The 144,179-nt window shown below is 36.2% G+C and overlaps 2 protein-coding genes and 1 long non-coding RNA gene across 3 annotated transcripts; all 3 read right to left on the bottom strand.

Annotated features, from left to right (window-relative positions):
- Window positions 1-61,175: 61,175 nt before the first annotated feature.
- On the bottom strand, window positions 61,176-62,744 carry LOC114350734 (uncharacterized protein K02A2.6-like). Its single transcript, XM_028301645.1, has one exon. The coding sequence runs from the start codon at window positions 62,742-62,744 to the stop codon at window positions 61,176-61,178; it is 1,569 nt and encodes a 522-aa protein (XP_028157446.1).
- Window positions 62,745-63,825: 1,081 nt separating this feature from the next.
- LOC114350751 (uncharacterized) lies at window positions 63,826-65,679 on the bottom strand. The gene is made up of 2 exons (XM_028301666.1): window positions 64,580-65,679; window positions 63,826-63,981 (listed from the first exon to the last, which is right to left on the bottom strand). Exons 1-2 carry the CDS (start codon window positions 65,561-65,563, stop codon window positions 63,976-63,978), a joined length of 990 nt encoding a protein of 329 aa, XP_028157467.1. The 5' UTR covers window positions 65,564-65,679; the 3' UTR covers window positions 63,826-63,975.
- A 1,746-nt stretch (window positions 65,680-67,425) lies between these two features.
- LOC114350741 (uncharacterized) lies at window positions 67,426-129,548 on the bottom strand. Its single transcript, XR_003655732.1, has 3 exons — window positions 129,221-129,548; window positions 109,798-109,830; window positions 67,426-67,494 (listed from the first exon to the last, which is right to left on the bottom strand). It is a non-coding gene; the product is annotated as an uncharacterized LOC114350741 (long non-coding RNA).
- Window positions 129,549-144,179: the final 14,631 nt, after the last annotated feature.

The raw sequence follows: 144,179 nt of genomic DNA, 5'->3' as shown, positions 1-144,179 counted from the left end.
AAATTAAAAAAAGACGGAGAATATGCGGCCAGAAACTAAAAAAAAAAAATTTTATCCTTTTCGAGAGCGAAGAGGGACAGCACACAGAGCGTGATAAAACAAAAGTGACAGGCGGATAGACGCTACAAGCGCAGTGTGTAGGTAATGGCCGAATCAGGAAAGATTTTTTTTTAAGAACATAAGAGGATTAGAGTGTCTAGCACCAGTGACAATTATTATACATACTGTCTAGGTATAAAGGTTCAAATCGGACTGAGCTAATTTGGAAAACTTTTGAAACATACGTGGTCAAATCTAAACGACTATAAATTATTCAATGTGTCGTATTCGTAAGTTTTTCGTGGATGATGGCAAATGTTACCTTAGTGGTGATCTAAATACCATTAAAAACCATTCAATCATAATAACATTACTTCATTAATCTTTTGTTCGTTTCTCTGCAATCGCACCTGATGTTAAGTGAGATGTAGTTACTCACTTATCACTTTATCACTTACTCCACACTCACTCACTTATCACATCTGCCCTGTAAGTGCCTATTCACTCTCATATTAAAAAAGCATGGAATATAGTATTCGGAAAAGACAGCACTGGACTTTGTAAGCGCTTATTTACTTTGATGGCTAAGGATGTCCCCAGTGACGTTGCAAAGACTAGTGGATGTATCTTATCGGGAGACAAGGTCACGACTACGAGACAAAATAATGTCCCCTGGTGAAAATGGTGTATTGATTTCTTCAATACAACACTATCAAAGAAGCCAAAATGGATAAGAATATTCGTTTCTTTCAGTTATGTAGGAAGAACTTCCGAGTGAATAATGTCTGGTATTTAAAGTATTCTTACTTATTTTACTATTCCTCTTTTCAGACAGCTTGCGATGCTTTGGGACGTCCCTTGTGACGTTCCCAAGACGAGTGGGTAAGTATCTTGTCTGGAGCCAAGGTCACGAGACAAAACAATGTCCCCTGGTGGAAACCAGGCCTATTGATTTCTTTCCTAAAACATCTGATGATGCCAAAATCGGTGCAAGGTGACTTTGGTCGAGTGTGGCTCGTTCCAGCCTAGAATGACGCAGTTCTGAGTTAGTGTCTAGAATGCTAAATATTACTTGAGTTTTATATAGGGGGGGCCTAAATATTTTTGCAAATAACAACGCTTGATGTCTCGAAAACGGTTCGAGGCAGGGACGCGTGGGTGACGGGAAACTATGCATCGCTTCATGCAATTTTAGTCATGAAGGAGCGCTTTATTGGACAGCATTTTTTTAGCAAAGCAACTAGTTTTGGTCCAACCTATAGTTATTTGTTTTTTCATTGCTATTTGTCAAACCATCAAGTCATCGTAAACATCCGTGTCAACATCTGTTTTTTTTATTATTATACAAAAAACTTAACACAATAAAATTATTGTTATGACTATGGCTTTTTGATGTAATTTACTGTGTAAAAACCTATTGGAGGATTTAAAAAAGCCTTAATTGATTCCTGTAATCTACTGTGAGACACTGGCCATTGAAATAACTACTAAACCATTATTTCTTAGAAAAGCTTTTAGGGTACCTATAATAAGCGAACATAATATAAAAGCTATACGACTATTGGCTTGATGTCTATGTCAAAGAACCATTATCTTTAATAGCACTTTCTCAAGCTAAATGATTATGGCCAATATTTCTCTTGAATAAGGTTGAAAATATGACGGCAAAAATGAGTCACCTTTCAGATAAAGGGTTAAATACACCTAAGAGATTCAGAGACACTTACCAAAGTTTACACAGCTGTTGTTTTATTCATCTATGAGTACGACTTAAGAAGTCAATTCTTACCTGTAACAAAAAACATAAAAATGAATACCATTTTTATTTACTTTACAAAATACAAGCAAAAGAATAAGCAAATTCATTTTATAAAACACTATTATCATTTTATAAGATCTGCCAAAACATTTCAACATCTTGATTTCTTGACTAACTCGAATTTTATCTTAGAAATAATATGATTTTGTCACTACTTAGAAAATATATTCGTGTTTTCTTCGAGAAACAAAAAGTTATAGTTGAAAATGGCTCACGTTAACTCTTCTTTGATGAAATGTTTTTGGAACTTAAAGAAAAAACCATTGAAAGCCTGTATTTTATTTATTACACTAAGTGATTGTCTATCACGTCTAAGAGTAGGCGCACACCGTTGATTTTTCGTGGGCCGATAGTTTAGTCGGGCAGTTGATCAGTATGGGCATGTATGGGAGTGCGTACACTACGCCGATTCGNTCTAAGAGTAGATCTATTTTCTCTAGTCTAGAAATTAATCTTCAGATAAATAGAAATTGAGAATAGAGAAAACTTTACTCGCATCCAAATCAAGCAGTGTTTTTTTAATGTGTTAGATTCTTTTGCAAATTGTTTTTTTTTTTTCTATTATAAATAAAAATTATAAAGTATAGTAAAACATTAATTGGTAAGCCTCATAATAGTTACTCCTAACTCAGAAGCTGCAAACATTTTAACATCCCTGCGAAAATAACTGTGTCTGTCTTTTGAAATGAAATTGGTTATAGAGATAGTTTCAGACCCAGGGAAAAACATAGGATACTTTTATCTTATATTTTTACACGCACGTGAAGAAGCGAAGCTTACCTAAGTGAAGCCACAGGCAAATCGAGTTTAAAATAAATCTCAAATATTCAAATGGCAGACCATTTAAGGACCTGCATATGGCTGGTTAGAGATAGTTTAAAATCTACGAAATGAGGATAGTTTTTCTACATCAAACCGAAGCTTTACGCGAAGGTACAGGCAAAAGCTAGATTAAAATAAATCTCAAATATTCAAATGGCTAAAGACCTGCACCGGCCGCCGATATATTGGCGCAGCTCCCACAAATTGATCAATTTATAACCCCATCCCAGACTTTTATTGGCGCTTATCCCTTTTAATTGCCGGCGGACGAATTAAATCGGAAACCGGTGTATATTACTTGTAATCATGTTTATACGTGTAATCAGAATGTGTCGTTAACATTTTAAGGATTGGTTTATGATTTTTTAGAAAGAAAAAAGGAGGGGAAGAAAAACATTTATTTGGTACAAACATAAAATTAAAATAAATAAAAAGTAAAAAACTAAAACCCAACTACGAAAAAAAACGACGCTGAAAAAGTATAAAACANATAACGTGCTATTCACACAAAAGGGGCTATAAACACAAATTTCGCAAATCAGTCCGAGTAGAGTCAATGCACTAATTTAAGGAATTTGTGAAGTTATTGTTATTATTTAAACAAGATTAGTATACCGTTTGAATGGGGATAGACTAGAGAAGTTTTGATGAAATCCGAAGATCGCTATCTCTTTTATTTATTTTTTTATAGCCATGTAAACTTAAATGTTCAGTCCATTTTTAACTTTTCGGAAAACTTCAAAGCTGAATTTAAAAAAACTAGATGATATTTGCCAGTAAATTTAGATTTGATGCAACCCTACATCAATGCACGTCAAAACAAAATATTTACTTTGAGGCTACGCCTAGTAGTTTTTTTTAAAATCGAAATTAAATGATGCGATTTGGGTATTTTGGTGAAATTACTAAAAAAATTAATATAAAAGTAGCCGCCTGGCATGGAACGTGTTATGGGGGCTGAAAATATAGGAAATGACCCATTCTATCCGCCAAATCATTTTGGCACACGATGCGCCAAACACCCTGTATATTCAAAATGTACAAATAAAGCGCTTTCAAATGATACCAAACACGGCATATTTATCTTAACTTTATTTTTTAACTCTGTATGTTTTGTCCGCTAGAGGGCGCCACATTAGATTTTGTGAAACCCCATATAGCCTATAACCAGCGGACAATTAAGACGCTTCTAATGATATGTCATTTGTCGAATTCTGATAAGTAGTTTAGTAGTTACGAGGGAACACATGAACATACATACATACATACATACATACATATGTACATACATAGCCTGTCAAAAAAAATCATAACCCTCCTTTGGCTTTGCCGTAGTCGGGTAAAAATTAAAACCTAGGGGTTAGAAGCAAAATTGGAAACCTATATTATAATATTTTTAATTATAAATGGCTATTTATTTTTGAAGCGTTAGAGTAAATAGAGCTTAATTAATATTGGCTGTTGTCTGTTTCAAATAAGAATGAATTTACCAAGAATTTTAATTTTATTAATTTCAAAATCATTCATTTTGTTTGCGACTTAAATATTATTTTGCACGCCATTAATTAAAAGTTTATCTGGAATCTTCAAAAAAATACGAATTTTACCAAGATTAATTAATTTTCAGCCACTACTCTATTTATTTACTGTTTGATAAATATTATTTCAAAGGCAATATTTGAAATAGTTTACCTTATATTATTGTTTGAGAATTTTAAAAAATATTTGTTTACCTATTTATTAATCTTTGTAATACTTAACACGTTGTACGCCATAAAGTTCACAAGTTTTTTTTTTATCAGAATCATTTTTTGAACAACAAACAAGACTTGACAAGTTTTAAGAAAAAGAACAAGCACAGTAAGTGGATGAAAACGTTTGCACTAATCAAACACGACCAAATCAAGGCGAGCGCGATCAAACCTACAACCAAGAGGGGTACGGAACTCTGCATTAAAAAGACGCATCCAATCTATCCACTAGAAAAAGTTTACCAAAAGTGAACCGTATCTGTAGCTAAAATAGAACGGACAGACGATGTTGTAATGGTGTGGGATTTGTAACGAAGAATTAAATAATTATGTTGATATTTAGAGTGTGGAATTTTTTTGTTATAATAGGGGTAAAGCCGATAGTGCTTTTGATGATGAATAGGGGAACACAGTGGCTAAAAAACAGTTACCTAATGTAGTAAAAAGCTAAATTCAAATAAAGCAAGTCACTCTAAAAAGGGCTTTCAATAAGTTAGATGTCCGTTTGCAGGACCAGACAAAGAAAATTCTATGATACATTACACTCAACCAACAGTTAGTGTGCGGTCTTGCAAGCTCATGACTGACGTGCTTCTTAAAACAGATATAATTTTAAAGAGCTCTAAGAATCTGAAACCAAAGATGATGATGCACGCACTCCAAAGAAAGCTAAGTTTTGATAGAGTTCGTAGCCAATGACATGGCTGTTTTGTCTTTGCTACCACCGTATCCATCTGTGAACGCACGCATCGGAAACTTTCCTCTATTTGCATACGCCGGGGCACGTTTCAACTTTTTTAATTTGGCCCCCGTCCGGTTGTGCCCCAAAGTGCCATTATAAACATTGCAAGTCTGATTGGTGGAAGCGGTGGATTGACATTACTTGCCACGTCACCATATTGTGGGTGTTTGTATCTATAACTAGCTGCGACCGCGACTTCGGACGCGTGAAAATAGTTTGATTAATATTTCTAGTTTTTGTAACATTTTTCGTTACCGCTTCGCCCCTATTGGCTGCAGGGTGATGTTATACATATTATATATTCTATAGCCTTAAAGCCTTCCTTGATAAATAGCTATCCTACACAAAAATATTTTTTAAAGCCGACTAAACTCTTTATACAATCATTTCAGCTTTATAATATTTGTTTTCTGAAAAGTTAGGTAGATATGTGTTAATACTACGGGGAATTAACTATACGCATACGAGACGGAACGCGACAGATTTATTTTTATCCTACATACATGTGGTTCACAGTAATTTTGATCATCAGAAATTGTAAGCTTTGAGAGCTTTTTCTCAGAAATTACCAAGTTTATCTCGAGTTCCTTGAAGTGCAAAAGAGAGGGGTTTTTTCCCCAATATCTTCGCTTACCTCAAATTGATGGCAGGGTAAAAGATTACGACAAATTCTCTAAAACATTTTGTCAATTTAAGTACAAACACCACCTAAATTTAACGGTAACTGGTGCTTTTTATATGGACTATGAAAGATTTTTGACGTTTGTTCGAGTAAGATGGTGCAGCCCAGCCCAGGTATCGTATGCTACGTTAAAATTACTTATGTTTCAAAATTCAAATTTAGAGATGAGATTCAGATGTGAATTATTTATTTAATCTTTTATCGATAAAAAATAAATACCATCTCGTCCCAGATTTACAAGGACTATTTCTATATTTAAAATACACGTGCGTAGTATAAGAATTTTCGATAGCATCAATAAGCTTCGTTGCCAGGAACCCTAGGGGAAATTCTCTTTAGGCAGGTTTTTCTTTTGTTCCAAATTTGTTATTTTGCCTGCCGCCTTTGTATGTTTAAAAGACAAAGAAGGCTTTATGTGAAAAAAGTTACACTCATATCGATAGCAGTGTGTATTGTATTGGTTTCAACGTTTATAAGGCTGTAATGTTATGAGAGTCGATTCAAACATGAGTGGCTAGGATCTACATGACTGCCAAAAAGTGACTGAAAGCAAAAAACAATCCAACATAAACCAAAACAGTAACTGTGTAGCCAGAGTGGCTCCGAAACGAGGCCTCTCACTATAATAGGCTTCATAAAGAAGCTCAAAGTTGCACAGCGTGCTATGGAAAGGGCTATGCTCGGTGTTGCTTTACGAGATCGAATCAGAAATTATTAGATCCGTAAACGAACTAGAGTCAGACTAATTTCATCATCATCATCATTTCAGCAATAGGACGTCCACTGCTGAACAAAGGCCTCCCCCAATGCTTTCCATGTTGATCGATTGGTAGCGGCCTGCGCCCAGCGCTTTCCTGCTACCTTTATGATGTCGTCGGTCCACCTTGTAGGTGACTAGTGGCAGACAAATTTACCTCCTATAAAAAACATTTTGTAATAAAACACTTTTAAAATAAAAACAATGAGTCTGATTGTGTGTCATTGCATTGTACAAATTGGATTATTCCAACCATATTGCGAGCGAGTTTGAATTGTATAAATAATTATTACTGAATCACTAAAACGTAGCAGATTTGTATTGTAAACTAATACCGGGAAACCGTTTAAATATTTATTATACGGTTCTGACATTTGAATTTGGGTACTGATTCTGTTTCTGTGCATGTTTTAGACATGTTTAGAAATTATTCACAAGGTAATTCGTATTTCAATTTTCATACACAACTATTTGAGCGATAACTTGAAACAAGTACCTACACCAATTCAAGGTTTTTTTTATTGTTGTTCTGTTTCCGATCACTTCCTTTTTATAAAACATAAACATCAATAAATATTATTTTCTGAATGGCGGTAGTTAAAAACAGTCTAATTATAAATAAATATACTTATGGCGAAGGTCGCGGAAAACATCTGGTTGCAAGAGCACAGGTCCAGCCATTGTTGATATCTTCAGGGAAAGCGTTACTCCAGCAGAAGGATGGCATTAGATTAAAACGAACGAATTATTCTTCAATGTACTGACGAATAAATTTATAAAATGTATAGGTAAAAAACTAAATAAATAAATAAATAAATAAATATCCTTGGACATTTTACACTACGCTTCTAGTCCCAAACTAAGCAAAGCTTGTACTATGGGTACTAGACAACGGATATAAACATACTTAAATACTTTTTTTTTGTAAATACATACATATTATACATAGTAACACCCAGACCCGTCACAGAAATTAAAATTCATAATTTCAATTTCTGCCCGGCCGGGAATCGAACCCGGGACCTCTCGGCATAGTAGTCCGTTTCCGAACCACTACACCAAACGGCCGACAAACTGAGTATAAAAATACTTTGGCATCAAACAATTTTGTAGCAGCAAAAATAGAGACGCACTCGAATATCATAATCGTAAACTAGTATATCGATAATAACCATAAATCCAATTCCAGAATCGTACCCTCTGATCTGGTGATTCCACACTGATAAATAGTAATGAACCAAGGCGGAGGTGTCGCTCACGTTAGTGATTAATATTCAATGAATTTGATTATAATAATCCAGAGGATTTGGAAAGACTTAACATGTTTAATAATGGTGGCAAATGGCAATTCTGTTGTACGAAACTAAGCCCACAGATCTACTCATAAGACAAAGGTAGGAGCGGTTAATTTAAAATGAGACAGATAGAGCATAAACTGCTCTATTTTAATCGTAATGGAATCTTTATTTTTCTTTTAGCAATAAGTTCCTGACATAATTAAAATTCATTTATTTTGCGAGTATGCTTTTAAAATGCATTTTAGACGTCCTTGTATTACTTTAACCCTGCCACTGCTTCGGGATAATAAATGACCCAGTGCCAGTGCTGAGAAGAAGCAGGGTAAGAAACTCAGTTACTATTATCAACGTTGTTTTCAAGGGTAACGAAGTCTTTATAATAAACATAGTTATTTGATAAGTGAAAGTCACGGGAAACATGGGATAGGGCAGCGCAAGACCGTACCTACGTTGAAATTCTTTGGAAGGCCTTTGTCCAGAAATGGACTTCTTTTGGTTTCAAATTCAAATTTAAAACGTTTATTGCATGTTACATTCCAATGTATATGTTGTTGCAAAATAGAGGTATACATGTGACGCCCTTCAAGGGCACAGCGACACATCAGAGAGAGGGATGGTATTTACCTACCTTGAAAATAATTTAAAATAAGATTTAGTTAAAATAATAATAAAAAATAATAATAAACATCCTTGGACATTTTACACTGCGCTTCTAGTCCCAAACTAAGCAAAGCTTGTACTATGGGTACTAGACAACGGATATAAACATACTTAAATACTTTTTTTTTTGTAAATACATACATATTATACATAGAAAACACCCAGTCCAATACAAACAAATATGTTCATGCACACAAATGTTTGTACTGTGCGGGAATCGAACCCACAACCTCCGGAATAGTAGTCCGTTTCGAACCACTACACCAAACGGCCGACCGTTAGTCTTAAATGTTAGCACAAGATTAATAATTTGAATTAATTAGATGTGTAGAACGCATATAACGCAGTGTATTTACTAATTACTTGCGTTCAAAGCGATACATTAGTCAAAACAATACCTACATTAGTAATGTATGCTAAAGCTTAGTTTAATAACGGTGCGAGAACAGCTCAGCTATTGCAAATTGATTCCCAAATGGGTAACTAAGCTTTGCAACATTGCTTGTATCTACTTGATATCTCTAAATTATTTGGTGAATCAAATCATTTTCATATTTTGATATACAAGGTGGCATCACATTACATGTTTTCTTTGAGTTTGAGTTGCAAAATTCCACCCTGCATATTTCAGTTTTATATAGTAACATAAAGTTACAAAAGTATTCTATATGAAACGAAAGATGGCGAAGGTAAACACAGTGTAACTTAACGGAAATAAAGTTCTATTTTGCGAAAGTACCAACACAGTAAAGATAGTAATGTTACTTTCAAGTGAAGAAACAAAAGCCAATCATAGCCCTACAGCGGGCTGAGTGTGAGTAAAAATGTATGAAAATTTTAGTTCTTGAACGTTTCCGCTAGGGGCGCTGTACAATTCGTCATACATTTAATGTCATTTTTTGACGCGCTCACTAGTGAGCGCGTTTGATGTAAACTCACACTAGGCTCTCAGAGGTATTTTCAGCTGCAATCAAATTTACACTGTAACAAAACGTGCAATTTTACGAGTCACAGCTGCACTTAACCCTTAAAACGCCACACCGCATTTCCTTGCAACTACTAGTCCGCGCAGTGTTCGGGGTAATGCGTTATTATTTCGCGATATTGCGGTGTCGCCGCAGCGGTTGACCACGTGACTGGACCGCTTGTGCCAGGGCTGTGCGATGATTTTTAATTTCATCGCGAAATTGAAAGTAGAATGGTGTGAAACAATTGGCTTAAGGCTTAAGATTAACACTGATAAACTATACGTAGTTACTTAGTTGTAAGAGGTGCAATTTTGCAACAAAATATGAACTACTGGAGTTTGATTATATATTAGTGGATTTAGTTACAAACTTCGTTAACAACTTAGTACTTGAATGTATTACAATTTTATTTATCAAGTAAGATCATTGCAGCAATGATTGCACAATGAGAGAATGATTGCGCAGAGATATTTAATAAAATAAAACAGCTCATATATTTTGTTACCAAAAATCTGAAATCAGTTTGTAGCTTATGCTTTATTTGGATGAAGATTATTTATCAAAAGTTGTATGACTGTTTATAATTCATAATTATGATGATTTATCAAAGAGATAAGTATTTGGAGAAAACAAACATAATAATATCTATTGTCCAACCATTACGCAGATTTGAGAGTCAAAACTCAAAATGATAACAAAGAGTAATGACCAAACATACAAATTGATACTCGATTCCACTCATACATAGTCAAATTAAGCATCAGCTAATGACTCCTAAACAACGAAATGAAAAGCGTCCTCTTGTATTGTGACGTCGATGAGGGTCCGCTTATGAATGCGGCCCAGACGAGGGTCGGGAGGCAATGGAAAAACGCATAAGTATCATCCAAATAATTGGACGGAATGCCAATGGTTTACGTTCCATGATCCCCGGGCTTAATTTGTGAGCGAAAATTTTTTCGTCAAGGATGTGGATCGGTTTTGTATTTGACGTCATATGAGTATGTTATTGTCTTAATAAAGCTTCCTAATAAAATTGTAACTCAGCATTTGAATGCAATTGTTTTTAACCATTAGCCTAGGCGCAGACCATCGATTTTTCGTCGGCCGATAGTTTAGTCGGGCAGTTTTAATCAGTATGAGCATGTATGGAAGTGCGCACATTACGCCAATATGGTATCGGCCGATTCTTTATACAAATTAAAATCGGGCCCAACTATCGGCCAACAAAAAGTCGTTGATCTGCGCCTAGGCTCTTACTGCGACAATGCAACCGTATTTTATATTTTTTACGAGTCAGTTAAGGATCAATTGATACCACATAAAGCTTCACAATTTGCAAAGTGTATCTATTAAAAGGTACAATGAAATGCCATGCCATGGAAACCATAGAATTGTGATTAAGTATTCAATTGAACAACAAACGTTTTCTTCCTTTTCATTTCCATTATTCTATCGAAACTTTTGTCTTAAATTCCACAAGAAAGTAAGATTATCAACAAATAAAAAAATATTCCTAAACAATGGCTGACAACCCTAAAATAAATCACGGAGGTGAATTATTAAAATTGTTTATGTATGACCGAAGAATTATGCTATCGGAATAAATATCGGCGTTACAAACAGTATGATGTATTCAAATTGCATAGCGTGAAAGCTAACACCATTTGCCACAGTACAATCGTTGGAGAAAATGTATGCAGTTACAATTATAATCATGCAAGTTTAAATTATACTGATTCAAAAAGCCATTACATTCATTGTTAATTGTTAAGTAAAAAAAAAATGATTTTGACAGATTTTTTTCTCATATTACCAAATACTTGCATAATAAATGAGTTTATAGGCACCCTGGAATTCTTTAGAGGCTCTCTTCAGGGCACTTATAATGTGAGTATACCTCTATCCAAAAAGATTTTTAAATCCTTTATCTCGCTAATTTAAATCTCGTTCCCGTAAACATTCAACCGTGTTTATTTTTGCTTATATCTTACAAAAAGAGATTATCCGTTGACTTTACAGCCTTGAACTGAAATCTAATCTCTCGGAATACTCGAAAGAACACCTAAATACTCAAATTAAATGGTGCTTCTCATCCCATCGTTTATTTTCAGGCGAACAAAGCCAGCGTAATAAGATCCGGGATTTTTACATCCAATTAAAAAATCGAATAACAACGAAATAAAGGAAAAACAGTCCTCATTTAATTGAACTCGGGACGAGACATCAAACATTTTGTTTGTTTAATCCCAATAAAAATTAATTAAAAAGGTAAAGGGGATGATTAAACAATGCGAATTCAATTAAGATCTTCAGAGATCTCCAGTCGTACCTCTAGCTGATAGATTTCTTTGATCTTGTAAGCATTCCGAGGATTTGTGGCCCAATGTTTGTTTCCAAGGTAAATACAAACGAAACTACGAGTGAACGTCTTAATTATATTACTTTTCTAGTTCAATTATAGGGGTTGTAAAGAATTGTAATTTGGAGGGAGTGTAGAAATTTCGAGTGAAGTTGCAGATGGAAATAGATCTTGATTGGATTCATTTGACTTTCAAGACTCTTTGTTTGTTGTCTGATGAAATATAAAGGTCTGACGAAACACATAATTAAAGACACACGTGTCCTGATCAAATTCTTGAATTAGAGTTAAATACTTTATTTCACGCCATGCTAACCAAGTGACGTTATAACAAACAAAAGTAAAATCAAAGAAGGAAAGATACGCTCCATTTTCATTATATTCCAATAGCTTTATGAATCCCCTTTTTCTGTTCACTTAAACGATCAAGAAGTTTGAAATACAAAACCTTTCTAGCAAAATCAATCATGGCGGTTGACCGGTCAATCCGCCCTGTGGGTCCATTAAAAATAAATTATATAACAGCTTAATATTACAAAGTGCGCGGTCAATAATCCCCTCCCCCTTTCCTCTGTCCCTCTGTCCCAGTGTCCCAGTGGAGCGGTCTCTCATTAAAGAACAATTAATGGAGATGGGACAAAAAACCGCACGCTCCGCTCTCTACTAATGAATGTAGTAATGCTTTTTATGACGCGTACATTTGTTGAATTATAATTTTAATAATAAACAATATTTTGGCTGTTCTTTATAATATCTTCTTCTTGTCGTATCAACAACAAACCTACACAGCGTCAGTCCAAAACTCCGCTACAAGAATGGCGATGTCAGTAGCGTTAATTAAATCTAAATTTATAATATAGCAAAGCCATAAAACTCCAAAATAGAATTATTTGAAACGTAGCTGAAATCTTCTTTAAGTAACGAAAGCAAAAAAGATAATTAACTTTAAAAAAAAAAAACCGACTTCAAATGCGTGAACACAAAAAAAAAAGTAAAAATTAAAAATATTGCGTATAAAAAAGTTCATCCCCAATTTTCCACCCTTGGGGGTGAAATATTTTCTTCAAATTCGCATGAAACCACCCTTTTGATAATACCTATTCAACAAAAAAATAATCAGTCAAATTGATTTATAATCGGCGGAGATATTGCGTATAAAAAAGTTCATCCCCAATTTTCCACCCTTGGGGGTTGTTTTTTCTATTATTACATTTAAATGGGACCACCCTTGAGGTATTACCTATACGCCGAAAAAAGATTTGTTCAAATCGGTTCATAATTGGCGGAGTTATAGCGTAACAAACATAGAAAAAAAAAACATACGGGTCGAATTGAGAACCTCCTCCTTTTTTGAAGTCGGTTGAAAACCAACTTAAAACAATGCTGTGCACGTTTTTTGTGTTATCCATCGATACGAGTATTTTTACTCGACAGATAACATCACTAGCACAACGCTTTCAATACAGCGGCGAGTGAAGTGGAGTTATTGTGTCGATGGATGCCAGAATGTTGTTGAGTGAAGTGCGTATGTAGAGGATAAAAACAAAATTTATTTTTACTGACTTGCTACAAATTGTGGCTCCAAAATAAACAAATGGAAGTAGAATAGATAAGAGTACTATTAACTCGATAAAATTGTCATCATAATATTGTCATTAAGTGATTTGTTGTTTTTTCTTCTTATTATTTTGTTTGTGAGCGTGGGACGTCCACCTACAAGGTGGACCGACGACATCGTAAAGGTAGCAGGAAAGCGCTGGACGCAGGCCGCTACCAATCGATCAACATGGAAAGCATTGGGGGAGGCCTATGTTCAGCAGTGGACGTCCTATGGCTGAAATGATGATGATGATGATTATTATTATTTTGTTTATGGCCAGGTCTGGGATATCACGGCCCACAGAGTGACATCCCCTTTAACTCTGCCAAGATTTGTTATTTTAAGTACCATCAATATGGAGACAATTGAATGACATTGACATAAATAATTTTAGAGTAGCAAATGCAATAGTTATACCTAATAGCTTAAATGAGTTAAGCCTTTAACGGGCATAACAATTTCAAATTGTTAATATTTTTTGTTCCTTAAGACAAGTGAATAATGCTCAAAATTTCGTGGAAACTATATTCTCACTGCCGTATAAAGGGTTAACACAAGATGACGTGTCAAGACCTTTTTAAAATTGAATAGCTGATTTCATCTGAGATAGATATGGTTAAGAATATTCTAAATATCATCCCCTTGAAACTTTCCATCCACCCTCCAAACACCCTATATTAAAAACCAGATTTTTTTATACAAGGCCTCCTCATAAAACCTAATAAGTCCGCAGCAATCATCGGAGGCTCAATTTTCTGTATACGCTTTCAGAGGGCAGAGGTTAATAATCAGACGGACCTGCTGGTGGAACCCAATTTGCTTGCTTCGCTGCGCCTCTGCCGCTCAATCACGCGGACGGTCGCTGCGTATAGTGGGACAACTCGAAGTTTGGGTGTTTTTGGGTTGCTAGTAAGTTAGCCTATTGCTATTAGTATTATACTATTATTATTGTAGTGCCAACCAACTGCACGCAGGAAGATTTAATGATTTTTTGGGGCTGACACTGAATAGGTTTGCTTGCTGTCGACACGACAAGAAGAAGATAGTACAATGTAAGATAGTCGCTTTTTAGACGGTTCTATTTTATAGGTTAACGCCAATAATTAGACAGATTTGTTTTAAGAGTGAATAGGCACTTACACGGCTGGTATATACCTATTATCGTAGACTGCATCTCACTTAGCATCAGGTGCTATTATTGCCCAATATGATCCCAATGTGATTGAAATAAATAATTATTTAGTTTAATTTAATTTAATTTAATTGCAGTCAAATGCGTGCTTTGTGCTGCATAAAGAAATGATCTGCATAATGCCTTTTAGAAAATTAAAATATTTTTAAGAAATACAGGGTGTTTGGCGCATCGTGTGCCAAAATGATTTGGCGGATAGAATGGGTCATTTCCTATATTTTCAGCCCCCATAACACGTTCCATGTCAGGCGGCTACTTTTATATTAAGTTTTTTAGTAATTTCACCAAAATACCCAAATCGCATCATTTAATTTCGATTTAAAAAAAAACTACTAAGCGTAGCCTCAAAGTAAATATTTTGTTTTGACGTGCATTGATATAGGGTTGCATCAAATCTAAATTTACTGGCAAATATCATCTAGTTTTTTTTTAATTCAGCTTTGAACTTTTCCGAAAAGTTAAAAATGGACTGAACATTTAAGTTTACATGGCTATAAATTTTTTTTTAAAAGAGATAGCGATCTTCGGATTTTATCAAAACTTCTCTAGTCTATCCCCATTCAAACGGTATACTAATCTTGTTTAAATAATAACAACAACTTCACAAATTCCCTAAATTAGTGCATTGACTCTATTCGGACTGATTTGCGAAATTTGTGTTTATAGCCCCTTTTTGTGTGAATAACACGTTAAATACCTACAGGTAAAAATATTTATCTTATGCAATGTAAAAACTTTTTCCCTATCGTTTTTCAACGTGGATTTCTTGAAATTAAAGACGAAAATAATTATTTTGATCGTTTATTAATTATTACAAATTTTGTTCAAAATGTCCGCCTCGGCAACGTATACACTCACGACATCTTCGACTGTTGTCGTATGCAGCCTCATTTCTCTTTTTATTACTATAAAGGCGTTTTCTATTCGTTGTTGTAGTTCTTCTAATGTTTGAACTTCCGTTACGTACACCAGTTCATTACCTCGTCCCCAGACGTAAAAATCTAACGGAGTTAGGTCTGGGGAACGTGCAGGCCACTGTATAGGGCCAGTCTAAATTAGAAGAAGATGTCGTTACTTAGTGTATACGTTGCCGAGGCGGACATTTTGAACAAAATTTGTAATAATTAATAAACGATCAAAATAATTATTTTCGTCTTTAATTTCAAGAAATCCACATTGAAAAACGATAGAGAAAAGGTTTTTTACATTGCATAAGATAAATATTTTTTACCTGTAGGTATTTAACGTGTTATTCACACAAAAAGGGGCTATAAACACAAATTTCGCAAATCAGTCCGAATAGAGTCAATGCACTAATTTAGGGAATTTGTGAAGTTGTTGTTATTATTTAAACAAGATTAGTATACCGTTTGAATGGGGATAGACTAGAGAAGTTTTGATAAAATCCGAAGATCGCTATCTCTTTTAAAAAAATTTTTATAGCCATGTAAACTTAAATGTTCTGTCCATTTTTAACTTTTCGGAAAAGTTCAAAGCTGAATTAAAAAAAAACTAGATGATATTTGCCAGTAAATTTAGATTTGATGCAACCCTATGTCAATGCACGTCAAAACAAAATATTTACTTTGAGGCTACGCTTAGTAGTTTTTTTTTAAATCGAAATTAAATGATGCGATTTGGGTATTTTGGTGAAATTACTAAAAAACTTAATATAAAAGTAGCCGCCTGACATGGAACGTGTTATGGGGGCTGAAAATATAGGAAATGACCCATTCTATCCGCCAAATCATTTTGGCACACGATGCGCCAAACACCCTGTATATCATTCTCGTAGGTAAAAATTGTATGAAACTGTGGTGTCTCTCATTCATAAATTATAGTATATCCAATATAGCTTGATTAGAATGACAGCTGCCATCAAAAGTAACGACATAACTTTGTTGTAGCGTTCAATGAGAGCTAAATATTAGCGGACAAGAAATAATTCACGTCTGACCTACAAACAATATTTTCGACGACAGTGCTTCCAATAAAAATGATAATTTCGTGTAAATACAGCGTTAAATTACACCAATAAGTAGTAATTCGAAATTATAAAAATCAAGCTAGAGTATTAACGACGTCTCTACAAGGTTATCTCGAGTTACAAAAATGTTAGTGTTGGGACATATCGACAAATGTCATATTAAATTAAAACTATTTTTTTAACATATTTAACAAAAAATTTTCCTAACTAATTTTTTAACATATTTAAGTCAAGTTATACGTTTTTCTAAATGTTCACTATTAAAAACCAAAAAACATTTCATTCTTAAACAATCAAACATCGGAAATCAATCACCGGTAATTTTTTGGGTATTCACAGCACCGTTGCTCTAGAAGAGATGCCCACCGCCCTCTAGCGAGAGGAAAAAACCACTGAAGAACACTGATGATAATGACTACGACTTAGGTTGTACACCCTTGACATGAATTTTAAATTTTACTGTCTTTAAATTTAAATCATAATTGTCATTTTTATGAATAAAGATATGAAGAAAAATTGGGTGCATATTTTTATATCGTTTTTTCGAAAACTTATCGATACATCTATGTGAACCGTACGAAACATACCCATCACTAGTCACATTCGTTTGACAACCGTCATTCTAATCAAGCTATATTGGATAGACTATAGTCACTCTTCATTGTTCTTAAAAATCTTATTTTCTCAAAAAAATAAATTTCGTACTTGACTCAGTTTACGCACGAGCCACCGAACAGTCTATCCGTATCAGCACTGATTGCTATCCAATCATGCACGTGTATCATAAGGGTGGTCACGGCAGAAACCCCAATAACTATTATGGTAATATCTTTGTCCTCCTATATCTAATAATGATGATACGAATATCTTCATACATTTTTCACGAGGGGTCTCTGGGTATGTCCTCGATTTTTTCATTTTATTTTCGGAATATACTGTAGTTCGGATTGGTTCGTTATTATTATTATTCAGTCTAGAGAAAATGTTACTTATTTAGATAAATAACTTTTATAAAAATATAGCACTCGGAATACAACCTACAAACATGCGCGGTACGGTAAATGTTTAAAAAATAATTATTATAACTCAATATTTATTTCAGCGTGCAGTCTTTTATTTTATAGAACAGCTATAAGCTTTTTCGTTTTCAATTGGGCAGACACCAATGCAGAAAAAAAACAAGTTATTTTTTCATTTCCAAGTATCACAAATAAATTGCGTCGCAAAACAACTTCGTCTATTCAAAAATTTCCAAAGGGAATTTGCTAATTCAATTTTTGACTTCCAAAAAATTATGTCACTCTACTACCATAGCCTCCTCGGCAATCCTCTTAAGAGAGTACTCACCAACACAAACAACTTTTATTTTCAGGGCTGAAACAAGGAAAACCCCCTTATAAACGCAAAGCTGTTGGGAAAAGAAAATTTTGTGTGATACAATTTCTAAATAACACATAAGAAGTTATAAGTAGGTGTGATAAAGCTGGCAATATTGAATTTATGATTTAATTTCTATTAATTGTACCAAGATTTTTACATTCCATACATTCATTCCTAAGCTGCTTAGCTAAATGTTAAATTTAATTTTTGAGAAGCACACTTTTTTACACAAAAACAGGTGACAGTCGATTAAACGATGTCATGAATTCTCAAAATACAAATACATTCATACTTACATGCTTTTGGTAGACCTGTTTTTGAATTGTTCACATTTGACAATACCTTTGATATCTGACAATTTATGAAGCCCATGATAATGCTTTTACTACGATTTCGATTAGTCACAGACACGAATATTCTAATATCCTTCGAATAGTGAATAACGTAGGTTTTAACCTTTGACATTAGTTTTGCAAATACTGTTAGCTTTTTATGTAAAGGGTTCTCAGAATCGTATCTTGTAGATTCGACTTTAAAGATCTTGAAAACCTGCATTTACATTGAAAATTGAAAGCTTGAAAAGTATAGGCCAAATTAAGCTTTGTTAATTTCCATTGCCTTTAGAGTACTTTAACTGTTAAAATACCACTTTTACGCCTGTATTCACGAACATTACTATGAGGTCTCACAGTGCACATAGACGCTCAGGGTGACACACGAACCAATCACAGAGCTCTATTCAACGCTGTGCGATCCATTTGCTACTTCACTTAAACAAGCATCGTTTGTGAATACGGACGTTGTTGTATTTAACGTACATAAAGCGATGCTATGAATAGTTATGTTAGTCCCAGAACACACGGTGAAACGCAATTGTAACGAAACTGCAACTTATAGCTATGTCTTTTGAGTGCATCTAAGTTTCTGCCATAGATTCCGTTGAGAGAGCACACATGACGCGACCATTTCAAACCGGTTTCGAACTGGTCGCGTCAATGCTCTCAACGGACGCTATGTCAGAAACTTAGATGCAACTCAAAAGTAACTAGAAGTAGCAGTTTCGTTGCAGTTGCGTTTCACCGTGTGTTCTGGGCCTTAGTCTAGCACTTAAAGTCTAACAACTCCCGAGTGACTAAACAATTAGCAAATTAAATGTAAAGCACTAGCCGTGCAAGAGTAGTGGCTTTCATTAGAAATTACAATGATACAATAAATCAAAGCACTTAAGCAAATAGCAACAAGGTCCATTATCGTGATGAGTTGTAATTATACAACTACTATAATTGAGAACTATATTCTTACATAGTAGTGTAGGTAATGTAATTAAAATGAATTAAATAAATAAATGACGTATCTTATATTGCAATAGGTGCGTTTTTGATACTGATAATATTATAATACATTTTGTTGCTATTTTTTTAATATTTTCATCTTAAGAACTAATTTTATTAAACATTGTAGATTATTTTTTCTAATACGTAGTAGACAGTTAAGAAATAGAAATAAAGTGATGAAATGATTCTCTCATTTATAAAAATATGGGTTTCACCATCTTACTTTCACTATAACAAAAGTGAAAAATCTGTAAAACTCCAGACAACAACACCGGTTAAAGTATGAGTTACGTTTAAAGTTAAGGTGTTGCAACTCAAAAGAATGTTTATTTTAAATAATAAGCCTTTTTATGTACTCCAAGAAAGAAAGACTCAATAAATTACATCAAGAGTTAGATCCAAAACTTTGTATCCGTTTTAATCAATTAGAGCCGTCTGAAATCAAGTTAAGGAAGCTATAAGTAATAAAACTGTGGACGCTACAGAGACAATAAATTGTACAGCAAACTTTTGGTAATTGGCTACCGCGTCCTCTGGTACCCGCGGCTCTAAATTGTTTGACTTCGGATCGCTGTGTCTTCCGACAAAATTAGTACTGGTTACGACAATATCTCTATCGGATTTGCTTTTATTAATTTTTGAAAAAGTCTCGGATTTAGAGGCAGGTTCAATCATTTTCCATGATTTGAAATGAAATAATGTTTAACAGAAAATAGCTCAAAGCAAGAACACCGTTTTAAAATTGCTTTTACTGAAGAAAGAGTTTTTTTAAAATATCCTTTTCATCATCATCTCAGCCATAGGACGTCCACTGCTGAACATAGGCCTCCCCCAATGCTTTCCATGTTGCCCGGTTGATAGCGGCCTGCGTCCAGCGCCGTTCTTTTAAGATTAGCCTTCTCTATTATAAGAGTTGCTCAATTATTGTACAATTAGAGAAGTAATCATTATACTACAACTTGAATAAATTAATTATATCAGGGTCTATAAGGCCGTTGTTATTACTGTGAGTCGAGAAACTAATAATAGAAGTCAAGGTTAACATATAAAGTGTTAAGCTTCCTACAAAAATAGATCTATAAACCAAAATTTGCTGTAATATTTGATACTCAAACTGTACCAAGAAGAGGTAGTTCACCAGTTTACATGTTAGTCACTGTCGAAGTAGATAATATTATAGAGGCGATGAATGTACGCACCTGATACCCATCTTCCTTCACTTTGAATACATGTTAGAAAGTTTTGAGGGATCACGTAAACAGGCGAAGAGACGTGCCATGACATGTTGTATAAATTTGACTTGAAAGGTGGATCTTATCTCTTGGTAAAATCATGGCATCAAATTGGGTTATTTATTAACTAATCATGACGTCAAAATTAGTTATTTATTCTACTAATATTATAAACTCGAAAGTTTGAGTGGATGTCTGAATATCTGGATGTTTGTTACTCTTTCACGCAAAAACTACTGAACGGATTTTGATGAAACTTTACAGTATTATTGTTTATAACCCAGAATAACATATAAGCTATAATTTATGACGATCTGTTACAAACTAAATTTCACGTGGGTGAAGTCGCGGGCAAAAGCGTAAGAATTTGCGATAAAATGTCGTTTGCTAAGGGGGTTCTAACGGGGGGCACACACGTACCTATGTCATTAACTCAAAGCAGTTGAATCAAATACATCTTACTGTAAATTAATTGGGAACTTATTTCAGTAGTTTTATACTTGGAATCAAACGAATGAAAGATCTAGGAAAGAGATATCAGTCACTATGTTTTTTACTTTTCGATTTACTGTGAATCTCTTAGGAAAAGTTTGTTTGAAGTATGGGACAATCCTTCAAGATACAGTAGCTCGAGAGCAATTTTTTTTCGTTTATTTTAGAGGACTGACTAAATATTATTACCGAAAAGATTTACAGTTTTAATAATACGGGTAATTACTACTGTCTGAGTACAGACGGGGTCATTGATACTTAGATTCTCAGGCAATGATACAATAAGAGATAGCGTAGAACTCTATTTCGATTGCTAACTTTTACCGGTCGTAAAATCGTTTAAAGGTCAATGGTCCTTCGAGCCGGATTGCAGTCATTGCTAAAATAATTCTAATTGAAGCCATAAAGTTGTGCATTATGTTTCATTTTCCTGCAATAATTGTAACTTTAATGTAACAAGTTAAAGCATACAAGCAAAAAGTCTGAGGGTATAATCGTACATCATTGCGAATCCTACAATTAACTGAGCTGGTCAGCCGCCAACTCGTATCATAGTAACAGCGTTATAAATAAAACCCCGAGATAACTGTCAAGAGATTGTGTTAAACATATAATGCGGCAATACAATGGCGGTCTATCTCCGGATACTGGGCGGCCATATTACTTAAATTGCAATACAGTGTGTGTGGGAGCAATTTATAAGGAGAACTTGTGAGAAACCTAGGGCTGGTAACAATGCATCCTAGCGATGAAGCTAACCTCTCATCTATATAAAATAACATTTTAGACGCTCCTTGGTAAAGTTTGTAATAGATAGGGATCATTATAACGTAGTGTTCCTGGAAAATAGCGTACTACGTGTATTTTCGTAGGAAAACAGTGTACTAAAATAATATGCGCGAGCGGGGTTTGCAAAAGCTTAAAATGCTGTTGGCAAGACTGGGTACAAACTAGTTTTACATTGATAATTTTCTCAAACTACGAAATGATCATTGCAAATAACAGATTTAATCTGGGGAAAGTACCAAGTTTACTTCTCGGAATAGGTAAGTACTAGACTAGACTACGTATAAAACTTTTTTACTTTTTTAAATGATAGTATTACCGTACAGTACTTTTGTTTGTCCTTTAAAACCAATTCTAATTATGTACACTTTTCTCTTGATTCATAGTTACTTTTTAAATAATACATCGGAGTCAAATTTGCAGTTTAACAAAATTATTATTAACGATATTTTTTTAAGAAACAATTTTACCATGACACATTGCGCGCTAAAGATATTTGACTTTGACATTTACCTACTCAGAAAAAGGGCACATGGCAGTGTATAAATGTCAACGATGCCATGAAAATTCTGATGTCATATTTACGTTCATACTATTCGAGTTTACCTACTATCGGAGTAAATTTTTATAGCCTTTCTATAAGTCTAAGAAATGAGCTACTTTTTATAATACGGAAATAATGTTTAGAGTAATTTCATAACGTAGAATTTATTAAATTATCTTTTGTTATTTATGACCATTAGTATATTGGCTATTTAGTCAGCCAGACAATAATTGAGAAATGTAACAAAAAATTGTTAAGAATAAATGTGTTAAGATAAAATCCCATATAAAAGCATTATTGTACCTACATTTCATATTATTACGTTAATTATTTCTTATTATTTCAGACAAGTAAGAGCTCATCTACATTTCACTCATTTATTTACAATCTTTCGTGAATGAATCCTGAAAGACCTGAAAATATAATAATGATTTCGAATATTTACATTACCTCAAAGATGAACTTGGAATAATTTGCAAACATCATTTGCAAAAGGTTAATGTATCTTTTTTTTTAATATGGAAACAGTGATGTTTTTATTTATTTTAACTCTTATTCTATTTAAATATTAATAATTTAAATACGATTAGTTTCTGTTCAATGTATGTACATTGGTTTATTTATTCAACATTAGTTATTCCTTTTATTTTACGATTCCAAATACAGTTTTTGTATAAATAAAATATTTTCAATAAATACAATTTTACTAAGCAGGTAAATGTAATATAAAATATCATTTTATAAATATTTTTATTTTAGAAAAGATTTAATTTTCTTTACATTCATGTACCTACGATGTAATTGCAAGGCAAGGTCATCCTAGCTAAAATTCTACGGTGTAATATAGAGTACCAACATAGGCACTTATTCAGGAATATCTAAAATGCTAATGTGCCTGGCTACCATAGATGTAAGATAGACAAACTCAGGCTATATAAAGCAGACGAAACCACGTTGTTTTCATGGCGGCAACCAAAATAAACATCAAACGTTCTGTATTTTATTATTCCATTCCAAAGACTCTTTTGCGATATTATCTTAGGACATTTCCTGTACCTTCCTTTGAAGTGAAATTTCCATGGACATGTCAGGGGCGTAGATTAAGATTTCACACAACACACAATTTATTCTGAGATTTCTGTAATTATTCACACTAGATCCTAACTCGTCAGAAACAAACGAACCGTAAAACAGACATGAAAACCAATTACTTACCATTCAAAATCCCTGTCGCGGCGGGCATCGGTGACTTAAACACTATCAAAATCACGTGATATTGAAATATGGCAACGCGTTCACGCACAAGTGTTATTAGTAATTAGTAATTACTTACGATACATGTAATAATGATAGATTTATGTGACACAGAATAAATACACTGTCGCGTGCCGCGTGACGCTACGAGTGGCTACAAGGGCGTTACGCGCGCTACGCCGCCGCCTGTAGGGGCAACACTGGTTCCCGCTACGGCCGGTGCGAGTTACCCCGCCCGCCCTACGAGCTTTCTTTGTTTCGCACGCCCCCCTCCCCGAGTTAAACAAATCTCGTGTGATCGCGCGATTATCAATTGACTGCCGCGATGATTTTCGAACGGTTACGATTTGATACGTGATTTGCGCATTGATACAATAAGTGCTTATAAGCTTACACATACAACTTGAGTAATCTTGATATAAATAAGGCTATACATTGACAAATAACACTGAAATATATTTGAAGCTTTTTAGTATGGCATAACGAAGGATTATTTTTTTGTTTATTCATGATTTATCTGATACTATCTTTTGCCCGCGGCTTCACCCGCGTGAAATTTAGTTTGTCACAGATCGTCATAAATTGCGTATAGCCTAATCAAAATCCGTTTAGTAGTTTTTGCGTGAAAGAGTAACAAACATCCATACAAACTTTCGCCTTTATAATATTAGTAGGATTATGTTTCAGGTAATAAACAAAAGACTGACAACGCTATCTTTTGCCACTTCTTCTCAGAAACACCTCCTATTGTTTCAAAAGGGTGGTAGAGCAAGCTTTATTAATTAGATCGTGTATTAACGCTATAAAAAGGGCCTACAAACTAATAAAGAATTTAAATTCGGATCTAAATAATGAATATAAACGCCCTGAAATATGCCCAACGTCAATGACCCCTAACTGGTCGCAGCTAGACTGAAAATAGACCCATTTAATTACCAGTCTAGATCGAAGTATGAATTTGTAACCGAGCTCGCCATCCGAAGCAATAGTGGTCGAAATAATACTTTGAGTTTGGCATTCAATAGTTGTGGATTTGCAATTCGTCTTTAAATATTTACGAACTAAAACTTTGTTTCCAATTCACTACTTCAAGGATTGCTACTTGGCTTGTCTTTTATTCTTTTCCATTCAGACGTATTTTAATTTATACCACAAAAGATGCTTCAAAGATACTGTGTTTACATTGTGATTTATCAATTATTATACGGACAAGGCATTTTTTGATCACTGTGATCATCATCATATCAGCCACAGGACGTCCACTGGTGAACATAGGCCTCCCCCAATGACTTCCACATCGCACGATTGGTAGAGGCCTGCATCCAGCGCCTTCCTGCTACCTTTATCAGGTCGTCGGTCCACCTTGTCGATCAATGTGATATTTTAATAATAGTAATAGTATCTATTCATTTATTTGCTCAAAAAAACCTACACTAAAACGTAGAAAAATAATTACTAATTACCTACTTATTTATTAGGACGAATTATTAATATTTATGTAGGTATACCATGATTGATNCCAATGCAATAAGGAAGTGCTGTTAGAACTGTTATTCGACTACTATTCGGTTAAGTTTTTGACAAAACTCATGTTAGACAAAATTGAGAATTATAAAATGGTATATTCACCAGCTACTACAACTGTGACAGCATTAATGCCACAGTGTTTATCTTGAGCCGTCATCCGTGCCTTTTTTAAGATTTAGTAGTTGCGTCACTTTCACTTAAAATTGACAATTTAGTATTATTTTTCTACGTTTTAGTGTAGGTTTTTTGGAGTCGGTTTTATTTTTTTTTATAAAATTTTACTTATTTCTTGCTTTTTAGTTAACTAATTATTACCTTGATGTTACCACTGAAGGTAGGCAGTACACTGAGACCAAAAAAAATTGGTTCATAATCGGCGGAGATATTGCGTGGTATAAAAAAGTTCATCCCCAATTTTCCACCCTTGGGGGTGAAATATTTTCTTCAAATTCGCATGAAACCACCCTTTTGATAATACCTATTCAACAAAAAAATAATCGTTCAAATTGGTTTATAATCGGCGGAGATATTGCGTATAAAAAAGTTCATCCCTAATTTTCCACCCTTGGGGGTTGTTTTTTTTATTATTAAATTTAAATGGGACCACCCTTGAGGTATTACCTATACGCCGAAAAAAGATTTGTTCAAATCGGTTCATAATTGGCGGAGTTATCGCGTAACAAACATAGAAAAAAAAAAAACATACGGGTCGAATTGAGAACCTCCTCCTTTTTTGAAGTCGGTTGAAAACAAAGCAAATTAAAATGCTCATTAGAATTTTTTTAGTAAAATATGATTTGTCCGGCATGTTTTTTTTATTTGTAGTCCTTTTTGTTTACCAGGTTAAAACTACATACATTCAGTAATAACTTAAGTAAGCATTATATCGCAATCCTTCTAGGAAGTTTTTCTCTTTGACCTTTGACCCTTTAAAGGTCGCAAACTGATCATGTGTGTATTATAAATTGATATCCAACCACTGATTGCTACAGAGCTCGAATCCATGGCCCGTAGGAAACTGGATAGATGCTCCAGTAAATAATCAATGACTTTGCCAATAACTGGAGCCCTGGTTGGACACAGGCCCTGTGTCTAAAAATAAATCACCTGATCAATTAGAAGCTGAGTCAAAGTCAAAGTCAAAATTTCTTTATTTGTTTAGACTAATAAATAGTTCTTACAAATCGACATTTTGCTCTTAAGATGATTTGCTGAAATTATTATACCCTACGTAAGTTATAATGATAATTTTTCCATATATTTTTTTCCTTGCTATTTTAATATCATGATCCGTAAATTGGTTTGTTAGTTAGCAAGCAATAAGTGTAACATTAAAGGAGCTATGGAAAGGACTATGCGCGGTATTTCTTTACGGGCTCGAATCAGAAACGAGGAGATAAATATAGAGAGAGTAAATAAACGAAATAAAGTCGCTGAAAGCCTGAAGATTTAGCAAGCTGACGTGACAATGGGCAGGGCACATAGTTCGCGGAACTGACGGCCGATGGAGCAACAAGAGCAACAAGGTTCTGAAGTGGAGGCCACGTACCGGAAAGTGCACAATTTGACCGTAGCAGGAAGGTGCTGGATATAGACCGCTACCAACCAGTCAGTATACAAATCATTGATTCAGCAGTGGACGACCTGTGGCTAAAATGATGACAATGATGAAACACACTAGAGTTACATCTCAAACGTAGCTCAGCGGTTACATCAGTCATCTGGCAAGCGAAAGGTCGAGGGATCAATGACACCTGAGACCTAATCCCTAAAACAAATAAATACCGCAAATTATTGCAAAATACTGGCAATAAACAAAACCTGTTATACCAAAACATTAATGATATCGAACGTGACAATTAAATCGAGACCTCCCCCGTCTCCCTGACTGCCGTATGCGTTCATCTTTACACTTACAACTGCAATCTAAACTAAACTTTATCTTACAGGTGTGAGGGTAGGTTTTCAGTTGAAACTTGCGCGGTACTGGTATGCCAGAGGAATGATTGTATTACCGTCTAGGTGTTAACCCACGGGCTTAATTAAACTGGCCATGTTACGCAGTTGACACGCTACGTGGGCTTTCACATCTCACGATTCTAACTAGTTTGTGAAATGGTGGAAAACTATACACACAGGTATGTATACTTAGTATTAGAACCTTTTTGATTTCAACCGAGTTTTTATGAAGACGTAATTTTTAATCTCTTTTTTAGATGCAAGCGCTTCATAAGAAAAATAAATGAATTTGCTTAAAGTAGATCATTATCAAAAAAATCTCATTCAGGTAGATACATAATTTCATCTGATTCCATAATAAGGATAGAGGAAGTATAAAAATTCTTCATTCGTCGAAGAGTACTGCGAATAAACGAGGTTCCGCATTGTTTTATTTTCTAACGCTGCAATTTGACATCACGCCTTACAAAAGGTCACACAGTTCCGATGTTCCTTTTTCGACCTCATCTCGATTCGACCGGGTCGTGCCACCAATGGCCCGTGTAAACGTCGCGTCCTGTGAATGGCGGCCGTTGCCTAGCAACGAGACGCTTTGAACTGTCGCGAACGAGGCTCTATTTGAGCGCTACTTTTACCACAGCCCAGGTAGAACAGCTAAATGTGAGTGTGAGAAAAAAGGCATTAAAAACGAAACAGACTAAATTACTTCAGTTTTGTACTTGGTAGAGTTCTCATTAGTATACATTTTTGATATTTTTTGTATTTATTTTTTGGCATAATAAAATGATAAAACAATCGGTATAAATAATTATGTATGAACAAGAAAATTCAAAAAGTACACAGTTTCAATCAAGTTACTTAATGTAAGAACTTTGTATGACTATTTTGTCAATGTAGGTAATATTTCCCCAGGTTACGATACTTATAATTTGATGAGTAATATAACCTACATCGTTTTCTAAAATCACATCACCAGTTGTAAAATAAGATTAACCGCTTGAGTCCCAGACGGCATTAATTAATGTCATAACAATTGATTGTCTAGATTCGCGGAGCTTGAAGGATTAAGGATTTATTCAACTTGTTTTGTCGTGTCTGGATTTGTTAAGCTACAACAAGTCTCCATTTGAGAACTCTCCTACGATCAAACTCAAGGCAATAGATAGCAACTCATTTAATTTTCATTTTAACAAATATGTGTCGCATTACAGCTTCCTCTGATTTTTGCCTCGATTACCAATATCCATCAAAATATGTCGGATGATTATCGCTCGCTGTTCATGGGATAAATTCCGATCTGTAATGTCGGAATATTCGAGGAATCCATATTGTTTTTTCATATGGATGTAGTCGGATACTGTTGATTAAGTGGCATGTTATATTATGTGTTCTTTTGACAAGAGTGATTCAATACCTTCCTGAAATTGTGGAAGTTTATAGTTAGGTAAAGTTTATTGTTTAAATCAGAAAGTGTCAATCAAGATTGATAACAATCACAAATAAGTACCTAAGTACTTAAGTCAAGCTTGATGTGGCATTGTCTGTACAAGCAATACATACGCGACTGTATTCACAAACAATGCTTGCTTAAGTGTATCAGCAAATCAAACGCAAATCGTTGAATAGAGCTCTGTGATTGGTTCATGTGACACCCTGTGCGTCCACGCGCACTGTGAGACCTCATAGTAATGTTTATGAATACGGGTGATAGTTTCTCTTGCTCTTAATTTCATCATCAACATCATCATTTCAGCCATAGTACGTCCACTGCTGAACATAGGCCTCCTCCAATGACTTCCAAATCGCACGGTTGGTAGCGAAGCGTTGGTAGCATGCATCCAGCGCCTTCCTGCTACCTTTATCAGGTCGTCGGTCCACCTTGTGGGTGGACGTCCCATGCTGTTTCTAATTTAATAAAAAGCAACCAAAAAACCAAGTCAATATTCTACAATCCTGTTAAAGTAACAACATTAAAATCAGAGTCGATGTTTTATTCAAATATTTACGATGAAGACGCACTCTTAATGTAATTTTTGCAAGCAAGGCTTGATCTCCTCAGGTCCTGATTAGACGAGCGGTGCGAATACCAAATCGTGAGATCAAAGTGTTGTTTGCTTTTAAAAATATCGCGCGAAACATCAATATTCCATCTGCAGAGGTTTTAATAAATTTTCGTCTGAGAAAACAACTTTGGGTGATATCAAAATGCTGGGATATCAAAGGCAAATTTATAACAAAAAAAATTGTTTATTGCTTGCTTTACAAAAAAGGAATTACAAAAAAAGAAATTATCTTTAATTACACTATTATATGGCGTCTCACCTACAGTGACCTCATAACTCTCATGTGATTTTAAATTCTAATCAAAATATGCATGTAAGATGTAACCTTTTCTAAAATAATGACTTTAAAGCCTTTTTGGTTTATTTATATGTTCACCTCTTAACTAGTCTATAAGTATAAAGTCCCGAAGTCAGAAATTGTGTTCCACGCATTTCCATCTACACCGTCGAAGTATTCATTGACTGGACTATAATCAAATTAATAATAAAATTTGATTATATCGTACTTTTAAATAAAGAATAAGAGAGTTTGCCTCAAATTATTCAAACTCCATAGCATAGCACTAAAAATGTAAAACAAAAATTGGAGTGGACAATCTGTGCCAATAGCTACAGTGTTGCCATTTGTTAAAAAGAAATGGTGAAAAAAATCCTTGATTTGATTTGTTTTAACGATCTGTGGCCGACGCTGTAGACGCGTCTTCGCTGCAAAATTTCCATAAATCAATTTCAATACAAACACCTCTTAGCGAACTCGGTCCACAGTCTAACAAAGGTATGGTTTGAGTTTCAGCGGAGCAAAATATTACTCTAACTTACGAGAGTCGTGAGTTTAAGACTCAATTTTACTTCATTTTTGTCTTAAACTTTACGGAATTTAAACTGTGAATCGTTGTAACTCATTTGTGTATACTATTGCATTGTTTCTCGTACCTCCTGCATAATGACATTCTGATACGAGCATTATGTAAACTAGGCTCTAGTACTCACCACGAAAGTCCCTCCATTGCAGGATAAGCACAAAACAAAACTCTAAAAGACGCAAAAATATTTTTAAATGCCTTATTGACAGAAATATGAACATTTTCCTTTACAGGCTTCTTCTTCCTCGTTTCGTCACTGATGGGGATCGCGACCACAGATAGTGTTCCTCCACAGACTGCGGTCATAAGCTGTGTGGACCGCACGATGCAAACTCCCGCCCACCGTCCTCCTCACCGCGTCCGACCATCTCGTCGGTGCCCTGCCCCGAGCGCGTCTGCCTTCCATTTGTCCCAAGATAATTTGTTTCTCCAGAAAATGCCTTGGAGACCGCATAATGTGTCCAAAGAAACTTTACAGTAAAGATGGGTGAGCTGCATCCGTGTCTAAAAGATAATTTACTAGATACTTAGTGATTTCCAGTCTGTAGCTGTTTTTTCAGCTGTTATCTAGCTAAGAAACCCTGCAGACATTTTGTCGGCCGATAGTTTAGTTGGACAGTTAATCAGTATAAACATGTATGGTGTGCACATTACACCGATTTGGTATAAAGGCCGATTTTTCATACAAATTGGAAGCTGACTAAATGTCTGTAGTCTGTGGAGTGTCTTAAGTTATTAAAACTGAACTTTTCTCAAATTATTATAATTTGTGAATATTAATCTAACATCGCTGTCACTGAGGACACACCCAAGTCCGTGACTTGGATGGCGAACGGCCCGCGGTCGGGCGACAGTCGGAATGCAGTTATAGTGATCAAATTGAGTCAGTTGCTCCTGAAGTACAGTCGAACTGCGCGCAGGATTGCAGACATAAATACCGCCTGATTATACCGCGCCAGTTTAAACACTATTCGCTAATGAATAGAGACTGAAATCGTGATAAGTTTTAATGGGAATAAGGTGAAAATGTCTATGGCAATGTACTCTTGTTGGATAAGACGCCTGTTTATGAACAGACCTCTTATTAGAGGTAAAGGCATAATAATGTTTTTTCCAGCAGTGGACGTCTTCTAGATAAGAAGAAGGGAACAATCATGGTCAATTTGTTAAAAGCTACCTTTATGAACAAACAGTAATTCATGAAAGAAAAGTAGGTACAGATTTCATTCATCTGTACCAAATATTTAATCTCATTTAAAACTAGGCATATTGATTTCATGTTTTTATTATGAAATAATAAAATTTGTATTGTAATAAAATTCGCTATTTCATACACAGCCGTAAACTAAATATGTCTCCTTTTATAATATCGATAAAACTCTATATCGTTTTATATCTACAAGGCCTAAAAGGTTTATGTTCGGCGATCCCTTGGGAAACACAAACTATACTGAATTATGATTGTCTGCAAGGACGATTTCAATGCATAGGTATAGTTCTTGCAACTTAGGAAGGCGAGTGAGCTTTACTTGCGTGTGTACGTACGTGTAGGTACATGCACATAACGATAGTGTAATATCTATCAAAACTTTTGAGAAACGAACAGTAGTGAGCCACCACACATGTAAAGCTGAATCGCCTTCGTGGATTGCAAGTTTGCAACAACTATAATAGTAACAGACATACTTACTGTTTAGGTCTACTCGCAATCTCAGTTAGTGACTAAGTGAAACAGATAAGCAAAATTACCTACTTCGGATCCATTTCGTAATTGTTATTCGTAGAACAATTAATTAAGAAGCCAATCTTGGAGAAGCGACACATTTGCTGAAGTACGGTGCCGAGAGATTGGCTAAATATACTCGATGTGTTTTAAAGAAGCATATCACAATACTTACGCCCGTATTCACAATTGATGCTTGCTTAAGTAAAGCAGCAAATTGAACGCACAGCGTTGAGTAGAGCTCTGTGACTCTGTGCGACCACGCGCACTGTGAGTAATGTTTGTGAATACGGGCTTTATTTGCTTAATAAGTTATCATTTTTTATTTGCGTGTCCTATGTAACAAATGAAATCAAGACCTTAAATATTAAGGTACCAATTAAGTTCATTCACGACCCACTGTTATGTTTTCATTATTAAAAATAATGAGCTTATGAAATCTCAACGTTGCAAACATTATTCATTATTCAAACATTAATCAAAATTAATTAAGATTATTGAAATCTCAATCTAGGTATAAGCTTTCAAGATTACGTGTGTTTTAGTTACAGATCATGTTAAAAACACATTTTAATATTACAAGATGGCGGGAAAGATGACTAATCCTAGCAAAAATCTTCCCAAAAAACGCATCGGGCCACATCTGCAGGCCAGCTTCCGACAATAACTCTGATTACCTCCGAGCCCAGGAGGGCTACTCTGAACGCTGTTTTTGCAGTTTCGAGTCAATCTGTCACCGTCGCTCATATTGGAAACTCCCTTTGCGTGAGAAAGACGGCAACATTGGCAACATTCGAAACTTTCGGTAATGTTTTTCGGAATAACCCTGTAGCGACAAACGACGCGTCTATCTCAAGACATTTATCATGTTAAATGGAAATTGTCAAGTTTCCAACGGTAATCATGTTATAATTTTGAGAAACAATACTCGTAACGTTACATCTGCTCGTCTCCCCATTAGTTAAGTAACGGATAATGGGTCTTTTGGTTTGTTTTCCCCTATTTTTGGGAGTTTAGTTGGAAGATTAAAGTTTTATCTTGTTTAAGGATTCAGGAGGAGTTAAAGTATAATGGGTGTGCAGAATGTTATGATCTTATTAACACAGTGACATTGTCGCGCTGTTAAAGATCTAATTCTATGCTGATCTGTTTTAATGACATTCATACTCTAACGAATCTAACGAGAACAAAATTCAAACTTCTACCTAATAATGAAAATAGAAAAAGAAATTAAAATATATTAAAACAAGCGACGCTAGATTCTAGAACAGAATGGTCTAAAAGATACAAGAACTGGTTTTAGTTTCAATCAGAAACCACTGAGCTAAAATTAATAGACCTTTTTAACTCTTTAAATTAATGCAGGTAAGCAGTGGATCTCGCGCCTACTAATTTTAAAGCAGTGATTTTCATTTAAAAAAAGCTTATTAAAACTTTTTTCCGCATCGCACGCGCCACCTACGCATGCCTTCTGCACCCATTTCTATTCCATACCATTGTCTAAGAGGAAGGTATCTCGAATTAACATCATTAACAAGTCTAAATTACCCGGAACAAACATCAACTAACACTAATTGTATCCAAACAGCCCTTAACAGAATATTACGTGCGATCCGCTCACAATTTAATGTGCAACTTTGTGAATATGCGAATAGTTTTACGAGTAAACTGTGTTGTTGAACAGCACTTGAATTATCCGGCTTGTATATCGACCCTTTATGATGTTTCGGTGAAAAGTTTTCGGATGAGTTTTTTATTAAGTGCCTGTGTAAGGTTGAGTTCGTAGTGAGGGCTGACACATTATGGGTTGGAAATGATGGACATACTGGGCGGTAAAATCGAATAAATATTTCGATTAATGAACGGCTATGTATTGACCGCCTTACTGGGGGTTTACCAAGATTGACCTATCGACGATGACGTTGAAAGAATCTGTTTTTCGAAAGTTACGGATGATGGTACAGATGACGGCACGTCAAGCTAAGCACTATAAGAGGAGAGATTATAAAAAAATGGTGTAAAACAAAACTGTGGAATTTTATTTCGTTTTAGGAGTCTTCTTGGACTTTCAGCTTGGTCCACGGGCCCATTTGCCAGATTGATTTTTTTCATATTCAATTTTGCAACAAGAGTATATATACTTTATTAGTCTGATATGCTGGAAATAAACTAACAAGACCTGACTAAAGACAAAAACGTAAAAAATGAAAGCTATTTACATTGTGCGGTCTTACAGGCGCCTATAAAATGGCTTAATTGCTTACAAAATGATGCGATTAAGCCGGTGGGCGGCAAAGGTCACGTCTGACGACCTAAAATAGATTTTATTACTTGGTAATAAAACAGTCAATCAATAAGTTTGAGCAGCAGCATCGCCTATAAAATGTTAATACTACATATTATACTTACATATTTATTTTGTAATAATGTTAACATTTCTGTTAAACTAAGACTCTCTGTTGTAGACGTTAATAAATTATATGACTGATTTTGTATGGAAGTGTTGATTTTTGGACTGTTGAAAATATTGGCCATGTGGTTAGAGAGAAGCAGGATCCCACTCCTATTCGTCTTGTGGATGTCGAAAGAGGCGACTAAACGACAATATGTGTGTCTTTCCAACTGAGTTGAGTAGATCATATCCCCCTGTTGCCTCTGGTAAATAAGATAGAGTCATGCTCTTATAGGGACCAAAGTGGTTAGTGATTAGAGCCCAGCACACGATTCGTAGTGGGTTTAATTCCCACCAGAGGCAAATTTCTAAAGCAACAATAGACCGAAAAATCTAATTACTCATACTCGAACATAAATAAAGTAAATGATTACCAGCCTATGGCTTTATTTGAAGCTTAAGTTTCCGCCACAGGTGTGTTTACAGCGCCCTTAAACCTAATAAACTAAATACGGCATATTTTATTTGCACCCGCCGCACGAGTCGGCCGCGGGCGGTCGTTTGCGGTCCGCGATTTACATACACGTAGCTCCCGAAACTCTTGGGAACGTAGGTACAGCTTAAGGAGAAAAGCTTTATAATTTGGACTTTTAACAGTTGGCACCACTGGCAATAATAATTAACATGACCAAACTCTACAGTGACGCCAGAGAGCCCGAGCAACTGCACGCAGGAGGATTTAATGAATGCTGCTGACAACGCCACTCTTGAAGCAGAGTTTTAGGCTAACACTGTGTAGGTTTATTGTCGACACGATAAGAAGAAGTGACACCACATCCTAGTGAGTACAAATGCGATAGTTCTCCAACCGCTTCTAGCGCTCATCAGTTGGCGCCACTGTTTTCGCCACAAGCAAGTGACCTTACTCAACAGTGGTATCTCATTTAATTATGAACAGCTCATTGAGAAAAACGTTATTTTTGGAAGGTAGAAGTGATGGGTATGCTGTACATAGGCCTTCTACAGATTTTCACAACAACAGGTCCTACCCCAACCAAGGTGCTTCCCAAGACGTGCCCCAGATCATCGGTCGACCGAATTGGAGGCCTGCCTATACTACGTTTTTCAGGTTAATTGTAATAACTAAAAATTATAAACTATGCCCCTTATCCTAACCACACAAGAGAACTGAGAACCAAAAGCAGAAACCTCATATCGAGTCCAATAAAAGCTCAGTTCGTGTGGCTGTTTTCTTCGGGCAGTGTCTAAAGAAAGGCCTGCGCGGATCAAGCATATGCGTGCCCCTGCTAGCTCAACTATTTCAGGGCTATCCATTTAAAATTGAATAGGAACAGCTTTTTTCAAGAATAGGTTTCTGGTAAGTATAACTAGTAAATTAGGTCGGATGGTGTAGTTGCCCATAACGACCCTTGTTGTAAATGAAATAACTTTATTTGTAAACCACCTATATATGTACGTACAATCGGTCTTCTTAGAATTTAGAAAGTCTCTGTCGAGATAGATAATTTTATTAATTAAATCGAAATTTCTATGCAAGCAAAGTTTAAAAGCTACCGACGAGTCAATTTGGAAATCAGTTGGGGAGGCCTATGTTCAGCAATGGCTGAAATGATGATGATGAAAGTCTAAAGGTACAACAATAGTAATAATACACTCACTATATTTCCGTCGGCAGCCCTAAAGTAGGAACGCTCCGAACCGCTATAAATATTTACCGGTAATGCGGTAGAAACGAATAAGTTTAGCGCAGCGATGAATCGAGTGGGCATTGTAATTTGACCGTGTCCGAGGGATCCGACCCGCAACTTGTCCAAATATCGATTTGATCCACTTTGCTATTACGATCAGTGTCGTTTGTTTTACAAGCTTTTTGAATTGAATTTAGTTTCACCTGTCCGGAATCTATAAAGAAATTTTTCAAGTTAAAATCGCGTGACAATGCAATTTATGATGACATGAAGCTGACCTGATGATAGAGATGGAAAGTGATTCTGCAATAAAACGACACAACCAATCGAGATTGGGCTCGTTTTATTCATAATTATAAGTATCAAAACGCAAGCTTGTTTTTAAATATATTTTTTTGTGATAAATTCCCTTCGTCTACGGAGACATTATGTCAAAGATTAACTTGGGGCCTTACAAACTGTATGCTGAAACAAACGAATTTCAAATTGCACGGGATCGTTTCATGTCTGTGAAAGTCATAAATATTTTCACCTGACTAATGACCACTCCTAAATGAAGAACCAGAAACCGTAATTACATTGGAATGGGAAAAAAGGCAGCCCGCTCCGAGTCAACCCCTCCGTACCTGTTGCCGGTCTAATCAATCAATGGTAATCTTTCTAGGCTACCCCTATAAATATTTGCATTCGCAAACTCAATGGCCACCCGCGCAATCCATCAGATACTGAACAAACTGACAGTTTAATTTATGTAGTGCTGTTTGTTGAGTAAACACGGCCGCTTTGTTTTGCGGTTAAGAATACTAGTTTTTTTTTTTGACAATCGATCAATTTTATTAGCGGTTCCAATTGCCTCTGTTGTTGTTGAATTTTTGATATTAATGGAAATGAAACATGGGATATGTTAGTTATAGAGCAAACAAAAAATAATAAGCGGGTACTTTTCACTATTACTAATATTGTGAAGTCCTCTACCATCGCGACTGTTTCGTGTGTTTCATGTACCTAGCTATTAAGTTAGAAGTACTGGATTATTTAAACGAATTTTCTCCCAAATATACAGGGTGTTAGGTAAATGGGTATATGAGCCGAGACTAGCCCATGTTAACATACTCATATAAATACTATAGTGGTGTCAGAAAGTGGATATCGTAATATTTAATAAATAATATTTTCCCATACAAAACTAAATAAATAATTATTATTTTAATTTTTGGACAGCCCTACGATCGCGCAACTCCCTCCTAGGTCAAACGTGGTCAAACGGTATTTCATTCACAAATTTTGACGCGAGTCGGCACCGCCCACTTTTATTATTACTTTTGAACCAATTCTTCACTTACCTCTTTTTATTGACTCTGCAAGCAATCCAAGATATTCAGGGGGTAACACTTCACTCTAATTCACAAAACGAATCGCAACACATTATCACATCCATCCACTCACTTATTTACCTTCCCACGCTTTCAAGTGACCGGGTAAGTACTTGTAGTGAAATCCTATTTTCAAGAACGGGATCTCCGGGTCTCCCTTCAATGGTATGGTGGTGTCGGTTCACCCACCAGCGAAAACATTATGACACAAGGTATCGTGGAACGGAAGGTCTCCCGGACATAAATCGTTCATCACACTAAAGAAAACACAAAGTCCTATTGCACCAACACCACTCAACACCATAATGTCTTTGTATTACTTAGCTATTTGAATATCTAATTATCCAGAACGTCGAACAACAAAACATCGCAACAAACTGATCAAATAATAATGTAAACAAATAAACATGGCCGCATGGCGCATGCGCGGTGCAACTAGTGCGAGGTCATTATTTTTTCCATAAATTCGGTAATCGATATTGATATTACAAAAAATCGATTAAAATATCAAATTGTTTGAAACCCATCTGACTAATCAATAGGAATGTCTTAAAATCAATTATCGAATAATTGATAGATCCTACCTACCTGAAATCGCTCATACTATCGATTGGTCTAAATCAGATAGAAGATATTAAAAAAAAAAACTAACAACACAGTTTTATTTGGTAAATTAAGAAAACCGTAACCTGCCATGCTTTTGGAAATGTTTTAGCTAAATTTAATTTACGATAAACGCTGTTATTTTTCTTAGAAAATAATTAATATGATATTTTATTAACGATAGTATGAGTGATTGGGTGGCCCTTCGATAGGCTATTGATAGACAATCGGCAAGATTACTGACCAACTGGATTGTAATTACGGCACTGTAATTACGACACTTTAACCCCAGAGACGACTCGACCTTCATTAGTCAATCATGAAATGAAAACTTAACCCCAACCACATGTCGTCTCCATTAATGATTGGAAATTAATTAATGGCACCTGAATTTATTATTTGTAGAAAAAAAATCCTTCAACGATTTATTATTGAACAAGAGAAAAATCTTAATCGATTTTTTGCCTTCAATGTCACTTCCCTACTCCTGCGCCGCGATGATCTTCCGACTCTTTCTTGCAAGTGAAAGCCGCCGTGCGATACGTCTTGCGTCTCACTCTCGCTACACGTGCCGTCCCATTGTTCGAGCTTTCGTTGTCCTTCAAAGATTAAACAGTGCGTTGGACACGTTTCTTTAATGCCTAAGGTTTTTTTTTCAATAATCGTGATTTACGATGATAAAATTTAGATGATTACCTAAAATTTCTCATTTTCCTTAATCAGTTATAAGTTTAATGATTATTCAATTAATTTTAATAAGTAAGTTACAGGCAATGAAGTAAAATTAATTCTTGACCACTTTGTTTACTTTTACTTATCCAAATCGAATCAAATAAGGTAAGGGAGTATTTGACTTATGCTAAATCTTTTTAGATGGACTGATTTTCCTGGGGAACTGCTTAAGGATTTTGCCTCTCAGAGAAAAATTTTTAGGCAGAAAATAATAATGAATTCTGTTATTCGTTTTATCTACGCAAGTTTGTCGTACTATTAATTTTCAGGGTTATCACGACGCAATCTGGCGACAAAAACTGAATCAGCTGATTACTCAATAATGGTACCTTTCCCAGACTTTCTGACACCACTATAGTATTTATATGAGTATGTTAACATGGGCTGGTCTCGGCTCATATACCCATTTACCTAACACCCTGTATATGCATTACACTTAGTTTTAATGTCATTTCCTAGCACTATACCTACTTCTATTACAATAATATATGATAAGACAAAAGGTAGAGTTTATCAAATTTTTCAACATCGCTATTAAAGTTGTTACGAGTCCAGAAAAAAAAACTAATAAAAATTTAAACAGAGAATAAAGTTTATAAATAAATCCGTAAAAACAGTGCCCATCCTAAGCAAATTACGCAACAAAATGAGTTTTAGCCGTAATGATAAATAACCGTCCGAAATTTTAAACGTTTGCTAGTGTGAAAATAGCGACATCGACACCCAAACTAATTACATTCCCCGCTCGGTAACCTGTGTAATGCAATTATTCGGGACGAATATAAAGCTAGGCGAGCGCGCTCGGTTAGGAAAATTTAGCTCCGGTGTGATTTCACTTTTATCTTTATGCTGAACTAAAATGGCTATAAACTCTCGAATTGAATATTTTGCGATAAAAAACGTTGAGATCTCAGTTTTATGACGGTATAATTTTTAGCGTCAAGGATTTGACGTCGAACAAATAAAAATAGAAATGAAAATCAGGTAAACGAAAAATATTGAGTTCAATTTATTTTATTGAACTCGGTGCAAAAAGTCCAAGAGAGGGTTAATTATTGCACGTATCTGCTCCATTTCATTATGTAACATCTAATACATTCTGCAAATAGATCTGCTGGTAGGGTAAAAAGGTTATGAGACATGTAGAGGCTCCTTAAGAGCGTTTACGCGAAGCGCGGCGTTTCAAGGGGCATCGTTGGAAATGACTCGCACGCGGCGTTTTTTAATAGTTTTCAAATGTTTATAACGAAACTATAACAATGAATTATATATCGTTTCAAAGTAAATATTTTAAAAAAGATGTTATTTTATTATATTAAGCTATTTTTATGTTGAATTAAAGAAGAATAATGGTGTAAAAATCACTTTGATTTTTGGGTATTTCGCGTTCTTTGAATTTGTGATTTCTTATTGTAAAATGCTTAAATCTAAGAATTTTCTCAATTAACTATTTGCCTAAGGACCTATGCTATAGGATATAAATGTTTGTTATGTAGTTTTCACAGTATTTTTATAAAAAAATCAGCTTGTAAACTGACGCTAAAGTGGAAATTTGAAAACCTGTGTGGACTTATCTTGATAGAATTCTTAAATACTATACTAATCGAAATATTTTCTCAACTAACTATTTAAACGACGAAATTGCCTAATTATTTATGCCTATAACGTATTTGTAATGTAACTGGTTAATGATTGTAACGGGTTGAAAAAGTACTGTTTTTGGGCCAAACGGCGTAAACGCTCTTAAGAGCAAAATGACGATTTGTAAGAACTATTTCTTAGTCTAAACAAATAAAGAAATTTTGACTTTGACTTTGATAATTTCATTTCATTTCATTTCATATTCATTAGAGGAGGCCTATGACCAGCAGCTGAGTGTTATAAAATGATATTGATTAGACATCCTATTACAAGTGTAACTAAATCTGGTTTTGTTTCAGATTTTAATTAAGATAGACTGAAGTTTGACGTATGGGGTGACATTTATAACTCGTATCTTCTAATGGCTGTTAAACCACTGTAAATGAAAAATAACTACTTACTTAACTTATAAAATAGCTCTAACTAATTCTTACACGGTGTTTTAGCTGAAAACTGAAAAGACTATTACAACTTGATCCTCCAACATTTCAATACTCAGAAAATATGCTTCAAACAACCCCTCCCTGCCATTCCATCCACCCGTTACAATATAACGTTCAACTCTTAATTCCCATTCCGTTTCTATCTATACTTATAATAAATCTGTAGAGAGGTCAATTCTGTACATGAAATATATTTTCAAAATAACTATCAGGGGGTGATTAGTGATCGATACTGATGCCAAAAATGCAATCAGTAAAATATTTGTCTGTCTGTCTGTCTGTCTGTCTGTATGTTCCTTATAGAAACAAAAACTACTCGACGGATTTTAACGAAACTTGGTACAATTATTCTTCATACTCCTGGGCAGGTTATAGGATACTTAGGAATTCCCACGGGAACGGGCATTAGCGGGAAAATCCTTTTGTATGAAAAATCTAAACCGCTTAAGTTAGACGCTTGAAATTTGGCAAGCAGGTACCTTAGTAAACTTAAAGCTTAGTTATAACAGGATATTGCAAAATTCCTACGGGAACGGGAATTAGCGAGAAAAAACATTTGTATGAAAAAATCTAAGCCACGTAAGATAGACGCTTGAAATTTGGCATGCAGGTACCTTAGTAAATTTAAAGCTTAGTTATAACAGGATATTGCAAAATTCTCACGGGTACGGGAGTTAGCGGGAAAAAACATTTGTATGAAAAAATCTAAACCGCGTAAGTTAGACGCTTAAAATTTGGCATGCAGGTACCTTAGTAAACTCAAAGCTTAGTTATAACAGGATATTGCAAAATTCCCACGGGAACTGGAATTAGCGGGAAATTCCTTTTGTATGACTGACTCACTGACATACCCACGCACAGCCTAAACGGCTAAATGTAGGCACTTGAAATTTATAAGGGACGTAGCTTAGGTACCGTAGAGGTGCACTAAGAAAGGAATTCCCGAAATTCCCACAGGAACAGGAATTACCGGGAAAATCCTTTTGTATGAAAAATCTAAACCGCTTAAGTTAGACGCTTGAAATTTGGCATGCAGGTCCCTTAGTAAACTTAAAGCTTAGTTACAACAGGATATTACGAAATTCCAACGGGAACGGGAGTTAGCGGGAAAAAACATTTTTATGAAAAAATCTAAACCGCGTAAGATAGATGAAGGGGGTAAAACGGGATCCACGCGCACGAAGTCGCGGGCGGCCGCTAGTCTGTAATATTTCTGTTGGAGCTGCTAGTTTGAAAGCGACAAAGGAAACGTGCCGATATCTGGGCCGTGTTGAACATGGCCGTAAATAATACGCGATGACAGTAATATACGCCCAGCTGCGTCGAGGCCTTTGTGCAATTTCTACAGAAAACGTACCTTCTAACGTGGACGTGGAACCTTAGAGACTTGGGAAGTTTCGCATGATGGTTCGCACGCGGGAAGTCAAGTGTTGAGTGTTATCCATGTCGACTGATTTCGATTCGACACGTGACAGCACGCGATTTTGAACACAAACCCAAGCGCCAAAAATGGTTGCAATAGTTTATTCAGGGGGCATGATAAGCGTCACGGTAATAATCACAGCTATCTTGTGATATACGCCCAGCTACGTCGAGGCCTTTGTGTAATTTCTACAGAAAACGTACCTTCAAACGTGGACATGGAACCGTAGAGACTTGAAGAAGCACGCGGACGGTCAAGTGTCAAGAAGAGTCGAGTGGAATGCACGTGGACCTATTTCGTTTCGACGCGTCACAGCATGCGATTATCAGAGCGCCGAAATTTCTTCTTGTGGCGCTTGATACATTTAATTTTTTGTTCATTTAGTGAGCATACTCGTAGTAAGCATCACACCTAATAATCATGACAGTAGATAATAACTTCCAGATTGCGTTTTGACCTTTGTGCGATTTTTTACAGAAATCGTGCCCTTTAACGTAAACAAGGAACCTATTTTTATCCCTCATGCAAGAGCCTAAAAATAAATTTATTTTTATCTACTACTCTCGCAATTGACACGTAGAAAAGATGTCGTGCATCAGCAAAATGATAATTTAAAATTATAATAAGATATTATGATAATTCTAATATTCAGTAGATATGTAATTACTCGGTTTATTATTTTGCTACATATTATGTATTTTACGTTTGTTGCCTTCGAAAATGTAATTTTCAACACTCAAATCAAAGGGGCGTTCTAAAGCATATTTTTTCGCGTGGTCTCGTTACTCGCCGCCGGTTAATTTCCCGGCGGGCCGTCATAATTTGCCCAAATTACCGGCGCCGCCGGACCTTGAATTTATTCAAGATTAGACACGGACTGCACGTCCGTTCTGACATTGTGACAAACAATGAAAATTTTTTTTTTCAAAAATTATTTATGAGTTTTAACAAATTAATACCTTCCAACGTTTCCATAATAGATAACAAAATTAAAGTTTAACTAATTTAATTATAAAGTTAGTAATTGACGTTTATGGAACACTGTTTTTCCAAGAAAATCTGAATGTAATTAGTTTCATACCTGACCAGTAAGTAAAACTATAATCGAAATTAATTAACAAAAATCTTCTTTTTAATACCATTTAACCCTCGAATTCTCATCCCAAAATTGCACTAGCAGATTTTTTAACTCAAAACCAGATGGTTCCAAAAACAAAAAAAAGTTGCATTCAAAAAGTGTACGTGTAAAACACTCAGTTCACACTTTAATGCGGAATGCAAACGAGTCGCGGTTCCAGTGCCAGATTCCGCAGATATTCGAATTTGAATAACTCCCGCGAGCTCTTTCGGCTCCTACAACAAAGGTGAGCTACGTGCCCTTAATTAAGTTTTGCTTTTGTTGTGCTCAGCTAATGAACGTGTGCAATTTTTATGGAAAACACCGCTTCTAGTGTACGCCGCGTTTGGTTATTAAAACTGACGGAAGGATTGTTCTCGGGTGCATTGTTGGTTGGTTAATTAAGGCGTAATTGTTTTTGGATTAGATTCCAAAGGCGAGTACAACCTAGAGCATAATTATACTTGTAACCAAACAATAAAATATCTAGTGTGTCGCCTTGTCATGAACCAAACGTACCTGTTTACCTGTATTGTTGTACCATTCGCAAAATACACACATGAGAAATTTTCTAGTGTATACTTACCTTTACATATTGAGATATTGAGCGAACATAGTTAAATCAAACAATCTCAGGTTTTATTGTATGATTGAGAAATCGAGTCTCTGACTTCGTTTCGTAAACTATGTGACTTGGGATTTATGAAAGTAGGTCCCATATTTTTACGGACATTTTAGGCACTATTTATTACCTAAGCCTTCGCTTTGATCTTCGAGAATAAACAAAAAAGATCTAACGCGTATTCAGGTCACGTCTATATGATAATATAATCTATCATAATAAGGTAATTTTAATAAATTATAACGCCCATAGGGAAATTAGGCTGTCGGTTCAGGCGAAAAAAATGTACTGACGCGGGTCGTTTAGGCCGCCCCTTTGATTTTAGGGTTGAGTTATTTCGTAAACAAAGTGGGTATATTCTAGTAATAGTGATATTATACTGCCTTTATCCGTCTCTTTTACCCAAACTAGTAACCCAGCGTGACTGAAAAAGATAGGGATAATCGAAAATTTTGGAATCGTTGTGAGAAATAGAACCTCAGCCGTTATAACGGGTCTGTGGTTTACTATTCTAGAACATTAGTTTAGTAACGGTCAAGGTTAATGCTAGATTTGGTTTTGTTACGAGTTATGATTGTACACAATTTTTATTCTTATTTATGTCATATTATAGCCCTATATTCTTTTGCTACTTGCTACAAAACTACAAGGAGCTTTTTTTTGGATTACTAAACAGATTTCAGTTTGCCTTCGGATCTAAAGCAAGTTGTCCACAAAAGTAGCTCAACTTAATGCACGCAATAAAATTTTTCGATGTTTCTATGTCTTTATGTCTAAAGTTTATAATAATAATAAATAGTATAAACACAAATATTTTAACTTTAGTGATATATTGACAACAATTCTTCTTCTTGACACGTTCCAGTAGATTAGTGATAAAATTGAAATACATATTTTTATAATTTCAGCAGTAATCCATTCAGGAAAAGAAGAACGTCTTATTTTCATCCTGAATCCTGAGTATTTGCCGTTAAATCTACCCGTACATATTTATCGCATTACCGAGAGATGGCTCGTGTCAATTTTCATGTTTGCCCCGTTTATAATGTCAACACCAACGCCTAATACATAGCTTCTTTATTGGAATACCTATACGTCGAAGATTTAGTCACTTATTCTGTCGAAAAAAAAAAGATGGAAGAACGTATTTTATCTCAATTGCCGATTCAGAACGTCTTTTGTCTCAATTGCCGATTCACAGACGCATTCATTTCAACGCATAGTTGTACAGTTTTGTTAGCATATAGAGACTTAAAGCTAATTTACAAGACTCACCCGAAAAATTAAGTAAACATTTAGTTACCTTCCTAAATACTTATCACATAAGCCTTTATATCAAGCTGATACTTAGGGCCACACATGGTAAATTGTACGACAACTGCGTGTGTTCGTGCAAACGCACGACAAACGCACAGCAAACGTCCGATACGAAACGTTTTAATTGAAAGCGCCATTAGAGAAAAGATGTTATAATATAGGCCGTTAAACTATCAACCTAATTGTGTCATGACAGGCTCTTAATGTTTGATATCTTTAAATTGTTGATTAAGTTAAGGAAATTAATATTTCTTACTCAATACTCGTAGTATAATAGCAACCTAGATATTACGTGCTCTATACATCAAAGCTCATCAATCAAGCCTACGATGTATGTATGATATACTCATAAGACCGCGGTAGTAATTGATTATTCTCTCTACATATATCTCGGTCTTTTGACATTTAAAAAAGATTGACGGAAAATATATATTTTTTTATTTTTTACAAACGGGTAATTTGAAAAGCTCTCTTTGCAATATCACCATGTGGTATAAATCAATCATGAAAATCGACTATTAATCAAAATAATGCAACACAAAATCTTTCAATATTCACATACGCAAACAACCGACTATCTAAACATAAGGCCGCGCGCACACCGCAGACACATCCGGACTGTTACTGTAGCGCGTCCAGCATAATCGATCTACTCTCATCAATCACGCGCGTCGTCGCGTGCTGTCGCGGCAACGCGACGGTGCGACGTCGCTCATTTTATTGCACTGTCCGACGCGAGAAGCGCCGACGCATTTGTCATTCAGTCTGTCGCGGGCCTAATTAAAAACGCGTTGTTTCTGTCGCGTTATTAAGGTGGACATGTGCCGATTTTGGTAGGTTCATATTATTTTAACAATGTTCATTGAAAAAAACTGAAATTGTCAAAAGTCAGGTTCCGATACGAACATTATTAATGATTTTATTAACTCAGGACAGTATAATTCCGTCGACATTGTCTTGTGTATTTTATCTTTCTCAAACAAATGAAATAAAAAACTTGGGCGTTATATTAGTAAGAAAAGCTTAAAATCAATGCAGAAAAGAATCTACACACGCAAGTTTCTCAAGACAAGGAAACTTCAAACGCAACCGTTACAGAATCTCCATTTAAAAACGGGAATAAAAACCAGAGCTTTCTAAAGCGACTTTAGTAAAAGCTTTTTATTTACATAACCACCGTCTTCCTCTTGGCGCGTTCAACAATGACCCTCCCGTTTCCACAGTTGGGTAAAAACCACGAATGCACACTTCACTTTGACTTTTTCCTTTCACAAACATCATTAGGACTAAGGCGGCTCTTATTTAAACTTGTTTCTAGACGACCATTAAGACTGTAGATGCAACGGAGGTTGCTGTATACCAAGATATAAATCCTTAGATGAACCATATTGATACGTCAATGCATTATTTGTATCAATTTACGAGTTTTGATAACCTGTTGATTGAGTTTAATCGCAAAAAAGAGACTAAAACAGAGGATATAAATTAGTATATTAATAATTTCCCATTTTAGAAGTAGGAAAGTTAATACTAAGTAGGTACCTACTTTAGGATACTTCAAACATTTTCTCTTTCGAAAACAAAAACAAAAATCATTACAATTTGAAGTTAAATATTTGAAAGAAAGAAAGAAAGAAAGAAAAAATGTTTATTTGGCACCAAATTATTTCTATAACTAATTTGAAAGAAAGCACTTCATTTTGCCAACTTTTACAAAAATTCTTAATATCCGCGTTTTTATTCCATTCTTATGATAAAAGCAACAGTTTATAATTTTCTTTGAATACTTTCGACTTCTGGAAATGACATCTAACTCTTTGGTTTCTTCGACGTCAATTTTAACGATTCCTCTTGTATACGGAGCTGTCTTTGTTAGGAAAATGTTTGAGTTAACGTTGTAAAAGTCGTGTCGTACACAGGCATATTGCATGACACGATGTTTACTATAACCTTGTTTCTCAAAGGAAGCACGTTAAGATTAACACCATAGGATTTTATTCAGTTGTAATAGGCGCTATTTTGGAACAAAAATGTAAAATCTGATGTGCAAAAAACATTAGTTTATTTGATGACGTCGTAATTACAAGAAATAATTGTTTTTTACATACTTTGGGAATAACGAAATGTGAAAGTAATATAGGGCTATTTATAAAAAAATCATATAGATAAACTTGGAAAGTACTTTCTGTCATTAGTTAATAATATTTTTTTAGTATTGCTCTCAATAAAATTATGTGCTCTATGATAAACCTACCTAGGTATTTTTTAGGACAGCTCTATATTTTGTAATAATTGTAATTATTTATATAATGAAGAATGTTCACTAATTTTGTTTTTTAGCTTTCTGTATTCTCTGTTAAAAATAAAAAATACACGTGAAAGAATTATTTCGATACGTCAATTAGTTTCCAAGATATTGAATTTTAAAAGTGCGGGCGGCGGCCGGCCCGCCATTTTATGCACGTGACGTCATATTACAGTGACTGGCTCATATTTGTATGGGTGGAATCTTGCAAGACGAATTAAGACCCACTTCCAGGCAACCGATTAAGCTGAAATTTCGCAAACACATGTGATTTGGATGACCATGCAATATTATGATGACGTGGAGCTGATCTGATGATGGAGCTGGAAGGTGGCCATAGGAACTCTATAATAAAACGACTTAAATGCATCGAGTTTGGGCTCGTCCGTTTTGTATTGATGAGTATTTTAATTCTATATAGTAATCCGGGTCTAATGATGGAGCTGGAAGGTAATTCGCAATAAAACGACACAATCGCATCAAGTTTGGGTTTGGTTCAATTTTAATTTATGTGATGGGTCTGGGTGTTAATATGTATAATAAGTTTGTATTTACAAAAAAATATTTATTTAAGTATGTTTATATCCGTTTACTAGTGAGCGGACGCTGTGAATGTACGTCACACGGGGTCACGTGACCGTCGGCGGGACTCAATATTTAAGCGAACTTTGAATGCCTATAAAATCATAACTACTGGGTATTTTTGAATGAAATAAAAACTAATGTATTTGTAAATGTAAAAGCTTAACTGTAACATAGGTTTCAAGTGATTTTGCATACCTAGTAACATTCTCAATTTTAGTTTTTCAAATTGCAAACTTTAAAGATTAATATTCATGGCGGAATTTATTTGTAACAAAACATCAAGAAACTAAAATGTATCAATCCTTCGCGATCCAAACGAACGAACCAAAAAACCAAGCTAGAAAGTTTGCAACACGTCTACCCGTATTCACAAACGATGCTTGCTTATGAGAAGCAGCAAATCGAATGCATATCGTTGAATAGAGTGAATAGTGAGACCTCATAGTACCTAATGTTTGTAAACGTAAGGTATTGTCGACAAATTTTTGGCCACTTTGGATGTCAAGAACTATTTGACTTTGAATGTACTGAGACAGGCAAAACTTGTGAATATCAGGGTATAATTAACATGAATTTTAGATGACTCTCTCATCGTACATACATTGGACATCAAACATCAAGTATTCCTAGTATCGATACTTTAGCAGGAACATGAAATTCTGCCTTTAATTAAGGATTCGTTTTACGGGTACCATTTCTTAGAACACACCAGGAAAGTCTTTAATAAATTATTATTATGATTTAATTAATAGGTTTACTCGCACATAACATAAAATGTATGTGTGTACTCGTATATTTTTTTGGTTTAGGTATAAACGTATACATATTATTTTCTTGACCGGTAGACTGACGACCTAATAAAGGTAGCAGGACCTAATAAACCGTGCGATGTGGAAGTCATTGGGGGAGGCCTATGTTCAACTGTGGACGCCCTGTGGCTGAAATGATAGTGATGAGGATGATTATTTTCTTATTAATAGGTTTATTTTTCTGCAACGGCAACTTTTATGCAACCAGCCACTCTAATTTTCTGCTTGGCCCAAAAGCTTGAGAAGTGTATGCGAGATAATTTTAAACTAATAAAAATTTGAATTTGATAGTGTACTATATATTTTTTTTAAATTATTAGTTATTTGTTATTTCATAAATAACTAATACTCCCTAGCCCCTCGTACCACGCTAAATATGCTTTTGTCATGAATGAGCTCACCACAATAGTCGAGCGGCGGCGGGGACCGAACCCGCGTTCCCTGGATCACGAGTCGGCCAGCCCGACCCCTTCACCGTTCGCCTAACGTGGCTTAAAATGAAAATTAAACATAAAATATATTGAGGGAATTAGTTATATTATAAGAAGTAATAACCTTAACAAAACTGTCGCAGAAATGGTGCCTGTTGGTAATAACGTCTCAGTCCCAGCCCCGGACCCCGGACCCCGTCTGGGGTCGTCGAGTTCTCATAAATAAGTTGTCGAGAGCCCTCCCGGTACTCTCAGACGGCGCTTTGACTGGTTCGAGACAAGAGACCTCGGACATCTACTTTAGACAAATAAGGAGGACTGTAGGTACCATAAAATACACTTTATATTTCATTCAAGCTTGGATTGTTTTGTAGAGGATGTCCTAAAATTAGCACGTCTCGCTGACTTTGGAGGTAGTTGGGCTTGAGACGCATCTAACTAGCCTAATACATATTATGTCCATAGAAACGTTTGATGAGTTTTGAAATGTATGATTGATATTAGTTATTTTAAAAATGGACGTAAAGACTTGTTCGATGCGTTTTAAGCTCAAACTCTGGTGACAGTGTGACATGGTAATTTTGGGACAGCCTGTATTAGAAATTTGGGTAATCACGAGTTTGACCTTTTAATTTAGGTATTTATCCTATTTTCTTTTGAAACAACAATTGAGGCATTTTCTCTGAGATGCACCTAGACATAAATGAAAAAAATGGCATAATTATTATTTAGCTATTTACGAATTTTAATCAGCTATTTGTTAGTTTTAGTAGTTAGTCATTTTCAAAATTCACCTCTTACTTGTTAATTTTGATTCAGCATCGTATGACGTGATAAAATCCTTCAACTTTCAGCTATCTATGTATCAACAAGCAAATGAGCAAGTTCCATCAAATCTGATCCACCGGCATTGTTCGCCGGCAGTAAACTTTAAAGGTAACTTAGTCTTGTTGCCATCAGCCGGGTCCATTTACTCTTATCTATTATTAAATCCCGCGACCCGGCCTAGTTGCGATGGGATATTCTGTATGGAACAATTTTCAATTATGTATCCAGTGGGTTGGGGAAACTAAGGATGCGGTAATTGGCGTGATTAATAAGTTTCTTTGACATTTACTCAAGTTAAAGTAGGTAATTTTAGGTTTTAAGTTCTTTATGTTAAGTTTGTAATCGCATTAAAATTTATTTGCATGTTATTCTATCGCACTTCCTTACTGTTGTTCACGCCATGTGAACTCTGCACGCAACGTGTAAAATATCCTCTAAAAGGCTTTTATTTATAGTGAAAAAATCTAAATGCAAAAACATTGTCAACTCTACTTTTAACATTTTGTGGTCAGAAACTTTATACGAGTAAATAAACATGAGATAAGTAGGTAATATCTAAAATATTCTTTCAGAAAAAGCGAGACAATATCGCAACCTCTGTTTTTTGAAATCAGAAGTTCAGAAAATCGACACATTTTCCCAACCTTTATTTTTACATTTACTTAGTTTTACACTTGGCCAACCAACTTGACACTACCAAATAAAGCTGGTCGGGCTTATCAGGAATCAGCGGGACTACTATCGCGTCGGCGACATAATGCTACCTTGGGTTACACCCTTACGTGTTTGTAAACTGGTGGTTTAATAACCTTTTAGTTTTAAATATCATGTTGAATTTGAAGTACGCAGAATTTGATGGTTTACACATGTAAAAATGTTGTAGTATCCCATGAGTCAGCCAAGCCAAATAGGCCTTGAAAGCTATTAACTCTATGTAGGTTGATATAATCAATCAAATCAAATTGAAATTAAAATTAAAAAAAAAAATTCAAGATGAAATACAAAAATAAAAAAAATGTTTCTTTGAAAAGTCACACAAAAAAAAATGTACCACATGTCTCTCTCAATTACATAGGGCCAGTTTTTTTATCTGTTAGTTAATGAAAATTAATGACAAGCTAAAAAGTTATTTTTTAAAAATGTATTAAAAGTCATGCTAAGCATTATTTGAAAACGAAACAAACCCAGTTGCTCATCGAAATCAAATCATTGCTCAAAATACGAAAACGCACTCACATTGAACCAAAGCGTTTCCAATCCCCGTCACGCCACACATTAACCATAACCCGTTCAAAGCCACGCAAACGCATTCAAATACGAAATCCTCTTTTACTTTTGACGGACCGCTAAAAAACTCGCCACCGAAGCTAAAAAGCATCACCCCAATAAGTTACCTTAATGATAGGCCGTCGGCGCGTAAACCTCACATGCTATAAATATGTAGAGTACAGAGATGCCATCGATTAACACATACTGTAAATATACTTCTAGCTACTATTTTGTCGTGGTGCTGCCTATTTTTATAAGATACTAAAATTGAAAAAATGTTTATTTAAAAAAAAGTAAAACGTATTGCGAAGCGTTAAAACTCGAAAATAACTTTTTGAACGTCGGAGGTTTTTTTTGGTACATGAATTTTAATGCTACCCATACATACCCATTTAACATACTATTGCTATAATAATGGATGATCATTAAAGTACATAGTTATTCAAGTAAGTACCTAAGTTTGTAAGCATTGTCATACGGCGACGACCCAAAAGAAAATACTTCTTACAATTACACAAACATTTGCCTCCAGTATGATTCAAACCCGCAACCACAGGTTATTGTAGTCGCACACAAGCCGCATAAACGCAGCGGCAAACCATATTGGCCATTGATTCCCCAGTCGTATTGCTTTTTTGTCTTTAAATATATGACACAACGGCTGCGTTCAGCCGATAATAGCATTATCGGCTAGTAAATTCTACTAGGAAAATAGCGATTGTTATAGCATGTTTTCGGCTAGGACACGTTTGCTAAACTTCAAAAGTGACGTTTCCCATTTTTTTTGACAGTGACAGCATTTACCACTAAAAGGACGCCACTTTACTTGCTATCGCTAGCTAGCGCTATTTTCGGCCAAACGACCCCAATAATAATACGTAGTCCAAGAGTGCTAAGAAAGGAGTGGACCTGTTCTGCCTATTTATTCTTTGACCACACTCAGGCCTCAAAGTAATGGAATAAAAACATAAAGAGCATTACGCGGCCGTGTGAAGGACGGAAGATAATACCGCGTAGACCGCCGTCCTTAGTTTAACAGATGGCTGATAAAGTAAAAAGGTTGGGGATAAACTCCGAGGAATTATGTGGTCCTTAGGACTAGCTTGCGAAGTGACTGGAGGGCTTTTGAGGCCGTAATATTTTTTAAGGAAACGTGGAGGAATACTTCAAAGTAGGCACATCAAAAATAGCCTTTATGATCTAGTTTTGAATAGAAAGAAACATTTTGTTATTAGAAGGGTATAATTTAATACTCGTACTAGCTTTCAGCCAGCGGCTTCGCCCGCCTGAAATTTTGTCTGTCACAGAAAAACTTTACCGCGCGCGTCCCTGTTTCAAGAACCGGGATAAAAATTATCTTATGTCCTTTTTCGGGATTGAAACTATCTCTATGCTAAATTTTATCAAAATCGGTTCAGTGGTTTAGGCGTGAAAGCAGACAGGCAGACAGAGTTACTTTCGCATTTATAAAATTTTCAAAATCTTGTGGAGTTACGACGGCGCAGTTACACTATGCGGGAAATTGATCGAGACGATATGCGATAGTGTAAACATGCATTTCAGTTAGTTTCGGCGTGCGTCGCCCATACTTTGGTGTACGTGCTCGCTTCGTCTCATTCAATTTCTCGCATAGTTTAATTCGCCATTACATGTTTGTGAAGAATATCACATCCAACATTGCTGTTTTTTAGAATCCACTTAAAAAAACCCATAATATAAAACAGTGTTCTCATTACCCTTGCTTGTTTCACGCCCTTACGGGCATCGTAACAAATGGTGTATGCAAGCGAGGGCCGCCATACTAAGTGGCGTGCAGTTCACGCCTCGTGCACGCTCCGGCCACGTTACGTATCTGGGACGAGCTATTCTCGTTCGATCTGGCGTCTAGTACTCAGTGGGTTAAGTTAGAAGCGTTTGAAGTTTTATAGAAGATAAAATAAAAGGCTAAATATGCATAAAGACTAGTCTTCCACACCAGATTTTATTGTTTCGTCAAACAAACTTTGTTTGTGTAACAGTATTTTCCTCCCCATAGGGGGTGAATTTTCTAATTATCCTTGCTTACGGATGCTATTAGTTAGAGTACAAATAAAACTAATATAAAAATCGTATTGCTCTGCGACAGAGTTTTAAATGTAAGATGTAACTCTTGATGCTTAAAAATGTTAGATTAGAAATTGGCTTTTGCCATAATTTATAAGGTAACCTTTCCGCCTGCGGCTTCGCCCGCGTGGAATTTTGTCTGTCACAGAAAAACCTTATCGCGCGCGTCCCTGTTTCAGAAACCGGGATAAAAACTATCCTATGTCCTTTCCCGGGACTCAAACTATCTCTATGCCAAATTTCATCAAAATCACTTCAGTGGTTTAGGCGTGAAAGCGTGACAGACAGACAGACAGACAGACAGACAGAGTTACTTTCGCATTTATAATTATTAGTCCTACTTATTTTTTATTTTATTTTATTTTATTTTATTCGGACAACTAACAGCAATACAATACAAATAATGGGACCTTAAATTATATATCTGCTTAGCCATTTATAGGTAATCGCAAATGGATTATAGATTATAGATTGCTAAGAATGAATTATTGGTATTTTCTATCGCTAATAACTTGAACCATAGAAACTGTAAAGGGGTAATTGAGGCAGATCTAATAGACTCTTTCAACATTGAAGTTATTGTGATATTCTTGACTGTGAAACACGAGCGTACCTTCTCAAGTGTAGCTAGGTGCTTTACAGTGCGCTTGTTATTTTCTAACGAGTTTCTTACACCACAATAATGTGAAGGAATATACAGCTGCGCTTCGAAATACACTATTTAATTAGTGTAAAACTAAGCAACGCGAATGTAGGGTTATACATTATTACGTAATATTTTATTACTTTAATCAAGCACTTTTTACTTTATTACACCAAATAAATGAGGTACAAAACGCGAACTCAAACTTTCAGGTCAAACAGAAAATTTAATAAGTACAAAAAAAACGTACACAATAAAAATCTAAATTGTGTAGTCGTATTCTAAAATCACTTGAAAATAACCAAGTCGCATTCAAATATTGTCTATCGCTCTTATTGAAAAAACATAAATACACAGATTTTATAATTTAAAATTTTTCGTAGCTCGTTCTCATTTCGCTATAATTTTTCGTTCCAAATATCCCATCTAACCACCTATTAGTGGGTTATTACTAGAAAAGTATCAGGCAATAACACGGCTATCCGACCAAGACAACATAATGTAAATAAGAATGCAGTAGAATCTCTCCATTCATAATGACATGATGGTAAAACGTATGTCATAAATACTTAGACTAGGTGCAGATCATCGATTTCTAGTTGGCCAATAGTTGTGCCCGATTTTAAATTGTATGAAGAATCGGCCAAATTGAATCGGCGTAATGTAGTCTTCCATACATGCCCATACTGATCAACTGCCCGACGAAACTATCGGCCGACGAAAAATTGATGGTCTGCGCCTAGTCTCACTTTATATCGTGTTACTTTTCTAAACAAAGACAAATAATGATGATGTAGAATCATTTCGTCTCTTGTATTAATTATCCTTACAGAAAGAAACTTTTAATGCTTTTTCAGTAATTCCTCCGGGACTACTCAATCTTCACTGGTAGAGTTACATTGACAGCCAAACTATAAATATCCTAATACAGGAGCTGCTTAATATCAACAAGAGAAGACATTAGTCCCGTACTAGTGTAAAAGATTAAAAGTTGTACAGAAGCCCTACCGCATTCACATCAATTACAAACCAAGCAAGACGGCAAGGCAAGAGTGCGGGTCGATAACCAATCAGCGACAGTCACCTGCCGTCTTGATTAGCCGCCTAAGCACTGGCATCGAGACGCCCAATAAACTCTCTGTATTTTCTTTTAAACTTGAGCAAACATAAAGTAGGTACAAACTCCGCAGTCAAAGTTGAAACGTTAATTAATGTTGTGTATTTGATCTTTGATATAACATTTTGTAATTTTATAGTGTTTAGAATGGTAACTTCTACAATGTTTCTTAAGTTTTTCAATTTGTTACTGGAAGACTTGGTGCCAAGTTTATTTTGTTGCAAATAAATAAAAAATATTATTAATTAATATTTAATTTAGATTAAGTTGATATGACTGTAATTACTGCTATCTTATACCTCTACCTTGTGGTTTGTAACTGTCACCGTAAAGTTGTGAATTTTCGTCCCTAACCCACTGTTAGTTTACAATCTCACGCGTTATATTATAAAATGGCGGAGATCATAATTTCACGTTCACATGACTAACAGAGGTCACAAATTATTCTGGTGTCAGACTTATGTGACGCTACAGGCATCTGACATGTAGTACAATAGTTGTGTGCAATTGAATGCATAATGCAGTGTCCATAAACCCTGGATCAGCTCTTGACAGATCTATTAAACTGCCGAATTAGTACATACTGTAAGCAGATGGGGCCCCAATTACGATTGAATACTACAAGTAGGTAACATATTGCTAACTAGCATTCCGCCCGCGGCTTCGCGCGCGTGGACTACATTATCTACATATTTTACGGAACCCTATTTTTTTCCAAAATAAAATTTAGCCTATGTTACTCGTGGATTTATGTAGCTTTCGAATGGTGAAATAATTTTTAAAAACGGTCCAGTAGTTTTTGAGCCTATTCATTACAACCAAACAAACAAAGTTTTCCTCTTTATAATATTAGTGTAGATTAGTGTAGATTTTTACCAACAGATATTAAACGATACATAATATCGAAGGTTTGTTCAACCCAAAAAAAAAGCAAACCTATCCATCTCAACTCAAAAAAATGTTCCTGCTCCAAACGAAAACCATTCGCACATACGATTCGAATAAAATTCGTAATTCCAGATATTCATAGTGCCATACAAATGGCCCGTACTATTGACAGAGACTCGGCATTGATGAAAGTACAGCTTTAGATTAAAAATACTTCCCTACGCGAGCGACTGGACATGGCCTCTGATTAAAACTCGTGAGCCAACTTTTTATGCCAATCCAGTTCCATGGGGAATGGAAAAATGCATGTGTTTTAAAATTGGACTTAGTTTAAAGCTTTAAAACTGGGTTTGGGGATAATGTTAAAAGAGATGAACAGAAAGTGTAGAATGGTATGGTACGTTTTTGTTTGATGTGACACAGTTAGTCAATAATAATTAGGTTTACTTTATGATCCGATTAAAAGGCATTGAAGACAGAAACAATATTTGACAAGATATATTGACAAGATATATTGACAAGATTTGGGTAATGATAATAATAAATAATGTTGATAAGATACCTATGATAATAATAAGTATTATGTTTTTTGTTTATTTTTGTTATACATGGACTTTCTCTTTCAGTAAGACAACCCAGGACCGAGCCGCCTGGAGACGCATGACGCGGAGGGCCGACCCCAAATAAAATGGGAATGGGCCAGGCAAAGTAGTAGTAGTATGGACTTTCTCTTGAAACTATCTCCCATTTTGGTTGCAGATACAATTTATGTAATTTTTACAATTTTGAAGGATTAGAAAACTCTACAATTGAGACTTGGACTGTGCTTAGATTATTATATGCAAATAAGGAGTATTTGGAATACAAACAAAATATCAAGTTGTATAATTCTATCTCAAATAGAAAACTGCACATCTTTTAAACAACATAAATAATGTTTTTACCATAAAAAGCATTCACAGTACAGAAAAATATTATAATTGAACTTGTCATCAAGCTGAAAGCTCACAACAACAAAAACTGGTTGTACTCTTTCGTTTCCAAGGCATTATTGAGAGATAATCCTGCATCAAAGCAAGCATTTCCGAGCCTTTGTTTCGTTCATAAACAATAAGTTTTTAAATTCAAAAAGGTCTGAACCTGTGTTCAATAGTAACGGGAACTTCTTATTTGCAAATGTAACTGATCCCTGTTTTTAATATCTGTAATGAAAGCTGGAAATATGATGCAAGGGTGCATACGACGAGCCAGACCTTACTGATAATGGTGCGGATTTATTACAGACGTTAGGGGAATCTACAAAAGAAATATCACTACAGACACCGCCGCGGCGTTTCAAAAATATAGTTGACTAGCGGCTCCCGCTACTTCGTACGCGTGGATCCCGTTTTACCCCCTTAGGGGTGGAGTTTCGTAAAATCCTTGTTCTTAGCGGATGCCTACGTCATAACATCTACCTGCATGCCAAATTTCAGCCCGATCCGTCCAGTGATTTGGGCTGTGCGTTGATAGATCACTATATCAGTCAGTCACCTTCGAGTTATAATATACATTTAGATAGATAATTCAACTAAACCATATCAAGATAAAGCAAAAGCGAACCAAACCCGCTTCGCCCACGTCCCTAACCGGACCCCACGTTTATTTCCCACCGCTAAAACGAACGACGGTCCCAGTGCATTAGTAAATTACTCACGTACCCAGCACTCTTCAAACTTGGATGTCGCGAGATTTTACACCAGCCACCAACTAATTTGTTTAATTAACACAGCTGATATTAGTTTCGTTATTTATGGCCTTTAATTTCGTTTCGACAATGTTTGGATTATAATTTTGGATGTGCGTTAGATTGGTTTACTGAAGCCAAATTGAAACCATGCAGGTAAGTTATTAAATTGTGTATTTTAATTACGATTTAATCTTGAATGTGTTCGAGGAAAATATTGAATTTATCATAAATTTAATTTCAAATATTTCATTAGTATTGGAATTTGCGTAGGATGATACAAATCAATTTAAATAGAAAACAAAATATTTAACTTAATTAATTATGGTTAGGGTTGAAAGCTCCTTCTAAAATATAAATAAATAGAGGTTCGGAGTACCATAATTATTTTTAACGAGAGTCAAAAAACGATCATTGTTCTTTCATCATTATAAGTAAAGCGTGATTGTTCTTTTGTATTCATTTAAATAATATTACAGGACTATTTTCCCACGTAGAACTCTAGTATATCAAAAATGTATAGCAAATTCGGAAGAAAATCCGGTAACTTGTTGCTCGCGAGCTGAAATCGAATTACGATCTCCGAGGCTACAGTACCTCTAGTAGGAAAAACTTTCGAGTTCGTTTCGTTGCGTATTCAAAGTGTCATCGAAAAATTTTGTATGAAAAATTAAACAGCGCCCCCTATATTATAGCCGCCCTAGGGGGCGCTGTTTAATTTTTCATACAAAATTTTTCGATGACACTTTGAATACGCAACGAAACGAACTCGAAAGTTTTTCCTACTAGAGGTACAGTTGAGCCTTGCTACGGCGTAGTCTCGCTCCGTCTACGAATCCGCTACGAATTGCTCACTTCGTAGCACGAGCGTAGGTATCACATTCTATTGGAATTTATGTTGAAGGTTAACGTGTTTGTCAAAATAAATATAAAAAAAAGGTTTTATAATATGAAAAATACAGGTTAAAGTAGAAAAATATTCTTATGAATGAATATTTTTGAGAGTCCCTGATTTCATAACATCTTTATTTAGTTAATTATTACACAAATTTTAATGTTAGTGTTACAGTTTTAGCTATTCTGTTGTACTGAAGCTCCTAAACTTGTAGATATTTTATCTGCACAATATTAAACAAGAAGTTTTTCACGGTATTTGGATGGATGGATGTGTTTTTACTATTTTACGAAAATACACTTTATTCACTATCATTCATCAAAATTGCGCGCAGAATCAGCCTCTACAAAGATAGAAACGAAAAAAATAACATCAGAAACATGCAAAACTGACACCTGTCATTCTAATCCCACTACGCTTATCAGGGCCCACCTGCGACCTCCGATAACAATCATAATTGCCGGATCAACGTGGGATCATCCGCACAACGCGGTACATAATACATTTGTTACGCCCTCGAATCATATTCCCGACAATATCATTTCGTGAGTCGACGTACCATGAAATACGTCTTGAGTGACTCGGCACAAGATGCCGGCGGTAAAACGTTGTGGTTGTTGCACAGTGGCAGGCTAGGCGATAATTTAAACAGATAAAAAAAGACAAAAAATATAGCATAGGAGATCGGTGGGTACTTGTACTTACCGTAGGTACAGGTAGGGCTCAAAAGATAAGGAGACATGTAGAGTGCCCCATGAGGGCTACCTATTCTTTTTTATTCGTTCGTTCGTGAGAAATCAAAGACCGTAGTGTATTCGTATCGCGTTTAATATAAGACTAAACTGTCAACGGCGCTGCACACATATTTATAAAGTGGTGTTAAGTCTACCCTCTTTATTCTATACATTACACCTCCCTCCTTAATAAACCTTTACAGTAAAACTACAACATCACAAATTATTTGCAGTAAGATATGATTTTTAAACNACTTGTGTTGCGTCAAAAAAGCACAAGAGCACAGTGACAGACAATAAACACCCCCTGTAATTTTTGCGAGGCCGAAGGCCGAGCTCCGAATGCGAGGCCGCAGGCCGAGCGCCGCGTAGGGCGAAGCCCGGAGCGGCCAGCATCGCAGATCTAGCTTTTGTAGCCCGCGTAGCGGGCGACCAAAGCTAGTCTATACTATATAAAGCTCGATTCCTACTCACTGACTCACTCACTCACTGATCAGGGGTATTTTTGGGGTATTTAGAGGGGAGAGGGGTAAAATTGTTAGTGTTTGTTTTTTACTAGATTTTTTGACTGACAGCTTTACCACATTTTTTGAACCAAAAACAAACTTTTTTGTTTTTCATCCTGAATTTTTTCCTTTTTGGGAGTTTATTAGAGTTGCCAAGGTGTGTTAAAAAATGTGGGAAAAAAACGGAAAAACAAAATGGCCGCGCCGCCATCTTGGATTGAAAATGCGATTTCGGGGTGTTTTTAGGGAGGCGTCACTCCGAGATGCGCAATTGTTTTTGAAAATTTCTTTTGAGTATTTGTGACATGTATAGTCTTCTTTAAAGCCTCATTCACAGATTATCAAAAAACAAGATGGCGGCTGAGCTGTCGGCCATTTTGTTGCGATCAAAAAAATCCCAAACTTTGACACGAATTTTCCGGCAGATGGCGACACCGGAGTGGGGTACAATGTTCCGGGCGATTGTTGGTCTGTTATTCGAGTGTTGCCATGAATCGGAAAAAACTACCATTTTGGAAGAAAATTTTCCACCAGGGCCCCGGATAGTAGAAAATGGAAATTTCCAAAAAATCCATAAACTTGGAATGCAGTCTGGTGACGTTTGGGGACCCAAATGACATTTCACCATTTTTATGAAAAAAGTCTGGCAACACTGATAGTTATGGGGATGAGAAATCAAAGACCGTAGTGTATTCGTATCGCGTTTAATATAAGACTAAACTGTCAACGGCGCTGCACACATATTTATATAGTGGTGTTAAGTCTACCCTCTTTATTCTATACATTACACCTCCCTCCTTAATAAACGTTTACAGTAAAACTACAACATCACAATTTATTTGCAGTAAGATATGATTTTTAAACAGTATATAAGAAAACTATAAAATATTATCACAACAAGTAACTTATAACTAACAGNCTGCACACATATTTATATAGTGGTGTTAAGTCTACCCTCTTTATTCTATACATTACACCTCCCTCCTTAATAAACCTTTACAGTAAAACTACAACATCACAAATTATTTGCAGTAAGATATGATTTTTAAACAGTATATAAGAAAACTATAAAATATTATCACAACAAGTAACTTATAACTAAGTATACAATTTTATTATTAAATTTCATTATGAGTAGCCGTATCTATTAGGTGGTTTCCTCTCCCTTAAGGGGTAACGGCGTTCACCGGTGGACGGTACAACACTGTTTGTGTCTGTACTATGAGTACCACTGCCCTCCACCCCGCCGCCCAACTCAGAGCCAATCGACCCGCTCACCGAGTCCGAAGACGACCCCCCAGTCTCCGACTCCACTGGTAACTGTGGCCACCCTACTAAGCCTTGCTTACTTGTACCGTTTGAATGAGTTGTTGTGCCTTTTGGTAAACTTGGTTCATGGTGTTTTGACTTAAGTTTTATTTGATCAATGTGTCGATGTACCACTGTGCCGTCTAAGGAAATAATATTGTAATCCGTACTGCCTAGTCTTTCATCGATTGCACCTTCTAGCCACTTAGTTGGTCCCCGGTACGTGCGATACCACACGGCGTCGCCCGGCTGCAGCTCGCGGTGCCCCCCGCCGGCCGCCCGCAGCTGGCGCTCCTGGGCCCGCTGCACTCGCTGCTCCCGGGAGGGCTTCAGTCGATCCAACCTAGTACGCAGTGACCGCCCCAGCAACATCAACGCTGGGCTTTCCCCGGTTGTGCTATGTTCAGTATTACGGTACATCAGTAAATACCGCTGTAAAGCCACTTCAGTATTCACCCCCTGTCTGACAGCTTTTGTGATGACCATTTTACACGTTTTTACGGCATTTTCAGCGGCTCCATTCGAAGCTGGATGATAAGGGGCCGATAATAAATGCTCCATACCGTTATGCATAAGAAATAATCGAAATTCCTCGCTACTGAAAGGTGGTCCGTTGTCACTTACAATCTGTCGGGGAATGCCAAACCTCGCAAAAATCTCCCTTAGTTTATTAATGACTGAATTTGCTGTAGTTGTGTTCATTTGACATATTTCAATCCATTTTGAATAAGCATCTATTAAAACTAAATAACGACGCCCGTCTATAGGCCCTAAAAAATCCAAATGCAATCTGGACCAAGGTCGACTTGGCCAGGGCCACGGCTGGGGTGCGTGGTGGGGCGGCGCCGCCGCGGTCTCGGCGCACACGCTGCAGGCGCGGCACATCGCCTCCACGGCCTCATCGATGCCGGGCCACCACACATAACTACGAGCTATACATTTTGTCTTAACAATACCCATGTGAACGTCATGAAGTTCTTGTAAAATTTTATTATGACACAATTTAGGTACTACCAACCTATGACCCCACATTATACAACCTAACTCAGAATATAATTCGAGTCGTCTATTAAAGTATGGTTTCAGTTCCTTGCTGTCAACCTCATCTGGCCAACCATCTCTGATGAAGCTTAACACCCGGCCGAGGATTGGATCCCTTTGTGTTTCCTTTTTTATTTCCCTGAAATCTAACATCAATGCCTCCGATGCAAAATGTAAATACGTTTGCTCTGGTTCATCATCATTGCTGCTACTCCTATCTTTTGCTTTATAACTATCAACTAACCGCGATAAAGCATCAGCTGTGTTGGCGTTTGTATTTATATACTCAATAGTGAAGTTATAAGCCGATAATAACAGCGCCCATCGTTGCATACGACTCGCCGTCATACTTGGAATGCCGTATGCGGGCCCAAATATGCTTACTAAGGGTTTATGATCACTCTTTAACACAAACGACCGCCCATATAAATATTGGTGAAATTTCTTTACTGCGAAAACAATAGCTAGTGCTTCTTTGTGTATTTGACTATAATTAATCTCGGCCGGCGTGAGAGCGCGCGACGCGTATGCAACAACGCGCTCCCGGCCCGAGGCCCGCTGCGCCAGTACCGCGCCGACACCGCGCGCGCTCGCATCGCATGTCACCACAATAGGTAATGACTCATCGTAGTGCGCTAACACCTCGGACCCCGTTAATATTTTTTTTACATAATTAAATGCATTGCTATGTTCTAAGCCCCAACACCAATGCTTACCCTTTTTTAATAAATCGTATAACGGTGCTAAGTGAAAACTTAAATTCTTAATAAATTTTCCATAAAAGTTAATCATGCCCAAAAAAGACTTGACTTCGGACACATTCTTAGGAGGAGACATTTTCAAAATAGGCTCAATTTTACCAGAGTCTACTTTGACTCCATCTTCGCTAATAATAAAACCTAAGTACTTGACGGAATCGGAAAAAAATTCACATTTACTTTTTTTAAGTTTTAGGCCCTTTTCCATGAGTATGCTCAATACTTTGTTTATGGTATCAATGTGTGATTTTATACATGAGCTGCTTATCAAGATATCATCTAAAAATACCGTGACATTAGGTATATTTTCAAATAACTGAGACATAATTCGTTGAAAAATACCAGGACTCGACGCGAGTCCGTATACTAACCTGTTGTATCTAAATAAACCTTTATGAGTGTTTATAACTGTCAGATTTCGTGTATCATCCAACATAATTTGATTATAGGCTTGTGATAAATCTAACTCCGTATATTACTTACTGCCATGTAAACTAGAAAATAAATCCTCAATTTTAGGCACTGGGTACTTATCGACTTGTAACGCGCGGTTCAAAGTTACTTTATAATCGGCACAAATACGCAAGGCCCCATCGGGTTTGTGTACAATCACCAGTGGGGTCGCCCAGTCGGAGCAGTCCACGGGCTCGATGACGCCGGCGCCACCGGCGCGCAGCATGGCATCCAGCTCGGCGTCCACGCGCTGGCGCAGGGCGTAGGGCAGCGGGCGCGCGCGGCAGAACACCGGCTGGGCCTCCGGCCGCAGGCGCAGCGTCGCCCGTCCACCGTTGAAACACCCCAGTTGACCATCAAACAGCTTCTTAAATCTAGAAAAAATGCCATTTATAACTTCTGTTTTCTGATCATTTATGATATTGTAATTATGACAAGTTGACAAAATAGGTACGGTCATTTCTAACTCCGCTAGCCATTGCCGTCCTAACAAAGTTGTATTACCGTTTTTAAAAACATATAAGTCCAATATTTTTCTCCTATTCTTGTAATTTACATCGACCTCTAAGTAGCCTAATGGCTTAACTTTGGAACCGTTATAAAATTTAACAGATAAATTACATTTTTGTAACGGAACATTTTTAAAATATTTATGGTAATCTACAAGAGAAATGCACGACAGTGGTGAGCCTGTATCAATTTCCATTTGTAAATTAACGTTATTTACATTTAAAAATTCATAAAATTCATTTATTTTTGCAAATAGGCTTTAAAAAAGCGCTTTTACACGTCCCTATATTAACCTGGCTTAACTTTGGAACCGTTATAAAATTTAACAGATAAATTACATTTTTGTAACGGAACATTTTTAAAATATTTATTGTAATCTACAAGAGAAATGCACGATAGTGGTGAGCCTGTATCAATTTCCATTTGTAAATTAACGTTATTTACATTTAAAATTATGCTCACCGGTTTGTAACTACTCAATGACATCTGATACATTGGCTCCTCCTCTTCTTCATCCCGTTCTGCCGTCTCCCGAGCGTCCTCCAGGTAATGGGCTCGGGTGGATGCCGGGGTTCTGGATCCTCTGCTCTGTGCAGCGCCGCGATTGCCTCGGTGGGCAACTCGGCTCCCCTCATTCTTCCCGCCAAAACGTGCTGCCGCCGTTTTAGAGTTTTCTGGACACATTCGACGTAAATGTCCCACTTTCTTGCACCTACTACACTCGTATTCTTTGAATTTGCACTCGTTCCGCCTATGTCTGTAGTCCCCGCATGCAAAGCAACCGCCAACTTGTAGGTTGTTGATGGCATCTTCACCGCCGACTGAAGAAGGCCGTCCCGCTGACAGCCGTGAGCGGGACCCCGAGAACGCGTCTGTGGAGTACGCGCCCGCGGCCGCCCGGCCGCCCGCGCTGGCTCCGTCCGCCGCCGCCTCCACGACTGCCGCGTCCCTCACCGCCGACTCGAATGAAACCGCTATTGCCACCGATTCCTTGAATGTTATTTGGTTTTTTGCAAATAACTGTTGACGAATTCCATCATCACGTATGCCACATATAAACTGGTCTCTGAGATTCTCTTCCAAATTCGCTCGAAATTCACAGTTTTTAGATAGTTTTTTGAGTACCGCCACATACCCCAAAATATTTTCATCCGCCTTTTGTTTCCTTTGCCGGAACACAAAACGTTCTGCCAAAAACGATGGTTTGGGGTTCAAATGTTGTTGTAATATTTCACTCACTTCCTTGAAAGTCATGTCGGCCGGTTTCCGTGGGCTCGCCAAGTTCGTCAATAGTTCGTATGCGCGGTCTCCCATTGTAGTGATTAATGTTGGTAATTTCATTTCTTCACTAATGCCGTTCACTTTAAAATACATTTCCAGCCTTTCCGCGTACAACTGCCAGTTTCCGCAATCCAAATCAAATTCCGTTATCTTGCCGACCGCCATATTTAAACTTAAAATCCTGTCGCCACTGAGAAATCAAAGACCGTAGTGTATTCGTATCGCGTTTAATATAAGACTAAACTGTCAACGGCGCTGCACACATATTTATAAAGTGGTGTTAAGTCTACCCTCTTTATTCTATACATTACAGTTCGTTTCAGCCAAATGACGTCCACTGCTGGACAAAGGCCTCCCCCAAGGTTTTCCACAATGAACGGTCCTGCGCTGCCCGCATCCAGGCTCTTCCCGCGACCTTTACCAGATCGTCGGTCCACCTAGTAGGAGGCCTGCCCACGCTACGTTTTCCAGCCCGTGGTCGCCACTCGAGAACTTTCCTGCCCCAACGGCCATCGTCTCTACGAGCTATGTGCCCCGCCCACTGCCAATCTACGGATCTCCTCATTTCTGATTCGATCACGCAGGGAAACTCCGAGCATAGCCCGCTCCATCGCCCTTTGGGTGACCTTGAGCCTTCTTATGAGGCCCATAGTAAGCGAGGCCTCTTTTTTATTATTTACTATATTTTGACGTTCATAAGTGCCACTTGTGGTCTAAACTAAATAAATATTTTTGATTTTGATTTAGAAGACGAATTTGAAACTTTGTCAAAACCTTATTACAGTAAAGTAATTTGTTACTAACCAAACAAACATGAATAAAAATTCACGTCAAGACTGTAACAAAAAAATTTTGAAAAGTAGAAAAATAAGTTGATTGAAATTAGTTTGGACTTCATGTGAATAAACGCATTTCAAATTCTAGCTGTTGCTAAAATTTTACTACTTTTTTTTCTCAAAAATTTCTTGTCCTGTAATTCATTATTTTCCAGTGAACTATTCAACTGAATATCGAACTCCATACGACTATAAGGCCTCAGCCACGAGTTTAGCGGGCAGCGGCGCGGGAGCGGCGGCGGCGGCGGCGCGGGAGTTGTTCAGATATTTCGTTTGCGAATAAAAACAAATATCTCGACAACACAACCCCGAACACAACACTTCGCCGCTAAAGCGCCGCGCGAGCTGCCCGCTTGTTTCGAGAACCTGGTCTGCGTTGCCCGCCCCGCTCCCGCGCCGCCGCCGCACCCACGCCGCTGCCCGCTATATTCGAGGTCTAACAATGGGTAGGTATAACATAAAGCATATTAATTCACTGATAAAATAAAACATTGTCTCTAAAATTGTAACCAAATAGATCTAAATATAGCTTCCACTGTGCAACCGTCCTGAACCATCCAGTCCTTTCGGAAACGAACGTCTACCGTTGTAATATTTTACCCCCATTTCCCCCACCCAAATCATGAAACTTCTTTTACAGTGATTTGATGACATTGCACTTTGACGAACGCAAGAATTGGGGATGCTGAGGGCACAAAAACAAGATGGATGACCGACTGGGTCCTGGAGGATTTCTTGATTTCTTTTGTACAACCCTTGGGGAAGCTTTCGAGATGAAGTACCCATTGTTGGTTTGATTAGGAACATGTTTTTGAAGGTGTTTAGATTTTTACGCGTTTTAGGATGGGTTGCACAATCTTACAACGTCAAAAATCTGTTAAACTCCATACAAAAAACACCGGTTATCATTAACCGATTGAGTCCCAGACGGCATTAATTAATGTCATAACAATTGATTATCTATTGTGTCTAGATTCGCGGAGCTTGAAGGATTAAAATTTCTGTTAAAGTTAGGTTTTGCAACTCAACCTTAATATCCTCTAAAATAAGAGTCATCTTTGGTTTTTATTCTATTTTTGTGTACAAAATAAATGTGAAAGTAATTTTGTAGACATTTAATATTTTTAACAGTATTTTTGGATTAGAAATTTTACAATATTAGAGGAGTGCAACCAATATGTATAATGACTTACCTGTCAGTTCCCCCAGTCATCACCTTGTAGTCTTGAATGTCCATGTCACCCATGTATTGCGAGAAATCTGAAACAAAAAATAAATAAATTGTAGATAACTTCAATTTGAACCGCTGGATGCTGGCCGCTACCAACCGGGTGATGTGGAAATCATTGGGCGAAGCTTATTTTCAGCAATGGACTTCCTCTGGCTGAAATGATGATTATTGATAGAATAAGCTGCCTGAAAAATGTCTGATCCTTTACAAAAATGACGAGAAAATATTGATAACAATCTTTAGTCCTTTTGAAACTAACGCCGTCAACTGCAGTACTATGGTCTGCCCCAAGTGTTTTCACAACAACCGGTCCCGCGCCGCTCGCATTTAAGCACTTCTTCTACCCTCTACGGGTCAACAGTCTACCGAATGAAGGGCCTGACATTGCTTTTTCTAGTGGTAAATGACTTTTATTTAAAACTTTACTCGGTTTGTAACATTCGACACCGCCAAATCGTATTCAAATTTGGAAACAGCCATTACCGTTCGCTTATCAATTCAAACCGTCCACTAGTTGGATGTCAATATTCATTTACGAGTGGCCGTGGCGCGTGATTTGTCGTTACGCTCGCGGTCGGGACGGAGGGAGGGTACGTGGTCCGCATTCGCTATCGTGTCGAATTTCGCCAAGGGGCGATCGCGATGATGCTAAATATCTGGATACGCAGCCAGTATTCAAAACATGGGTAGAAAAGTGTGCTTTTTTGCTCGCAGACCGCGTGAAGCGTCAGATGATTCAATATGCACAAGTGCTCCGTGAAAACATGCAAAAAGTACTTTCAGCAAGTGTGCTAGATGAAAAAGAATGAGGTGTCGAAGCCAATTTTATTCTTAAATCGATGTGTCTTAGTATCATAACTAGTCTAGAAGATTAATAAACCAAAGATAAACGATCCCTCGCACTACGGTATTTACGATATTGTATTAATTCACGCCATTTGTTTCTCTTTAAAGAAAAAGAAAATGAAATATTTAAAGAGCGCTTACAGAATTATAGCTAATTTTCACTGTAGTAAAGTTAATATTTAATTATAGCATTCAGTAAAATAGGCCATAAAATATACCTGTGATTTGCATTATTAGCCACATTATGCATTCCTAAAAAGTCATAACTTTTAAAGTTAAATTTAAAATTGTACTTTTGAATATTGAAACGTGAGTTGCAATCGGCATACGCCTGTAAACGTGTATTTGCTATTTTTCGGTCACTTTTCATACCTACCAGAGTAAATACAAATGAGTAGGTCATCTTCATAGAAACGCACCGAGCGCGGTTTGTATGTAAGCGACAATATACGTATGCAGCGCGCACGCACACACAGACAAAATTCGGCGCAACCACGACATACAAAGTTGGCGCGCTCACATACAAACCGCGCCCGTGCGTTTCTATGAAGATGACCTACTCATTTGTAAATACAAATAGAATAAATACTCTGTACCTACTGTCGCATCTAGGGCATTATTATCTTTGTACGCTCAGCGAAAATCGTTCCGTTATTAATAATACGTAATACGTCCGATTGATATTCCGAATCGTGCCTTGCGGCTGTGTATTTGCAGATGTGCTTTAAACGTGTGTCGTGTGGTGATTTTAATCAGTATACGTTTAGCTGGATTCAAGCAAACTTTGTCGTTCACTGCTGGAAGCCACGAACTTTATCGATCTGAAAAATATAAAAATAACTAGCTTTCCGCCCGCGGCTTCACCCGCATGGAATATTGTCTGTCACAGAAAAATTAGCGCGTCCCTGTTTCAAAAACCGGTCTAATCCAAATTTCATTAAAATTGGTTCAGTGGTTTAGGCGTAAAAGCAAGACAGACAAAGGACTATTCCCACCTCTCGTTCCCACCACTGCAACTCCTGTGTAGCCAGGATCTACAGCTTGCAAGCAAGACAGACAGACAGACAAAGTAACTTTCGCATTTATAATACACTCGGCATCAAATAAATCGCACCTCCCGTGACAAGCACTTTCAAACGTATGCATCCACACTTCCCACCAACATTGGTACCATTTGAAAGCCTAGTTCTAAACTTCATTTCATTAAAGGAAAGGTTTTTACCCCAAAAACGTGTCTTTACAAGGAGCCAGAGTCACTTCTTCAAAAAATAGGTAGTTACGCTATAGCCATTTTTTATGACTATAAAACTGTTAAGTTGGGATTAATCGCTATCCATCTGTCAAAGAGGACACGTGAGATCTTTATTTGGTTTTATAACCATAAAAATTGGTCTAATTGATCCCAGAGGTGAGCCCAAATTGAGGTCTATTTTCAAGTCACATTTATGGTATATGTTAATCATTTATTTAGAAATGAAATGTATTTTTCTTTAAGGATATTTATTGGGCTTTCAAATAACACCAATATTGTTGGGGTAGGTACCATAATTATGTCAGAAGAAAATCTTTAAAGTTCGCGTCGCGGAAGGTGCGGTTTATTTATTTTGATGTTGAGTGTATTAGTATCTAGAGAGAAGTAAAAAGAATACAAGCATCACTATGACTTAGAGCTACAGCAGGCACGTTATTTTCATCATCAGTATTCGGAAATTTTGAGACATTATGCGTTCGGACGCGGTTATCGGAATCACGCGACTGCTGTCGCTACGTCGAGCATCCAAAAAGCGAACCAATCGCTGCTTTGGCGTTTTTAAGTGTACGTATCTGGTTAGAGTACAGTTTAGAACCACTCTCATTCTTCCCGTTGATGTCGTAAAAGGTAACTAAGGAGTAATTATGCCAAAAACAGGACTCCGCAACCCGTCTAACCAGCGTGGAGTGTGTTTAGGCCAAATCCTTCATTTGCCTCTGGTATATTAGAGGGCCATATGCTCCAGCCACTTTGTGCTTTGGAGTGCCCGTTATGCTGTCCGTTTGAAGCTTTTCGGACGCTTGTAGTAAGCAGCTAAGATGGCAGCTGACTCACATGCAGTTATAGTACGAGTACTAAGCTAGGCCCTAGGTTATAGTCAGCGTCAAATAATTAGTGTCAAGACACTCAAAGTGGTCAAAAAATTAACAACACAAACTTATTCTAATCGTAACAAAGAAGTGTTACGAACTTTTTGGCTACTTTGGATATCACGAACTATTAAAATTTGACGCTGACTGTACTTAGAAGCGATTTAAATGAAAACTACATGAACACAAAATTAAATCTTTTACCAAATCTAATAGTTATTTAACATTTCTAATCCAGTAATACGATGGTAACTCTCTCAATTCATATTGGCGTTAAATTCAGAACCAGAGTTTTGAAATCAGAACTTAATAATCTTACTAAATGGTCTACTGAATAATAAATAGGCAAAATACTATTAACACGCTTCGAATTGCTGAATGAATTTTAAGTTCTGAATAGTTTGGGTCAAATAGATTTAAAGTTGCTAATTTACTGGTAGCTTTTAATAGGCCTACTTTATGTTTAGTTTTTATTTGCGACTAAGAGCCATTTATAATAAATCACACGTAATTACTTACAGCAGCTGTACGTATTCAAGTAAACATTCAATTAACAAAGTTAACAGTTGATTTATCGAAGTTTGTAAGGCAAAGCAATTTTTCGCTCTTCGTTTTTGATTTATCTTTGTTTTACAAGTCTAATCACCCATTAAATTGAAACTAAACTAAAGTAAAATCAAGTACAAAGGCCAGTTTAATTCATAAAGAGCATTGCAAATGTTTTGCCCGCGATTGTCTGCTTTATTGTCCCCGAAACACATCTGTCGTCGGAAAAATATGGCGATACTAAGACGCTCTCACCTGCAATTTGGAGACAAAAGAAACGTTTAAGCTGGTCGCATACTGAAGAAAATGATCAACTATCTTTTTTATTTTTTGAGCTGCTTGTTCTGACTGGACAATTATTTACCCGTATGTATCTGGAGTAGAATTTTCTCACGTACTTATATCTGGAATAATGTAAGTAGCTTATCAATTAATGGTGAGGTCAGAGATCAATCTACCAGACTGTCTACCAAGACTAAGTGACCACCTTCATCTTATTGATGTAGAGGATTGTGGTCACAGACTTAATTAACTTGGCTCTATTCTTTACTCTCTAATAAAAAACAAGCGTGTGGTTGGTCCATTACATTTAAATTTCAATTAAAGGCATAAATCTTTATCCTCAAAGACTCAAGTTACTTCACAAGCCTTGTTTTGTAGACAGACCTTAGTGAAGGCAATATTTTATAATATTACAAGTGCTCCAAAACAGGTGTGCGAGCCGCCTCATCCAGTCCACTCCTGCCAGAAAATTGAAACAAATAGCGTAGCATCTGTCGTATATATTTTTCATAATTTCTGAATAAATAATTTTGTCCTTTCCGCCAAATAATGGACGGGGCTGAATAGCGGAAATATAGGGGGAGAGGGGATCAATAAATGGGACAGATTTTGCATAATTAAAAAGGGGTGTTTTCAGATGATTGCTCATCTTGATGACTAATGATCCTGTTACGGAGACGTGGACGAAATATATCTTGGAGTGCTGAAATTTTAATTATAATATCGCTTAATATCAATTAACGGTATTCATACGAGGGCTGCACTAAAAGTATCGGGAATGGAATATTTCCACTGTTCCAGTCATATTAAAATCTATTTAATTGCAAACTCCAGGGTTTTAAAAATCGTATACCATTTATTTATTTAAAAAAAGATTCTCGGTCGTATCACAAGGTCTAGTCAAACTTGTTTAGTCGTTGAGAAAATGGAATTGACTCGAGAAAATTCAAGAGCGATGATTTATTATGACTTTCGGAGTGGTTTAACACAAAAACAGTGTGTTGACCGGATGATTTCTGCATTTGGTAATGAAGCCCCATCCAAAACCACAATTTATCGCTGGTTTCCTGAATTTCAACGTGGACGTGTCAAGCTCAGTGATGATCCCCGTCAAGGTCGTCCAAAAACTGCAGTCACCTAAGAAAACGTTGATGCTGTGCGTAAGCTGATTGAAGAAGATCGACATGTGATATACCGCGAAATTCAGGCAACTTTAGACATTGGCATGAGCCAAATACAAATAATCTTGCATGAACAACTAGGTGTAAAAAAGTTGTTTTCCCGATGGATACCGCATTCGCTCTGCGAAGAGCAAAAAGCGGCTCGCGTTACTTGGTGCGTCAGAACTCTCGGGAGATTACATGCAGAGTTTTTAGAGCAAGAAAACATAGAATTATTAGTCCATCCGCCGTACAGCCTTGACCTAAGCCCTAATGATTTCTATACTTTCCCTAAAATAAAGAATAAATTGCGTGGTCAGAGATTTTCATCACCTGAAGAAGCTGTGGAAGCCTACAAAACGGCCATTTTGGAGACCCAAACTTCCGAATGCAATGGTTGCTTCAATGATTGGTTTCGTGTATGGAAAAATGTGTCAAATTTCGCGGAGAATACTTTAAAAAGCAATAAATACATTTTTAAATAGTAATGTTGTTTCACTTCCTTGATTCCCGAAATTTTCAGTGCCGCCCTCGTAGCAATCTGCTAAGAGTACAAATCATAGTTCGAGTAGAGGCTCGAAGCCAGAGCAATTTAAAACTAATTTAATAGGTACGATGGACTCAAAATAATATGTTTGCTTATGCCGTATTTAACTTTCTAAATAATATCCAGTTCATTTGTTTTTTTAATAAAATAAAACGTCCACTGCTTGATAATGGGCTCTCAAGAATTTTCCAAATCGTAAATTCTTTTACAAATTTTTTGATAAGGGAAACTTGTAACCCAAAGCTCCGCTGACCATGTAAATCTGAAACGGTATTACACTTCTAAGAAATCTTACAAGCCCGTGTATAAGTACATAATAGATGTATTTGCTATAGATGTATTTGCTAAGCTTTACAAACGAAAGCATGATGTTTAAGGCTTTCTCTATGAACGAAATACGTCACCGACACTACGAGAGATTATTTGATTGAAAGGCTTTTTGGTGTAAAAATAAAATTATATTGTAAAATAAAATCAAGTTACATGTTTAGTTCTAAGTAGAAAAAGTCAAGAGAAGAGAAAAAAAGTGACAGTCGATAAAAAACATAAAAAGTAAAAAGAAGTTTCTCGCCGGCCAGGCGCGCGGCCAAGGAGTTTGGTCGCACATAAGCGACCTTTACAATTTTACTAGGCCGTTAAATTAGACAGACCTGTACATTCCGCCCGCCAAAGGACATTATAGCAGAATGTCCTTTAGTTATTTTAGAAAACAAGAAACAACAAAAATCTCTTCCTTAGAGGCAACACAACATTAAACTATACATTATAAAGTTAAAAGAAATGTCCTTGCCTACGGCGAGGCATTGTAGTAAGTATACTACAAAATATTTACATTTACACTCTTTATAACATACAGAAATTAAACAATTTTAACACAATAGGTTAACAGAATACAATTTGAGATTATTTATTTACAAGTTTTACAAAAACAGTATTGCCGCTTACACATTGAGGTAAGTGTTTTATTCCTTGCATGTGAATGCATTACCGCAATGTTTGTAAATGACTTGGTTTTGGATGGACAGTTTGTATCTACGACGCCTGAAAATATCCAACCTAACGTCGTATCCTGAGCTAATACACGCCTATCTGCACTACGTTTTATACCTGCTCGTGTGACCTGGCTGTATACCTCAGCGCCTAACAAGACGTCAATTTTGTGAGGTTTGTAATACTCAGGATCGGCAAGGTCCTAAATAAAACCGACTCCAAAAAACCTACACTAAAACGTAGAAAAATAATTACTAATTACCTACTTATTTATTAGGACGAATTATTAATATTTATGTAGGTATACCATGATTGATACTTTTGGAGTCGGTGCAGGCAAACTTTACATGTTTCATAATCGTGGCACCGACTCCAGAAGTATCAATCATGGTATACCTACATAAATATTAATAATTCGTCCTAATAAATAAGTAGGTAATTAGTAATTATTTTTCTACGTTTTAGTGTAGGTTTTTTGGAGTCGGTTTTATTTTTTTTTATAAAATTTTATCTAGGCCTCTGAATCGTTTAGTTAAAAACTGTGAAAACTGATCGTAGGTCGGCAGTTCATCAGTCCCATCCGATGAAATGTTTAACTCCCATGCCTTCCTAGTCTCCTTGTCAAGTTTCCCACTGATTAGGTGAATGATAAAAATATCCCAAGACGAGACATCTACACCTAAGTTCTTAATGGACTCTAAGCAGTCAGAATTCAGTTTGTGAGCTTTTTTGATGGAACAAACGGTTTAAAATGTTGTTAACTAAATACCTTTTATTGTTGTACATAAGCTCGAGTTTTTTCCAGCATCTTATGTAATTTTCAGCTGTAGCTGAAATGTTGTTTAAAAGTTGTGCAGCATCTCCTACTAAATAAGCTTTTAAATAATACAACTTTTGTGCTGCATCTAACGACTGATTGTTGTGGACTAGTCTTATAAAAAGCTCTCTAAAAGTTTGCCATTCTATGTACATTCCTGAAAATGTTGGAATTTTAATTTCAGGCAACTTAAACTGAGTTGAGCGTTGAGCTGGCTCTGTGTGCGATTCTAAAATAGGCAGTGAATGAAACTTATTTAACTTATCCTTGATGTGAGACTTGTACTCCATATAAAGTTCCTCAACATCATCAAACACACTTTCCCTATAATAGTGAGATTCCTGTAATTCATCGTCATCAATAGTGCTTACAATCTCCTGTTGTGTTTTGAAAAAGACTCCCCAATGTTGCTCTAATACCTCAAGCCTGGTCTCAAGATAAGCTTGAGTCAGTCTATCCTTTGGAGACTTTTTAAAATTTGTGAATGCCCTTACAATTGCGGCCTTAGTGGCCTCCTGGACCTTAACTAGCGGCTCCATATTTTACAAATCTATTTAAAAATACACAAAGCAAATAAAAATATACAAAACTACATAAACAAAGAAACACAAAAAAATACAATCAGTTTAAAAATTACAAGTACTAAATATGAAAAATTACAAAGTTACTAATGTAAATGTCCCAAAGTTAAGTTTCAAATCTTCGTTTTGTTTCGTTAAGTAAGGTTTAAAGTACTCACGATTTCACTTCACAACACACACACTATGAGGACGATACGTGCACCATCAGCTACTAGGCTCGTATTTCTCACTCAAGCTCGCTTTGCTCGTTCTATGTAGCGCTCCCTAGCGCTGCCGCCAACCGCTGCCAAAGACTCTCTGCTGCTCCTCCCGTACGCCTTATCCAGTCTTTAAGACTGGACCCTTCCGCTGCCGTGTAGTCACCGCTGACACCACTGCATGGAGTCCAAGATAGCACCTTTGCTATCCGGTAATTTGTACGGGCGGTACTCCGTAGTATGGACTACCGTAATTTTCCTACCATTTTCTTCAAAGCCAATCCGACTCGTAGGACCATGAACGAAATACGTCACCGACACTACGAGAGATTATTTGATTGAAAGGCTTTTTGGTGTAAAAATAAAATTATATTGTAAAATAAAATCAAGTTACATGTTTAGTTCTAAGTAGAAAAAGTCAAGAGAAGAGAAAAAAAGTGACAGTCGATAAAAAACATAAAAAGTAAAAAGAAGTTTCTCGCCGGCCAGGCGCGCGGCCAAGGAGTTTGGTCGCACATAAGCGACCTTTACAATTTTACTAGGCCGTTAAATTAGACAGACCTGTACACTCTAAGTGAAGAACTTTTAAATTTATCGATGGATAGTTTAGACGTCGTGAAAAATATTTGCTGTAATTCGACGTTTAGGTTTAGTTAATTTGTTCATCTTTGTCAAACCCCAGTTGATAATAACAAAACCAAGTAAAATTAAAGTAACTTTTGTGTAAACAATAACTAAAACTTTATAATTCAGTGTTTCAGTGAAGATTTTTATTGTGTCACATGTTCATTTCAAAAATGAGGTTACCCATTACGTCACTAGCAAAAAACTAGATAAAATCAAAACTAACGACACAAAAATGCTTCAGAAACATCGACAACCAAACTATCGACCGTCCTAACACTATTCCATATTCCCAACATAACCCAGCTTAAACTACAAAGCGAATATTTGACCTATTTATTGCATAAACCTTATAAAGGCCCCTAAAATAATGCAGTCGACGTAAAAATATTAACAGCCCGGCTTCTGCCGCAGATGGGATCAAGAAATAATAGTCGGAAGAGGGAGTGCGTAAAGTCACCTTTACACTGTTTAACAAAGTAGATATTATCAACTATTTTTAGAAAATAGCACCATAGCCTTCAAATAATTCGATCCATTTTCTCGAAGTCAAAAAAGTTTTCAAGTGGCGATCACAGGCTGGAAGATGTAGTGTAGGCCTCCTGCTAGGTGGACCGACGATCTAGTAAAGGTTGCGGGAAGTACCTGGATACCGCAGGACCACTCATTGTGGAAATTCTTGGGGGAGGCATATATCCAGCATTGGATGTCATATTTTGACTGTACCGGAGGAGCAGTCTGCGTAAAAATATTAACAGCCCGACCACTACTGCGGATGGGATCAAGAAATAAAGTCAGGAAGAGGGAGTAAGAGGGCGCGTGCGTAAGGTTAAGTTCATACTAGTAAGAAAGTAGACAAAAACTTTTTTTTAGATAATCACCCTAATATCCTAGTTCCTACTAAAGTAAATTACATGCAGGCGAAGCCACGGGCAATAGCTAGTTTTCAATGCTTCATATGCATAATATCTAGATTGGTACTTTAGTGGCCCTGACTTTCAGTGCTATTATACTATGTACTTCTAAAAATGCACAAAATTGGACACCATACACATTAAGAACTACATTTTCAAATTTTCAGCACTTGAAGGTCTGCCCTTATTAAAAATTCCAGTCCAACCTCGACCTAAATTGAATTATACTCTTTAATAATACTTAACTCAATAGTCATAAATCAATAAAGGCATAATTTAGTCTAAGGACACAGATGTTCGTACCCACAAGATATCGATTTCCAGACAAGTGAATAATAGATAAGGTTATAAATACACTGGTATTGTTAGGCTATTATACACATTAATTCTGTTTATTATGTATGCCATAAAATCTAGGTTTTATGATACCCGTTATTACATTTAAACCATCTAATTTTGACCGTAACTTTAACGATAACCGGTGTTTTTTGTATGGAGTTTGACAGATTTTTGACGCTGGTCAAAGATAAAGTAAGATGGTACAACCCAGCCTTAAAAGTATTATATTTCATTCTAAGCTGTCATCATATACCCGATTTCCATTGTGCACTCTCCTTTGCCGTACCTAAAAGGACGGGCGCCGAGATAGTCCGAATAAAGGCCAAAATGCAAAGAAGCAACGGTCCAAATAAATCATTTGAGTACGGACGACACATCAAACTGAACACAATGGCTCTTATTTCGTTGTAACAAAGTTTATTTTGCAACAGAAATGTAGAGACTGGTGCGTAGACTGTACAAAAACGTGACTACTTTGATTCCGAGCTCGAACTGCGTGATTTGTTGTGAAAGAGTTTTTCGCCTTTGTCAAAAATCCTATGGGTTTTATCCAACGCGTTGAATGAACGAAAAAGTTATGGATCGTTTTTACTTTCACGGGTCAGCTGCTGCGTTAAAATATATTTTTTTACATGATTCTCAATAAGCAGAAACTATATAAGGACACTTAATAAAACCTATACCTAAGTTGAGTTAGTATAATAATATGACGATTAATCTAATCGGATTTTTTTATTCATTTGATTTGTATCAGTCTTTCCCAAAGTGGGCGATAACGCTCCCTTGTGGGCGCTGCAGGATTAAAGGGGGGCCGGGCGGTAAGAGACCCAGAAAAAAAAATCGGGACTTTGTGTAGAGGCTTGGGAGGCGTCATTTACTAGGAGGACTCTTAGACACCGACTGAGCACTGGACACTCGACTACAAATGGGGGCGCTAAAAAGAATTTATTCTCAAAGTGGGCAGTACACAAAATAAGTTTGGGAACCGCTGGTTTATATTAACATCATTAAATGGTGGTAAGACAGTCATATTTTTTAGTCGAAACATCAGTACTAAAAACCCTCCACACCAACCCTTTAACTTGTACAAATAAAAAATATTTTTCAATGATTTGAAACTTCTCAGTAAAGTTCAAAATATGATGGCATCATTCTGTCACAACCAGAAAGGCTTAGGCTAAGTTGCACCACCTAACGTTGACCGTAACTATAACGATAACCGTCTGCTTACCATGAGTTTACATTAGGTATGCTCGCTAGCGAAAGCGTCAAAAAAATCTATGAAGATTTTAGTTCTTGAAGTAAGTAGCCGCTAGGGGCGCTGTACAATTTGTCATTCATTTATTGTCATTTTTACGTAGTCGCTAGCGAGCACACCTAACGTTAGCTCATGGTAAGCACACCAGTGTATTTTGTATGGAGATTGACAAATTTTTGACGTTTGTCAAAGTTAAAGTAAGATGGTGCAGCCCAGCCTTAAACATCCCAACTAATATTATAAATGCGAAAGTAACTCTGTCTGTCTGTCTGTCTGTCTGTCTGTCTGTCTGTCTGTCTGTCTGTCTGTCTGTTACGCTTTCCCGCTTAAACCTCGCAACCGATTTTGATGAAATTTGGCATAGAGATAGTTTGAGTCCCGGGAAAGAACATAGGATAGTTTTTATCCCGGTTTTTGAAACAGGGACGCGCGCGATAAAGTTTTTCTGTGACAGACAAAATTCCACGCGGGCGAAGCCGCGGGCGGAAAGCTAGTTCAAAATATTTCTCTCAATTAGATGATAAATTCCATGCAAAGTAAGAGAAATTGCTGTTGTTTTTACATTATCGTAATAGTATTACCAAAACAAAAGAAATAAGTTAATTTAGGGTTAATTACAAACAAAGCGAGCACGCCGCGCCATAAAATCTGATTTATGTGTTTTGTACATTAATAAATGAGTAGTCAACGAAATGAAAATTTTATGATAAATTTCCCGCCGAATCACAACACGGAATGAACGTTAAAACTTAAACTAATGTTGGTTTGAAAATGTTATTTTGTATTTGAAACTATGCCTATGATAAATTATTTGATATGGCTTCCATAATTATTTATCAGAGCCTTTTTATGAGAACTCTATTGATTTTATTTAACTAAGGCTGAGTTGCACACCTAACTTTAACGATAACTATTTAAAGATAACCTTTCCTTTTTGTAGGAGTATGACAGATTTTTGACTTTTGTTCAAGTTAAAGTAAGATGGTGCAACCCAGCCTTATTTGGTAAAAAGCTATCTTTTTTATGTTAGCCTAAATGAATTTTATTTTCGTTTGTCTTTAAAATGCTGATACCATTAAACCACATTTTCTGCTGAAATCTGAATTCTACGAAAAGTTTTGAGAATCTTAGTACCTACCTTAATAAATTGCTACTGTGATTGAGTTAAGAATAGTGAGAAGATACTCGAAATTTAGTCTTTATAAAAGGGATTTTTATGAGCAAGATAAGCAGTGAGTACTATTTTGAAACCTGTTTAATATAAAAATAACAAATAAATAAATAACTTCTTTGACTATACAACTGGGTGCGAAGGGCGAACTTAATACCTGCCTAAACTCTTCACGTAAACATGAATTTTAGGTACAAATCAGTATTCACATTTTGACTCAGTGTTCGCTATAGGACGAATTTATCGAACAATAAGTAGTAATATTTGTAGTTTTAACATCCGTATTCACAAACGATGCTTGCTTAAGTGAAGCAGCAAATCGAACGCACAGCGTTGAATAGAGCTCTGCGATTGGTTCGTGTGTCACCCTGTGCGTTCACGCGCACTGTGAGACCTCATCGTAATGTTTGTGAATACGGGCGTAAGTGACGTGGCATGTAAATTGTGTGTCAATAGCTTTTTCTGTGTAATCACTTCTCCTAAAACACCAAAAATTTTTAAATCTGAAAAATCTTCTGCATTTTCTTTCGTTTTTTTACTCCTTACGCAAATTTAAAGCAGAATGTGCCACCTAATAAATTGCTCGATGCCGCTGCGTTGATAGCCCGATACGGGGAAAACTCGGAAAATTTCCCATTTGTCAACTTTGAGAGGAATTTTGGAAGTTTTTTATCTGTAGGGGTTGTCTCGCATTTTTATCCTGTCATGATAAACTCGAAATCGAATTTACTTTGTAATTTCGGGCAGGTGTGTTGTGCTCTTTAAAACTTTCCATGGGCGGCAACATTGTTAGATTGGTATTATTGTAAAATAAGGGTTCCTTGTCAGGACTACGGGACCCCAAAAAGACATCATGTCTTGATATAGCATTGCATAAAAGTTCGCCAAGTACCTACTTAATATGACAAGTTGTAGTCAAGTAAAAAGTTTTATCAACGTAGAGACGACAGCACATCAACAATATTTTAGTGGTAATAGGATATTTCTTACATTGTCATTTAAACATACATAATAATATCAATTGGCTTTTAAAAATATTAAAAATATTTTAACATTAATACTGAAAAATGTACAAAACAAGTTCATCATCCCACAAGATAAAAAATGAATGAGGACATCCCTCATCCCTGTATTAAATAAAAAACAAAATGGTCACTCGCAACTACAAAATATTGCAAGCAATCAATCCACGAATTTCGCCGGCGTTTAAGCAATACGGTGCCTTCAAAGTGTAGCACAGAGAATAAATTCAAAACATCATTATTCATCGACACAGAATATTATGTTGCGAAATAGATTGCTAGCATAAAATATACTTTAGGGCGAGGACAAAGGACAAGAGAGAGAGACCTCGAGTCAAGGGCACTCAAAGAGGGAGAAATATAGGGTCCTTACATGAGTTTCGTGCTTGAGTCGTATTCACGAATGTGGAGTGTTAGTCCCAATTATATTTTGCGGCTATTTTTGGGCACAAAGTTTCACGTATGTGAAGTTATGTTTCGAATTTATGTGATTTTTCTCCGATATTTTCTCTTAATTCCAGCCGCTATGTGAAGTGGTGGTAGAAGCTATGTTTAGACGTACATTTAATTATACTTTTTAAGAATTTGAACTAATCTATGAATTTCAGAAGTCATAAAACGTATTAATATGATTAGGGTATTGACTCTAGTTTTACGACCTCTGAAATAAACATCAGTTTCACTATTTGTTGCACTACAGTTTGCAGTTCATTTAACTAAATAATTTGTAACAAGCCACTGATGTGACTAAGATCCGATATTACGGTACACAACATATTTTTCAAGGCCCTTGCCTTGCCACTTCTACAAATTACTGCCTCAAGTCGATTTAAAAACTGACTCATAAGTGCCACCAGTGGTCTAAATTAAATAAAATATTTTTGATTTTGACGTGATTCGCACGTCAACTTTACGCACAACAGAAAATTAATACCATATCTACCTCTCATCGATACAATCTGTCTCTTTTCATAGAAACACCGTCTGAAATTGCGTACGCTCGCCAGTAGGTATTCGAGTGCAATGATTTACGTCGCTACCCTCCGCGCCGGTCACGTGCCATCCAAATGACAGGTCCACGCCGTTTTTATGGCCTCACACTCCGAGAACGAGATGTTTTGACGGTTGTTTTGTGGCCGCACAGCTGGGTTATTGACCACTAATGAAGATTGGGATTGTGAAAGTTGAGTTTCATTAGTTTTTACAAAAAAAAAATATTTTATTAAGTGTCAAATATGTTTGTGTTAAAAGCGGTTTCGCGACAATAGTCCAGCAGTGGCGGCCGTCAGCCAGTCCGACACCGTCAATGTTGTTGAACATCACCATATGAGTAAATTATCGTATCTTGATACTCTGGTATACATAACATTTTGTGTAGAGATAGTTTAAGACCCAAGGAAAACAAGATCGTTTTCATCCCAGTTTTTGGATGGGAGATACGCGCACGGTATACTTTCTGTGACAGACCAAAATTTACTCAGGTGAATCTGCAGGCAAAAGCTAGATATATCACAATATTTTTTTTTCATAATTCACTTTTTGGTATTAGAAACAATCGAAAGTCCCACGACAGATGGCGCGCGAAAGAAATCAACGCAATTGAATTCCCGACTGGGAATTAGCATAAAGACGTGGATGAGGTTTAATGATTGCTCCGGCGCACTGTGCCATGAATACAAATATGAAAGGGGCTTGCTCACTGTGCAATCACCACTGTGGTTATAGTACCCAGTACCTACACAGTGGGAGCCCAGTGGGTGATGGGATTTTAAAAATAAATTACATGACTAGCAGCATAGTGTAAAAATGTCCAAAGCTATTTATTATTATTTATAGCATTCAGTTTAAATATACAGGGTGTTTGGCGGAAGGTTTGGAGGACCTATTAGTATACACCCACGAAGTTTGTCTAACCTTCCGCCAAACACCCTGTATAAACTTCTTTTTTATTCAGAACAAGTATTTGACCGCAATGGCATCTGATGTTAAGTTACCTATCTTTCAAAAATTATACGTGCATGCAATACGTGGGACACTATTTAAGTTGTGAGCCTAACTATGAAAACAAAGTAGTATATTATTAAAATGGTATTGATTGCGTTTATTGGTATTGTCTTTCATGATTTATGCAGTTTTTAATATGTCCGAAACACTTTTCATAGCATTTTTTCCACTCAGCTTGAGGCACCTCCAAAGCATGGTTTTTGACCGCACCCATAGTTGCTTCTGGCTACATAAATCGCTGTTCACGCATTTAATTTTAATATAATGGGTACCAAAAGAAGTGTTTAGATTCCAAGCAAGAATTTTGTAGCGTTGGACCTGTTTATTTCATATTTTGAGTGTTCAAATAGTCAGTTGTTTGACGAGACGTGTAAAAGCTCACATTTTCGTCACGAATGGCGATTCGACTATGCTGGCCAGTTTCCCTTATTAAACTGAAGACTTTTGGAAAAAAAGTGGCTGTTTACTATTAAGAATTAACCATTCTAAATTTCTCTAGTGACGTTTCTGTCATATAATCGGATATTTCGGAAAAATAGGCGACCGTAAGTTTCAAAGTGTTCCGAGCGCATGGGACTTTCGTTGGAATTGGTTCATCTTAAAACACCTCCATAGTCGATAGCTGTTTATTTTCAGGATCATTATGCATAGATCCTTAATTCGTCAACTGTCACAATTTTGAAAACGGCTTTTAAAGCTTTTTAAACGTATTTATCAAACATTTCCAAGGACTAAACGACACAAGCGTCCTATTGAGCGTTTGAAAAATTTTGTGACATCCAGCGAGAAAAAAACGTATTAACCATAATATGGTCATACAATATTTTATTACTGCTAGTGGAATTAATGCCTAGGATTATCTCAATCCTACGATATATCACATGACGAGGTTTCTCTTCCATTTTTCTGAGAACATCAATGTTTTCCGCCACTATTAGTCATTTTGGACGACTTTCGCAAAGTTCACTGGTGAGCCAATGACATACAATATTATACTTCTTAAACTAGCGTTTTACAATGGTAAAGGACAGATCTTTATCACCAAAAGTGAAATATAGCTGACCGCTTCATTTTTGTATTGATTAACCACGTCGAAAGTCATAATAAATCTTCGCGCGAAAATTTCCGCAAGTCAATTCCATGTTTTTGTAGTCAAGATAATTTTCAATTCAATGTTAATAATACAAAACGTGCTTAAATGATAAAAAGTTTTGAATAAGGTTGTAGTAAAAAATGTCAAACTTTTCATTAAAAGTATCAGATGTCGTCTAGCAACACGTTATGTTGTCGAGGCTCACAACTTAAATAGTGCCCTAGTATCATCTAAGTAGTCAAATTATGAAGAAAATAAAACTTTGAAACCCTTTTATCAACATATTTTTTACGAAAAACGAGATTGGCACGTCGAACCGCATTGCATACCAAACGAGTCTTTATTTTGTTCACTTACCCCACCTCGAACGAAACTTTTACTTTAAAGAAACTCAATTTCTTCAGTGAACAACCACCTTTACGAAGTTAAAACTCGCGAACCTACATTATTCGTGAAAGTTTGCGACCGAAGCTTGAGTTTTCATATTTTTTGCTTCAAGACTTTTGTCTTCTGCGCTTGACTCCTTGAACTGTTTAGTGGGTTGTCCGAAAATAATGCGACTAACGAAAAAATATAATTTGTAAGATAAATAGAAGATTGGCTGAACCACCATAGCGTTTAACGTGGATTACCATTCCTTGTATTGTTATAAGACTGGGCTCTATATGAGGATTTTTTTCAAATTATTAATTGTTTCTCTTGTTTGAAAATGGTATGAACAACAAAAGTTAGTCTGTACTTACATTAGGTACCTACTAGAAAAGTCACTTGGTAGTTGGTACATTCTACGACTTAAAAAAATATCCTCATTTGCAAAGGAATGCATAAAATGGCATATAAATAAAAATTTAAGGGCCTTTTGAAAGAATATTTCAATAACATTCATAACTTTTAGCGAAAAAAGATCGGATACTTTCCGCACACCGTATTGTGAAAATGCAATTTCTTAGAGCTATGAGAGACGCATTGTCCTGAACGGTCATTGTGTGTCGAAGTTGCGGAAAATTGTGATAAATTCCATGCTGTTTGAACTCTGTAGTGGGCCAAATGAATCAGTTGCATTTTGGTTGCAATTTTGGTAATATCTAAAGATTAGAATAAAGAAGCCATTAATAAAATAAAACTTGAGAAGTGATTTCAATAGAATGCTATAATTAGGTAAGGTTTTATTTTCGCCATGATCTTGATATTGAGTGCAATAAAGTTTTAATTTTAATAACTAAAAAAAATGTTTGTAAAGTATCATCGATCAATTAAGTAGCCTCTTGTGTGGATTTAATTACTTAGCACTAACATTTAAAGTGAATGATTAAAAATAAATGATTAAAATATAAAAAAAAAAACTATACATTCATTTACGAGAAAAAACTATTTTTCATTTTTTTATCCTTACGTAAATTTTCGCGCCGTCGATCAATAAACAGGCGCCTGCAACGTAAAATCTCGTAACTGAAACTCCACGGAAATCAATAAATCAAAACAAAGTTTCTAATCGTTGCAATATTTCACATTACAAGCGACGCGTGTCAGGTAATTACTATAACTGTAACGGCGGGCTCTGTGCTAAGCCCTCAATAAATATCGTTTAATTGGTAGCGTCGTTCGGTAAGGCCTTAACACTTGTTTCACGGTGGAAAACGGGAGTAAATCACTCACCCACTTTATTGGTGACAATTTAGACAAATTAGTACAAAGTAATTATCTTGTGAATAGTGACCGAGTTTCTTGCGCCGCTTATTCTCAGCACTGGCCCATTTATTGTCCCGAAGCAGTGGTAGGGTTAACACTGGGACATGTAAAAGTGCTTTTTAAAAGCCTGATTGCAAAAATAAATGAGTTTTATGAGTTTTTATTAAAGTATAACACAATGCCAACCTGCCTTGTTATTTTTAAAACAAACCGTTTATAAATAGCTTTTTATTTGAATAACTTAGGCCGATTTTTGAAATAATTAAATTAGGCTCACTGCCAGTTTTAAAGAATATGAAGCAAGAACTAAATTTAATTTCTGCTTAGAAAACTCATTTAATAAATTCTATTTATAACGTTTTCTAAATAAATAGTGATCTAAATAGTGTAACTTTTTGCATAATTATAATTGTAAATAGAATGAATGTGAAAAAGGACAATGTTCGTTCTCCATACATTGTTCGCCTAAAGAACCAACAATTTTGACATATTACTACCCGAAAGCGAAATAATACGATTCTGTGTGTAAGAACAATGATTCCTGATGGACACTTGCCATAAAATTAATGATTAAGAATATTAAATCACAACGATTTTATAATATGTCGTTTATGACAACATGGCGTCTAATGTATTGTGTGAATGTATGAACACCGATTCGCGAAAAATGTTTTGTATTGTCGTCACGCCGAGTCGCAGCCAAATAGTATAAAATAATAGAACAAGTTTTAGAAATACAACTCGGCATTCCACTTTTACAATATGCCCACATATTGCACGTAAATAAACAACATGAATCGTAGGTTGTTTCCACCCTTGTCATCTGACACATGAAATAAACTCCTATTGTATTATAGATATCGAAGCCGAATCGTATATAATAATAGAATGGGTTTTGGAGATCACTCGGGGTTCCACTTTTATAAAATACCTACATATTACATAAAAATACCACGAATCATGAGTTTTCTTTTCACCATTTACATCTGACACGAGATAACAAACTCCTATCTCCATGACTACCATCGTAGTCTATGCCAAAGACTACAATATTTTAAGCAAGAAGTTTCAAACCTTAGCGGCTACGGTAACCCCTGGGCCACATACATCATGATAACATTCGGTCGACACCGGAACGAAGTCTTGCGATTATGCAAAAAAGCATCGTATTCTAGTGCGGCTATATCACGTTCAACCGGGGTTTTAATTCGACTAAAGTCCTGACTAAAGACTGGAAGAAAATACGCCGCATTGTATGAGCACTTCGTGTTCGTTAAAGCGGCTTCAGATCTAGAGCCCACATAGTTTTCTTTCCAATAATATCCGCAAGTAGCGCTGCATGATCTTTACAACAAAAACGGCAATAGTTATTAAGGTGCCAAAATTATATGATTACTTTGGCACGGTATTATACACGTTCGAAGATTTGTCATTTTCATTCATTTCTTCATCATCATCATCATTTCAGCCACAGGACGTCCACTACTGAACATAGGCCTCCCCCAATGACTTCCACATCGCACGGTTGGTAGCGGCCTGCATCCAGCGCCTTCCCGCTACCTTTATCAGGTCGTCGGTCCACCTTGTGGTGGGTTGACATTGCAGAATATGACTTTTGATAGGTTCATCATAGAATTCGGCGGGGATATCCTCACGGAGGAAGTTCGTAAAAGGGCGGAACAAGATCTTATAATAATGCAAGGCCGAAGCTGTTACGCGCGTGCTCCTACGTGTAATCCGGCGAGTATGCAATAAATAGTAATGTCTGGTAAATAGTGGTAATACGTATCGTTCGTTCGTTCGTTTCAGCCGAAAAGACGTCCACTGCTGGACAAAGGCCTCCCCCAAGGATTTCCACGAAGACCGATCCTGCACCGCTCGCATACAGGCACCTCCCGCGACCTTCACCAGATCGTCGGTCCACCTAGTGGGAGGCCTGCCCACGCTACGTCTTTCGGCTCGTGGTCGCCACTCAAGAACTTTCCTGCCCCAGCGGCCATCAGCTCTACGAGCTATGTGCCCCGCCCCGTCTATGTCTGTATGCGCTACGATTACAGGGTATCATTTTGCATAGTCGCAAGACTTCACTCCGCTGCTGTCAAATCAATGTCGCATAATGTTATCGCAATGTGTGTGGCCCTTGGCCAAATCACAGAAGCCTATGCGAAGAAAGAGCACTTGAATGACAATAAAAATCAGGGTTACCATTTTATAAGATTTCCTCACTATTGAGGGTAACAAAGTAACATTAATAATCTAGCCATTAATTACATTTATTACCTATACGAGAAAGTAAAGCAACATGCGGTTTTATTTTAATTTGTAAAATATTAAACCCCTCATATTTGTAACAGTTTGTTCCAAGTTTAGTTTTACTGTTTTGTTAACAGTATTGCTGTTTCAGCTGTCACTGTGAAGCTTTGGGAAAATAAATAAATAGAAAAAATATTAACATAAATATTTATTTAAGTTTTTATGTTCATTATCATAATATGCCAATTTAAGTTACACTGTGTGACAGTCTTTGACACTAAACAAACTCTTCAGCTTAACCCATTATAGACTGAGTTTTCTTGAAGTGTCCGATTTTTGTTTTTTTGAAATATGTTCTTAATTATGGTCTACATAATGCTATACAAGCATTAAAAAAATGATCCGACCTGTAATCTAGAAAAAAAATGCTGGTACCATATGGTACCGCTAGCCTCTTACCGTGTCAGTTGGTTAAAACATAACTTTATCATGGACTTTATAAAAATAGGGTAAATGATATATTTTATTAATATTATAATATGTATTAATATACAAGCAAATAACAGGTGTGCTATTAAATGTAAAAAAACTGTAAATTGGGGAAGTAATATTCATTTTTGTCTTTGAAAATTGAAAAATTTGGAAAGGAGCTTGGCATTGCATGCTGCACATAGCCCCACGTTACTTTTTCTATACTCTAAATATTGTTTGAGAGTTGCAATTATCTTGAGTTCATTCATAAATATCTGCTTCGTCTTGGGATCTTCATCGTCCTCCAAAACAGCCAATGTTTCGTGTAAATTACATCTAAAATAAATAAAAACCCATGGTTTTGTAAAGTATAGGAAATTATTTTACTTTATCTTCATGTATTACCTTATATACCATTGAATATATCGCATACTTCCCAATAAATATAGTAAAAATTAAAAATCATAAAATTATTAAAAAGACACGGTAAGCGGCTAGCGGTACCGTACGGTACCAGTAATTTTGACATACAATATTTTCCATTATTATTACCTATCGACGTAATTTTACACCATTTCACAATAAAAGCACTCATGGAGAATACAAGATTGTAACAAAATTAGTATTTCACTATCACACAAAAATAATAAGATCACTTAATTGAAAGGCGCGTCAAATTTTTAGAGAAATTTTTGATGCACTCACTTCAATCATCAATTACACACAACTGAAAAGAATAACTGTCAATTTTTATTTCTAAAAGCATAGACCATATCTATTGACTACGACTTACATCAATCAGAGCACTGCATCTTTTCACGTGTTAATGTAAAGAGCCAAATTAAAACACACACAAAAGTGGTACCATATGGGACCGCTAGTCTATAATGGGTTAATAATACCTACCTACAGGGCGTTTTTATAGTTACTCTTGCTGATGAAACAAGAAGGGTTGATTCTACTACTGAAATACAACTACTTTTCTTACAGGACCAATATCAAATTCTCAAAAAAATTCACATCCTCGTGATGGTGATAATTTCTATGGAGAGGTTTTTTTTATATTCGGTCTCTTGGGATAAGTTATTCCATTTGAGCAGTAGAATTAATCCTTTTTATTCGATCACATATAAAAACAACACAAGTGTTTAGGAAAACTTCTTCTTTGGTATGGTATCACTACGGAGTTATAATGTCGGCAACTCTGTATCACTGACTTGTAACTTTCAAACAGCATGAATAATAAGGGCACCACATTGGTTTTCTTTCTGAAAAAAGGCTTTCAGTTTTAGTACTAACCCTTTAGCACTATTTCATTGAAATAAAAATACAATAAACGCACAGAAGACTGAAATTGAGTCAACTGACGTGACATTTATAATTTGTTGACATTATGACAGTTTGACAAGACTAGGGATTGAAAAAGTTTTAATTGAAAAAGTAAAATGACAATTTATTAAAACGATTCACATGGATATAATCGATTAAAAATATTTATAAAATGTTCTGATACTTGCCTGTAGCGATTATCCAATCCTGGTTTCTACTGAAAAACTACCTCGTGGCAAGATTTTAATAAAATAATAAAATCTTTATCTTCTCTTTCACAATCTATAAAAGTTCATTTGGTCTATTATTATACATGTGCTATGAATGAGGGTTTTCGCGATTGAAAAATCCGCGAGATGGCAATACGTAGACGCGAGGTCCAAATGCTGCATGATTGGTGGATATCTGTCAATGTCATGTCAAAAATAACCAATCATGCAGCATTTGGACCTCACGTCTACGTATTGCCATCTGGCGGATTTTTCAATCGCGAAAACCCTCATTGGCATAGATTATGAGAGACTGGCAACTATACTAGGTTGATATCAGGTGATCCGTCTGCTCATTTGCCTCCTGTCACATAAAAAAAAAATATATATGTTTCTCACACTTCAACTGGCATTGGATTCAACATCGGATTCTGACACTTTTACAGTTATGATACCATGAATATCAGTTTATGGTCCTAATTATTTTTATTTTATTTACGACCTTCGACCAGTTGGACACTTTAGATATCTTCTTGTAATAGTGTCAAACTGTCAATATCTTTTTAGCTTTTAACGCAAATCTAGTCTTCAAAGCAGTTTAATCGATTTATTTTATTTTCAAAATCGATATTTTATTGTCTATGATGGCCGCAGGAACATCACTATACATGGACTCCCAGCAATAAAGTACGGTAATGCCTCGTACAGATTTTATCGGCAAAAATTATGGAACTTGATAGGTTTTAGACCATGCCACGCACCAAAACGTCCGGAAGTTGTAATAGTATTATAGAATAAACGTTAAAAGACTTATTTATTTAATTTTTCAATGCTTAAGTGTCCATTAGAATGAAAGGGTGCTTAATGTATTAAAAAAAATAGAAAATAATTATGATGGGTTAATGTTTTTGGGCGGTTTTTTAGGCGGTTTCTGACAATGTCCTTTGAAAGAATATCTTGGAAAAAAAGGAATATCATAAAATTCTCAATTTATTAACAAGTTTGGGAACACAAAAACCACTTTCTACCTTTTTACCAACGCGCGATGTCGAGTGTCGTTTGTTTATAGTTCGAAAAAAGAACATTTTATTATTATCAAAAAATCTTTTTTTTTTTTCATGTATGGTTTCGTGCGATTTTTACATTATAGCCGGCCAGTGTCAAATAATTAAACATCCAAGTTTTATCAAAACTGCTTCCAATATTTTCTAAGCAAAACAAAATAACAATCAATTAAAGGCCAGCCACCCCCAACTAAAAGCATCACAATAGGCGTTGTGTCCATCGGATGCCATTACGCATAGCTAGCGAGCCCCACTCGCAGTCCAATCAATACAATATGGCCGGTAGATATTACACGGGTAAATGTAGATGGCTCGCGGAGGTACGAACGTAGGGCGAGGGGACTTGCAGATTGCAATTTAGAAGGATCGAGTCCTTTTTTGATGTTCCCCTTGGAAAGTTACGCGAATTCTATGAGTAAGGCCCATCGTGTGGGTTTTTCTAGAGTGTATTCAGCTACAAATAAATCAATGTCTTATATCTTTTGCACTGGGTACTTTCTGCTTGACTCAAAGCACAAAAAAGGCATCAAAGGTTGCCTGAGAGACAATACCACATGGCATTAAAATTCGCTTTTTACCCCCTCTTCCATGTTGAATTAAGCTTTAAATAAATAATACCAATTTATTCATCATCAATACCCAAATTTCGGATATGTTTAAACTTAATTAAAGGCTGTTTATCAAAAAGGAGAAAATTTCGCCCTAAAATTGTTGGCCCGCGCTAGACAAACACCATTTTCTGTTATTATCAATGACCCATCATAGAAGAGTCAAAATTGCAACTGCTAGAATGGTGCTGCTCGTATAAATTTATCCTACGTGACTACCTTCATTAGGATCATTGGTAGGTTTAAACCTCGGAAATGTAATACTCATACGGTATTTCTCGGATTGTCCATTTCTTAGCTCTCTGTCCGCATTCCAGACTCCAACTATATGAAATACGGCCGGTCCACACAATAAATGCTCAAAAGGCCTAAATATTTGCCCCGGCATCAATCCCGGTGTCCATCTATACTAATATTATAAATGCGAAAGTAACTCTGTCTGTCTGTCTGTCCCGCTTTCACGCCTAAACCACTGAACCGATTGTGATGAAATTTGGCATAGAGATAGTTTGAGTCCCGGGAAAGGACATAGGATAGTTTTTATCCCGGTTTTTGAAACAGGGACGCGCACGATAAAGTTTTTCCGTGACAGACAAAATTTCACGCGGGCGAAGCCGCGGGCGGAAAGCTAGTATATTATAAAGCTGAAGAGTTTGTTTGAACGCGCTAATCTCAGGAACTACTTATTCTATCTAAAAAGTTATTTTTAAGTTCGATAGCCCATTTATCGATGAAGGTGAAAGGCTATTACTATCACGTTACAACTAATATGAGCAGAGCACTAGTGAAATGTTGCGAAAACGGTTTTTTTTTTATTTATTTGGGACAAAAAAACAGTCTTACAATGGTCTTAGTCTAGAATCATGCTTATCTATCTAAACGTATGACCAACAACAATGTCCACATATTACATAAAAATATTCTATTGAGAGCAGACCTTTAAAAAATTAGGTTTATTTTCACGCGTACAATGTCGCGGGCACAGCTAGTCCCCCAATACCAACCCGAGTGCCTATTATGTAGTTATTTATGAGCTTTTTTATTTGATCAACTCGATACTGTAGTAAAATGATATCCAGCGCCCAAGGCAAACTTTTTGTTATTACAGGGATTTTGTTCAGTATTGTGTATCGTTTCTAATGAGAGATATCGATGCTGTGTAATCTGATAAGTAAATAAAGTAATAAGTAAGTAAAGAATAAGTATCTTTTCCTAAACGATGCCAGCTTTCGCCTCTCAATTATTGTATGAAATTAGGGGACGATACAACTAAATGGGTTTGATGAAAGGATTGTTCCTATAGGTGTTTTTTGTTAATAAAAAGACCAACATAAATAAATAAGGTAATATAGAACAGTCTGAAATTAGTTAAAATGTATTAATTTAATTTAAATAACTTATTGTATTCCTGAAAGTGGAAATACGAAAATTGTTTTTGATTTGTTTGCTAAAAGCTAAAAATTTGTATCCAAACAAACAGCCCATAAATTGGGTATCTAAAACAATGGAGTCCCTTAACAAATTCTCCGACGTTTTAGGGCGTAACTCGCTTACGACTATTCAATTTGACGGGATATTTTTGAATCAATTTCGCGCTCGGATGCCCGCGTTTGGTTCATGAGGCTCGCTGTTCGTGCGTATAGTTCTATGATACCGCGAGCGAAGATATAGCTGGGTGGTGAACACGCGTTCAGATGGACGAATTTTCGTATGTTAAAGGGCAGGTTTCCGACCAATTTGGTTAGAGCTTGTCGTCTTTTTCATGTTTTTGACCTTGAAGAAAAGAAACACTATGAAACATTTTTCAGACCTTGAAGAAAAGAAACACTATGAAACATTTTTCAGAATATTACTATGTAGTAGGGCATCGGCAGTTCTAAGTTCCTTTACTATGAATAGACTAAACATTTACTTTAATAGAACAACGAGCGGCCCTTGAAATATTCTAGCGTCAATGTTAGTGTCACCCTTTTACGAACCAAACGTCGAACATTGTACCTGTATTGTTACATTCTTAAGACGTTACATTACATAGAAATGCTCTAGTCTATATTCTAGCGTGACATAGTCTAGCGTCAGTGTCAATGGCGCCCTTTAACGAACCAAACGTCGAACATTCGTAAGAACATTACATTACATAGAAATATTCTAGTCTAAACACACCTTACTCATTATTTATACATCATTTTGGGTATAATTTCCTTAATAAGTTCAGGACAATACTCTATCAAAGTCATGAAAATCAAACACACACGCTACAAAAAAAATTCCCGATACCTACTTTTTCTTTTCAATATTTTTCCACCACTAACCCCTCGCCGTTTGAGCGCAAAAAACCCATCGGCACCCGCGCGATTTACTTTGTCGCATGCGATTGTTTTCACAGATGTTGTGGTACGTGAGGCCGCGGGCAAATTGACATTATGCGAGTGATAGATGCTCTTTTGTTCTTTTCGTTTTCAATGGCCGACGCCGCCGGCTTCGGACGCTTGGATTTCATAGTACTTGATTTTAAAAAATGACAATGTATTCAGGAAATGAAGAAAGGATAATGTATGAACTAGTTTACGTTCATTCATAGTTGATGCTAATTAGTTCACATATTTTATAAGATATTTATTTGGCTCTTTCAAAGAAGAAATGTACATATTATGACTGTAAGTTTGCCTTGCAATTACTAAAATATTGTGTACATTTTCTCCTTTGGTCTATGCAAAATCACACAATAACAATGTTAGAAATAGAAAATAAACACATTCATCTGATGAAAAACTTAGCGAATTTCCCCAGGGTTTTTCCGCGATCAACCAAAAAAGATTTCGTTTTTCCCAATCTCTAAATCCACACCTTTTGTTGTCCTTTATAACACCTCTTTCCTATTATTAAACTTGTCAAAATCGGAATCCATATACACTATGATGAAACCAAATAACCCATACATAATTTGTCTCAATGCATTGATAAAACCAAACATAATATTTCGCCGGTGGGCAGACAAGACTAGGTATTATCCGTTCGCGCTAAGTTTGTCGGTCCGTGGAATGCGCGTCCCCTCCCCCAACCGCGATTAAACGCAATTAGTTAGTGATTAACGCAATTAATGTATTTTATTTTACGCAAATACACAATTTTTATCAATATTAAAAAATAAAAAATATTTTCAATATACACTCGACATCAAATAAATCGCACCTCCCGTGACAAGCATTTTCAAACGTATGCTTCCCCACTTCCCACCAATATTGGCATCATTTAAAAGCCTAGTTCTAACCTTCATTGCATTAAAGGAAAGGTTTTTACCCCAAAAATGTGTCTTTAGAAGGATCCAGAGTCACTTCTTCAAAAAATAGGTAGTTACGCTGGAGCCAACTATTAGGGCTATAAAACTGTTAAGTTGGGATTAATCGCTATCCATCTGTTAAAGAGGACACGTGAGATCATTATTTGGTTTTATAACCATAAAAATTGGTCTAATTGATCCCATAGGTGGGCCCAAAGTGAGGTATTTTTTCAAGTCACATTTATGGTATATGTTAATCATTTATTAAGAAATTAAATGTGTTTTTCTTTAAGGATATTTATTGGGCTTTCAAATAACACAAATATTGTTGGGGCACCATGATTGTGTCAGAAGAAAATCGTTAAAGTTCGCGTCGCGGAAGGTGCGGTTTATTTGATGTTGAGTATAGTTTGCTATAGCTATATACACTTTTTTTCGAGTGACGTCAGATCGCCAGCGGCAAACTTATCGCGAACGGATAGTATACAATTTGTTGCAAAATAGAATTTATTACAACTGCATAAGACCACGGGCTGGAAGACGTAGCGTGGGCAGGCCTCCTACTAGGTGGACCGACGATCTGGTAAAGGTCGCGGGAAGAGCCTGGATGCGGGCAGCGCAGGACCGTTCGTTGTGGAAAACCTTGGGGGAGGCCTTTGTCCAGCAGTGGACGTCATTTGGCTGAAAAAGAAGATAAGATACCGAAGTCTTTAGCTTAACATGCTGTCTACCTTTCGAAGCTGGAACCAATCAACGTCAAAGGGTCTGGAGGTTTTTGACGTCGGATACTAACGAGTCGAACCGAAACGTCAAAACATCACTAATAAACTGCCAGATAGGTAAGGGCTGTCCTCCAAACAATAGGATGAGCTACGATATGCTTCCAAAATTGTTCAACGATAAGAATTTATTTGTAAACTAGCTGTGCCCGCGTCTTCGTACGCGTGAAAACCCGTTTTCGCAACATTTTTCATTATTGCTCTGCTCCTATTGATCGTAGCGCGATGTTGTATAGCCAATAGCCTTCCTCGATTAATGGGCTATCTAACACTGAAATAATTTTTCAAATCGGACCAGTAATTCCGGAGATTAGCGCGTTCAAGTAAACAAACAAACAAACCGTTCAGCTTTATAATACTAGTAGGTATAGATATTACCTATCTTGGGATTGATATCTTACCCGAGTAGGTACACAGAGTAGATATGAGAAGGGTATTATATAAACTGATTTGGGTACAGATGCCTACTAACTCAAGGCATGAATGAGTGCATGAGTAACAATAATATTACCTAGGTATAGGTACTATTGACTAGGTATACTTGAAGTATTGTATAGACAAAGTCCAAAGAAGGATGATTGGACTAAAAATGTACCCTTTGAAGGACTAAAAACAGATTTGTCAAATTAACTTTATTAAGAATTAATTAATTTTATCAAACAACTCGTTTAAGTTTTTTTAATCCACAAAATACAGATTGGCTTGACTTAGGGGTCTGTTATTTTAGTTTGATTGAAAGTAGTTTTGATTTATTTAAATTTTAATTATCGCACGATAATATTGGTAGAGAACTGGCCTTACTACTCCTGTACCCTCCGCGTGCACCCTTCAAAAAACCCTTGGTTACGCGTTTAAAATTTCCAAAGGTGTATTGATTTCTCCTCCCCTTTGGCTGTAGTGAGGGCTTCCGCCCCTGGTCCTGTCAATATGGCGGGGTGTCTGTAGTTATCGAAATATGAACTGTCTAATGGCAATAGTAAAATAATTGAGTCTGGTGTTCTTGGGAAATAAAATTTTGTTTTTAAGTAGTTTTTATTAGATACTATGGACCTTAATTTATAGCCTCTCTGACTTAAAAACTCATAAAACTCATTTATATTTGCAAATAGGCTTTTAAAATACTTTTACACGTCCCAATATTAACCCTACCACTGCTTCGGGACAATCAATAGGTCGTCACTATTGTCACAGCCAATAGTGTATTGTATATTATTAACATTATTAAGTTGGCAATAGTATATTATTAACTCAAGCTTTGATCAGACGATTGCAAGTGTTGTTGGAAAAAATGTTTTTTTTTTTCTTTTGTTTATGCGGAACAAGGCTGACAGCAATCAGGCCTGATGCTATACGAAATGCCGCTTAGGATGGCACACACCTGCCTAGTGATTGCTTATTCACTCTCGCCTTGAAGAGGCCTGGATTCCACGTGTTCTTGGAAAATTAAATATTGTTTTTATTATTTTTGATTAGGTGCTTTATTTATCCAGAATCCTGAGGGAACGCTTACCTGAGGTACCTACGATTACAAGAAAATAATATTGTATTTTCAACTTATAATGAGTTTCCTAATTGAGGATTAATTACATTATTTCCTCGTTCCCATGGTATCGTATCTTAATTAAAATTCGTTCGGTTACGATATTTTCAATAAGTATTCGAAATTTTTCGTTATTAATCAGTACTTTTCGGTATTCATCGGTCTTTCTGAAATTTTCGCCATCAAAAGCTGGAAAAAAGTATTTTATGTATTGTAAAAAGTAATCTCTTATAGAGACAAATTAATAATCATCCCTCGAAAGCTTCACAATGCTAGGGATCAGATTCTTATAGTAGACGTAGTACAGTTCGACGTACATTTTAAGCTATAAATTTTATATTTGTTGTTTTACACCTTTCCAAAACTTTGTGAGAATTGTTATTACCCATCAACATTCTTCAAGATACAAACACATAATACGAATTAGAAAGTATTCTATGAAATTAACGCAAACATTGCTTTTATTTTTCCTACCTACGCTACGCTGCATACTTTTCTGCCAAATGAAAACCAAATGTTTAATGATTGTTTACAGCAATATAAGTAGCAAGAATACCTACGTATTTGTTTTCAAATAAACAATTAATAAAATCATAAGTTTTCCATTTCTGCTATTTGAACACTACTACTACTTTTCGCTTAAGATACTTAGGGTAATGTTTGTGATAATTTAAAAAAAAAAAGAAGGAAGGAAGCAAGGAAATCAAGTTGATAAAATGCGCTTTTGTAAACTCAAAAAAAAATTACAAAATCTGTGTATGACTGTACAAAAAATCCTGAATAGGCTTGTCCCTTATAGACGTGGTTATACATTTCCTCCGATATTGGTATTCCACGACAAAAGGATGGTCAACCTTTTTAGCGGGACCCCCGCATAGGTATCATACCTTTTGTATTTAAGATATATTAAAGGGGCAAGCACCCTGAACTCAGGATTAAAAGACCCTAAAAATGACCGGAGGTTTGAAAGAAGAATCTTGAAATTTTTGCCACAATACGCGATTATAAATATTATAATCTCTAACATTTTGTACATCATTGACCTAAGTAATTTTGAAAGTCATTTTCGACTGTTAGTTCGAACTAACAAAACGGAAATTAAATCATCATAATAAATTCATTTCTTTTTTTTTTTTTAAATAACTAAATTCATTTCTGCTTTAGATTAGTGTATTTGTATAAATGTTGTGTGTATGACGTTCCATTAAATATTGGTAAATATTTTTACGAATTTTTTGTTTAATTTCTGAGTCTTGACTTGACAAAATTCAACGTTCAACTTTTGCCAAATTTTGATAAAAGCCGAAAACATGCCAGCCCTTAACGCTAACAAATTAGAGTTGAAATTGAACAGAGAGCTTCCAAACGATTGCGTTTAGTTGACGCAAACCATATTGTAAATCCGATTAAAGAGCATTCACAATGACCGAATGGTTTTCACTTGAACATTAATTAGAGCTCGTTCCGTCTGATTGGTTACATCAATGAGGCTTCATTTCGGTTCGACAGTGGCAAAACATTTTTGGGAATTTGTATTTTAATAGGACGCTTCAAGGACGGTTATCGATTGGAACATCTTGGAGATACTCTTTATTGATGACTACACAAAAGTAATTGAAAATAATTTAAAAATGAAATCTCAACGTTTGGTAGCGATGGATCGTGCTAAGTTTCCTTGTAAGGTCTAAACGAAATGAGGAGATCCTCGGGAAAACCAAAGTAACCAATATATCCCGCAGAACTGCCAAACTTATATGTGAAGGTGACGGATCACTAGATGGTAAGCTATTGCCGCCTCCTATGTACACACACCCAGGAAGGCGCTGGATGCAGGCCGCCGCCAACCGGCCATTGTGGAAATCATTGGGGGAGGCCTATTTTTAGCAGTGGACGTCCTATGGTCGAAATGATGATGATGATGTACACCCACAACATCATCAGTGGAGTCACAAATGCGATGTTAACCTTAAGATACTTGAGGGACATACGGGATACATAGATCGTAGAACTGATGGCCGTTATGGCGGATAAGTTCTTTAGTGGCGACCACGGTCTGGTGAAGACGTAATAGTATAGGCAAGCCTTTCACTCAGTAGATCGACTAGTGGGTCCGACGATGTGGTGGAAGGTCACGGGAAGGGAAGCACCTGGACGTGAGCAGCGGCTTTAGTCCATGTTAGTATTAGGTTGAAACGAAACAGCTGCCACTATTTTATATTAATTTCATTAGAAATTTATAGCACTTGACTCATGTATAACATGTTTTTTTCTTGATAAAATAAGCAATATAATACTTATCTGTATAAAATAAATTAAATAATATACCTAGTCGACTAGTTATTAAAGTAAGCATGTAATACAGTTTGGTCCAATTTTCCTTGTATCGCGCATCTGTCGTTCAAACAGCCATCCCGTTTAAACAATAATATTACCTGTATGATAAATTGTGCGGTTATCCTTCTCTGCTCGCCTACGACACAAATATTTTATACTATACCTTATATTAAAAATACAAACGCCAAACAGAACAGACAAGTCACTTTTTGCAATAGTTCTAGAAAATATTTCATCACAAAATTGACATATTAGTTTAAAGCCCTGAAGTGTCTTGAGATCAAGGAAAAAATTTGGAAGTAATATTTAAGTTATTAGTAATACTTAGTAAGAAGTACATGGGTAGCAAAGGAAGTGTGTAGAGTTTTGAGCTTGTACACACGACAGCACATCAGGTTACCCATTTTTGTTGCAAACTCGCCCCTATTACAACTGCACAAGAACCCACAGTGGTTACGTTGACGTGCCGTCATCCGTACCTGCTTTCTCTTATTGTTTTTTTTTAATTTCCTTCGTAATAAAGAGGATTTAGGACGCTATTTGGATCAAATATGTAATTGCTCAATAATGAATAATAAATTAAAAAAAAAAAAAACATTCTAGTTGTACCATATTATTATGATAGATAACGCAGTTTGTACTAATAAGTAATCGCTGCATCTACGTGAAACTTGTGAGGACTTTTAGTCAAGAAGTTTAACACTTAATTTTTTAATGATTAGCAAGAGTAGGTAAAGCTTGAAAATAATGGGATACTACAAGGGTCTATTGCTTAGTGGCGCCCGATTGGCCCCTCACGTCCTATTTTTGGCATAATATCATATTTATTATTATAAAGTGAAGTGCCCGTTCTATTTGCGTTATGCCACGTGGCCGCCCCAAGTCCTGTCGAAATGACGCGCCGTGTGATTGATTACATCGCTTTTTTTGTTCCCCATCTTCATTTTATTGAAATTGATGACTTGTTTAGTGTACAGAACCATTTTATGGTTAATCGAATAATTTTCGAGTGTTATAAATTGGGCACTTGAGTTTCTCATAAAACTGAAATTAAACAAATTTACCGTGACGATTAAAACTCATGGATGGATGGATGGATTGTTATATTGTATATAATAACATCAAATATTTATATTTTATCTCAATACACGAAGGTTTGCGGAAGACTTTGGGCAGAATATGTATAGTTAGGTACATTATGGAGAGATCTTGCAACCGGCGTGCCTCAAGGAGGTATACTCTCACCCATCCTTTTTTCTGTCTTCATTAACATCCTTACTTCTCACCTTTCTTCATCCTTTCATCTCTACGCTGACGACCTCCAACTTTACGTACAAGCTGAACCCTCTAATATTTCTGATGCAGTCTCGCAGCTAAATTCAGACCTTCGCAGTATTGCTGATTGGTCTGGTAGGTTCGGAGTAAGGGTCAATCCCGGTAAGTGTCAGGCGATAGTGCTGGGGGGCTCTAGGCAACTGGCTAAATTGGATCTGGGATCGGCTCCTAATGTTGTCTTTGACGGAGTTGTTGTTAACTATTCTCCGTATGTGAAAAATCTTGGACTCGTCATTGATAGCACTCTGAGTTGGTCTCAGCATGTCAAGGAAACCAGCAGAAAGGTGATTGGCACGCTGCGGGCACTGTACCGCTTCAAAAACTTTCTACCCTCCAGCACAAAGACCTTGCTTGTGCGGTCCCTGATCCTGCCTATTCTTGATTATGGTGATATATGTTGTACGGACATCTCACAGGAACTTCTGAACAAGTTGGACCGCCTCCTGAACAACTGCATCAGATTTATTTTCGGCCTCCGTAAGTTTGACCATATCTCGTCTTTTCGCTCACAGCTTGGATGGCTTCCCATTAGACAGCGTAGAAACATTCGTTCTCTCTGTATGCTTCACTCGATTCTCTTCAATCCTGACTCTCCACCTTATCTAAAAGAGATGTTCCAGTACCTTCATTCTACTCACAATAGAAATCTTCGCTCTAATCAGACTCTTCAGCTTGTCACCCCTCGCCACACCACCGGTTTCATGTCTAACTCCTTCTCAGTCTCAGCAGTACGGCTCTGGAACGGCCTTCCGGCGAGTTTGCGAAAAGCAACCTCCAAATTTACATTTAAAAAGGCTCTGCGCAATTATTTCAAAGACTAAAACTTTTTTTTTTTTTCTTATCTCTGACATGTGTTATGTGTACGCCAATATTAATATTATGTTTATGTATCTTTGTGTATGTCTATTATATTAATATGTATTCGTATGTTATTTATTTTATCTAATGCTATGTAAGTAGGTATATTAATTAAACGTCATATTTATTACACCGCCTTAATCTCTCTACTCGACCTGTGGTTGACTGGCAGATAATGCCACCTGGCATTAAGTCCGCCACTGTACATATGTATGTGCAAAAGTGTAAATAAATAAAATAAATAAAAAATTATGTTACATTGCACTATATTTTCACCTAAGATCAGTAAGTGTGAATTGCTTTGCTTTTTCACGTATAATTTTGTATTTCTATCACGTTTGGACAAGATCAAGATTTCCAACACTGAGGACGCTGAGTAATAAAGGAGAATCTTTAAAAAGAAACTTGAAATCACTTGCAAAAATCTAACTTTATGAAGTACTAAGTATTACACAATAATAACAAAGTTGCTCGTTAATGTATAAAAGAAAAGATAAATAGAGAAGTCTCATTAATTCATCATCGGTTGACGCACATAGGGTTGCATAGATAAGATTTCCCTAACAATTCCCACTATCCACCCCATGGTAACCAGCCCCGACTAAAACCCATTAATCGGTCATTCTCACGATTAGGCGTTCTCAGCCTAATTACCATATCATTTTTGAAATTTGGCTTAATTGACTTAAACGCATTTAAATATGAAACACATGAAAAGTACGAATTTAACAATCATTAAGGCGTCAAATTATTCCAAGCGGTTTTCGCGCAAATGAGACCCAAAAATTTTACAGTCACGGTAATTAGATAAGGCTAATACTTAATCTAACGGTAATTAGAAAAAAGATGTAAAAACGCAAGAAAACAACATCTTAATTGATATTGTATCAAGATATTTTTAGTATACTGCAATAATCGAGGCTATAACAGGAACATTTAGTTTCGGTCAGAAAGGGCTACGTGGCACAGTTTTTCATCAGAATCTTAATCATCATTTTATTTGATTTTAATGTGGTACAAATGATTAAACGTACAGATAATGGATCAGGCGATCTCACAAATTTTATCTATCTGCGATCAGCCATCACCCATTATCAGATTAAATTGAATTTGTAATAATGACAGTTCCAGCTCACCATATCCTATAATTTGTCACCTCGATTCTTTTACAATAAGTTTTCAGATTGATGCTATTCGCTTTCTCCCGAGCCTAAATGCAGAATTCTTAGAATTTAGAAGGGATGCAGCAAATAGATTGCATGAAGTCTTTGGTTGTAAGCTTTACAGGATTTTCCACACCCTCTTTGACGTTCGGTATCACTTCAATGGACTTTGTAAACCAAGATGCACAGCTCAAGATTTTTAAAACTTTATTTTGAAAACGTTAAAAGATTTCTACATTTGCGAGTAGGCTAAGTCGATGCCATGTCTACATGGGTTTTAGGATCCATCTGTATATAGTTTGTTCTCCAAGCTTCTTCTGTCCAGTACCCATTGCATATCACGAAGTTTTTTCTATGCATAAAGCAGTTAGGATGCAGTTTAGGATGGTCCAAGTGCCTATGCACTCTTGCCTTGAAAAGTCCCATGGTCTGTTGATTTGTTCTCTTTTGTTCTTAATGTGATCACGCCAGGTAGTGTTACTGTTGGAAAATCTCATCTTCTTAGGGCAAAGGTATTGTGGATAGATTTTAATGGTATTATATTACAATTAATTAATGATTTAAGATGTTAATATTAATTATACTAATAGTAAAAATAAATATCTGGTACGAGACATGTTTCATGCAGGGGTGACATCTCCTGGCCATCAGAAAGCCCCGATTTCACTCCAGGTAACTTCATTTTGTGGAGTCACCTTAGGGGTTAAGATATACTCTTAAATCCAACAACCATGCAGCAACAGAAGCTGAACATTTGTCATGAAATCGAATCTATTTCGAGGTTACTCTATTGAAAGTTTTTTAAAATTTTGATTGTCAGATTGGAAGAAAAGTCCGTACAGTTGTTATGCGAAGGTCTAAGTATATTTCATATTTTATCATCATACTTATTCAATCGTGAGTGCAATTTGTAGGTAATAATTTCATACAACGGTGATTATAAATATACGGTAATTAGTACATGGAAATTATAAAACGGCAGTTTTTCTTCAAAATCTCCAAAATCTTCAGCGTATGCAAATACTGTCTTACTACAACGTATGAAGGCCAAAGTACTGAATCTATTTAAATTAACAACGTAGATCTACCTTCAAAAATCGAGTATAAAAATAAGGACATGGTAAATAGAAAAATTGAAAACCAAAGATATGGTAATTATACTCTTACGCAATTCATCGACGGTACGCCAACGCAATAGACGTCTACTTGCTAACAGGTCTTAGAACTAACTAAGGGCTCGCGCCGCGCGCGTAAATGATGTGTCAAATATTATTATTTAGGCTTGTGTGCCCAAAAACAGAAAACGTCACGGGAATTAGGACTTTCGCTCGGACAAGCAGTTTTTTAATTCTAATTATTTACAGAATAGTTCTATTGAATAGATATTTTGCTATGCGTAAGACAATCTTTTGTACTCTTTAAAATGTTGAATGGAGTAAACCAAATCTATACGACATAAAAATTACAGCCAAGTTTTAACATTAAGTCGGTGTGCGGACGCGTAACGGTAATTAGAGAACAGAGGTTCATGTAATTAATTAAGTCACAAATACTTAAAATAGAGGCCTATGATTTAATGCACAACTGGATGGGGTTGTTAAGTAACATATAAAAATACTTGTATGTCTCTAATTTGTCATTTTTAACGATTTAACAGCCCGGACACACAAAAACTAGCTCATTTGAGAATGGCCGTAATGATTAAAGCACCGTCGATACTAATCTTACATTCCCACTTACTTGCGAACTGACTGACGTACGATTTTAATTTACCTATTCTGAAAAACATTCTCAAAACTGATAACTTATATCTGTCTCTGTCACTCATACTGGTATTTTAATGTAAGTGAAAGTGACGCAAAGAGTCGAAGCTATCGACATCGTATCGCGAAATAGGCCGACTATACTGAGAGTGTTTCCACATTAGCTGAGTAAAACGGGCTGCGCCGATGCGATACGACTTTTACATGTGTCATTTTTATACGATACGATATTTATGTCGTGTCAATATCGTATGGAATTCGCAATAAAGCCTTTTTATTACCTTTAAATGTAAATAAATAGAGACAAATGCTTGTAAAATGTTAAAATATGAATGATGTTTAATCATGGATGGATAGAAACGTAATCATGAGAAATCTCATGTAACATAATCAATCAGTCCATAATTTACTTTGTATGAAAATAATTAGCCCCAGGTTCAAAACATAGCAAAAGAAAATGAGCTTTAAAGTAATTCATGCAACTATTATTGATCTAGCCAATAACATGCAATTTAAAAGATTTTTGTTTTGAAAATATTATGAAATTATTTTACCTATAGTAAGTAGGTATCAAATCTTAATCGAACCGACGAAAGCAAATTATCTTTGATGATTACGATTGATGATGGACTACGGGCCGAAAGACAGATTAGGCAGGCTTTCCATTATCATAGGTGGACCGACGAACTGGTGAAGCACTTGGATGGGGGCAACGCAGGAATCTTTGTGGAAATCCTTGGGGGAGGCTTATGTCCAGCAGTGAACGACGGATAAAACGAACGAAAAAATCCAACTGACTCGCATCGTCCAGTGTAAATCCCGCCCAGCAACGTAGCAATGCTACTGCAAGGTTTCACCCCGTTCCGACGTCTGTCCTACGGCTTCGAAGAGGTGAATAATGAACTGAACCGCTCGTTTATGGTACAGTCGGTGGAAAAAACCATTTGAGATTGATCTTAAGTTCTTTAGAATTTAGGAGACATTTGCTGAGACGTTGTGATCTTAACGCTACGCACTATTAATTAAACTGTAATCATAATTGAACTGGATACTAATTCTAGGCTCCATACTATTGTATTGAATGACAAATGTAATCTGTAATCTATCTTCACTCAAAAATCATTTACGTTTTTGATCCATTTATCGTGATTTCGAATTGAGCTATGAGCGTCCTTACTTAATCTCAGAGAATGACTAGCCTATAAAAGTTTAGTTTAGCTGTGAAAATAACAATTCAATGAATTCAGCAAATTCAGAAAATATTCCCTATAACTGAAAGACACGAGAATCTCACACAGAAAGGTAGGTAAGTATTTTCGAAAACGATCTTAGAAATTCTCGCAAAATCTCTACAAAAAGCTTAAAAATTTCACAAAAAGCTCACGAAATACTCGAGTCACGAACCCGTCGAGGTGATCACTTAAAACTCCAAGCATTCTCTCCCCGACTGTACCAACTACAGCGAGCTACAAACAGAGTGCTACGGTCAGAAAATAAAAATCACGAAACTCACGAAGCCATAGATGCCTAACGGGGAAGTTTTCAAAAAGTCACGGAAAGAAAACAACGATCGCTCGGACTCAGTGAGCTCCGCATTTTGAGTGCTTCTCATACCTTGTTTGGGTTCTTGGGAAAATTGCCTCGCCACAAAAATTGCTTCTGAATTTTCATTTGTTAATTGTACGAAGTACTAGTACTCTCTGATTGTAGATAAGTTTTTTGTTTTACGAAATAATTGTATGCAGGTTAACGTGCCTTAATAAAAAATAACACAATTTTAATGTGTTAAAATAACACATTTGGAAAAAAATTTTGGATTTATGATTTTGCTAAGAAATCAAGTCATTTGGTCAAGTCATATGAACCGCATTATAGACTTTTTGCCAGACCAAAACTTTCATGAAACTAGCTAGTATACGATATAACTTAAATAAAAAAGAAATGTGTTTTGTTTTCACTTATTCAGAAGAGAAGGAAAAGAGAAGCAAGAAACAAATCACCGCATATTGCATAGAGCAGCGCTTTCCGGAGCTTTGTCAATCATTGACAAGCTGGAAAGTAATTTTCTTGAGCTTTTCTCGCTTTAGAAATGGATGGGAAGACGCTTTATGGATGGATGTATTGGTTATTTTTTAAAAGATGGATTGATTCATAATTTTACTTCTTAGAATTAAAAGCTTTAAAATTTTGTATAAATATCAATGAAGTGGGTTGGGAAATGCAAGTTTGTATCTTTATGTAACAAAGCCAGGTATTTCACCACAATCAGCTATATGAGTACCTACTCCCGCCATGAAGAGGATCTAATACATTTTCAAGTTACTCGTATTGCAACTCTTTACATAAGCTACCAAAAATAGCTGATTTTCCGAAAAATTTTGTGACAGATTGGAATCCGAAAGCGTGGCTGCTAATTATTTATACTCTGTACAGTCGGTAGCATATCAGGCTATACATTTATGTAGCACAATAACACCTTTTGCAACTACATAAGGTAAACTTGAAGTGCAAACAAATTGTCGTCAGCAAATCTTAAGAGCCCTAGGGAAGCAATAACATTGCCGCAATCACAGTCTCTGGAGGCACCAGCAATCAATCGCTGGCTGAAAGTAATTTAGTTTTCCCGCCTTATAAACAAGCACCAACATGACCCCAGGGCCTCCGTCAAATGAGCGGAGGAAAAACAGTACGGCTTCTAAGAAAACAGAATAACGGTAGAGTGCGATTGGCGACTTGAGTTGTTGATTTATAGTGAAAAAGGGTATTGTACATAGTTTATACATAGCTGGCTGAAAGTTAAGGTTGTGGTTTCGATGATATGTTAAAGTAAAGACCACGAGCTTCAAAGACCAAAAAAACAAGGTGAAATCAATGATGATAACAGTGTTTTACTATGTAAATATTTAACAGTTGATGACGAAACTATTAACAAATTAAAATGAAAATACCCTTCGAATACTAAATGGTGTTAAGTGGTTAATTCAATAATTGCCAATAATCTGACAATTAAGTTACGCCCATGTAACACGGAATGCAGCAAGCAAATGAGATTAGTGCATACCAGTATCGATTTATTCCTTGACCTGCATGTTGAGAGAGATAAAATAAAAAATAAACTAACATTCACAAACATCAGTCCTAGCGTTATTAAAAATTGAATACACTGCGACCTGGATAGGTACTACAAAACGCGATTCATATTCCACTTTATTTGGAAGTACTCCAAAAAACTTTTTACAAAATAATCTAAACTTACACAGGAGCATCTGCGAAGTTCGCAAGCTACCTAAGTGAAAAGTTACTCGTGAAATTACATTTCGTCGCGAGAGAGTGAAAAAAAAATCTCCGTTTTTCGTCCGTGTTAAGAATATAAGAGGCTTAGTATAACGAAATCGGTTTTTTTGGAAGTGGTGCAAAGTCCCCGGGCGTCTGTGCCTCAAACTTTTTTCATTCACAAAAAGGCAACTCAAAATCCCTTGTTTGATTTCGCCAGTTAAACCTTCGAGCTTTGTATAGGAGAGGACTTAGGTGCTGCATAATATCGAACCTTTTCTTTTAATTCGCAGATAAGGGTACGTTTTGAATATGTTAAAACCTTTTTTCAGTCCTGTAAGCATTTGTTTACAGATGTTCATAATGTTCGCCTACAACCCAAAATGGTTTGTTTGTAACAGACACATTTAAAGTTGAGCTCATACTTCAAACCTTTTAGGGTTATTATTCATGTGAAAATGACTTATTGGACACCAACTTAGAGTATCCTAAGTTAATCTATGTTGAATAAAATATTATTACTCTCACTGAAATCGATTAATCGTAGTAGTCTAGTAAACATACTGATGATGAATTCGTAGCACTGTTAAAGTCGTAGTACTGATAAATTCGTAGCACTGACAACGTCCGTAGCCAAAACAATAGTTGGTCCGTTGCATTCCACGAGTCCTAAAATATAGATTGCGAGACTTTCGCAGTACAATCGCACTTCGGTGCAGATGAACAGTTAGTTCCGTCGAGTCTGATTACTTGTAATATTTGTTTTCTTTTAGTTTTTAATCAATACAAAGCTCGTAACATTAACGGTTCTAGGAAAATAAAAAATGGTTCATGAAGTTATTCAAGGAGAGAGCCTAGACATAGTTTATTTATAGGGCGAGACAGATTATAAATCAAATTAAAATTGGTCTAGAATGTTGTTTACTTAATCCAATTTCTCATAATTTAGGCTAGCAAAAATAGGTTTAAAATAGAGTACCTAAGGTTGTACTGCATTAGGTTAAAAATAAAGTAGAACTCTTTAAGCGTTTTGAAATATGGTCGCTTTTTCTGTAGCGATATAAAGTTAAAAAAAAATACATTTTAGTAAATAACAAAACTTTGAAAATTACAATACATTTGTATGCGCCTGTAAAGTTTGCGTTGACCCGCTAGACCAAACTTAACTAACTTGCAGCAGTGCTAGAAAGCCAGAACTAGTCATGTGTGGTTCCCGGGAATAACTGTTCCTCGGTTTGGGAAAATTACCGGTAGTTGGTAATAAAAAATAGTGAGGATTTATGTAAGATCCTTTTATATATTTAGATTAATAAACACTTTGCTACTTCTTTGTCGCGCAGTCGGATAAAAAAAGACTTAACGAAACCACAATACGAGTCAATTTTATGGGCAAATTAATTCATAAAGTACGCCCAATCCCAAACTTATAGATATAGACGTTTCTAAGTCTACTAAAAGAGTAAAAAAAGTGCTTTAGGGATGCATATAAGATTAAATCTTGCTAGTTGGGTTCCCAGTCAGGTAAAAATTCCCGGGAATAGAACAACTCTAGTCAGAACACAAGCACAGCGTGAGTTTTAGCTACGAAAGCAATTTCGTTCCACTAAGAAACAGTTGTAGTCAAAATAAAACTTTGTTCGATACGTTTACTGCATTGATTTGAGAAAAGTCGGGCAAATGAAGCAACGGTAAACTATTTGTTAGTTTTCAATCGATGTGCAAAATCATGGATTTTGAAAGGAAAGTTGGAAATGAAAAAGAAGCGCTGAAAAGAAAATATGTTACGTATTTTATAGATTTTTCTTTTATTAAACTTATTGTTAACTTTCAGTAGGTACCTACTATTTAATAAAATATGAAAATGCAACTTACTTAAATGCGCCAGTTTGCCGGATTTTGAAAGACCTGAAACAAAAATAAACAAGTGTAAAAATACGGTTATTTTATATTTTTGACAAGGATTTAGGGTTGAATTGATTTTTCGCTCTTTTAATTGACACTCTGAACTTGTAAGAGTCGAAACTTACATTGCTTGACAGGTTATTTCTTGAATAGCGTGTCAAAATATCAGCCCTTCACGGACAAAATTCTCAAGTCTAATATTTCATAATCTCAAAGTCAATAGTCACAATAATTAGTTATTTCCTTATTAAAATAATAATAATCAAAATGAAAACAATCAGATTCCTGTAGGTACCGAAAGCATTTTAATGAAAATTAGAGAACTTAACACTATGAAGACAGATCAAGTAACCTCGATATTTCCTTGCGCACACGAACAGTGTTGTGCTAAAAATTTTAATAGTACATAACTGGGAATTTTTGGTAACGCTTTAAATAAGTTTTGCATAAACTCCAGTGACTTGAGTGATTGATTTTATAATTCCAGTGAAGAAGTTAATAATCTCAAAAATTGGCTGATAGAATAGTAAGCACTGTGTAAATTATATTATAAGACCTCATAATATGTAAAATACCTTTTCTATGCAATAAATGTTTGAATTTGAATTCTTTGATTTTTTCTACCTGTCAGCTCCACAGAAAACGTTAATACCGAACGAAAACGAACTCTATGAATATACAAAAAGTGCTAGAAAAAGGTATCCAGCTGGTACTTCACAATAATGATAGCAAGGTTCCAGTTATGAACCTTCCGAGCCTATTTTTGTCTAATAACACAATTGACTGAAAATAATAATTACGCGGAGGCATTCATATAAACTCTCGCATAGAACTTTTGACAGATTTTGCCAATTACATTCCTGGAAAACGCCGGTCTAAGTAAAACAAACAAATAACATTCCCATTTGTGAAAGCAATTACAAATCAGTAATTTTATTAAAAGTTAAGCATGTTATCCATACAATATGAAATGCGAAAATAACTTTGTGTTACATTTTCACGCTTAAGCCGCTAACCTAATTTTGATTAATTTTGGTTTGAATTGACTGACTGTATCTGTCGTCTTAAAATTAAATGTTTTAAAATTGTCTACATAATGGAAAACTCACAGTTTGATTATTAATTATATGAAACCGCGCATGCTTATGATTTTGGTAATAAATCAAGTGCTTCTTCTTTTCATGTGGACAACAAACCTACACAGTGTCATCCCAAAACTCCGCCACAAGAGTGGCGAACCGAATCAAGTGCTTTTGATCAAAGAATGTGAATTTTGTGACAAAACATAATCCACGCGAGCAAAGCCGTAGGCAGAAGCTACTTTTATCTATAAGAACTCTTTTCCTTATGCGTGCATGGATATGATTTTATTAAATCTCGCCTTATCATTCACGTCAAAGCGTCAAACTTTCAACTTAATGAGTTAACATTTTTCATTTTCTACAAAACTGACGCTATCAAAAACCTGTCAAGTTGTCGTTTACAATTCACAATTATCTCCCTAATCGTTTCCCTCGGGACTGATGACAGCTGCTCCCTAAAATCAAATAATGAATAAAACCTCAAGACTAAGGAGTTTTCACCCCTGTGCTAACGAGAAAAGTTGAGTTTAGCTGATACGGTGCCGCGTCTCACTCTCTAAGCAACGTGCTATTGTGAAGAGAAACGCGGGTTCATGAAGTTTTTAGATGTAAATTCGTGAATATTGGTTAAATAATGTTATAGAGCAAAAATATACAAATTAATTGTGTAAAACGATGCTGAAAACTTCTAGATCTTAAAACAAGTTGTTTATGTTAAATGATTTTGATTTTTCTCAGAAGATTCAGAAGGATTCTTGTCAAGAATGTCCAAATAGAAGTTCCATTTAGCATAGGCTTGAAACTACGTTTTTAAGTAGGTATGAGTTTGCGAGCAAGACAGAGACAGGACATAGAGACCTAAGTCAAGTAAAACTCACAGGCTCCCGCTCCTTGCCGCTCACTTCTGGTTCATCTGCCGCTAAAGCGCGAACGCAGACGTGACAAGCTCGATGAGCGGGATCAAACCTACGACAATCCTTCCTTTTTAGGTGACGTATCACTAAGAGGCGTCACGTCACACAGCGTCACGTTTACCGGTAAGAAATCCGCTCCGTTCAGAACTTTAAAAGCGCCCTTACTAGACAGTAACACGAAATGATTGCCGCTCGCAACTATCAGCGATTCTGGTTCGTCGATTAATTTTACTGCCATAATTATGTGTGGTAGAGATGTGCTAAAGATTACAAAACCGCTGCCCTTATAACCATAGACAAACCCTTACCGGACAGTAACACGGAATGATTGCCGCTCGCAACTGTCAGCGATTCTGGTTCATCTGCCGCTAAAGCGCGAACGCAGACGTGAAATTAAAACCGTCCCTTATCCAGACGTTCAAATCCGAGTGAAATGTGGGATTATTCAGGAGAGAGAGCACTTTGTTGAAGGATTTATCGTTGTAGTGCTAGATTATGAAGTTGTTTCGTCAGCTACTATGAGAGATTTATTATGAAGCAAATCCTTTAGTATTTATTTATTAACATAATAAGCATGTTATTTTTATGGCGACAGGTAGGTTAAGGCGGTCTGATTCTCCTTAAGAAAAAGTATAAGTTCAGTGCTAGAAAGTGAGTTGGTGACTTTTGAACAACTCTTGAAACACAATAATAGTTTAATCTATTAAAACATCTTGTAAAGAACACGTTAAGTATCAGCTAATACTGCATCAAATCAGACTACAGATTAGACGAGAGAGAGAGATCAGATTATAAATGACATTATTGATTTGACAGCTGCCACATAATTGTTAATATTGATAATGAAAGCGTGGATTACAATTTGTTTACAAACATTAAACTACCGGAAAAACGACCAAAGCTTCCAATGACAATAAACCGCAAATTGCCTCTCACCCGCAACTAACCAAATTGGTTAAATATTCACCCACTATTTACACACTACCCCCAAATCAAAGTAATTCGATGCAAAACACTCACCGGTAATCGAACTCGAGGCCCTTTAGCGCGCAAACACGAAACTAAGCCAAATGGGGCGCACCGACAATGTCCTCGACACCAGACGTAATTACTGAGGTCCCCGTTCGAACAGATGGGGATGAACGGGGAAGTGGGATAGACACACCTTTTGTAATTGTTACTTACCTACTTTACACCTAAATAAAAAATGCAATAACTAAGAGCACATAGGCATGCAAGTGCATAATCAGCGCCATCATCATTATCACTATTTACTATTTAAACGATATCAAAATTACAAAATAAATTACACTAACGTGGTAAACATACCTAATCGCACTAATAATAAAGGCGAAATTTTGTGAGTGTGTATGTTTGTTACTTCTTCACGTCTAAACGGCTAAAGCGATATTAATAAAATTTGGTATGGAGTTAGCTGACACCATGGATTAACATATAGGCTATGTTTTACCGTGGGTAACACCACGGGGCAGAGCTAGTTTTCTATAACTGATGTATCATCATTATTTAGATTGAAATTACCTTCAAGCTTCCGTTTTCCTAAACTCGTAAAATTCTGATGCCTTCAATACATGCATCATCCAGACAAGTTCACTCCACTATAGGTGTGATAGATCAAGGGAACCCCTACACTACTTTTACCAACATCACTGTATTTTTTAATTAATAAATCATTCGTTCGTTATGAATCAAAGGACGTCCACTGATGGACAAAGGCTCCCACAACGACAAATCAAATATGTCGATATGAATGAATCAGTGATAGTATGTAAGCTTTCCTAATCAATAGATACTTATTAAAAAGAAGGAAAATAGACCAGATATACATTTAAAACGAATACTCTGAAATTGGACGCAGCGCCCCGGATTACTGAACTTAAAAATCTTCCGCCATTAAATTATAGAATTAATAATACTTGGGCCCGAGTGGATGCTACTGCGCCGGGTCGTAAGCCGATTAAAAACCACGACGAGACTGCAAGAGAATACAGACAGAAAGGATGACGAGCATACTACGAACGCAGGACAAGCTTTGCCTTGTATGGGTCTAAATAGAGACTAAAAATATCCAGATGCTGCCCACATCCAACTGCTTTCCATGATCGTCGGTTGACTGAGCAGGGGCCTGCCCTTATTGTGTTTTCCGGTCTATGGTGTAAGACATATGCCACAACATCTCTCAGTTTTTTTAAACGAGATACTTATCAAGGATAATAATTATACAGGGTTTTAGGTAAATGAGTATATGAGCCGACACTAGCCCATGTTAACATGGGCATATAAATGGTATGGTGAAGTCAGAAATTTGATATTATCCTTTTATTTTTTTTAATTTTCATACAAAATATTTTTTATAAAATCCGATTAGTATGAAAATTAAAATAATTAAAATTAAGATATCAATTTTCTGACTTCACCATACCATTTATATGACCATGTTAACATGGGCTAGTGTCGGCTCATATACCCATTTACATAACACCCTGTATAGGACTATTCTCTTTCTGATAGCATAAATGTTTTCAAATTATCTATTTATGACTTGAAAGTACTTCGATATCCAATCCAAGACTAAACAAGTTACATTCAAGTATGTAGTTAATAATACTAATTGCACCAAAGAAGAGTAGTGCATATTATATGTAAGGAGGAGAACTAATAAGAATTGAAAAAATATTTGTAAACACTCGAATGATTGTTCATAACCTCAGGATACTATTTAGTTGTTGTGCCAACTGCTAACAACTTTTAACATTACAAGTCAATTGAAATCCTTTAAAATCATTCAAGATAGAGCTTGCTCAAAGATAAAAACAAAATAAAAGCTATTGGCTCGCCAAACAACAAATCAGTGTGTAGTTTCACGTAGGGAGTTTGCAACTATATTATAGAAAAGCTGTTTTAGTGTATGAATGTTATTTATGAGTCTCTATGTGATATTTTTACTTTTAATGTCGCTATGTGAACATTAAAAAGAATACCATTTTAGCTTTAGCTTCTTACAAAGATTAGAATTCAGGAAAAGGAAAATACCTAATTAACTATAGTTTAATTACCTGTCTCTAGTTTTTTACATAATAAGTAAGATTATAATAATATTTATGAAAAATTTTATGCCAGTTTGTTATTATCATTATCAGAATTAAAATTTAAAAAATAGTAGGTAATCAGGTCATTAAGTATTATAAGTGTAAACAAGCTGAATCTATCTAAACAATTCCAATGAATTATTTTAAGTTGTTGTAATAAAACTTCAGGTTTCTTGGACACTACCTATTCGCGTATCCTAAAGGATTATATTAAAACTTACTTTTAAAAGTATTACTAATAAGTACCTATATCGCCTGTGGATTGTCAAGACGCGGAGGCGGTTCTTTTGGAAGGCGTTCGTGAGGACAGACCCACCACGAAAAGGCCACTTTGAGGTTCGTACGATAATGTATTCGGATTATTATTATTAGTAAGGGATAAATAGTAAATACCTTCACACTCGAAAAATTTCCTCCAAATCCAAAGAGCACACAACGGACGGAGTCACGGTATACCGAAGTATGGTTCAAACAAAATGTCCCTGACACTAAAAATTTCGTACAAAATCAAAATAAAAAATCGAAATCAAAAAGACTACATAAAAATATAAAAACACACAACACAAAAAATAACTAAAATTTTAGTCACATCGCTTCGACATTTGTCTCACTACTGAAAACTCGCGAGGTGTCAACGGCTTGAAAACAATTTGATATGTCAGAGTGGCCAGCTATTTATGAAAGCTATACCATGGAGTTTGAACATTATTTTAAAGGTCGTCGCTTTTTATAGATCCGTATTCATATTTTTACACATTTATTTTAGAGCTGAAAGCCTAAAAAATATTTTCAGGTGTATGTTTGTTTGTTTTCTATTTTAAAAGTACAATAATTCGTGAGAATACGTAACTGTTGATAATATAATTTTGTAGAAAACTTATAAGAGGTGGAGAATACCGCCTTTCGAAGCGGACTCTGCTCAATGCACTGAGGACCGCACGAATAATACCTCAAAATAAATAGATTAATTAAAAAGCATACCTTCCTTCTGGCGCAGTCGGGTAAAAAATGACAAGACAAGTGATTGTGCTATTTGGCGTCCTTTGTGAAGTGTATTTAGTCGTGTCACAATTATTAAATCTAACACAATTTATTATATTCTTCTTTTGTAAATAGCAATTGGCGTTTTATTCTGCGTATTTTAGTGATTTGTTTATTATTACTTCTAAAACTGGGTTGGAAAGTGCTTGAGTGGACCGACGATCTGGTGAAGGTCGCGGGAGGTGCCTGGATGCGAGCGGCGCAGGATCGGTGTTCGTGGAAATCCTTGGGGGAGGCCTTTGTCCAGCAGTGGACGTCTTTCGCCTGAAACGAACGAACGAACTTCTAAAACAGGTATTCATTCCTTGCCAAAAACTTTATGCAAAAAGTTGCGTGCAGAAATGTGTCTGAATACAAAAATACGCCGCATAGATAGCATCTACCCAAGACGGCTCTCGTATAAAAATGCAAACAAGTACCCTCAAGTTCATAATCATATTTTATCAAAGTCAAATCGCGTTCCAACATTGTGAATACAATGAAAGCAAGAGCAGTAAAGTACATAGTTTATTGAGTGTAATATTATGTAGAGTGTGAATATACAGAGCGTAAATAAAATAGACAAAGAACAAAAGCAAAAAATTGTTTTCAATGATTAATGACTTTGCATATTATGGTCATGGCCATCACGTTTTACCGAGATGGCTTATGGCTGCCGTCAATCAAAATTATATTTCAAAATCAAATCTCTTCAAAAGCAAAGCTATTTAATGTTAAAGCGTAAAGAATCTGCAAAGTAAGCCTATAAGTATAGACACATTACACAATATCACATTACGTCTTCTGCAAAACTTAATCTTCATACCGACTATGGGATGGTTTGGGTCAGTAATACATCCTTGGACATTTTCACACAGCGCCATCTAGCCCCAAAGTAAGCAACTAATATGCTTGAGTTTTATGGGTGCTAGCATAATGGATATACTACTTTTTTAATCTTATTGTCCTACTTCCTAGTAATATTATAAATGCGAAAGTTTGTGTGCATGTTTGTTACTATTTCACGCTAAAACTACTGAACGGATTTTGTTGAAACTTTACAGTACTATTGTTTATAACCCAGAATAACATATAGGCTATAATTTATGACGATATGTGACAAACTAAATTTCAAGCGGGTGAAGCCGCGGGCAAAAGCTAGTACATGTCATAATTAAAGCACACAAAACGTGAACCCACTACATCTTCTTTAACTCTGTCTCATATCTGACCTGATTGCATAGCAAATTGTTCATGAATAAATAATATTATGATGGAACATTTATGCAGGCCGAGGGTTGATTGACAATCCATTTGTGAAGATTCTTCAAGGGACTTCTGGTGAAACGTCACATTTCTTCATAAGATTAGGGGAACTTTGGAAAGCTCCGTAAATTTTTAAACAGTTAAAAGCTTATTAATGACGCATGATGTGGGGAAAGTGTACTCAGGTGGATTGCATTGTAGATTATTAAATGGTTTTAATGTGGCTTTTAAATTTTATTTTCTAATAAGACTAAACTGAACCTTTAGCGGTATAGAGAATATTAATTTCAGAATATAATTTTGAAGTTTTTAAATGCGTGGGACGTCCACCCACAAGGTGGACCGACGACATCATAAAGGTAGCAGGAAGACGCTGGGCGCAGGCCGCTACCAACCGGGCAACATGGAAAGCATTGGGGAAGGACTATGTTCAGCTGTGGACGACTGGACGTCCTATGGCTAAGATGATGATGATGATGAATTATTTTGAAGTTTTTAAATACATGTATCGGAAAACGTGATTGTAGGCATACAGTGCCGGTCTTATTAAAATTATCTTTGGGGAGGTCTTTGCCAAGTAGTGCACGGCATCAGGTCGAGCCGATGACACAATAGGGATGTTTCCTGGTTAAAAAAGCAAGAGTTTGTTTAGTCCGTCAGTTAAATACTTATCAAACTTATAAAAAAATACTCGACACGTATTTTTCACTTTTTCCAACTAATTAAAGTTGAAAGAGATAAAGCGCGCCAAAGTTCAAAAGAAGAGGCCCGTGACGTCACGCGGAACTTCAACGCATCATAACTTCGTTATTACTTGTTTGATTGACAAATTGTAATATTTGACGGACTTAAAGATTGTTTTAAGGAAACTAGCCTATTACGACGATTGAACACGTAAAGTTCAGAGAAATTGCTAGCAAACGTAACATGTCTACCCATTTTCCGATGGAGCAACTAACAAAGTTTATAGAGGAATATCGGTATTTCTCGATATTGCCAGATTTGTCCCTTCATTTCGATATTCAGTAAAAGGCTATTTCTCATCGCCACGATTCTCATCGTCACCTTCGTGGCGAATTTTATTTCTAACTTATTTCAACTTTTTGTAAACAAAAATTGTAGCGCTTGATGTGAAGATTGTATTCTCAGTAAATCAGTCAAATAGTGAGTCTGGTTTGGAAGCTTTAACGTTTTGAATTTTTTGATGCCACGAAAGTGATTCTGTACTTCACAGCAATATTTTTTTCAAACTTTACTACTGTAAGTGACTCTTAAGTGTTTATAAAACATATATTTTGTCTTATTTTCATAGATAAATAGCAATAACATAATATAAATAGCTACATAATAGTACCTACTTAAATACAAGATAAAATTTTACCGATTACGTCACCTACTAAGTTACAAGATTCTACGCAATTGGTTTTAAGGGTGACACTGGTGGCATTCTGAAATGCTAAAGAAGCAAAAAACGGATTATCAGTACCTCAATAAAAAAGAACTCTAACTGATTATCAGTCCCTCAACAAAAATATATTTTTTATTTAGGCCAGAGGGCCTCGTATTTTTGTTATACAACTTTTAACTCAAACTTCAGATTAAATTTATCTTACAAACAGATACACACACAGTCACATATACAGACATACATACAGTCACACAGACAGACAGACAACAAAAATACGAGGCCCTTATTTATTTATTGATGTACTGATCTCTACTTACCACGTATAATTTATTAGTTATTAAAATATTGTAAAAACATAAACACCAGTCACTATATTTTAAAATAAACCAAAGCAAGAAATCACTTTCGTGGCCTTAAATCACCTTCGTGTATAAAACACCACGAAGGTGATGCCACGAAGGTGACGAAAATTTTAGTTTTTTATGAATTATCCTTAAATTTGAATTTAACGGTTCAAGTTGAATACTACACAAATAAGTCTAACATGTTAAGTGTTCAATGGCAAAGTTTCAATTAAATTGTTTAAATTTTAGAGGTAGAAAATATTGTTCAAGCAAGCGACGGTATTTCTATGGATAATCACAAAAAGTTACGTATTTTTTTCGCGGAGCGACGATCGACCTATCTCACCTCCCCAATGGTCGAAGCGCGACTGACGTTAACCGAATAGAACGCTGTGATTGGTTGTTGGTGTTCGGTTTAACGGCAATCTTGTATTATTACTCAAAATTTTAGGTACCTAAAATCGTGTGACCAACGTATTTCGCTTTCTCAATTCAAAATAATTATAAGAAGATATTTTTTTTACTATTGTGTGGAAAGTATATTTAATTACGATGATTTTAGTATATGCTACACACAAATTGAATGAAAATTGTGAATGTAGTAACCAAATGTTTCATTGCAACCGAAGGTGTGACACGATGAGAACGCGAAAAATGACCCCGTTTTTTATGGTTTCATGTGATTTTTTCGTATTATTTTTGCTTCTATTGCGATAAAATTTATTTTGTATGTAGCTAAATAGATATTTAATCATCTGATTTCAAAGTTATTGTTCTATCTTATACCGTTTATGAACTATTATTGTGTGACCATCAAATTTGAGTGTAAATGAGAAGTACCCAAAAAATACCCAGTCGCATAATTCAAGTTCCTATCGATTCTTAACTACATAATATACAGTGTACATTATCGCATTCATAGCGTTATCATCAATAATAAACTAGGCACGAAACAACTGGACTGATCTATCAATACTATTTACTAGTAAAGCCTGGTACATACATGAAAACATTTAAAGCTTTTTTTTTCTTTCGATTTTGTCGTTATGAACTTTGTTGTGTTTTCCAGTCGAACTTTCATAACCCTGGAAGTTGAAATTTGTCCTTTGGATAAATAAAATATAAGATCAGCGTTGTTGTTTGACTAAAATTTTCTAAAAATATCGTAATACAACAGCATGTGGACTTATTACTTAACACCCGGTGCGATTGCAGTCAAATACCTGCTTTGTTATGAATAAAAAATGTGGCTCTCTTTTTGACTCTTCTTGCTAATGAGGGGACTTCATTACAACCTGCTACAAAAATTCCATCCACGTTTTAGTTTTATTTAATGGTAATGTTCGGAAAATATAAAAATAATTTGGTAAAAAATTCTCAATGAAAATGTTATAAACATTTTTTTTTTCTTAAAAAAATAAAACAATTGCAGCTGTCTTCTGATCGACACCAGTGTGTACCCATCTCAAGCCTAGCAATCGGTCAATAAGTTTTGTGTCCACCCCGTATCCAAGTAACTGGTGGCCTCATCAACTATTGACCGGGCGATATCGACCACTTTCCTTATTGTCTGTGGTATACACTCTATATACTCTATGGTAATTTGTCGTCTGATTGCAGGGTAGAATGGAAAATGGAACTGTCCATTAGTAATTCGAGCGCTTGTTTCTGACGGCCATTTTCGTTCTTTGTCTGTATTTGGTTTTTAGATTGATATCATTACATTCCCTTGTACTTGTTACTTTATGCTTTACAAAGTATTATGTGATAGTTATCTTAGGTAATCACGGTTCATTTATAAACCAAACCAATGTGTATACCTACTATATTACGGTAATATGGAGAGACAAGCTTTTGCCTACGGCTTCACCCGCGTGAAATTTAGTTTGTCACAGATCGTCATAAATTATAGCCTATATGTTATTCTGGGTAATAAAAAATAATACTGTAAAGTTTCATCAAAATCTGTTCAATAGTTCTTGCGTGAAAGAGTAACAAACATCCAGATATCCATACAAACTTTCGCATTTATAATATTAGTAGGAAGTAGGATAGTTAAGGTTGTCAACAAAGAAAACGAAGTAGGAAAAATTACACTAAACAACGTCAGACATTGATCCTAGAAAAGCACAGTTACAAGTAATACAAATATATTTCATTCAGAAACCTTTGTGATGCTTTAAGTGGTTCCTTCAATGATTAACTGCATTAATAATTGAACCACAAATAGACTCGTTATAGGTCATCGCCGGCGCTCAGGTAGATTATACAGCGTGTTTAGTTTCTTGATTTCGAGATGGACCGAAGACCTGATAAAGGTAGCAGGAAGGCGCTGGATGCATGTCGCTACCAACCGTGTGATGGGGAAGTCATTGGGGGAGGCCTATGTTCAGCAGTAGACGTCCTGTGGCTGAAATGATGATGATTATGATGATGAAGATATCTTTACAGTATATCAAGGTACTGCGGGATCGGACAGCGCAAGACCCGGTCGTAATGAAAATCCTTGGGGAAGGCCTTTGTCCAGCTGAAACGAACGAACATCAAGGAAATCACTGTGTCACCTGTTAAACTTATTGGTGTAGCAATATTACAACTGTCGGCCGTTTGGTGTAGTGGTTCAGAGCGGACTACTATGCCGAGAGGGACCGGGACGGGTTCGATTCCCGGCCGGGCAGAAATTGAAATGATGAATTTTAATTTCTGTGACGGGTCTGGGTGTTACTATGTATAATATGTATGTATTTAAAAAAAAAGTATTTAAGTAGTATATCCGTTAAGCTAGCACCCATAACACAAGCATTAAGTTGCTTACTTTGGGGCTAGCTGGCGCTGTGAAATTGTCCAAAGATTTATTTAAAAAAAAAATCAACATAAAAAGACAATGTTTAAGTTTATATTATTTTGTTTGACGTTATTTGTAACCACGGTACGTAATCGAAAGAATCGTCATTGGGCTATGAAAATGACTATTTACACTTTCAGGATCACAAATTAATGTGTTTGTGTAGTGTATTGGAAAATGTGTACATCAAATTATTCTTAATGTTCAAAACATTTGTTTCTTAGTAAATGGTCAGTTTTTAGACCACCCTATGTTCCAAGACAACGTACACTCCAGCAATGTTTTAGGAACTATTCGGCGCACTGCCAAACTACAGAACTGACCCATTCATATCTTCTTACAGACGGCATATCAAGCTAAAATACTGTAGCTCATAATGCAGTAAAAATAGGGTTGATTTTCCAACAACAATGGATGGTCTGATGAGGTTTTATGTGTAAAATTTTCATACACGATTTAATATGTCGTCACTACCCGTCACGCGAAGTTGTTGTTTTAATGAGATTCATTAATTGTTATAATTCAATATGCTGACATATATCTATCTTTATAAATTATAAGCTTTACAACAGTGGTTCGTTATGTCAGTCACCAGACAAAATTAATAATTATGAAGAAGTATAGATACTCATGACAGGACACTCTATACTCTAATAAAGAAGGTACAAACGATGCAATACCAACATAAATACTGATATTTCTTATGTAGTTTATGTGTCATTTTGCATCAAAAGTTGATACTTTTGTGTTTTTAACTATACTTTCATTACCATAAAATATCTTTGAATAAAAAGATAACTTTAATTTCTATAAAACTAGATAATCTATGTCAATAAATCTTTATTAACTTTTGGCGTCTCAGCTTAAGACTTTACGTAGAAAATTCGACGCAAAACAAAATAAATGTAATTAAAACGTTACAAAATACGCCTAGACTGCTCCCAATTTGCAAACAGGCAAAGCCTTGAAATAATTACGGTAGAGTCACTAATAACAGCTAGTGAAGCGAATATTAACGATAAAATAATTAGGGTAATGAAATACTATAGTGAGATTCGAATTGTTATTGTGTCCAGAAAGACCTCTTAAGAACTCACAAATAATACATTACACTGTCAGATATTCAGAAAAAATTAACCCATAAGCAATTTAAGCAATCGCTTAGGGCATCACATTTTGGGGGGCACCAAAAAGAGCCCAAAAAGAATTTTCTAGCACGTAAAAAAAATTTTTCGCGAATTTGGGTAGACACAGGTGTGGATTGCTTAGGGTTATCAATTGGTCTTAATCCATTGGTGATTACATAGTTAGATATACATAAAATACACTTGAAATAATACGAGTACAAGCAATAAATATTAGCTGCATTGTCGTGACAATGCAAGCCACGATACTGATTTACAGCAAATGATAATTTATAAAACGTTTTAAATTAATAAAAGGATGACATTTTCAATTTATCCAACTACTTAGCGATAAAAGGAGGATTATTTTAATACTAGACAAGTCTAGCCTAGCAATTTGCAAACGGCTATTACAACGTAAAAGCCGAGAAATAATTACAGCCGACCAGAGCCACTAACAACGTTTAGAGCGTTTCTCTCAATTTCACGAGCCGTTGGCATGAACACTATACTGACTGCACTAATTGTTTTGGAGTGCACCCAAAATACATACTTAGTGGAAATTCATTGGGAACGCGGGTTAGAAATGTTGCGGTCAATTCAGTAGGTTTGAATCGCAGTTGGGTGATAGGTATAGGTACAACGCAAGTAAAACTATTAATCTAGGTTTACCAGTTTCCCAAGGCAAATAATTGCTTATTAGCATGCGACTCTGGCCGTATGACTTTTCGACTGTTTGTTTTTTTCAGTTTCAGGAGCATTCTAAAACGGGTTATTGTCGATTTGCCAAATTAATCGATACGTCACGAAAAAATTTTGTAAAGTGTAATGCATCAACTTTGTGGCGAATTGATAGTAACCCTCTAACACGGTAAGTTTTTCATTTATCATTTTGGATACCAAACAATAAAGGCTCCTGGTAAAACTTTTCATTTACATTCATTCTGAAATCTGTTGTTCTAAATCATTAGCGTTGTTTTATGGATATTATTAAGATCGCACTGCATTCTCTTCCATTATGTTGGAAATTCAAGTGTTTGTTAATTTGATACGTTAGTCTACGTTGATGTAGCAATTCTAGTTTGTTACAAGTCTATGTTTATAGCTAGAAGAGAATTTGAGATTTGGGTGTAATTATCAGCGAAAATTGTAGGTAGTTTATATTTAAATCTCTACCGTCAAGTTCATATTGACGACACTCTCCGAAGGGATCCCGATCACATCCCCAAGCAGGCTCTGAATTGGAACCCCCAAGTCACCCCAAGCAAACTTGGCGGCGCACTGTGGCAGACGAGGCGAAGAAGATCGGCATGACTTGGAGCAAGATCAAACGCGAAGCTCAAGACCAAACGCGATGGAGGACTGTTTTGGACGCCCTCTGCCCCATCTAGGGGACATAGGACCTTAAGTCAAGTAAGTCAAGTTCATATTGTGTATTTTTAGTTATAGAGACCAAAATTGAACACCCACATATTATTATTTCAAACTCTTTTTCTACGACTAACATAAACGTTTATCCAACTTGCTTATTATTTCACTAAACGTGACGCTTTTTAACCGGTTGCGCCAGAAGGAAGGTTATGGTATGGATGTTTTCCAATATGCAACAAAAACATTTACAGACCGATACCAACACCATAGTAGGTGGTCCTACTGACTGATATCTTATCTACGATGATATTTTGTATAATTTTGTAGGCTGAATTCATCAAGATGAAAAAATATCGTTGGCAGCGGCAGTTAGTATAATTTTCTCATTTGGTTCTATCAAATTAATGACATTATACTAAGTATTTGTTGCTAGGAATGACAATTTTTACTAATGAACGCAAAATCTTCTAATTTATTAAGTAATAATAAAATGTTTTAAATAATATTAACAACAAATTACAATCAATCAGGCTGTATATTTTTGATGCAATAAAACACATACCTACACCACCTACAAGGTGGACCGATGACATCATAAAGCTAGCAGGAAGGCGCTGGACGCATGCCGCTACCAACCGGACAACATGGAAAGCATCGGGGGAGGCCTATTTTCAGCCGTGGACGAAATGATGATGATGATGAAAAATAGAACGATACAAATCAACATAAAGAGCAAAAAAATTGTTGTACTAAATTGGTATCTGGTGAAGAAGAAAAACTATTTAAAAATTCAAACCAGCGACTTGGCCCGCGGACGAAGCTAAAAGTGGGCCAAGTCATTGGAATACTCACCTGTTTTAAATATTATGGATAAATTAGATTATCGCAGTCCATTACCACAGGAACCTATTTAAATAAGTGATATGCCTGTATAATGTACAACATTAAAATAATTAACATGTTTTCGATAGATTATGTAATTTAATGAGAAAGTAGCAGACGAAATGCGTTGGTAATTTTCCAAAAACTATCATCTTGTTTTTTTAGGTTAAAGATCAATTTATAAAATAATATTATTAGACTAACATTTTCTAATTAAAATGAAAACTATTTGTCACTTTACAACAAGATTGAGCATGTTAACATACAATTCAGAATAGTCAACATTTTTATTATGTGTTCGATTAATTTCATTACTTAGATTTCAAATGCTTTTAAAATTGGATGTACGTAATATATTTTCTTTGTCTTTTTTCCACTCAAATTAAATAACTAGAAGTTTGAAATAGTTGTTAATAAAATAATCACTTCCTACCTAAAACCCAATGAGTATAATTTACTGCATTTCCTAAAACTTAATTTTTAATTGATTCATAATAATATAGTTTGATAAAATAAGTAACTAGAAACTGGCTTATAAATTAAAGTTGATAATTATACCGTGTGAACAAGACTTAATTATGTGTTTGAGAAAAACGTCAAAAGTTTTCATAGTCTTTGATCTAAATCATATTTTAAACACTAAATAACGACACTGAAAGTTCTTAAGCATTTCACTCAATAAAATAGCAATAAAACTGAAAATTCCTAAGCACTTCTTTCAATAAACTAAAAAGACCAGCAATTTTCTAAGAACCAATAAAAAATCGCCTAGAATCTGTCCAGGCGTCATCAACTATAATCTAAAGTAAACAATTTTATACCGGCCGGTTAGTGACAGATCTATCTCTGTGCATCTCGCGTTGCAAGACAGAAATAATTACTCCGAGGTCACACCCACACGCTCACATTTTATTTTCTCCTGCAATGTGCGATACTGCAATATATTTCGGTCGGAATCACTTTGTTTGTGGCATATCGCCACATTGTCTCGATGCAGTTGTCTGATTTAAAACTGGTGGCAGATAATTTCGATAAGTTTATATGAGCTGTCAGTGTCGCCGAAAATTTAATTTCGAATTAGACCCCATTCGATAGATTTTTGTTCGTACAAATAGTGCGACAATTTACATTCAAAGTTTGATGGTGCAACTCACACCATCAAACTTTAACCGTAACTATAACGATAGCCGGTGCTTTTTGTATGGAGTTTGACAGATTCAAAGTAAAAGTAAGATGGTGCAATCCAGCCTTAGATGATTAGAAAATTGTTTTTCTTGGTCTGTAAATGAAGAATTTTCGGTCTTGCCAGCAACAAAAAGTCTTAATGCCTACCTTTTCTTTGCCAAATAATTTATTGCTTTCACCCACTGCATCTAACTCTCTAATGATCACAAAATATGTTTTAAGTTACGTAAATTAGCTTGCTAAGGTAATTTTATTTGAATAAGTAAAGCTGTTTCTTAGAAAGTAAGCACAATCGAGTTAGCTGCATTAGTAGTTGAGTAATTAACTTTATTTTAAGCTTAAGGCAAACTAGACTAAACATAGATTTGAAAAGTTTCTAAAAGTAGTAATATTATAGCCAATTTAAATGATCTTAAATGCGGGCAGCGCAGGAGCGATCGTTAAGAAAATACTTGAGGAGGTTTTTGTCCAGCAGTGGACGTCATTTGACTGAAACAAACGATCCTAATACGAGTACATGCTGTATGTACATTGCCTAATTTAAAAAATACAAAAAGAAACGATCTCAAAAAATATTCAACATCTTTTTAACTGTCAAACAGAATCAAAATCTACGAGTAGGAAGTGCTCCCAAGTAAACACTCTCATAAAGTCTTAGTTTGACGTGAGTGCAGATAGTGGTTGCATTGAATACGATGACATAACTGAACGATCTATGTGTTAGATAGCGATAGTGCGAATGTGCGGTGACCTGTGCCCAGACGCTGATAGCAGAGACCTAAGGGCCTATGCACACCACGTTTTATAAACGCGCAGACGACACTGCAAAGGGCTACAGACTGCGTTCGACTTGTGTATCGCTACACACGCGCGTTAACGGCGCTTTTTAAACACGTGGTGTGCACAGTCCCTAGAATCTAGAACATTAGGTTCACTTGAATGGTTACACACTTGTCAATTTATTTAGAGAAGTAACATAAATTATTTTTTATAAACAATAATAGGTATAATGAAACGGTAACCAATGTGGTTTCGATCATCTAAAATATCTTCCGGTCAACTTTAAGTCTCCACTGCCACTGCAGAACCTTTCCAATTTACCGAAGGCAAATGGAATATTTGGTCACTAACACTCTACATGCTGACCAGACAGGTTGGGGAGGCCTGATTTTTGTATATTACATCATCGTGTCACATCATCTATCTATCCACAGCAGCCTTTAGGGGGGGGGGTTCGCCTTCGAACATAGGCCTCCTCTTCAACCCTCCACCGTGTCACATCATAATCAATAAGATTTACTTCAGATCCTATACTATCCTACTTCATTTTACTTCTAATGTTACTAGAATAGTCAAATGTGAAATGAGGATGGGTGAGATGGACGGATATTTCTTACTTTTGCAAAGGCTACTAAACAGGTTCTAGTGAAACCTTACAGTGTTATCAGAAAAACATACAGGCTATAAATTTGTAACGATACCAGCTTTCCGCCCGCGGCTTCGCCCGTTGAAATTTTGTCTGTTACAAAAAAACTTTATCGCGCGCGTCTCTGTTTCAAAAACCGGGATAAAAACTATCCTGTGTCCTTTCCCGGGACTCAAACTATCTCTATGCCAAGTTTCATCAAAATCGGTTCAGTGGTTTAGGCGTGAAAGCAAGACAGACAGACAGACAGAGTTACTTTCGCATTTATAATATTAGTATAGATAGATAGTATAGATAAAAAATCCACATAGACGAAGTCGCGGGCAAAATCTATAGTGCTTAGATACAAATATAGTCCTGTCTCCACTTGGGTCCACGTGCTAGAACTTTGTTGACCTATCGCCGCGATAACACGGGTCAAATGCCACTGATAAAGGATGATACCTAGTATACAGGGTGTCCCAAAATTTGCACGTCACACTGACACCAGAGGTAAATGAGCGTAAGACGCATCTAACAAGTATATGTTTAAAAATAACTAATATGAGTCATAATTTCAAAACTCATCAAAATTTTCTATGGACATGAATAAATAAATGGTCATACCTATCTTAAAACTTATGGAACTTTTCGATGCGTCTTAGACTCAGCTACCTCCAGTGTCAGTGTGACGTGCTAATTTTGGGACATCCTGTATACGAGTATACGTAGGCAACATAATTATGGGTTATACTTGCGGAAGTATGCAGGGATAGGTTGGCGAAGCATTAGAATAAAACATTTTACTATGCATTTGCTATTTCTGTTGAACATAGGCGGAACGAAGTTCGCTGGGTCAGCTAGTGATTTAAGAAAGCATTTCATAACTAGGTAACGTTGTTATCAATAAGTACCTAGCATGATTAAAAGAACACTTCGTTATGTTATTCTATTATTAATGATAGTGATAGCAATTGAGAATCTATTTATCACTAAAAAGTAGATACCTACCTATGCAAATTCATCATTATTTTTATTACATTGCTATTATGTATTACGTGAAACGCTCTTTTGCAGAACGTTTTCAAAGATATTTTCAACTTACGCAACGATATTTTCTGATGTGAAAATAATCTGTTAATTTTATTATTACCTACTTTTAAATTGATGTATTTTTTTGCGTCTATAATACCTAATTAAATTAAGAAATGAACCTCGTTACATACACCGTAAAAGTAATGAATTAGAAAATAAAAACAATAATGTTTTGTTATGTACTCTTATAAATACCTAATAATTTTAAATCAAGGCCCATGATTACGAAGACCTAAATAAAACGTTCGAAATTCAAATTTGGCTCAAAACGCTAACACTGCAATTCACAGATTATAACATTGCTTTAAATACCCTCGGCAAATAAAAAAAAAAACAACTCACCGGTTCGAAATCCAAAAACAAGTGCACCACAGAAACAAAAACGAATCACACACCGGGATCACGGAAAACAAAAAACAATCACTGCACAACACACATACACAAATCACGCGCCGCGAAACTTTGTATTATCAGGCGAATTGTTGCCGAACTTTAACGAGACCACGTGTTGCGTACCGTGTCCAACTAAAAGGAAAAACTATTTTATTAGCCGTAGTGGACACGTGGCTCGCGCCCCTCTTCCACTATTAACTGACAACTGACTGACCGCTACGTATTTACGTGGACATACCTACGTATAAACAATTTATTTTCACCGGCTATTCGAAGTTCGAACTCGCGCATGAATGACATGCGAGCTCTGTGGAAAAACCGCGGAAGACGCGATCTTCGGTTTTTGATCGAGTGAAGCTTCTATTTTTGAATTTCAGCCAATGACACGACACGACGCTGTTTGTTTTTAAAAGCTAGACTTTATAATGGCCAGTACGGAATATTTTATTATGCACTTTATAATGTTCTGATTTATTTCGACATTCTTTTGTTTTGAAATATTTTTTTCTTTTGCTAATTATTATCAGATCTAAATCTAAATTATTTTAGATAGGTTAGGCAGCATGAAATTATGTATTACAAAAAATTGGTGATGGTAGCGTCCAGTTCAGTGCAATTTTGTTGGTAGTTTTTGGATTTGAATTTTTTTTGTCCGTTTTATATCGTAAAAATATATTTAAATAATATTCTTACTGCGTTTGAGTACGATGTATTTATTTGTAAGTCTACTTTTTCCGTAACTATTGAAATCGTTGAAAGATTTATAATGATTTACTATGCTTGAAAGATATACTTATGTTAACAGATTTTTAGTTGATTTAAAACATGTACTCGTAACTATTGGGGGTATATTTTGAAACATAAAATGAATAAGTAAGTTCCCAGTTAAAATGCATTTTTAATGGACTCATACTCGTATGAACTGTGAGTGTTATTAAAAAAAACATTGATGCTATAAAATATTAATAAATTTTAATTACACTACATTCTAAAGTTAAAAAAGCTATTATTTCTATTGGACAACTATGAAATGACTACTTACCAAAAGTTATTACTCGTATTGTGTTGGGATTATAGTTGTAACAGATTATTTTCAATAACAATGACAATTTAAGTTTACATGCTTGTAGCAATCAATTATGGTGGCGTAAATACGTGCATTTTCGAACGACAAGGTGACTTTAAAAATCCTAAAATAAATTGGTCTTTGTGAAAAACACGAAAACAGTTGTCTAGACTTGTGAGTAAATTCTTTCAAATTACCTGTTTACTGTGCTTTTTATTTTAACGTAAAAAGTTGATATTTTTTTATTGATTCGTAAACGTTGACTTGACATACCTAATGTCTGATCAAACTGAAATGTGTAGGACGTAAATATTTTTTTTCTGACACAGTGAAAGATTTTTCACTAAACAGAAACGTCCAGAGCCGCAAGATAGTAAAAAAACTGTACGAAAAAGCCATTGCAAATTATGGCAATACCTTCTTTATTATTTTACTTAATTGAATATTTTGACGAATTTGTGGATTAGAAAAGGTATTATATTTGTTGCAATTCACGAAGGCGAGTGAGCTTTACATGTGTGGTGGCTCGCTACTGTTCGTTTTTCAAAAGTTTTGATAGACATTACACTATCGTTATGTGCATGTACCCGTACACACTCAAGTAAAGCTCACTCGCCTTCGTGAGTTGCAAGAACTAGTTATAATGGTTTTCGAAAAAAATACTTACGACTTACGAAAATGTAACATTCGTTCGTTTCAACCGAAAGACGTCCACTGCTGGACAAAGGCCTCCCCCAAGGATTTCCACAAAGACCGGTCCTGCGCCGTTCGCATCCAGGCACCTGACGCGACCTTCACCAGATCGTCGGTCCACCTAGTGGGAGGCCTGCCCACGCTACGATTTCCGGCTCGTGGTCGCCACTCAAGAACTTTCCTGCCCCAGCGGCCATCAGCTCTACGAGTTATGTGAACATTATTATAACTCAATGCAATGGGCTAACAGTCATCAGCAAATCATACATACATCAATTTCTGTTGCATAATAGCATATATTACGATTGCATAAGGTATCCCATTCGATTTCCCGTCGTTAATTAATAAAATATCTTAGCAATCTCCTTCACGCTGTCGCAATCGCTATCTACATTCATATAAACTAGGTTCTTGATAGCGACTATTGACGAATGTGGGACGCATCTTGCTGTCGCGATAAAGGCATAAAGAGAGACAGTGCTATTATTAGTTGCACTGTGCAGGCTTCCTGTGTGCAAAGTGGGCCGGACTTGTGCTTTATTTTATAGATAGACTAGCTATACCCGCGACTATGTACGCGTGGATCACATTTTACCCCCTTAGGGTTATTATTTTGCAAATTCCCGTCTCTGTGAGCATCTACGTTCTAAATGGAACCCCCATGCGAAATTTGAGACTCCTAGCACTTGTAGTTTCTGAGATTTCGTGATGAGTGAATGAGTCAGTCAGTCACTTTTCGCTTTAATACATATAGACTAGCTGTGCCCGCGACTTCGTACCGACGCGTGAAAATAGTTTGAACAATAGTTCCCGTTTTAACATTTTTTTTCTTTATTGAACCCCCCTATTAGCTAAAGGGTGATGTTATAACGTAAGTTCCTCGATAAGGTAAGGTAAGATAAAAATGTAAGTATGGTCTGATGTAATGTCGTAGTAGATATTACATCAAGTTAATCACTATAACATAGTATCGACTACTAGTAAACTACTAGGGGTCCGTGGTCGAGTCCCCCAGTTTTCGACGCACCCGTGGTCGACGCCCCCGGTCAGTTAAATTCGATTTGAAGCAATTTTTAATCAAATGTACAGTCAGGCACGAAAATGTTTATAAACGAATAAATATTTATTAGGCCAGTAGAATTAAACACAAAAATGAATCTAATGCAATGAAAATAATTCCTACAAAAGTTTTTTGTTTCTTACTACTGCTAGTTTTGGGTTAAAATTTTGCTCACAGATTGCATAAATAGCGTCAAACATGCATAGTTTAGTATAATAATTAGCTTGTGAAACTTTTTTCGTTGACTGTACTTAGTGCAAAAGCCGAAAAAAATATGATATTAAATTTATTTAAATCGGGGGCGTCCACCACGGGTGCGTCAAATACTGGGGGACTCGGCCACGGACCCAACTACTAGTAACTATACTTTGCTTACTTTGAACTCAATAATTTACCTATTGCAAGTATACCGTTCCCAAAATATCAGCAATTATAAGTATGATAATAATATCATTAAATTATACAAGCTCTATGAAAACATTATTCATAGTCTAGCTCAAAATAACCTATCACCAAAATATTACTGTCAGAACGTTTCACAATATTTGGTTCAGAACAACGCTATAACGGTTACAATCGATGATATTACAGGGGAATCGAACCCGCGTCGGATGGGCATCTATTATTGAAGCATGTATCGATTTTGGTCATTTGCTTTCAGCTGCCCCTTACCCTTATTGGGTTGGGTCTACACCGAGAGCAATTCGTAATAATTACTACTGTTTAAAAAAAACTAAATAGGTAGTCACTTATTATAGCCATATTATATATATAGTATATATTATAGCCACATATAGCTGTTGCAATTCACGAAGGCGAATGAGTTTTACATGTGTGGTGGCTCGCTACTGTTCGTTTTTCAAAAGTTTTGATAGATATTACACTATCGTTATGTACACACACAAGTAATAGTCCAGTCATTACGTACATTCAAAAAAGAAAATGAATTTGCGCTTCTAATTTTTTAATATGTTGTAGGGGATACCTAGAAAAGCTTAACTTGAGATTGTCGACCAAGCTTTCCTAGGAGCTTTCGCCGCCATGTTGAAAAAAGGGGTAAAATTTGTTTTTCGGAAATAACTCGGCTATCCGATGAGACTCGAAAATTTTTGTAGGACACTTTTTGTAGCTTTCTTTGTGCTCTACAATAACGCCCGAACCATTTTTAGCGTATCATGCATCGTTATCGAGATATCGATCGATAAAGTCAAAAATTTTGGACACAAATTATTTCGGAATAATTAAATAATTAACGTCAGATACGTACAACATAACTTCGAAGGAAAGGTTGCAATCATATTCGACGGTTATCCGACTGATATGACACTCGCTGGAACGAAAACTTCGGAAAGAGTACGACGTTCGAGAAAAAACCAATCGCCGGAGTTCACATTCGATGAGACAACTACTCCAAAAGTTAGCCAGGAGAAGTTTCTCACAAGGGATCAAAACAAGAACCAACTAATACAAATGCTTTGCCGTTACTTAAAAAAAAGTAATTAAAAAGTAATTAAAAGTAATTAAATTTTACTTTTTACTTTTTAATTAATTATTTAATTATTTCGGAATTTTTCATATTTATTAAGACCCAAAGAAAAAAAAAGAAAAAAACAAAAATTGTGTCCAAAATTTTTGACTTTATCGATCGATATCTCGATAACGATGCATGATACGCTAAAAATGGTTCGGGCGTTATTGTAGAGCACAAAGAAAGCTACAAAAAGAGTCTTACAAAAATTTTCGAATCTCATCGGATAGCCGAGTTATTGCCGAAAAACAAATTTTAAGCGTTTTCCAAGATGGCGGCGAAAGCTCCTAGGAAAGCTTGGTCGACAATCTCAAGTTAAGCTTTTCTAGGTATCCCCTACAACATATTAAAAAATTAGAAGCGCAAATTCATTTTCTTTTATTTGCCTTTTTTTCGGACGAAATGACTGGACTATAAAGCTCACTCGCCTTCGTGAGTTGCAAGAACCATAATAGTGAGAAAAAAACAAATTTTAATGAATATCGATAAATTGGCTGTCGAGAAAATAATGCAGTCTTCTTAGTGGCCAGTATCGCGCGGCCAAAGAGGCGACTGCAACATCAGGTCTTTTTCTTCTTCTTCTGTACTGTTAGTTCGTATACAGTCGGCGCTTTTCGTTCTAAGGCCAACCCAACCCTTTCAAGACAACGTAAGACAGTCTGTCTTGAGTTGTCTGGTCGTTGATTTATACTCAAGACATTACAATGCGACGAAGAACATTTTATCGATTTTAGACTATCCATAGGCTGTTGTCTAAAAACTATGATTGTATCGTGGTAAGCATTCTAAGAGTAGGCGCACACCGTTGATTTTTCGTCGGCCGATAAGTAGTTTAGTCGGGCTGTTGATCAGTATGACATCAGCATGTATGGGAGTGCGCACACTACGCCGATTCGATTTGGCCGATTTTTCATACAATTTGAAATCGGGCACAACTATCGGCCAACTAAAAATCAACGGTGTGCGCCTACTCTAAATCAAATGGACGTCAGTCGTGCGTCTGTAATACCGCATTAGTACCTATTACATAACCGTGTTAGTAATTGTCACTTTTATGCCAACGCAGTGCAGTCTTACAGAAAACGATTGCTATAACTTGTAATATTCTTGGTGTGTCGCCAACTTATTGGCCAATATTGATTCTGCGTTGCCAGGAGAAATCTGAAACAACAATATACGGTCCGAATTTATATGTCCGACGGAAAAGTTTTAATGAAACTTTTTAATCACCATGAAACGAAGTTCGTCGAGTAATTATTATAGATGGCCGGTTCGACTGTTAATATATGACTTTGCTCCAAGTTTGTACAGACGTGGAAAATCAAGCTTAACTCTATGGCAATTGTAATAGATGCTATTTTGCCAAAAATGATTAAATTCTGGTGACTGTACATACAATTTACAATTTATATTTCGGCCATGATTTGAACTTTTCAATATTGTTCCCATATTGTGAATATTAATCAGTTTTAATAGTTTAGTAAAGCTTTTAATGGACATGTTTCCTACAGGTAAAGGATAATAATTATGTATTAGTGATTTACGGGAATTCGGTTATTGTGGTTTTGTTGGTAAATTGTTGCGCGTCCATATTTTGATCAGTTTGTAATATTTGGGTAAAGCTTTTTATATGAATGTTTTTTATTTTAGGTAATACCTACATAATTATTATTGTTATTTATAATAAGAGTATTTTATTTTTAACCGACTTCAATTACAAATGTTGTCAATTCAGTTGGTATTTTTTACAAACAAAAACCTCCGAAGGTTTCTTCTTTTGAAGAAGAAAAACACGTAGGCTAGTTTTTATCCCGGTTTTTGTAAGGGGAATGAGCAGAATCAAGTCTTTTTGTACGCAAGTAAAGCTAGCCTAATAAAATACGCTGCAGTTACAATATATTCCAGCTGCAGTCTTAGGCCCTGTTTCCACTAAGGGAGAGCAGTGCGAAAATTAGAGGAGATGTGAGGCGAAGCTGCAGGAAGCAGGCTATTTCAACCAAAGCGGCGGAGAAGAGCGGAGAAGGTTTTAACCACCTCTGTGGTCTAGTAACCGCCTGTGTGGTCTAGTGGTATGACCACCTGCTTCAGACGCAGAGGTCACGGGATCAAGAGGAATGTCAGCTTTCAAAATTCAAAATTAGAGGAATGTCAAATTCTATAGAAAAACAAGTGCGCTCGACACTTTTCGGCTCTTCGATCCATTTCCATCGAAGCTGAGCAGAATGGAGATGTGAAAATAATGAAATCTGATTGGTTAATTAAACTTCTCAGCACCGTTCCGCACCGCTCCGCCTTGATGAAAAGCGGGCTTTATTCTAAGCCATAAAAACCACTCGTACATAACATGCGTGGCAACAGCCAGTTACAAGCCACATTCGTCCTCACAAAGGCAAAGGAAACATATTCTGTTCTCTGATTTCAAACAACGGATAAGGTGTTAGAATAACGACGCCGTTACTGAAAGCGCCGGCTGACACACAAGCCAGGCCCTCTATTATGCACTAGACTTCCACTAATGAACGTGATCGACTCAGAAACGAAGAGACCCGCAGGAGAACCAAAGTGACCGATATAGCCCACGGAATTGATAAAATAAAGAGCACATAGCATAACTCGCAGAGCTGATGGCCGCTGGGGCAGAAAAGTTCTCAAGTGGCGACCACGGGATAGAAGACATAGTGTGGGCAGCCCCACTAGGTGGACCGACGATCTGGTGAAGGTCGCAGGAGGCGCCTGTATGCGGGCGGCGCAGGACCGGTCGTTGTGGAAATCCTTGAGGGAGGCCTTTGTACAGCAGTGGACGTTATTTGGCGAATGGACACCTGGACTGGCTGTTATGTTTCCATCATCATCATTTCAGCCACAGGACGTCCACTGATGAACATAGGCCTTCTCCAATGATTTCCACATCGCCCGGTTGGTTGGCAGCAGCCTGCATCCAGCGCTTTCCTGCTACCTTTATGAGGTCGTCGATCCTTACCGACCTTGTAGGTGGATATCCTACACTTCGCTTTCCGGTACGTGGCCTCCACTCCAGAACCTTGCTGCCCCATCGGCCGTCAGTTCTGCGAACTATATGCCCTGACCATTGGCACTTCAGCTTGCTAACTTAAAAAAGGTAAGTTAATACAATAAGACAAGCTAGTATATTATTTGTAAACCGACTTCAAAAAAAGGAGGAGATTCTATGTTCGACTGTATGTATTTATCACTCGATGCATCACAGCAAGAAGTAGCGCGAATACGTGATACACGGAGTGACGTCAAAATCACGAGGCCATTACTGAAAAGCGCTTTAAAGCGAGGACTGACACATCGCGCTGGCCGCTGAATTATGTACCGAGTCTTGTGGGAATGGACACCTGAACTCCAGCTGTTATTGTTTGCATTTGCATGATTCTTTCGTCTGTTGGCAATAGGGTACTTTTTTCTTTGGCAAATTACTTGGTGCCACAAGGCTGAGTTATGTTTCAATAATGAGAAAAAATATAATGATAATAGAGTCCTTAGAATTGAGTGTGAAACAATATTCTCTTACCAAACAAACATCTCAGCAGAAAAGTTTGTAGGTACACACGTCCACACTGTTAACTATCCATTTCCGTTTTTGTTCTTGCTCTCATCAAATGGCGATTCTTTGCGATAGAACGAGACGGCATGACAGGCAATGGATAGTTAACACTGTTGCCGATGGTACCTACTCATAAAATAGGTACTATTAGTATGACTTCTTTCTTCTTTCAATTAACAAATTCAAGTAAGGAGATAAATGACAAAATGCTTTGTTTTGGTTATTAATGCTCTACATTACAAAAAAGCTCTATAAGCTTATTACAACATTGAATGTATTGACTTTCTCTATTATTTTATACCCAGATAAAGTGGGTAGTATTACTGGATGTTACTTAGCAGGTTTTATAATTAACTGAATAAAGACAACACAAAAGCGCTCTCTGGCGAGCGTGTATCGAATTAATTGCATTATTCCCGTATTTTTCCCATCAAATAGATTACTGGCTTTTAGAAGCTCGTGCATTTAAGGCGATTAGAGTCCTCAATAGAGATGAAACGGATATCCGGTAACTATCCGGTAGGCCGGATATCCGGCCTAAATTTACTATCCGGCCGGATACCGGATAGTAACTCACTATCCGGCCGGATACCGGATATTAAAAAACTACGACAATTTCCTATTAATAAAATGAAATACATTAAATCTTTGAGGTAAACATCAATAAAATTGCTTATAATAATGACGGATTTTATTTAAAGTCCAAAAAGTTAGAAAAAGCCCTATTAAGGCCTTTAAAAAAACAAATTTCTTTTTCTGGGCTATTCACTCTATGACGAATACATAAATAGTAAATATCTGTTAAGTCGAAATATTGCCAAACAATTTTTTTTTCACTGATGGTCTGATGTCATCATGATGCAGTTCAGTCAGATTATGCAGCAAGTAAACTACACTCGCGAGCAAAAGTATGGAATCACTTACATGAAGTTGTTTCCACGCGATCTTGTGTACTAACGAATTTGTTAGTAATAAAAAAAAGTCACACCATTTTAAAGATTAAACTTTTAACTTTAAATACCAAATTCATTTAAATCAGACCAGTATTTAAAAAGATATCCCCGCTGATGTGAAGAAGTAACGAAAAAGACATGTATCAACTGTTTGATACGTCGCGATTGCGGCCTATTTACCCCCTATAAAAGCACGTGTTTTCCGATTTTTGCTTTCACACGTTGATCCATACACATCTCCGCTTTTTTTGACACTTTACCTGGGATTACACCTGGGACTACACCTTCAGAAGCAGCCCAAATCGTTGCACTATTGCAAGAAGGGCTCAGCCAGCGGGCTGTCGCACGTCAGCTCCACATAGCTGTTAGCAAGTGGATAGTTTGTCTAAGATATAAGCAATAGAATTTGACTCCAAAAAGGCCTGCCACAGGCTCGAAACTGACGGCAGGTCATAAGCACGCTTTCAATTAGCTCGCCATACTTTTGCTCGCGAGTGTAATTTAATTTTCGCTATTCAATCACACACTCACGACGGCAACCGAAATAGCCCGAATTGATCTGCCCCCTAGACAAGTGGCAAAATATGACTTTCTATTCGGACTGATTCGATTTTCGAAAAGTGTGACTAGTCTTGTCTACTAATAGACCCACTGATCGCGTTCAAAGCACCTGCGCGGCGCTAAACTTGTCACGACATGCAACGAGACAATGGGCCAACTATCCGGCCGCCGGATATCCGGCTATCCGGCCTAGCAGCTGGCCGGATATCCGGTATCCGGTATCCGGCCAAACCACTATCCGTTTCATCTCTAATTTTTATAGTTAATGTTGTGTGACTTGGCCGTTGAAGGGTACAAAATCAGGTGCCATCATGACATCATTGCACCAATCTGTCGCCAGAACCGCTACCCATTGACGATGGAAAATTGCCACTTGGAAAACGTTGATTCAATAGCCAGTCAATTGTAGGCTTAATAAAGCTGCGTATTTCAATAATACTTGTGTATCATTATCATAATAAAGATTGTTCAACGGCCAAGTCACACAACATTAACTATAATAATAAAGAAATCGCAGTAAGTATATATATAGTATATCATAGACTTGGCACGACTTTGTCTAGATTTCATTACTTTTTAGAGATAAATAAGCAGCTCTAACGAGACTTGGCTAGTTTTTTACAGAATGTTTTTGGTGGGATTTCACTTCTTTTTGTAGAAAGTGGCATAATTATAATTTAACGTCGTCGTCTTTTTAATAATCCAATTTGAATCGGCGTAGTGTGCGCACTCCCATAATACATGCCCATACTGATCAACAGCCCGACTAAACTATCGGCCGACGAAAAATCAACGGTGTGCGCCTACTCTAACACCTAATTATCGACATTTTTTTTTACGATATTAAACAAATTAACTCAACGACCTTTAAAATGAACAAAATCAGAATGATTGGTTTAATAACTTAATCATAGCGAACCTCACGATAATAAACGAAATCAACGAAATTAAAACTACAACTAATCGACGGGGGGTCTAGAAAGGAAAAAAAAACTGGACACCGCGGTGCAGAAAATCAACACTCAAAGTGCTAGCGCCATCTAGCGGTGAGCGGTACAGGCGAACACCACGGTGCCGGTGTGGCGCTAGTAGTATTGATTATGTATGAATGTGGTGTTACTCCAGACCTTCGATTTTCCTAGTTTTTATAGTTTTCCCTTTAAGTGGCCATTAAACCCTAACTCTGTACCAAATTTCAGCTCTCTGAGTTTATGGGAAGTACTAGTTCTATTTTGATGATCATCAGTGAGTGAGTGAGTGTCATAAATGCGAAACTTTGCTTTCGCTTAACTTCGGAACTAAATGACCTACAGACTTGAAATTTTGGATTTTAACTATGTGATTATAGCTTAATAGATGACGAAAATTTCTGCGTTATGGTCTTATCCAGAGGTTCTCAAATAGGGGCCTGAAAATGCGGCGAAATGGTTCCAGTAAAGGATGGTACGGCAGTGTTTGCTTCGCGCTCGACTTGGCGGGGGCACTGCCGTGCCCCCAGATACTGTTATTATTCCTGCTCCTAAAATTCATCACCTTATAAGAGGATTTCAGTTTTTATCTGCGAAACTTTTTAATAATAATATTATAGGTACGTTTCATGGTTTGGTAATTTAGGGAAGTTTATTTGCACTTAACATGAAAAATATGGTATCAATGTACTGAGTACCTATGCACCTTCAGTGGCAACAACAAGGTCTACTGGGTACCTATAGTCTACTAAAGGCATGAAATAGATTAATTTCACTAAAAATTAAAACCAACTCCAAAACGAATCACCAAAAGGTAGGACACCGACACCGACTCCGAAAATGGCTAATTTTGTAATCAGTATCCAAATTTTTAATAAGCTCTAGATAGTACAATTCAATACCACTTTATCTTAATTTTTTTTAATGTGACAGGAGGCAAACGAGCAAACGGATCACCTGTTGGTAAATGATTACCGTCACCCATAGACACCCGCAGACCCAGGGGCGTTACAGGTGTTATTTTTAATTGTGGTATTTTCGCGAAGAAACATATTTAAAATCTAATTCTAATAAGTATGAAAAATATAAATTGTTTTCTTCACGTAAATCGATTAAGTTACAGATTCTGACTAGCTCCTAATTTGGATACTGATTGCAAAGGCCTAGTAAATAAATAACGTAATAATTTTTCTACTTGTATTTATCTAGTGCAGTTGTTTTGGAGTCAATTATAGTTTTTTTACACTAATAGATTCTATTCAGGTAGAAAATAGCGTCTGAGCGCGTCATAATTCAATTGTATTGTCTGACTGCACGTACTCTATGAACAATTCTGACATAAAATCTATTGTCGAACAAAAGCTGGGTTGCACCATCTTACTTCAACTTTGACAAGCGTCAAAAGTCTGTCTAACTCCATACAAAAAACACCGGTTATCGCCAAAGCTACGGTCAAAGTTAGGTCACGTCAGGTGGTGCAACTTAGCCAAAGAAAAAATTCATTTTGATCGCTAATGTCAGTTTGCAGCGAGTGACACAACCTCCCCGTCTGAAGGCCAGCGGCCGACTGCCGCCCGCACCCCGCGAAGGCCCCCTCAACAGCAAAACGTTCGGAATTTATCAAAAGTAAAATTTATGAATGAAAGTAATGTTCGATTGAAAAACGCAACGTGTCATTTAAAGATTAAAGAATTCCCAATCTATTCGTGCAAAAATCTTTTAAATTAACATAGCCGTTTTGGAGGAGTAGGGAATTTAAGTAAAAAATCGATGTCCCGTATTTATTTTTTTAATCCAAAACAAAGAGACGTAGCGAAAATTCAAACGTCACAAATGTAGTCCTTGAACTGTTGTATAACATATATTTTTTTCAACTATTTCTGTCCAGCAGTAAAAGAGGAGTAGGCTTTACAAAATGCCCATTTGGCGCGGATTGAGGACACTAATCGCCTTAAGTAATCTAGTTATCTGGGCGCTAACTTAGTTCATTTTATATTTTACAGGTTTAAAATAAAATAAATGTTAGCTGGGAGAGAATCCCACATGGCATTAAGCTCGCCTTTTTGTACTGATCATTTTTATGTGTGTGCAATAGTCTTTAAATAAATAAGCCAGTTTATGTAACTTTTTTCATCACGTGGTCAGTTACAATGTTTTAAGTCTTAACTTTTACCGAAAAGGTAGGTAAAATTACTGAACCAAAACTTACCTACTAAGCAATATGAGACTTGTTGGGGCAGAAAAGTTCTCAAATAGCTACCACGGGCCGGAAGACGTAAGAGGCCCCCCACTAGGTGGACGGATGATATGGTGAAGTTCGCGGGACGCACCTGGATGCAGGCAACGCGGAACGATTGTTGTGGAAATCCTTAACACTGCAGTACACGCGCCCCCTTTTTTTACACGAATACACGCGCGGCCTACTCTGGTAAGCCAATTTAACACTAGAGTACACGCGTGGCCTACTATAGTAGACCAGGGTAACATTTTACGCTATAACTTTTTAAAAACTTGCGCCAGAGAGCTGGCATTCCAGGAAAGCCTCGTTTACTAAATTTGTCAATAAGCCAGTAAAGCTTTGGTCGCTAAAGTCTGCGCATTTTTCTAAAATTGGCCGTCAAAACTGCGAGTCTACTCAAAAGCCCGAAATCACTTGACAAAAAAAATATGGAAGACTTGCAAAAAATGGATTCACCCCATGTACCAGGTAGTAGAAAGTCTTGAATACTATGAAAGATAAAAAACAAATCACATTTTTTCAGTAAATAATTTTTTTGGTAACGTGGATCTCAGAGTGCAATTTTGGTCCGAAAAATTTACAAATTTAAAATCCGTTAATATTGTTTAATCCCAAATAGTTTTATAAAGAAACTTTGATTATAAAAGAACTATAATAAACACTTTTATTATTTACATAGTAATTTTATTCCTAAATTGCTTACAAACTGATTTACAGTGATTTTAAATTGGCTTACCAGAGTAGGCCGCGCGTGTATTGGTGTAAAAAAAGGGGCGCGTGTACTGTAGTGTTAAAATCACTGTATATCAGTTTGTAAGCAATTTATGAATATAATTACTATGTAAATGATAAAAGTGTTTATTATGGTTATTTTATATTCAAAGTTTCTTTATACAACTATTTGGGATCAAACATTATAAACAGATTTAAAAGTTGTAAATTTTTTGGACCAAAATTGCACTCTGAGACCAATGTTAACAAAAAAAATTGACTGAAAAAATATGATTAGTTTTTTATCTGTCATAGTATTCAAGACTTTCTACTGCCAGGTACACGGGGTAAATCCATTTTTTGCAAGTCTTTCATAATTTTTTTGTCGAGTGATTTCGGGCTTTTGAGTAGACCCGCAGTTTTGGCGGTCAATTTTAGAAAAGCTCGCAGACGCTAGTGACCCAAGCTTTACTGACTTGCTGACAAATTTAGTAAACGAGGCTTTCCTGGAATGCCAGCTCTCTGGTGCAAGTTTTCAAAAAGTTATAGCGTAAAATGTTACCCTGGCCTACTATAGTAGTCCGCGCGTGTACTCTAGTGTTAAAGGGGGCCATTGTCCAGTAGTGGACCGACGACAGAAAGACCCACTTGACTGTCAACTGTCAACAGTCAAAATAATAGGCATCAATTAATTTGTAAAATAAACAAACTTTAAGTCATGGTCACATTGATTGGTCACACTATATTTTAAAAACTGACCTTGGCTAAGAAATCTCTCATAGGCAATATATCAACCGACAAGCCATATTAACTTCTTTAATGTGCGACTCAGGGTTTAAATTTATTGATGTCAGAATTAAAATTGTATAGAGACAGTCAGTTTTACGAGTTTTTCAGATGCCACATCAAAGTAGTAGGTACCTAGTAACGATCTCATGCATATAAACAATATTATAAATGTCATAGTCTTTCAACGAACACTGTGGAGTTATTTTATTTTGTGAAAACGATCTACTATGTTGTTTGTTTCGATTATAATAATAATAGTGGATTAATAAAATCTTCACCCACAATGTGGACCGACGACCTGATAAAAGTAGCAGGAAGGCGCTGGATGCAGACCGCTACCAACCGTGCGATGTGGAAGTCATTGGGGGAGGAGGCCTATGTTCAGCAGTGGACGTCTTATGGCTGAAATGATGATGATGGTGATGAATAAAATCTTCAAAAGACACTAGTTTCTTCAAATAGACTTTTAAAAAGCGCTTTTAAATATAATGATGTAAAAATATTACACTCTTACGAACCTATTCTTTAATTTGACTGAGGTTTTAACTCGTTCGTCATTACAGATTTTATCATAAGATTTTCAATGGGTACAAAATGAGTATTTCCGACCCAGATTTAATTTTTTAATTTCACTAAAACTTCCCAATGGCCTTAATAATCTTGCATTTATTCGTCGATACTTACAATCAGATAAAGTGACCGCATACAGATACGTTGGAACAGTTCCAACGCGGGCCGGCGTTATTGGTACGTAATGTAATTATTTTAC

This window comes from Ostrinia furnacalis, unplaced genomic scaffold, assembly GCF_004193835.3.
Source record: "Ostrinia furnacalis isolate ACB-3 unplaced genomic scaffold, ASM419383v2 OfSCF0963, whole genome shotgun sequence".
In the NCBI taxonomy this organism is placed as follows: Eukaryota; Metazoa; Arthropoda; class Insecta; order Lepidoptera; family Crambidae; genus Ostrinia; species Ostrinia furnacalis.
This window is presented reverse-complemented; position numbering and strand designations above follow the sequence as displayed.

What these genes read in the sequence shown, in the direction of transcription:
- LOC114350751 (XM_028301666.1), bottom strand. Translation starts at nt 65,563, where the DNA reads ATGGCGGTCGGCAAGATAACGGAATTTGATTTGGATTGCGGAAACTGG.
- LOC114350734 (XM_028301645.1), bottom strand. Translation starts at nt 62,744, where the DNA reads ATGACGGCGAGTCGTATGCAACGATGGGCGCTGTTATTATCGGCTTAT.